The sequence below is a fragment of the Leptodactylus fuscus genome, chromosome 6 (assembly GCF_031893055.1).
Source record: "Leptodactylus fuscus isolate aLepFus1 chromosome 6, aLepFus1.hap2, whole genome shotgun sequence".
Lineage (NCBI taxonomy): Eukaryota > Metazoa > Chordata > Amphibia > Anura > Leptodactylidae > Leptodactylus > Leptodactylus fuscus.
The window spans coordinates 178,657,010-178,801,188 of NC_134270.1; the positions used below are offsets into that span (position 1 = coordinate 178,657,010).

The following is a 144,179-nucleotide window of genomic DNA, read 5'->3' on the forward strand; positions in this document are numbered from 1 at the left end:
CCCTAAGAGTATTCTACACTATGTATTATAGATAGGTTCCTAGGAGCCCTAAGAGTATTCTACACTATGTGTTATAGATAGGTTCCTAGGAGCCCTAAGAGTATTCTACACTATGTATTATAGATAGGTTCCTAGGAGCCCTAAGAGTATTCTACACTTTGTTTTATAGATAGGTTCCTAGGAGCCCTAAGAGTATTCTACACTATGTTTTATAGATAGGTTCCTAGGAGCCCTAAGAGTATTCTGCACTATGTTTTATAGATAGGTTCCTAGGAGCGCTAAGGGTATTCTACACTATTTGTTATAGATAGGTTCCTAGGAGCCCTAAGAGTATTCTACACTATGTATTATAGATAGGTTCCTAGGAGTCCTAAGAGTATTCTACACTTTGTTTTATAGATAGGTTCCTAGGAGCCCTAAGAGTATTCTACACTATGTTTTATAGATAGGTTCCTAGGAGTCCTAAGAGTGTTCTACACTGTTTTATAGATAGGTTCCTAGGAGTCCTAAGAGTATTCTACACTATGTTTATAGATAGGTTCCTAGGAGCCCTAAGAGTATTCTACACTATGTTTTATAGATAGGTTCCTAGGAGCCCTAAGAGTATTCTACACTATGTTTTATAGATAGGTTCCTAGGAGTCCTAAGATTCTACACTATCTATTATAGATAGGTTCCTAGGAGCCCTAAGAGTATTCTACACTATGTTTTATAGATAGGTTCCTAGGAGTCCTAAGAGTATTCTACACTATGTTTATAGATAGGTTCCTAGGAGCCCTAAGAGTATTCTACACTATGTTTTATAGATAGGTTCCTAGGAGTCCTAAGAGTATTCTACACTATGTTTTATAGATAGGTTCCTAGAAGCCCAAAGAGTGTTCTACACTATGTATTATAGATAGGTTCCTAGGAGTCCTAAGAGTATTCTACACTATCTATTATAGATAGGTTCCTAGGAGCCCTAAGAGTATTCTACACTATGTTTTATAGATAGGTTCCTAGGAGTCCTAAGAGTATTCTACACTATGTTTTATAGATAGATTACTAGGAGCCCTAAGAGTATTCTACACTATGTTTTATAGATAGGTTCCTAAGAGTATTCTACACTATGTTTTATAGATAGATTACTAGGAGCCCTGAGAGTATTCTACACTATGTATTATAGATAGGTTCCTAGGAGTCCTAAGAGTATTCTACACTATGTTTTATAGATAGGTTCCTAGGAGCCCAAAGAGTGTTCTACACTATGTATTATAGATAGGTTCCTAGGAGCCCTAAGAGTATTCTACACTATGTTTTATAGATAGGTTCCTAGGAGCCCAAAGAGTGTTCTACACTATGTATTATAGATAGGTTCCTAGGAGCCCTAAGAGTATTCTACACTATGTTTTATAGATAGGTTCCTAGGAGTCCTAACAGTATTCTACACTTAGAGATGAGCGAACACTGTTCGATGGAATAGATATTCGATCGAATATCAGGCCGTTCGAGGTATTCGATTACAATTCAATACCACAAGGCAAACGCAGTAAAAATTAATATCCCCTCCCACCTTCCCTGGCGCGTTTTTTTGCACCAATAACTGTGCAGGGGAGGTGGGACAGGAACTAGAACAATGGAGGCATAAAAAAAGAATCGGAAAAAGGAACTGGCGGCCAAAATCAGGTGACCTCCACTTTAGACGAATGGTGAATTTAACATTCAATTAATTTGAGACTGTGAACTATGTGACTGTGAGACAGGGACAGATCTGCAGGCAGGGTTAGCTAGTAGAGATGAGCAAACAGTAAAATATTCGATGTTCGTCATTCGCTCCGAATAGCATCTCAATATTGGACTATTCGAACGAATATGGAACCCCATTATAGTCTATGGGAGAAAATGCTTCGTTTCAGGGGATCCCACCATTCGACTCAGGAGGGTCACCAAGTCCACTATGACACCCCAAGAAATGATGCCAACACCTCTGCAATGCAACTGGGACAGCAGGGGGCGCATGTCTGGGGGCATCTAACACACCAAAGACCCTCTATTACCCCAACATCACTGCCTAACAACTACACACTATACACACTCAAGAAAACCTCTATCAAAGTGGGAAAATACCTGGAAACCTTCTTTACTCCCCAAATGCATGGACAGAAACCCCAATTTAAGCTCAACAAATATTAACAAGCCCCCCTTTAAATCACGTTCCCCATGACAACCACAGATGGAATAGACAATGGGAAATCCTTCAGTCCCCCCCTGACCTGTCATTGTGTGTGTGTGTGTGTGTGTGTGTGTGATGTGGTAAGATCTTCCAAAATTCACTTTTATGGCCCTTAATATGAGCCCTTCCAAATTAAGTTCCAGGCCCTTAAGCTGAGCTCCAGCAGAGATTGAGGCCCTTTCACTTAGTTCAGCCTTGCACCAGAAGAGATTTGTTGGTTCTTTGGGTGAGATGAGCCTTTAAACAGCAGTGTTTTATTTTTTGGCCCTTGGGGTAACCCCTAAAACCTTAATTTTCAGGCCCTTGGGGGTGAGCCCTAAAAAATTCATTTGCAAGCCCCTGGGGGGGGTATACATGAAAAAAAAAAATAATTAAAAATATATATATATTATTACATTCAGGAGTAGGGTCCAGTACCTGGACTGTGGACTGGATACCCAGCTGGGTATCCACGTCCTCGCCCACATCCCCTGCTGCTACGCTGCTGTATGATTTGCAGTTTGATTTTATATTTAGCTCTGAAAAGATCTGTTATTTCCGGCCTAACCAAAGCTAATATCAGTGTATCGCCCTGAGACCAAGCTCTCCCTATCACTCCAAAACGAAAATGAGACGAAGATGGCCGACACTATTCTTATGAATCAGAGGTCACATGTTTTCGGCAGCCAATGTTTTTTTTTTTTTTTTTTCACTGCCTCCGTTGTCGTAGTTCCTGTCCCACCTCCCCTGCGCAGTTATTGGTGCAAAAAAAGCGCGAAAAAAGGTGGGAGGGGACACAAATTTTTACTGCGTTTGCGGCCTTGTATTCGATTGGAATCAAATACCTTGAGTGGCCTGATATTCGATCAAATACCTATTCGATAGTACGGCGTTCGCTCATCTCTATTAGCTAGGGATTACCTTTTTTTGGGGGGAAATGTCACTCGCCCAGCTCTTTAGGGCTCTATCTGGTTGGGATCCCTGGCAGCTTGCGATAAGCGCGAGCTGACTTTTTCCCATAGGAATGCATTGACCAGCGTTGATTGGCCAGTGTACAGCATTCGGCCAATCAATGCTGGTTCTGCTGTAGGAGGCGGAGTCTAAGATCTGTCCACAGCAGTTTGCATTGTGCCACAATCAAGAAAAAACTTTTAGTCCGGCAGCTCTCCGATATAAAATATAACTTTTAATAGAAAACACCATAAAATGACAAAAAAACTTGGTGTAATACACAAAGAAAAAATAACTAAATAAACCCCCTAAAAAACTCAGACGCATTTCGGAAACATCGTTCCTTCCTCAGAGCGTGTGTTAGTAAAACTAACTTGGGTATATATAGGTTATCAACATGTCGATACTAGGTTAGATTGAATACACCTGAACATACTCACAAAACCACATGTCACAACCAACTTTACATAAACAAAATACACATTCCTGTGTTTTCCTTATATAACATACATTTTTTCAAAGTTACATATTACTTCACCTCCTATATTGCCTAAATCCATATATTCGGAAATGTGGTAGAAATTTAGTTAGATCAATAAACACTTTTCAAAAAAATAGATATGGTTCAATTCACATTGGCTGCAGTTTTTATATTGCTTGCCCAAAAATCGCATATACATAATCATCTCAAAACCTTGATAACTACTTCTCAACCAAAAAATAAAATAAAATAAAATGTGGTAACATCAAAAGCATTCATTATATCAACCAAATATTTACTAGAGTATGACTATATTGTATTACAGATCTAAAATCACTAGACTTACAGAGATCGTTACCCATCTGCGACTTCCGCATGTCCGAAAAATTATATGTACTCTGTATCTTCCCTCCATGGAAGCAGTGACGATCCATTCCAAGACTGGAACAATGACCAAAATTATCTATATATAACTTTCTCATCTTGAAAATAGAAAACAAAACAAAATAGGGAACATCCTTCCACGAGATCATTCCGGTCACGTGATATTAACCAACCAATAAAAAGTGAGACACATCTCTTCATAGTAAAAAGACTCCTCTCCTGGGTGCGACTAGAACACATGAATGACCTCATTCTAAATGTCGGATCACGTGATCAGAACTTGCCAATAAGAACTTATTAATGGTCCTAAATGGGTTATCTGTAAAAAATTCCTACCCGCTACACATAGTCACCCGACTAGGCGCCAGGGGAGGTGGGACAGGAACTACGACAATGGAGGCATCCAAAAAAAAAAAAATCAGAAAAAGGAATTGGCGATGAAATCAGGTGACCTCCACTTTAGACAAGTGGTGGATTTAACATTCTATTAATTTGGGACTGTGAACTATGTGACTGTGAGACAGGGACAGATCTACAGGCAGGGTTAGCTAGGGATTACCTTTATTTAGGCGGGAATGTTACTCACCCAGCTCTTTGGGGCACTATCTGGTTGGGATCCCTGTCAGCTTGCAATATGCACAAGCTGACTTTTTCCCATAGGAATGCATTGACCAGCGTTGATTGGCCAGTGTACAGCATTCGGCCAATCAATGCTGGTTCTGCTGTAGGAGGCGGAGTCTTAGATCTGTCCACACAGTTTCCATTGTGGTCCAATCTCAGATGTAGCACTGCTGACACAGCTCTGCCACATGGAGAAGCGGCAAAGCTCAGCACACACAGAGATGCAGCTGAGCTGAGTGTGCAGCAGGGTTCAACGCACATTCAGATGAAGCAGAGCTGAGCATGCAGTAGGGTTCTCCAGTGTAGCAGAACTAGCCATGCACTGAGCTCGAACTCCGGTGTAGCCAAGCTGAGTGCACAGCCAGCTCTGCTTCATCTCCGGTGTAGCTGTACTGAGCGCACGGCCAGCTCTGCTGCATCTCGGCATAGGAATGCATTGACCAGGGTTGATTGGCCGAATGCCTTACAGAGTACAGCATTCGGCCAATCAACGCTGGTTCTGACGGAGGAGGCGGAGTCTAAGATCAGTCCAGAGTAGTCTCCATTCTGGTCTGATCTTAGACTCCGCCTCCTCACAGATGAGCCTCCGGCAGAACCAGCGTTGATTGGCCGAATGCTGTACTCTGTATGGCATTCGGTCAATCAATGCTGGTCAATGCTTTCCTATGGGAAAAAGTCAGCTAGCGCATATTGCAAGCTGACAGGGATCCCGACATAATACAGGTACTTGGGCATGTTAGATGCCCCCAGACATGCTTCCCCTGCTGTCCCAGTTGCATTGCAGAGGTGTTGGCATCATTTTGTGGGGTGTCATAGTGGACTTGGGGACCCTCCTGAGTCGAATGGTGGGATCCCCTGAAACGAAGCATTTTCTCCCCATAGACTATAATGGGGTTCCATATTCTTTCCAATAGTCAAATATTAAGGGGCTATTCGAAACAAATATCAAATATCAAATATTTTACTGTTCGCTCATCTCTAGTCCTGACTCCCCAACTCCAAATAATTGAATTCAGGTGTTTCGTTCATTGCCCCCAGTTATACATCCCAGCCCGCATCTATAATGCCATCATTGCACACAATAGTGACAGAATAGTTGGTTCTCTGGAACTCACTGAAATCCAGTAGAAGCCACCACTGTAACAAGTTACCTCCTGAAACTCACCTGAACTTACTATAAGGTCCTTGGAGTTGTGTACTTATCTATGTTACGGCATTCCCCATTGAACTTGCTTATATGCCTATTGCCTTTTGGGACCAATCTTGAACCTCTCCATCACATTTACCTGCAGGATCTGGTGATTAAATGATCCACTTGGACTTAATGATGAAATCTATAATTCGTGTCATGTGCTGGGGATATTCTCGAAACGTTGCATTGTATCAATAAAGAGTTTTTATGTGACGCATAACCATATCTGGTGTTCTGTTCAATTCTACTTTTTGGCTTATACCGTTACGCGGGGAGGTGATCAGTTCCGTTTTGAACTGGCACCCATGGAATAACACATACATCTGAGTGCTGCCTCCATGCATTACTAGAGTAGATATTCCACCATCACCTATGAATGGTTTTATTGAAATGTTAAAGGGTCTAGGAACGCCAGCAACACGAAGTGCAAACAGATCACATAAACTTACAGAGTGGGGGTGCCAAGTACTGAGGAGCATAAAAACTCTCCCCACCAGGAGCTTTATGACTTGGGTTTCCATGCTTGAGTATCTGCATCCAAACCTAACAACACCAAGCCATCCTATGGAGGGGTGTAACCCTTCGCTCAAGTGGTATAAAGCACAGAGCTATGCATATAGTTTAATGTACGGAAAGCTTAATGCTTCAGTAGACCAAGACATTTTAGAGAATTCAGTTATACAACCTTATTTATTAACCCTTTCCGAAGTAGGTCGTAATAGCAAAGAAAAAAATAAATAAATATTGGGTGTCCAATACAAACAAACAAAAAAAACCTTCAAAGCTGCTGAGTCAGGTGCACAAGCACTTTCGCGGTCTTTTGACAAGTCTATATATCAGCATGTGTGTACAAACCCGCTGTGCAAACATTCTGGAACTCCGAGAGGTAAGAGAGCGACTCCCTGACTCCACTGACATCTAGGAGACTAAGACCCAGATCTCTTTAGACGGATGTAGGTAATTTCTTGAAAAACAAACATATAGAGTAGACTTGTATAGTCATAGAGGAAAGTACAGGAATGTGGTCGGACAACACTTTGTGACTTCTTGGGGAAGTCGGGGAGAATAAAAAGAACGAGCAGACTAAAGAGCAGAGACAGAAGTGCGGAGACTACGGTGAGTATTACACTACATGATATCAGAGAGTTCTGTGTGTTTAGGGTTAATATCAGAGAATGGACAGAATAAACCTTGTCTTATTTCTATGTCCTGTGTTAGATCCAAAGGCTTCTATCTCCACACAATCTTGAAGTTTTAGAAGTTATAATTGTTATATCAATAAGTGAATCGGCTGAATTTTTTCCCTGTACATAAGTAATGAAAGTAATTACAGGTTTTGTTTGTTTTTTTTTTTCATCTAAAATGTTTCTACTTTAATATACAGTAAGCGATGACTTTTGGAGATAGAACCTTATTGTTTCAGAAAATGTCAAATGTCGTTGAGCAGATAGAACCTTTTGCTTTGTAATAACACAATGATGGAAAAACTCGTCTCAGATATGTGAGGGGTAAAAGTGATTGCCATTTTATTCTAATTCTATTTATTTGTTTTCACAAACAACAATGATAATTGGGATGAAATAGATGAGTATTAGCAGGTGAGGCCGAGAACTTGTAAGTGTTGTATGAAGAATAGAAGCTTGTTATGTTCTTAGTATTCCATGTCTCTGCACAGTGACTATTGCACAAGAAACTGGGAATCATAGAACAAATTATTTTATCTTCAATAGAGTTTTGTAATAAACAACATCCACTGCCGGGGTCCACCTGAACATCGATTTGATATTATTTTTTTTTGCATCTGCCACCAAATTGGTTTTAGCTACTGATTTACACACAGAAGGAAAACTTTTAGCTGCCAGATCACTTTCTTTTGTGCTCCTTTTTGCTGTTGTAAAACAAAAGGACCTCATTATAGTCTATGGGGTCCATGTGCTTTCATAAGTTCACCACTTGTTAATGTGTTCGGTATTCAATACAGGGGGTCTCATGCAGACTCCCCAAACATTGCAGTACTTACAATCTCTTATGAGAGTTGGCACCCGCTCCCTGTCAGCCATCCCCATATTGGTTTGAACCAAGTTTCAAGGTTCAGTAATGAAAAAGTATCTTTCCCATATGATGTTCTGTTCTACTCTCTAACTCTCAACCAATAATGACTCTCCCTTCCCTACAGCACAAAATCGTCATCTATCGTTACTACAGCATCTACCAAACCAACCTTTCCAAGAGCCCATTACCTCTCACATCCCTCCCATGGCTCCATAGACACCAATGGTCCATTAGTGCTGTTTCTGGACTCTCTTACATTACCTAACAGGTCCTTGTTGTGTGTCAGACATACAGCACCATTTCAGGACTACACTGAACCAGCCCCCAGGAACACAGGGATCAGGTAACCCAATGGCAATATCTTCAGCTGAACTACTTTTGTAATGCAATAGATAAGGGGAGAGTGGTGGGGAGGGGGGCAAGGAGGGGGAGATCCAGAGGAAAGAACAGTGAGGGGGGAGGGGGTAATGGATGGTTGGTGATTCAGTACTGTTTGCGCTCAGGGTGCCCAGATCTGGATATATCAGTCATGGTTTCTTTCTTTCCAAGTGATCAGCTCCTCAAATCTCGCAATTTGAAGTACTTTCTATTTCTGCATTTGTATGGTTGGGGGGAGCTGTTGTAGCCAGTGTAGTGGGATGAAGGTTTTGGCTGCCTCCATTAGATAGGTCAGAGGGTTTCGTCTTGAAGGCGGATGGTCGCCAGTGGTTCTCACCAGAAGAACTCTGCCTGGAGTAAGAGAAAGTCTATTACCAAGAATGAGGGCAACTTGTACAGAGATATCATGCCAGAATGCCTTAATAAGATCACAGTCCCACCAGATATGTAGCATTTTTCTTGGTTGTTTTTTGCACCTCCAGCAGAAGTCTGAGGTGGAAAGTCCATGGTTGTTTAGCCAGACTGGCGTCCTACACCACCTGACTAGAAACTTGAAGTGCGACTCTTGTATTCTTATGCAGGTGGAAAATCCGTGGGAGTGGCTCAGAATGAAAGCAGTCTCTTGCTCAGTAAATGTGGTATTTAGATCTTTTTCCCATGATAACAGATATGTGGGTTTGGATGGTTTATGTAAAAGGGTTATAAGCGCCTTGTAAGTGGTGAGGCTTTCTGGACTTAGCTGAACTGGTTAGTAAAGTATAACAAGAAAAGTTCCAAGAGCTCTCCACTATGTAGCAATGAATGAATGCAGGTGCACGGAGACTAAGGGCTCGTTCACATCTGCGCCCGGTCTCCATTCTGCAGGTTTCCATTTCCTGCACAAAACAGGGGCAGGAGACGGAAACCTGCCGGCATGTTTCAATCCCATTCATTTGAATGGGCTTGAATAGTCTCCAGCCATGTGCACCGGTGTTAGGATTGTGCAGAAGCTGCGGCCATGACATGGGCGTCGCTGTCTGTTCCTCTGCACAATCCAGGGTTGCAAGGGTTAACCTGCCTTGTAACAGCTGGGCGTGGTCGACTGGTTGATCGACATGTGTGTCGACCTATGGACGCTCGGATTGGGCAGCTGGACTAGTTGCTGGTGACCGCCCCTTGCCTATATAAGGGGGCTGGGCCGGATGCCCGGCACTCTATGATCACATTACAAACCTGAATTGATGTGCGTGCGTGCGTGCGTGCCTGAAATGCTATTAGTTTGCCCTAGCTAGTAAATGACCCCTGAGCTAGTAATGCCACAGTTTGTCAGGCAGCATACTGCCTTGTATGTGTGGTAAAAGTCTGTAGGGGCAGCTAGCAATACTTCTCAGACAGGGTGACTGGGAGTGGGCTTGGCAGTGGTTGGTTGGGTGGAACTACCACACACAGGGTTTACTTGGTCTCTGGCTAGTCCTGGAGTTCAGGCTAGCCAGTTTGTTTGTGTGGCTGCTCTGACTGCACAGGCCTCTGTGAACGTTAACAGAGCGCACCTGGTCCTTTAATTTGGCTAGCAGTGACAGGAACTGTTAGTCGGTGTTCACACCAGGTTGGTTTGCAGTTAGTGGCCCAGAGGGCTCCGTAGGGTTTTCATTTTAGTTATTTTTTAATAAACCCTGCTGATTATAACAGTATCATAAAGTCAGAGCCCCACCGCAATAATGACTTTGTCTTCACAATTGGCGAGTCTTGTCAATAGTCTGAACACACGTCTGGGCGCGGTGGAGCAACACTTGCAGCAATCTCCACCAGCTGCCCCAATAAATTTTTCTGACCTGTCTCAAGGTTTAGTTCAGGCTATGGCTCAGTTGGTTGGTAGTCTGCCGACCCCTGCAGCGTCACCGTGTCCACTCCTGCCTCCGGAGCGGTATGCGGGTGAGCCGCAGGGATGTCGCGGATTCAGACACCAGTGTAAAAAATACATTGAGGCCTGTCCCAGTCTCTTCCCAGATGAGAAATCTAAAGTAGCCTTTGTGGTTTCCTTGCTCACTGGGAGAGCATTGGCCTGGGTCACCCCATTAAAAGAACGGGACGCAGCGGACTTGGCTACACTAGCCGCGCTGTGTGAAGCACTACGCCTGGTGTTTCATGGCCCAGTGGCCCAGTGCCCCAGTCCACCTATGCCTCGCAGCTCTTACGTTTAAAGCAAGGCCAGAGCTCGGTAGCGGACTTTGCTATTGAGTTTCGAACCTTGGCATCTGAGCTGGATTGGCCAGACAAGGTAGTGGTGGCAATATTTTGGGAAGGTTTGTCCTCAAATATAAAGGACGAACTAGCAGGCCGTAAGCCTTCTACCTCCCTCTCTGCCCTAATAAATTCAGCTACTCGTGTGGATACACAGTTGTCTGATTGATAGGAGAGTGGAGCGGGGGCTTGAGCATAACCTCATGTCTCTGAGGGGGGTCATAAAATCTACCACTGCCTCGCCCGTTGTGGAGTCCACTGAACCTATGGACACCTCCCGTGTTTCCACTCCTGGTGGCAGCAGGAGTAGGAAAATTAAGGGGGTAATTTGTTACCGTTGCAACAGGCCAGGGCATATTGCTCCTCAATGCTCGACCCCACTGGAAAATAAGGATAGCCAAGTGTCCATCGGGGGTGGGTTACTTGGTACAAAAAAGTCCCAGAATCGTGTCCATTTCCCAGTAGCCCTTAAGCTGGGTAATGGTTGGGTAAACACTAGAGCAATGATAGACTCTGGGGCCATGGGGAATTTCATGTCAGCCAAATTCGCCCAGCAGAATGGTATTCCCATGAGAGCTCTTAAGACCCCCATTAACGTTACGGTGGTAGATGGGTCTCAAATTCGGCCGCAGATCCGATTTGAGACGCCACCGTTGCTTCTGCAGAGTGGAACACTGCATACAGAGGAGCTCTCTTTCCAAATTTTGGAGGGCTTATCTGATGCAGTAATGCTAGGTCTCCCATGGTTATGCCGGCACTCACCAGTCATAGACTGGAGGCAAGGGGAGATTAATAAGTGGAGTCCTGAGTGCAAGGGAAGGTGTTTGTAGGCTATACCACCTGCTGTCCCTCCAGTGAGACCTTCAAAGCAGGAGGGCTTACTCCCTCAGCCTGCAGAGATCTTTACTATAAATGCTACTAAGACTCTGCCAGTACCTAGGTCTCAAAATTACTCCACTGGCCTGTTGCCAAGGACAACGCCGCCTCAAGGCAGAAGCAGGAGGCATAAATCTGCAAAAAAGTTTTTTGTCCCATGCCATCAGGTGCCAGGGAGGGTTTTTGCCCGCAAGGGAAAGCTAGGAAAAACCCCAACACTAAGCTGCACATTGGCATAGTATCTGGGCAGGATATAAGAACTGGACTTTTTTACTCCCCTGACTTGCCAAGTCCTGTACCAAATGGCAAAGTTACATGGCCTGTTTATTTTGCCATGAGTCAGGCCAAGGGCAGGAGCAGAGCTGCAGCTGACATCAGACATAGGTCAGGGATGGAGTTGTCCCCAAGGGATTGTGTCTGGCTCACTCCTCGCCATTTTCGTCTCCGACCCGGAGACACATGGCGTTGTTGCATCGTGGAGGGGGGGGATAGTGTTAGGATTGTGCAGAGACTGCAGCCATGATATGGGCGTCGCTGTCTGTGCCTCTGCACAGTCCAGGGTTGCAAGGGTTAACCTGCCTTGCAACAGCCGGGCGTGGTCGACTGGTTGATCGACATGTGTGTTGACCTATGGACGCTCGGATTAGGCAGCTGGGCTATTTGCTGGTGACCGCCCCTTGCCTATATAAGGGGGCTGGTCTGGACGCCCGGCGCTCTATGATCACATTACAAACCTGAATTGATGTGTGTTGTGTGTGTGTGCTTGGGTTCCTGCCTGAAATACTATTAGAACTTCCCTAGCTAGTAAATGACCCCTGAGCTAGTAATGCCACTGGTAGTCAGGCAGCATGCTGCCTTGTATGTGTGGTAAAAGTCTGTAGGGTCAGCTAGCAAAACTTTTCAGACAGGGTGACTGGGAGTGGGCTTGGCAGTAGTTGCCTGGGTGGTTGGGTGGTACTACCACACACAGGGTTACTTGGTCTCTGGCTAGTCCTGGAGTTCAGGCTAGCCAGTTTGTTTATTTGTGCGGCTGCTCTGACTGCACAGGGCTCTGTGATTGGTAACAGAGCGCACCTGGTCCTTTAATTTGGCTAGCAGTGACAGGAACTGTTAGTCGGTGTTCACACCAGGTTGGTTTGCAGTTAGTGGCCCAGAGGGCCATTTTAGTTATTTTTTAATAAATCTTGCTGACCATAACAAGAGGCACGTATCTAATCCTCCAAAGTGTGATACTGTGTGCACACACGTATCTAATCCTCCCCTGTATGGTATTGGGTGAAGAGGCGCGTATCTAATCCTACTGCATGTGGTACTGTGTGCAGACGCGTGTATCTAATCCTATGGCGTGTACAAATGTGTGCAGACGCGCGTATCTAATCCTCTGGAGTGTGAAACTGTGTGTAGACGCACGTATCTAATCATACGGCATGTGGTACTGTGTGTAGACATGCGTATCTAATCGCCTGGAATGTGGTACTGTGTGCAGACGCGCGTATCTAATCCTCTGGAGTGTGGAACTGTGTGTAGATGCCTGTATCTAATCCTTCGGCATGTGGAACCGTGTGCAGACGCACATATCAAATCCTTCAGTGTGTGGAACTGTGTGCAGAAGTGCGTATTTAATCCTCTGGTGTGTGGGACTGTGTGTAGACGCGCGTATCTAGTCCTACGGCATGTGGTACTGTGTGCAGACGTGTGTATCTAATCCTATGGCATGTGGTACTGTGTGTAGACATGCATATCTAATCTCCCCCCCCCCCCCCCCGTGTGGTACTGTGTGCAGACGCGCATATCTAATCCTCCCCCATGTGATACTGTGTGCTGAGACGCATATCTAATTCTCTGGCTTGTGGTACTGTGTGCAGAGGCATGTATCTAATCCTCCAAAGTGTGATACTGTGTGCACACACGTATCTAATCCTCCTCTGTATGGTATTGTGTGAAGAGGCGCGTATCTAATCCTTCGGCGTGTGGAACTATGTGTAGACGCGCGTATCTAATCCTATGGGGTGTACAACTGTGTGTAGACATGCGTATCTAACCCCCCCCCCCCCCCGTGTGGTACTGTGTGCAGATGCGCGTATCTAATCCTCCCCAGTGTGAAACTGGGTGCTGAGACGCGTATCTAATTCTCTGGCTTGTGGTACTGTGTGCGGAGGCACGTATCTAATCCTCTGGAGTGTGGAACTGTGTAAATGCCTGTATCTAATCCTACGGTATGTGGTACTGTGTGCAGACGTGCATATCTTATGCTCTGGTGTGTGGAACTGTGTGCAGATGCATGTATCCAATCCCCCGTGTGTGGAACCGTTGGCAGACGCAAGTATCTAATCCTTTAGTGTGTGGAACTGTGTGCAGAAGTGCGTATTTAATCCTCTGGTGTGTGGGACTGTGTGCAGACCCGTGTATCTAATCCTCTGGCGTGTGATACTGTGTTCTGATCTGTGTATCTAATCCTCTGATGCGTGTATCTCAGTTTGGATATCAGTGTTGTATTGTGCATGTGGAGTGACCGTGTGTATTGCAGTTGGAATATGAGTGAAAGTCTTGCAGGTTTGTATTGGCTAAGGGGGGGGCACTGTGTTTGGAATGCTGTAGCTCAGCAACGGTGCGTCCAAGCGAGTTGGAGTCTCATCTTAAACCTTCCCGGATATCTGAAGTATCTCTGTACCAAATTTGGTGAAGATCGGTCCAGTCGTTTGGTTGGCATTAGAGAACAGACAGACAGATAAGAATTCATTTTTATAATATAGAGAGATATGAACTTGGAAATGCAGTGGATTGCTGCAATTTTTCAGGCCCGCCCAAAATTCAAGGCTTTTTTCAGCTCTATATGATGTAGTCACTGCTGTGTATTCCAGCTATTCTGTGTGCAGACAGCCAACAATGAAAGCTGTTTCTTGGCTATATATGAAGTTGTATCTGTTGTGTGTCCGTTTTCCACTGTTTGGGGAAAGCTGGACCCCTGTCTCTACAGTGTAGAGCTCTGAGAAGAGCTGCTGGTTTTCTTCTTTAGTTCTTCCCTGCCTATCTGAAGCTAATCCCTCCTAGCCCTCAGCAGATGTCTTTCCCTTCCTATCTCTGACCGCAAAAATGGTGAACAGGGCGGCGGCCGTTCTTATGAATGGGAGGTCAGATGTTTTCAGCAGCCAATGAGTTTTTTCAATTTTTTTCACTGCCTCCGTTGTCGTAGTTCCTGTCCCACCTCCCCTGCACAGTTATTGGTGCAAAAAACGCGCCAGGGAAGGTGGGAGGGGAATTGAATTTTTACTGCATGTGCCGGCTGTTATTCGATTGCGATTGAATACATCGAACAGCCTGATATTCCATCGAACAGCATTCGCTCATCTCTATAAAAGAGCAAATTTATTTTAACCCTTACAGTATCTATATGAGATATTTTACTTTTTGGATACTAATAAAAAAATGTTTTATACTTTGGATATGGATGTTTATTTTTGTTCCTTTGTTTTTTGTTTCTCACTTTCCTGTATACCCACGATGTACAAAATAGATATTTAGATTATATAAACTCTTCATGAGCCTAACTTCTACCCTGTCTTGTCTTCCAAGAGCTATCATGGTTTCAATATGGCAGGATCCTCCAGACATTCACTACAAGCCTGTCTTAATTACTTTATGCAGCATCATTTTTCCTCTTGGAATTATCGGTAATGGATTAGTCATCTGGATTGCCGGATTCAGGATCAAGAAGACAATCAGTGCCGTGTGGTTCCTCCACCTGGCCATAGCGGACTTCTTATGTTGTGTTTCGATGCCTCTGCAGATTGCAGTTTGGGCTAGAATTTCTGAAGCCGCAGGCATGCCCATCTGCATATTGACTACTAAACTAATTACTATGAACATGTTTGCCAGTGTTCTTCTCCTGACAGCCATGAGTATTGACCGCTGTGTATCCGTCATGTGGCCATTTTGGGCTGAAGTTTACAGGACACGTAGACTAGTGAGGATCACTGCAGGAGGCATCTGGGTGTTCAGTTTTATCTTGACCTGTTTAATGGTTTACATAGAAGGATTATATATGGGTAGTATAACTATGTGGTGTATGTTGTATAGGAACTATTATTCTAGTATTAACTTAAATAGGCAAGTTCACCTGGCCAGATTAGTTATAATGTTTGTGATCCCTTTTCTCATCATCTTGACCAGTTATTTGATCATTTTCAATAAAATCAGAAAAAGTAATAGACGCCAGAGATCTCAGAGACCCTACAGGATCATCACCGCTGTTATATTGTGTTTCTTCATCTGCTCGTCTCCATATTACATATTACCAATCATACTCACGGTTCTTAAAGGTATTTATGTAAATGTAATACATCCAGTATATGCTATTATCACCATCCTGGCTTATCTTAATAGTTGTCTCAATCCAATCATTTATGTCTTTATGGGCCAAAATATTAAACCTTATTTCTTCAGATCTATCCCCGCCAGGATTGAAAGAGCATTAAGTGATTATCCCGAGGAGCCAAACAGAGAACCAGAAGAGGGTGAAAATATTTGTAATACAGATGTGTAATATATATTCTTATTAAATATGTGGAAAGAGCTTAAAAATCAGTCCCCAAAACCAGCATATCACCCCAGCCCTGCAGATAGATAGGTTACTGTCACCAGAACCAGCATATCACCCCAGTCCTGCAGATAGATAGGTTACTGTCACCAGAACCAGCATATCACCCCAGCCCTGCAGATAGATAGGTTAGGCTCACCTGAATTAAACATTGTTTCCCCTTGTGACTCACTCTCTCCATTGCCACTTACCTCTTTAGAGCAATGGCAATGATCCTGGTTCTTCCAAAGAGCTCATTTGCTTACTAATAACAATGGCGACATCATGCCAATGGAGGCAGCAATTCCCAATTCCCGCATAAAAGATACAACCAAACGACTTTCCAGCTTTTGCTTGTTGATCTGATTGGCCGCTCTATTAGACAGGATAGTTATGGGGAATGAGCGTTCCTCGGGGGGGATTCATTGCCGATAACTGCCCTGAATATCCCGCGGTCTAATACGGCCTTACTATAGGGCCAGCTGAGTGGTCAGTCGGGAGTCTCAGGTCTTGGCTCTCTATGAATCTCCTCTCTTATCTTTACCACTTATTATATACTATAAACTATCCTCCTGATATTATAGTATTGATAGCTTAGTATTGATCCTGGATTGTCTGACTATACATTGGTCTGTCATTCTGCTGGATTGTCACTTGGCTCTACCTCGGCCACTGATATCCATTTCCCCTCGGCTGTGAAAACTTCTCTATTGTTATCTAATATTGAGCAGAAGATGTAACAATACAGATCAGATTGACGCTAGGTTCACACCTGCGTTCAGCTGTCCGTTCTGTGGTTTCTGTCTTCTGCATGCCAGAAGACGGAAACCACAGACCGGGTCCGGCCGTGAGCGGTGGTGAGCGTTTTATGCTCTCCGCCGTGAAACCGTTTTTTTTAATCCGGACACAGAGTACTGCATGTCCGACTCTGTGTCTGGATTATAAAACCCGGTTTCGCGGCGAAGAGCCTAAAATGCTCACCGCCGCTCACGGCCGGACAGCTTTCTCACCCATTCAAATGAATGGGTGAGAAAGTCTCCAGCAGGTTTCTGTCTCCTGCTCTGTTTTATGCAGAAAACGGAAACCTGAAGTACGGATTGCCGGGCGCAGATGTGAACCAGCCCTGAGACACTTACAGATGTAGCGGCTTATCCTGACTCTCTGCAGAGTGATAACTTTCTGTGCCCTGATATCTTATCTCAGAAGACAACAAAACCCATTGGAAGAGCCGAGTTATCTCTCTGTGCCGCGGTGTTGTTACCTGGTTAGGAGTCCTGTGATCCTCGGCTACACCTGTATATACTACAAGACATTCTGCAGGAACCGCAACAATTTACATCCAAATATTATTTCTAGGGATTCTTACTGTATAATAATGGGGATGTCAATCTCTAAACTTGTCCTATTAAAGTATATAGATAGAGGGGAGATCTGTACTCCGGACCCCCATCTATGTACTAGTATACCGTATAGAGCTGCTCGAGAACAGAAGCTTCTGCTCATGGGAATGGTTGGGATTCACATGTAAAATACCAGATTCATTTATCATTTGGAAAAAAAACAGCCTGTTGTGTTACATTGTATCTGAAATACTATTTTATACTTTTGTTATTTTTAATGATTTTGTACGTTCCTTCCTGTTTGATATTTGCTTTTCTGTGTAAAATTAGTATATTTACAGAGCTTTGTATCATTTCCATCATTTTGCATTATTATAACCTAATAAAACATATTACAGATACGATGAAGTGCGATCATTGTTTCTATTGGGTAAAGTTTCGGAGAATCGGGGGTCATTTCTCCACTTCTATTGGTGATCCATAGACTGGTCAGTTATAGGCAGGGTCAATATAGAGACTAATGCCGGGCACTGGACATGTCCCCCTGGTACTGCTCTCATCTATTATATATCTCATTTGGTTAGTCTCATAGGACTAAAGGCAGAGGTATATTTGTTACCAGGAGGCATACATAAACTGAGGGGCCAGATGAGGGGGACATTAGACTCCGGGGGAAGATGAAGCAGGATATTGAACTGGGGCAGATGAAGGGGGACATTGAACTCGTGGGTACAAAGAGAAATGGATGGGAATGGGTGGAGTCAAAGTAGAAGTGGGCGGGGCTACATTCCGTCCCTATTTCTATTCTTTGGAAGTTCGAAGGTATGTGAAGCTTAAAAGGGTTGTCCAGGATAAAATGAAATCCCTACACTAATCTGCACACCCTCCCTCACATACTTTCTAAATATCATAAATTATTAAAAATGTATATTTACCCATTTTCTGGTGATCTTGTGACGATCTCTTTCCTTATTTCTGGAGACGGAACGTCATTACTATTCCACACCATACAATCCATCATACTTCCCTTCCTTCCAGGCTTCTTCCTGTGGGATGGACCCTCCCTGTTTTCTGACTGCCATCCAGTGCTATAAACCCAGTACTACTCTGTGCAACCGATAATCCACCTCTACTGCGCCGGTCTCTGATGCTGTTCCCACGCCTGCGCAGTAGGGGTGGATTATCGGCTGGACAGAGTAGCTCTGGGTCTATAGCATGCACTGACAGGAAGAAGACTGGAAGGAAGATGGGTAAGTATGATGGTGTGGGTGAGTGGGCTTTTAATTGGGAAGAGCTAGTAGTGGGCAGGATAGCTAGAGAGACGGGGAGGGGGGGTATGGGAGAGAGGAGGGAGGGAGACAAGAAGTGGGGGAGTAAGATAAGAGGGGTAAGTGTGGAAATTAAATAGTAGGAAGTTGAACCATGTAAACAGATGCAAAAGATACCAGGGGCTCCCAGAGACACCAAGAGATCACTCAAAACAATGCAAAAGGTAGATGGGTGCATTTGTTGTGATGTCATCGCACCACCTGCACCGAGAATCAGATGTGTTTTGTCTGTGGTGTGTGTCTTGTTTACCACAGGCATCCAGTGTCTTGCAGTTTACAAGACAGTTAGTTGCAGAATGCATTTTACATAAATCAGTATCTGCAGACACCGATCTAGATAAAAATACAGCATGTATGAATGGTGTCTTGGGGTGGGCCCCACAGAGTCAGTGGGCTCAGGGCAGCTGCACCCTCCACCCCTTCTGCCCCCAAACTAGCTGCACCACTGACTACAGGGTAATGTGAGAGTTGTCTGTGGACATCAGGCCTGGCTAGCATAGTCATCTAGTCGGATGTAACATCTACCCCTGACAGACCCCTACTCACCTCCTGGCCACTACTGTGTGTAAAGGGGGTGCAAGTCTGTACCTAAGTACAATGAGTATGTCAGTCTTCTATAAATTACACAAAACAGACAACTGGTTTGTCTACCATTTAAAGACACTTTACAAGCTCTATCAGCTCCACACAGACGTCTTCACATGATTCAGGGCCATGTTATTTCCAATATATCTTTCTTTTCAATATATGGCTGTATCACTGAGATCCCTCTGTTCTGTATGTGACCATAGAGATAAGAGAACTGCGGAAGATTATTGCAGCATCAAGTCACGATCTTGAGTCACTCTATAAAAGTCACATCTTATATCACTAGAATATTTGTTACTTCTTTGTATTTGGAGTAACTGGATACATTGTATCTGCTGCACAAGGAAAGTGTCTGAGAAGTTCTGAAGGTAAGTGACTCAATGTATCGTGAGAAATCCTGACTTTAGAAGCTTGAAGTTCATAGATCCTACACTGTTTTATAGATAGGTTCCTAGGAGGCCTAAGATTGTTCTACACTATGTTTTATAGATAGGTTCCTAGGAGCCCTAAGAGTATTCTACACTATGTATTATAGATAGGTTCCTAGGAGCCCTAAGAGTATTCTACACTATGTTTTATAGATAGGTCCCTAGGAGCCCTAAGAGTATTCTACACTATGTTTTATCGATAGGTTCCTAGGAGTCCTAAGAGTATTCTACACTATGTTTTATAGATAGGTCCCTAGGAGTCCTAAGAGTATTCTACACTATGTTTTATAGATAGGTCCCTAGGAGCCCTAAGAGTATTCTACACTATGTTTTATCGATAGGTTCCTAGGAGTCCTAAGAGTATTCTACACTATGTTTTATAGATAGGTCCCTAGGAGCCCTAAGAGTATTCTACACTGTTTTATAGATAGGTTCCTAGGAGCCCTAAGAGTATTCTACACTATGTTTATTCCCTTCCCTGCCTTCTAGATTGCTGTGTATACAGCGCTTAATGAGCACTCTATACACGGCTATGAGCGCCACCATGATGCGGCCACCCTCAGATCCGGCGGTCATGTGATCCGCTGGGCTCAGTGTCTTACAAGAGCTGCTGGGTCCTACATACCCAGATCAGCTCTGTAAGTGTAAAGAACAGTGTGCAGGAGGCTGGATTCCTCCTGCAACTGGCGCTAAATGTAGCAGCCTCAGTTGCAAGGGAAATCAGCCTTTCTAACAAAAAAAAAGTGATCAGATGTCCCCAACGGTGTCTTATGATCTTATGTGGACACAATAACGACGTTATTAAAGGTTATAGCCCCACCCCCAACAACACGACATAAAATAAAAATTACTGTAATGGAGAGGAAAAAACTATTTTATAAAGTTTCAGTAGCACTTTGTGTTATTAAATAAATAAAAATTAATAAAGTGAAAACCAGACACAATTTCCCTCCTATTATGCTTATATTTTCCAGGATATAAAAAAAAAATTAAAACACATTTGAAAGTAAAAACAACATAAAAATAAATCCCTATATGTCCCTGAAAAAAGACGCAAAAAGTAGTTGAATGAGACATACGAGAAAAATGACCTCAAAACCGCACATAAAAAAAAAAAAAAAAAAACGAAAATGTGTCTGGTCCTGGAGCACAAATTGGCCCGGTACTGAAGTGGTTAAATATTAAAAAAAAAAAAAAAAACATAAAAAATGTAAATTTTTCTATTGCCATAAATGTACTTATCTGCAGAATAAAAGTGACCTTATTTATGTCACAATTGGTGTTTCTTATTCCCCCCTAAAATACAGCTATTTCCACTAAAAACAAGAGCTCAGTCGGCTACTTTCAGAATGTGACAAAGTAAGGCTATAAAACTTGCCATGTCCTGAGGGCCATATTAGCCGTGACCTTAATGGACTACATAACTCCATATTTCTAGCTTATACATTTGCACACGCGGATGTTTCTGTGCACCTCACAATGAGATCTCCGCAGACTTATGTGGATAATTTCTTGAAAAACATAACATATAGAATTTACTTTTTTGAGATGTGAGCAGATAAGTTACAATATGCGGTCATACAGGAAAGTGATCAGACAGGAATGTGGTCAGACAGTCCTTAGTACATAGAATGGGGAAGTTGGGGAGAATTAAAAGGGCGAGCGGACTAAAGAGCAGAGACAGAAGTGCGGAGACTCGGTGAGTATTACACTACATGATATCAGATAGTTGGGGATCTAGGTCTGTGTGCTTAGGGTTAATATCCTTTTCACTCTTTGTCTATCACTCTACTATTCAAGGGACATTGCACTATGAATAAACTACTTGTTATGGGCTTGAAACTTGCAGAACTCTTTCAAAGGAAGCTATTGTGCCTGATGTTATGCCTGGAGATCCCTGCAACCAGAGGTCTGTTGTCTACACAAGGGAGATGTTTCTGCAAGTACTTATCTCAGCTGGACTGCATGCTTCTGAACCGGCCATCCCCATGATATTGGGAGAAAACAGAAAAGGAGAGGCTGCAGAACAGGTACACTACAGAAGAGCAGGAGAAGGGGACATAGATCCATGATACCCTCCACCATCATGGATAATGTAAGATCAATTGTGATTAAGACGGACAAACTGGTGGCGCTGACCAGGCATCATCAGGAGTTTTGTGCAGGACTGCAGCATGATGCTGTTTACAGAGACTTGGCTTACTGAAGTTACTCCGGACAATATTGTCTCGTTGGATGGCTTTAAACTTCTTCAGGTAAACAGGCATGGGAGAGCAGTAAGAGGAAAGGAGGAGGGCTTGCAGTATTTGTGAATGAAAGATGATGTAACTCTGGGCATATTGTGGTAATTAGAGATGAGCGAACACTAAAATGTTCGAGGTTCGAAATTCGATTCGAACAGCCGCTCACTGTTCGAGTGTTCGAATGGGTTTCGAACCCCATTATAGTCTATGGGGAACATAAACTCGTTAAGGGGGAAACCCAAATTCGTGTCTGGAGGGTCACCAAGTCCACTATGACACCTCAGGAAATGATACCAACACCCTGGAATGACACTGGGACAGCAGGGGAAGCATGTCTGGGGGCATAAAAGTCACTTTATTTCATGGAAATCCCTGTCAGTTTGCGATTTTCGCAAGCTAACTTTTCCCCATAGAAATGCATTGGCCAGTGCTGATTGGCCAGAGTACGGAACTCGACCAATCAGCGCTGGCTCTGCTGGAGGAGGCGGAGTCTAAGATCGCTCCACACCAGTCTCCATTCAGGTCCGACCTTAGACTCCGCCTCCTCCGGCAGAGCCAGCGCTGATTGGCCGAAGGCTGGCCAATACATTCCTATGCGAATGCAGACTTAGCAGTGCTGAGTCAGTTTTGCTCAACTACACATCTGATGCACACTCGGCACTGCTACATCAGATGTAGCAATCTGATGTAGCAGAGCCGAGGGTGCACTAGAACCCCTGTGCAAACTCAGTTCACGCTAATAGAATGCATTGGCCAGCGCTGATTGGCCAATGCATTCTATTAGCCCGATGAAGTAGAGCTGAATGTGTGTGCTAAGCACACACATTCAGCACTGCTTCATCACGCCAATACAATGCATTAGCCAGTGCTGATTGGCCAGAGTACGGAATTCGGCCAATCAGCGCTGGCTCTGCTGGAGGAGGCGGAGTCTAAGGTCGGACCTGAATGGAGACTGGTGTGGAGCGATCTTAGACTCCGCCTCCTCCAGCAGAGCCAACGCTGATTGGCCGAATTCCGTACTCTGGCCAATCAGCACTGGCTAATGCATTGTATTGGCGTGATGAAGCAGTGCTGAATGTGTGTTCTTAGCACACACATTCAGCTCTACTTCATCGGGCTAATAGAATGCATTGGCCAGCGCTGATTGGCCGAATTCCGTACTCTGGCCAATCAGTGCTGGCCAATGCATTCTATTAGCTTGATGAAGCAGAGTGTGCACAAGGGTTCAAGCGCACCCTCGGCTCTGATGTAGCAGAGCCGAGGCTGCACAAGGGTTCAAGCGCACCCTCGGCTCTGATGTAGGAGAGCCGAGGGTGCACTTGAACCCTTGTGCACCCTCAGCTCTGCTACATCAGAGCCGAGGGTGCGCTTGAACCCTTGTGCACACTCTGCTTCATCAAGCTAATAGAATGCATTGGCCAGCGCTGATTGGCCAATGTATTCTATTAGCCTGATGAAGTAGAGCTGAATGTGTGTGCTAAGCACACACATTCAGCTCTACTTCATCGGGCTAATAGAATGCATTGGCCAGCGCTGATTGGCCAGAGTACGGAACTCGACCAATCAGCGCTGGCTCTGCTGGAGGAGGCGGAGTCTAAGATCGCTCCACACCAGTCTCCATTCAGGTCCGACCTTAGACCCCGCCTCCTCCAGCAGAGCCAGCGCTGATTGGCCGAATTCCGTACTCTGGCCAATCAGCACTGGCTAATGCATTGTATTGGCGTGATGAAGCAGTGCTGAATGTGTGTGCTTAGCACACACATTCAGCTCTACTTCATCGGGCTAATAGAATGCATTGGCCAATCAGCGCTGGCCAATGCATTCTATTAGCGTGAACTGAGTTTGCACAGGGGTTCTAGTGCACCCTCGGCTCTGCTACATCAGATTGCTACATCTGATGTAGCAGTGCCGAGTGTGCATCAGATGTGTAGTTGAGCAAAACTGACTCAGCACTGCTAAGTCTCTGCATTCGCATAGGAATGCATTGGCCAGCCTTCGGCCAATCAGCGCTGGCTCTGCCGGAGGAGGCGGAGTCTAAGGTCGGACCTGAATGGAGACTGGTGTGGAGCGATCTTAGACTCCGCCTCCTCCAGCAGAGCCAGCGCTGATTGGTCGAGTTCCGTACTCTGGCCAATCAGCGCTGGCCAATGCATTCTATTAGCCCGATGAAGTAGAGCTGAATGTGTGTGCTTAGCACACACATTCAGCTCTACTTCATCAGGCTAATAGAATACATTGGCCAATCAGCGCTGGCCAATGCATTCTATTAGCTTGATGAAGCAGAGTGTGCACAAGGGTTCAAGCGCACCCTCGGCTCTGATGTAGCAGAGCCGAGGGTGCACAAGGGTTCAAGTGCACCCTCGGCTCTCCTACATCAGAGCCGAGGGTGCGCTTGAACCCTTGTGCAGCCTCGGCTCTGCTACATCAGAGCCGAGGGTGCGCTTGAACCCTTGTGCACACTCTGCTTCATCAAGCTAATAGAATGCATTGGCCAGCACTGATTGGCCAGAGTACGGAATTCGGCCAATCAGCGCTGGCCAATGCATCCCTATGGGAAAAAGTTTATCTCACAAAAATCACAATTACACACCCGATAGAGCCCCAAAAAGTTATTTTTAATAACATTCCCCCCTAAATAAAGGTTATCCCTAGCTATCCCTGCCTGTACAGCTATCCCTGTCTCATAGTCACAAAGTTCACATTCTCATATGACCCGGATTTGAAATCCACTATCCGTCTAAAATGGAGGTCACCTGATTTCGGCAGCCAATGACTTTTTCCAATTTTTTTCAATGCCCCCGGTGTCGTAGTTCCTGTCCCACCTCCCCTGCGCTGTTATTGGTGCAAAAAAGGCGCCAGGGAAGGTGGGAGGGGAATCGAATTTTGGCACACTTTACCACGCGGTGTTCGATTCGATTCGAACATGGCGAACACCCTGATATCCGATCGAACATGTGTTCGATAGAACACTGTTCGCTCATCTCTAGTGGTAATGGAACAATTGTGCTGTAAAGATATGGAACTATTAGCTGTGAGCATGAGACCTTATTACCTACCAAGGGAATTATCACATTATCATGTTAGCTGCATATGTCCCCCCTGTAAAGCTGAATGTACTACAGGCTGTGGTGAGCCCGCTGCAATTGTTACACCCTCGGCCCTTAGCCTTATGTCTGGAGATTTCAACCATGTCTCTCCGTCATCCGCACTGCCCAGTTTCACATAGTATGTAACCTGCCACACAAGAGATAAAACATTGGACTTGCTCTTTGCCAATGTAAAGGAGGCATATAACTCATCAGCCCTACCACCACTAGGTAGATCGGACATCTGGTGCATCTGCGACCGGTGTACAAGCCATTTGTACGTGGAACCTGAAGCTGGTACGAGAACCAGCTGTTACTTGTACAGTGAAGATCTGGTCAGAGGAGTGTGAGGAGGCTCTGAGAGATTGCTTTGTTACAACTGCATGGGAAATGCTGCAGGATTCTCATATCAATAACATGGAGGGGCTTACACACTGCAGAACGAACTACATTAATTTCTGAGTAAAAAACACGGTACCCACAAAAGTGGTGAGGTGCTTCTCTAATAACAAGCCATCGATTAACTGTGATGTAAAAGCGATTCTCAAGGAGAAAAAGATAGCCTTCAGGGCTGGAGATAAAGAATGCCTAAGGGGGTATGCAAAAGGAGCTGAGGCAACAAATTAGAGAGGGGAAAGCCAACTACAGGAGAATGATGGAGAAGCAAATAGCACAGGGAAGCGTCCATAAAGTATGAAATGGTCTTAAGGCAATATCCAGACATATACAGCCTGTCTCCCAGGTAAAAAGAAATATAAAGTGGCTTAATAAACTAGATCTATTCTTTAACAGATTTGTTCACACACCAACTACTTCCACCCCAGCATGTCATTCAACCACCTCCCCCACCATGGCCCCACCCCTACCTGCTCCTACCTCAAACCAAACCAGTGTCCTCATCAGCAGCACTATGGGATTAATATAATAATGTACAGAGCACCATGGGATTAGTATAATAATGTACAGAGCACCATGGGATTAATATAATGTACAGAGCACCATGGGATTAATATAATAATGTACAGAGGACGATGGGATTAATATAATAATGTACAGAGCACCATGGAATTAATATAATAATGTACAGCACCATGGGATTAATAAAATAATGTACAGCACCATGGGATTAATATAATATTGTACAGAGCACCATGGAATTAATGTAATAATGTACAGAGCACCATGGGATTAATGTAATAATGTACAGCACCATGGAATTAATATAATAATGTACAGAGCACCATGGGATTAATATAATAATGTACAGAGCACCATGGAATTAATATAATAATGTACAGAGCACCATGGGATTAATGTAATAATGTACAGCACCATGGAATTAATACAATAATGTACAGAGCAGCATGGGATTAATATAATAATGTACAGAGCACCATGGAATTAATATAATAATGTACAGAGCACCATGGGATTAATATAATAATGTACAGCACCATGGGATTAATATAATAATTTACAGAGCACCATGGGATTAATATAATAATGTACATCACCATGGGAATAATATAATAATGTACAGAGCACTATGGAATGAATATAATAATGTACAGCACCATGGAATGAATATAATAATGTACAGAGCACCATGGGATTAATATAATAATGTACAGCACCATGGGATTAATCTAATAATGTACAGCACCATGGGATTAATATAATAATGTACAGCACCATGGGATTAATATAATAATGTACAGAGCACCATGGGATTAATATAATAATGTACAGCACCATGGAATTAATATAATAATGTACAGAGCACCATGGGATTAATATAATAATGTACAGAGCACCATGGGATTAATATAATAATGTACAGAGCACCATGGAATTAATATAATAATGTACAGCACCATGGGATTAATAAAATAATGTACAGCACCATGGGATTAATATAATATTGTACAGAGCACCATGGAATTAATGTAATAATGTACAGAGCACCATGGGATTAATGTAATAATGTACAGCACCATGGAATTAATATAATAATGTACAGAGCACCATGGGATTAATATAATAATGTACAGAGCACCATGGAATTAATATAATAATGTACAGAGCACCATGGAATTAATATAATAATGTACAGAGCACCATGGGATTAATGTAATAATGTACAGCACCATGGAATTAATACAATAATGTACAGAGCAGCATGGGATTAATATAATAATGTACAGAGCACCATGGAATTAATATAATAATGTACAGAGCACCATGGGATTAATATAATAATGTACAGCACCATGGGATTAATATAATAATTTACAGAGCACCATGGGATTAATATAATAATGTACATCACCATGGGAATAATATAATAATGTACAGAGCACTATGGAATGAATATAATAATGTACAGAGCACCATGGGATTAATATAATAATGTACAGCACCATGGGATTAATCTAATAATGTACAGCACCATGGGATTAATATAATAATGTACAGCACCATGGAATGAATATAATAATGTACAGAGCACCATGGGATTAATATAATAATGTACAGCACCATGGGATTAATCTAATAATGTACAGCACCATGGGATTAATATAATAATGTACAGCACCATGGGATTAATATAATAATGTACAGAGCACCATGGGATTAATATAATAATGTACAGCACCATGGAATTAATATAATAATGTACAGAGCACCATGGGATTAATATAATAATGTACAGAGCACCATGGAATTAATATAATAATGTACAGAGCACCATGGGATTAATATAATAATGTACAGAGCACCATGGAATTAATATAATAATGTATAGAGCACCATGGGATTAATATAATAATGAACAGAGCACCATACTATTAATTAATTGATGTACAGAGCACCATGGGATTAATATAATAATGTACAGCACCATGGGATTAATATAATAATGTACAGAGCACCATGGAATTAATATAATAATGTACAGAGCACCATGGAAGTAATATAATAATGTACAGAGCATCATGGGATTAATATAATATTTTACAGCATCTCTTACGCAATTGTCCGTTCAGACACAGGAGAATGGCCGCTGTACATGCTTTGTTGGTGCTTTCGGTTGAAGATATGCAGAAGAGGTGATCGTGAGAAGAAAATGGAGGGCGTTGCTGGAGAGGCTGCATGCAGCACAGAGGACGCCCCCAGTGCTCTCTGAGCGCAGGGACACTGCCCTTCAGTGCTGTCTGGAGACTCATTTGCATACAATGAAACCCGTGAATATCACCAGAACAGTGGCGTGGATATGATAGATAGATAGATAGATAGATAGATAGATAGATAGATAGATAGATAGATAGATAGATAGATAGATAGATAGATAGATAATAGGGTTGAGCCGATCTTGAGATTTCAGGCTCGATTTTAAAATCCGATTTCCGATCATTTTCCAGCCGATCGCGATCGTAAAATTTGCTCGATCGGGATCTGATCTTTCCCGATCAATCCTATTAATGATATATACATGAATAGGGTGGAGCTGATCTTGAGATAACCTCCGACCTCGATCCCACCGAAAAAGATCGGGATTGGAATGCCAATCTCAATCGTGAAATTTACTCAATCGCCGATTGGAATCCGATCTTTTCCGATCCCGATCACTCAACCCTAATAGATATATGATATTCTTAGTCTACATTGGAGCCGGATGTACTTACATTATTACACTGCCCCCTACTGCACTGCCATGATGATTACATCATATAATAATCTATTATTTCTTTATTATCATATATATATATATATATATATATATATATATATATATATATATTAGTTATAATGTTTGTGATCCCTTTTCTCATCATCTTGACCAGTTATGTGATCATTCTCCTCAAACTTAGAAGAAGTAAGAGACCCCGGAGATCTTAGAGACCCTACAGGATCATCACCGCTGTTATATTGGGTTTCTTCATCTGCTGGTTTCCGTATTACATATTGCCAATAACACTCTGGTTTGATGAAAGAGTAATTAATTTAATTTCAATACCTGTTCTTGTTTCCATCCTGGCTTACCTTAATAGTTGTCTCAATCCAATCATTTATGTCTTTATGGCCCAAAATATTAAACCTGATTTCTTCAGATCTATCCTCGCCAGGATTGAAAGTGCATTAAGTGATCATCCTGAGGACCTGAACGGAGAAGCAGGAGATGGTGAAAATATTTGCAATCCTGATTTGTAAAATATATTCCTCTTACATATGTGTATGGAGGATGAATCGTGTGCCTGTTCTCCATCTTACATTCCTTTCTTAGGCACTGCTCAAAGCTCCTCCCCCTCCTTTACAGAAAACGGTTATCTATAATGGGATGAAACTTCTGGTCTGTGCCTTATCCCATATTTATGTGCCAAAACTTAATTTACAACTTTATAACCAATGATGTTATGTTAGTTATACAAATAGCACCTTCCCTTTGTCTACACAATGTATAACCACAACTACAATGTATCAAAACCTCACCCATCGACCATTAAAGACCAGAATCCATATGAGTCACATAAGTCTAAGTTGTGGCTTTGTGTATCTTTTTGAGCTTGCTCATATTTTGCCAATGGAGGGACCAGATCACAGTTCAGAAGACCCCAATGTGATGAGCATGATTGATATGTGATAGACTCCTATTAAAGAAATTTTGCAGTATTTAAAGGGATGTATGATGAGATGATATTTTGTTCAGGAGCAATTTGTACAGTTTTATTGGTAATCCACAGACTGGTCAGTTATAGGTAGCTCCAATCTAATGCCGGGCTGTGGACATGTCCCCCTTGATTTGTTGTCACCTATTATTTGTTTTAGCCGGGATAAATCGATCTCTCTAATCTAGTCAAAACACCCTTCCCCCAGCTACCTTCTACCCGCCCACTCTCTCCTAAGCCACAAGCCCCGCCTTCTTCCTAGCTCTTTAAACACTAACCTGGGAGGCAGGGGCAGCGAGGCGAAGAAGAATGAGAACACCGGGCACCAGACCAGCCATCTCTGCAGGTAAGTAGCTACTAGAGATGTTAGTTAGTCTCCCATTAGAATGAATGGACGCAGCCGGCGCACAAACTTACCTGTCTTCCAGGCAGGACCTTCTGGGCATGGAACATCACTGCCTTCTGGCTGCCCACACCTGCACAATAGAGCCGGGGTGCCGGCATGTACAATAGCTAGTAGTAGGAGGGCTAGTTAGGGAAATAGGGGAGGGGGGGGTAAGAAGGGGAGGTTAAATGTTAACCTGTTCTAGGCATAACCTGTCCATAGACTGTTTATGTCCAGGCAGTCCCTCTCTTGTTCTGCAAGGATGCACCGGAATGTCATTGCAGTTTTCAGCAGCTGCACAATTTCGTAACTGACTGACATAACAAGACTGAATGCAGAATGTACAAATTGTAGAAGAACACATCGGTGTACGCTCCAAGATTAGAGATTACAAGGGAAAAGAATTCAACCCACAGAAAACTCCCGATTAGGGTTGAGCGATCATGTTCGGAAAACATCGGATTCCGATCGGCGATCGAGAAAATTTCACGATCGCGATCGGAATTGCGAACATGATCTTTTTAGGTGGGATGAAGATCAGTACTATTTCCCACAATGCTTTGCTTAGCCTTCACACTGAGTATACACTCCACTCATTCTAAGCAGAATGTATACTCAGTGTGAAAGCTCCGCTGTGGTTCCATAGGAATGAATGGAAGCAGCCGGCACACAGCCTTAACCCCCCTGCGTGCCGGCTGCGTCCATTCATTCTAATGGGAGACTAGACTAGCATCTCTAGTAGCTACTTACCTCCAGAGATGGCTGCTCCGGTGCCCGGTGTTCTCGTTCTTCTTTGCCTTGCTGCCCCCGCCTCCCAGGTTAGTGTTTAAAGAGCTAGGAAGGCGGGGCTTGTGGCTTAGGAGAGTGTGGGCTAGTACAGGGCGGGGAGACGTGATGTCTCCCCGCCCAGTATCAGCCCACACTCTCCTAACCTGGGAGGCAGGGAGCAGCGAGGCGAGAAGAAGGAGAAGACCGGGCACCGGACCAGCCATCTCTGCAGGTAAGTGGACACCAGGGGGGCTAAGTAGCCAGAGGATTAAAAAAAATCCTCTGGCTACTTAGTGATCCATTACACAGCGTGGATTCTAACAATTAAAGCGTTCAATAGTTAGATTCCATGCTGTATAGTGAATAGGATTGCTTTTAAAATCCGATCTTCGATTAGTAAAAAAAATCCCATTGACTTGCATTGGGATTGGAATTGGGATCGAGATCGGGTTCGAATGAAAAATGATCGGAAATCGGATTTTAAAATCGATCCTTAAAAGTCAAGATCGGCTCAACCCCACTCCCGATCCTTAGGATGCTTTCATACAACAGTGTTTGGTCAGTGATTTTGGTCAGTAACAGTGAGCCAAAACAATATAAATATTTGCACCTATTCTGTGTTTTAAACCCATTACTAGTTTTAGCACAAAATCACTGATGAAAATCACTGACCAAACACTGACTGTGTGAAACCCTCACGTTGAAGAAATGCAACTTTTTTTTTGTTGATTTTTTTTTTTTAACCAAAGTCAGCAGTGGAAACAACAAAAGAGACAAATCTAAGAGCTTCCTTTATATTTCACATTCCTTTTCAAGCCACTTTGGATCAAAAACCACAGCAACATCAAAAACAGAACAGGTTGATATCATTCACTATAGGGGGAAATATATTGGTCCTGACTCCCCAACAACAAATAATTGAATTCAGGTGTTTTGTTCATTGCCCCCAGTTATACATCCCAGCCCGCATCTATAATGCCATCATTGCACACAATAGTGACACAATAGTTGGCTCTCTGGAGCTCACTGAAATCTAGTAGAAGCCACCACTGTAACAAGTCACTTCCCGAAACTTACCTGTACCGACTAGAGATGAGCGACCACTAAAATGTCCGAGGTTCGAAATCCGATTCGCACATCCGCACACTGTTCGACTGTTCGAACGGATTTCGAACCCCATTATAGTCTATGGGGGGAAATGCTCGTTTCAGGGGTACGCAAAATTCGATAAAAATTATACTTACCAAGTCCACAAGTGATGGTCAGGGTGGCTTCTGCTTGAAGTCTCCTCCCGGTGCAGGGTCCCCGCGTCCTCTTCCGGCTGTAATTCACTCTGCCTAGGCATCCGGCCTAGGCAGAGCCGACTGCGCATGCGTGGACATGCACAGTCGGCTCTGCCCAGGCCCGACACCTGAGCAGAGCCAACTGCGCATGCGCAGTCGGCTCTGCCTAGGCCGGATGTCTAGGCAGAGTGAATTACAGCCGGAAGAGGACACGGGGACGCAGCGCAGAGAAGACTTCTAAAGGTAAGAGAAGAACCAGCATTGATTGGCAGAATGTATAGCATTCTGCCAATCAACGCTGGTTCTGCATCGAACCTTAAACTTCGAACAGCTAGTAGTGTTCAATCGAGTACGAGTATTTCGAATACCGTAGTATTCGAACGAACATTACTCGCTCATCTCTAGTACCGACTACAAGGTCCTTGGAGTTGTGTCCTTATCTATGTTACAGCATTCCCCATTGAACTTGCTTATACGTGTAAGTACGGGCCAGCAGGTAACGAGGATCCGCGACTAGGAGACAGACGCACACTGGCAGGTAGATAACACACTTTACTTATGGAAAATGGGAAGGAATTAACAAAAGAAACTAAGTTACATATAACAGTATGAGGATAACGCCCGCTATAAACTGGCCCTAGCTGTCCCTGAGATACTTGTACGGTACCGGGTTTATACAGTCTCTCAGCTCTCTGTGGTGCTCCCTCGATACAGGCCTGTCCAGGAACTCAGCAGACTCTGTCTTGCTTCTGTCTTGGGTGAAGGTCTGAACACAGTCCAAGGCACAGTCCGGCTTTAGTCCCCAGAACAATCTCCACAACACTGCCGCTTTCTCCAGTCAGTCTCTGCAGTGTTTCAGGCCTTCTACTATGGCCTACAGCAGCAATGGCCTCTCACAGGTCCTCACAGCACACACTCTGGGCCCACACCACGCTGCTCACGTCACTTCCTCTGGACCGCACCATTTACCAAACAGAACAGGGTGATTATTGTCTCTCACAGTAGTGCAGTCCAAGGCTATATTTCTTCATACCAGTAGATGGCAGCAAAACACCACTGTTAAGACAATAGGGGCTACTACTGACTGCTACATACCCCCCCAGTCGAATGTTGGCAGTCCCTGACAACAATAGCTCCATCAACATATTTCTGTAATCGTAATGTTGTGATGTAACGATGGGCCGCTGGCCAAACAAACTCATTCTGGGCATAACGCACTGGCGGTACACCCGCTGTAGAACGACTAGTCCGCCGCAAGCTTGTCATATCGTCAGCAAGTGTAGAGGTCGGTCTCTCATTAGGACAGTCAGATATGGCAGTCGGGGGTGTCACTACTGTTGCAGGCCCAGTTACTGCCGGGGTGGTCACAGCTTCCACAACACCCCCGTTATCATCATCGTCATCCCACAACCAGGGCTCATTTGTGGAGGGGTGTGTCATAATCACTTCCTCCCTGTCGTTCTGAACTGGTCCCTGAGACTGACATGAAAACAGAAGAGAGAGCACCGTGCGGCACCTTGTGCATTACCCTTTTAAAGTGATTCCACAAAGTATTATTCAACATATAATCACCTTTAAGCGCTGTGAAGTGATCACAGCACTCAAATATCACTTCATAGACAAAATGGCTAGTAGCTGGCAGATCTTAACCGTGAAAACACGTATGCATGGTACTATACAGAAAAGGACCTATCCAACCAACTTCTACAGAAGTATCAAATGGATAAGAGGATCCGCGCTTACCAACCGTAGTTCTTGTTGCATTCGTTTATTAAAGCCTCACACACAACGCGTTTCGAAACCGGAAGCTGGTTTCTTCTTCAGGTGCACAAAGGACATAGATACTGAGAGCATAGAACATGCGCCCCCATAGTGACCTCATCATTTTACAATTGTAGCAAAAAAAAACATCAAATGGACAAATGACAACCAATAAATAGTTAAGAAACAGAATAAGACTAACATTATGTCAGCAATACAATAAAAAACTACAAACATTTATGCAGTATATTGAAAATCTCTTCAGCATCCAGGCATATCTACCTGCGCATATATTCATAAAAAGCCCGCCCTAAAGTATAATTATGCGTCATAGCCCATTGCTTGGGACGCATATGTGTCTCACATGCCGGAACTACTCTTGGAGCGCACATGCGTTCCATATACCGGATGTAGTTAGAAATAGTAAACCGCATAGACTACATGTTAAAAACCCAATTCGGGGTCACGTGTGCATGTGTGTCGATGGACTCTCAGCGATTCATAAAGGCGGTGTCAAAGCAGCCGAGACCCAGAACACGTATGTGCACGGAACATACCGGCTCCTATAAATCTGAACCCATAACAAGCAAAAAAACAGATGTTATGGAGCACTACAAATATAGACACATCTAGTCCTCTATTAAACAATAATACATAAAATAATGATACATGAAATTTACCACTCATTAAAATGATTGTATATGTATAAAAACACTTTATGTTAATAACTAGAGATGAGCGAACAGTGTTCTATCGAACTCATGTTCGATCGGATATTAGGCTGTTCGGCATGTTCGAATCGAATCGAACACCGCGTGGTAAAGTGCGCCATTACTCGATTCCCCTCCCACCTTCCCTGGCGCCTTTTTTGCTCCAATAACAACGCAGGGTAGGTGGGACAGGAACTACGACACCGGTGACGTTGAAAAAAGTAGGCAAAACCCATTGGCTGCCGAAAACATGTGACCTCTAATTTAAAAGAACAGCGCCGCCCAGGTTCGCGTCATTCTGAGCTTGCAATTCACCGAGGACGGAGGTTTCCATCCAGCTAGCTAGGGCTTAGATTCTGGGTAGGCAGGGACAGGCTAGGATAGGAAGGAGAAGACAACCAACAGCTCTTATAAGAGCTAAATTCCAGGGAGAAGCTTGTCAGTGTAACGTGGCACTGACGGGCTCAATCGCCGCAACCCAGTTTTCCCAGGATCCTGAATGGAATACACTGTCAGTGTATTCCCGTATACCCGATATATACCCCGATACCCGTTCCAACGGTGTGCCCCCCCACCTTCACCCCAGAAATACCCTGCAAGTCCCCTAGCAATAGAATTGGGGCTATATACACCCACAATTTTTACTACTGGTATACAGTGCCATTGTCTGACTGGGAATTCAAAGAATATATTGGGAATACAAATACCCTCATTTCTTGCTACTGCCATATAGTGCCAGTGTCTGACTGGGAATTCAAAGAATATATTGGGGTTACGTGCAACCACAATTTTTACTACTGGTATACAGTGCCATTGTCTGACTGGGAATTCAAAGAATATATTGGGAATACAAATACCCTCATTTCTTGCTACTGCCATATAGTGCCAGTTTCTGACTGGGAATTCAAAGAATATATTGGGGTTACGTGCACCCACAATTTTTACTACTGGTATACAGTGCCATTGTCTGACTGGGAATTCAAAGAATATATTGGGGTTATAAATACCCTCATTTCTTGCTACTGCCATATAGTGCCAGTTTCTGACTGGTAATTCAAAGAATATATTGGGGTTACGTGCACCCACAATTTTTACTACTGGTATACAGTGCCATTGTCTGACTGGGAATTCAAAGAATATATTGGGGTTATAAATACCCTCATTTCTTGCTACTGCCATATAGTGCCAGTGTCTGACTGGGAATTCAAAGAATATATTGGGGTTACGTGCAACCACAATTTTTACTACTGGTATACAGTGCCATTGTCTGACTGGGAATTCAAAGAATATATTGGGAATACAAATACCCTCATTTCTTGCTACTGCCATATAGTGCCAGTTTCTGACTGGGAATTCAAAGAATATATTGGGGTTACGTGCACCCACAATTTTTACTACTGGTATACAGTGCCATTGTCTGACTGGGAATTCAAAGAATATATTGGGGTTATAAATACCCTCATTTCTTGCTACTGCCATATAGTGCCAGTTTCTGACTGGTAATTCAAAGAATATATTGGGGTTACGTGCACCCACAATTTTTACTACTGGTATACAGTGCCATTGTCTGACTGGGAATTCAAAGAATATATTGGGGTTATAAATACCCTCATTTCTTGCTACTGCCATATAGTGCCAGTGTCTGACTGGGAATTCAAAGAATATATTGGGGTTACGTGCAACCACAATTTTTACTACTGGTATACAGTGCCATTGTCTGACTGGGAATTCAAAGAATATATTGGGAATACAAATACCCTCATTTCTTGCTACTGCCATATAGTGCCAGTTTCTGACTGGGAATTCAAAGAATATATTGGGGTTACGTGCACCCACAATTTTTACTACTGGTATACAGTGCCATTGTCTGACTGGGAATTCAAAGAATATATTGGGGTTATAAATACCCTCATTTCTTGCTACTGCCATATAGTGCCAGTTTCTGACTGGTAATTCAAAGAATATATTGGGGTTACGTGCACCCACAATTTTTACTACTGGTATACAGTGCCATTGTCTGACTGGGAATTCAAAGAATATATTGGGGTTATAAATACCCTCATTTCTTGCTACTGCCATATAGTGCCAGTGTCTGACTGGGAATTCAAAGAATATATTGGGGTTACGTGCACCCACAATTTTTACTACTGGTATACAGTGCCAATTTCTAACTAGGAATTCAAAATGCGCAAGGCTCCCGGAAAGGGACGTGGACGAGGCCGTGGGCGAGGTCGGGGGAATGGTTCTGGGGAGCAAGGTAGCAGTGAAGCCACAGGGCGTCCCGTGCCTACTCCTGTGGGGCAGCAAGCATTGCGCCACTCCACAGTGCCAGGGTTGCTTGCCACATTAACTAAACTGCAGGGTACAAACCTTAGTAGGCCCGAGAACCAGGAACAGGTCTTGCAATGGCTGTCAGAGAACGCTTACAGCACATTGTCCAGCAGCCAGTCAGACTCTGCCTCCTCTCCTCCTATTACCCAACAGTCTTGTCTTCCTTCCTCCCAAAATTCCGAAGCTTTACAGAACAATAACCCAAACTGTCCCTGCTCCCCAGAGCTGTTCTCCGCTCCTTTCATTGTCCCTCAACCTGCCTCTCCACGTCACGATTCCACGAACCTAACAGAGGAGCATCTGTGTCCAGATGCTCAAACACTAGAGTCTCCTCCATCTCCGTTCGATTTGGTGGTGGATGACCAGCAACCCACCCTCATCGACGATGATGTGACGCAGTTGCCGTCAGGGCATCCAGTTGACCGGCGCATTGTGCGGGAGGAGGAGATGAGACAGGAGTTGGAAGAGGAAGTGGTGGATGATGAGGACACTGACCCGACCTGGACAGGGGGGATGTCAAGCGGGGAAAGTAGTGTGGATGTTGAGGCAGGTGCAGCACCAAAAAGGGTAGCTAGAGGCAGAGGCAGAGGTCAGCAGCTTAGGCGAAGCCAGGCCACACCCGGAATCTCCCAAGATGTTCCAGTTCGTACCCAGCCCCGAAAAACTCCCACCTCGAGGGCACGTTTCTCGAAGGTGTGGAGTTTTTTCAAGGAATGCGCCGAGGACAGATATAGTGTTGTCTGCACAATTTGCCTCTCGAAATTGATTAGGGGCTCTGAGAAGAGCAACCTGTCCACCACTTCAATGCGCCGTCATTTGGAATCCAAGCACTGGAATCAGTGGCAGGCAGCAACGGCAGGACAAAGGCCGCCTGCCGTTCACGCCACTGCCACTGCCTCTGCCTCTGCCACTGCCACTGCTGACTGTGCTGGCGATGCACTCCAGAGGACGAGCCAGGACACCACTTCATCTGCCTCCGCCACTTTGTTGACTTCTACCTCATCCTCCCCTGGTCCTGTCTTATCTCCTTCTCCTGCACCATCAAAGGCACCATCAGGCGTTTCTTTACAACAACCCACCATCTCTCAGACATTGGAGCGGCGGCAGAAATACACTGCTAACCACCCACACGCGCAAGCCTTGAACGCCAACATCGCTAAACTGCTGGCCCAGGAGATGTTGGCGTTCCGGCTTGTTGAAACTCCCGCCTTCCTGGACCTGATGGCAACTGCGGCACCTCGCTATGCCGTCCCTAGCCGTCACTACTTCTCCCGGTGTGCCGTCCCCGCCTTGCACCAGCACGTGTCACTCAACATCAGGCGGGCCCTTAGTTCCGCGCTTTGCACAAAGGTCCACTTGACCACCGACGCGTGGACAAGTGCATGCGGACAGGGACGCTACATTTCACTGACGGCACACTGGGTGAATGTAGTTGAGGCTGGGACTGCTTCCCAAACTGGCCCGGTGTACCTCGTCTCCCCGCCTAACATTCCTGGCAGGGACACGAGAAGAACACCCCCCTCCTCCTCCTCCTCTACCGCCTCCTCCTCCGCCACCTCCTCCTCCTCCGCCACCGCCTCCTCCTCCGCTGTTAGATTGACCCCAGCTACGAGTTGGAAACGTTGCAGCACTGGCGTTGGTAGACGTCAGCAGGCTGTGCTGAAGCTGATCAGCTTGGGGGACAGACAGCACACTGCCTCCGAGGTGAGGGATGCCCTCCTCGATGAGACGGCAATATGGTTTGAGCCGCTGCACCTGGGCCCAGGCATGGTCGTTTGTGATAACGGCCGGAACCTGGTAGCAGCTCTGGAGCTTGCCGGACTCCAACATGTTCCATGCCTGGCCCACGTCTTCAACCTAGTGGTGCAACGTTTCCTAAAGAGCTACCCCAATGTTCCAGAGCTACTGGTGAAAGTGCGGCGCATGTGCGCCCACTTTCGCAAGTCGACAGTAGCCGCTGCTAGCTTAAAATCTCTCCAGCAACGCCTGCATGTGCCACAACACCGGCTTTTGTGCGACGTCCCCACACGCTGGAACTCAACGTTTCAGATGTTGAATAGAGTGGTTGAGCAGCAGAGACCTTTGATGGAATACCAGCTACAAAACCCTAGGGTGCCACAAAGTCAGCTGCCTCAGTTTCACATCCATGAGTGGCCATGGATGAGAGACCTTTGTGACATCCTACGGGTCTTTGAGGAGTCCACAAGGAGGGTGAGCTCTGAGGATGCGATGGTGAGCCTTACAATCCCGCTCTTGTGTGTTCTGAGAGAATCCCTGATTGACATCAGGGATAACTCAGATCACACAGAGGAGTTAGGGATAGCATCCGATCCGTCACAGCTGGAGAGTAGGTCCACACATCTGTCCGCTTCACTGCGTTTAATGGAGGAGGAGGAGGAGGAGGAGGAGGAGGAAGAAGAGTTGTCCGATGATGTGATGGTGATACAGGAGGCTTCCGGGCAACTTCGAATCGTCCCATTGTTGCAGCGCGGATGGGTAGACATGGAGGATGAGGAGGAAATGGAGATTGAACTTTCCGGTGGGGCCAGAGGAGTCATGCCAACTAACACTGTGGCAGACATGGCTGAGTTCATGTTGGGGTGCTTTACAACCGACAAGCGTATTGTCAAAATCATGGAGGACAACCAGTACTGGATCTTTGCTATCCTTGACCCCCGGTATAAAAACAACATCTCGTCTTTTATTCCGGTAGAGGGGAGGGCCAATCGCATCAATGCTTGCCACAGGCAATTGGTGCAGAATATGATGGAGATGTTTCCAGCATGTGACGTTGGCGGCAGGGAGGGCAGTTCCTCCAGTAGGCAACCAAGTTCTCACCGGTCCACACAAACGAGGGGCACACTGTCTAAGGTCTGGGACACCTTGATGGCACCCCCTCGCCAAAGTGCCGCCACGGAGGGTCCTAGTGTCACCAGGCGTGAGAAGTATAGGCGCATGTTGCGGGAATACCTTTCCGACCACAGCCCTGTCCTCTCCGACCCCTCTGCGCCCTACACGTATTGGGTGTCGAAGTTGGACCTGTGGCTTGAACTTGCCCTATATGCCTTGGAGGTGCTGTCCTGTCCTGCCGCCAGCGTCCTATCTGAGAGGGTGTTCAGTGCAGCCGGTGGCATCATCACTGACAAGCGCACCCGTCTGTCAGCTGAGAGTGCCGACCGGCTCACTTTGATAAAAATGAACCACCACTGGATAGAGCCTTCATTTTTGTGCCCACCTGTGTAAAGCACCCCAACATGAAACTCCATGTCTGTACTCAACCTCTCCAATTCCTCCGCATCCTCATACTCATCCACCATAAGCGTTGCACAATTCTGCTAATACTAGGCTCCCTCCAACATGATTTCCCCCAACTCTGCTGGTTAGAGGCTCCCTCCACCCTGATTTCCACCAACTCTGCTGGTTAGAGGCTCCCTCCACCCTGCTTTCCCACAACTCTGCTGGTTAGAGGCTCCTTCCACCATGAATTTGCCCAAACTGGGCTGTTTAGAGGCTCCCTCCACCATGAATTGGTCCAAACTGGGCTGGTTAGAGGCTCCCTCCACCATTAATTGGTCCAAACTGGGCTGGTTAGAGGCTCCCTCCACCATGAATTTGCCCAAACTGGGCTGTTTAGAGGCTCCCTCCACCATGAATTTGCCCAAACTGGGCTGTTTAGAGGCTCCCTCCACCATGAATTGGTCCAAACTGGGTTTTTTAGAGGCTCCCTCCACCATGAATTGGTCCAAACTGGGCTGGTTAGAGGCTCCCTCCACCATGAATTGGTCCAAACTGGGGTGGTTAGAGGCTCCCTCCACCATTAATTGGTCCAAACTGGGCTGGTTAGAGGCTCCCTCCACCATTAATTGGTCCAAACTGGGCTGGTTAGAGGCTCCCTCCACCATTAATTGGTCCAAACTGGGCTGGTTAGAGGCTCCCTCCACCATGAATTTGCCCAAACTGGGCTGTTTAGAGGCTCCCTCCACCATGAATTTGCCCAAACTGGGCTGGTTAGAGGCTCCCTCCACCATGAATTGGTCCAAACTGGGGTTTTTAGAGGCTCCCTCCACCATGAATTGGTCCAAACTTGGCTGTTTAGAGGCTCCCTCCACCATGAATTGGTCCAAACTGGGGTGGTTAGAGGCTCCCTCCACCATTAATTGGTCCAAACTGGGCTGGTTAGAGGCTCCCTCCACCATTAATTGGTCCAAACTGGGCTGGTTAGAGGCTCCCTCCACCATGAATTGGTCCAAACTGGGTTTTTTAGAGGCTCCCTCCACCATGAATTTGCCCAAACTGGGCTGTTTAGAGGCTCCCTCCACCATGAATTGGTCCAAACTGGGCTGGTTAGAGGCTCCCTCCACCATGAATTTCCCAAAACTTGGCTGTTTAGAGGCTCCCTCCACCATTAATTGGTCCAAACTGGGCTGGTTAGAGGCTCCCTCCACCATGAATTGGTCCAAACTGGGGTTTTTAGAGGCTCCCTCCACCATGAATTGGTCCAAACTGGGGTGGTTAGAGGCTCCCTCCACCATTAATTGGTCCAAACTGGGCTGGTTAGAGGCTCCCTCCACCATTAATTGGTCCAAACTGGGCTGGTTAGAGGCTCCCTCCACCATGAATTTGCCCAAACTGGGCAGTTTAGAGGCTCCCTCCACCATGAATTTGCCCAAACTGGGCTGGTTAGAGGCTCCCTCCACCATGAATTGGTCCAAACGGGTTTTTAGAGGCTCCCTTCACCATGAATTGGTCCAAACTGGGTTTTTTAGAGGCTCCCTCCACCATGAATTTGCCCAAACTGGGCTGTTTAGAGGCTCCCTCCACCATGAATTGGTCCAAACTGGGTTTTTTAGAGGCTCCCTCCACCATGAATTGGTCCAAACTGGGCTGGTTAGAGGCTCCCTCCACCATGAATTGGTCCAAACTGGGGTTTTTAGAGGCTCCCTCCACCATGAATTGGTCCAAACTTGGCTGTTTAGAGGCTCCCTCCACCATGAATTGGTCCAAACTGGGGTGGTTAGAGGCTCCCTCCACCATTAATTGGTCCAAACTGGGCTGGTTAGAGGCTCCCTCCACCATTAATTGGTCCAAACTGGGCTGGTTAGAGGCTCCCTCCACCATGAATTTGCCCAAACTGGGCTGTTTAGAGGCTCCCTCCACCATGAATTTGCCCAAACTGGGCTGGTTAGAGGCTCCCTCCACCATGAATTGGTCCAAACGGGTTTTTAGAGGCTCCCTTCACCATGAATTGGTCCAAACTTGGCTGTTTAGAGGCTCCCTCCACCATGAATTGGTCCAAACTGGGGTGGTTAGAGGCTCCCTCCACCATTAATTGGTCCAAACTGGGCTGGTTAGAGGCTCCCTCCACCATTAATTGGTCCAAACTGGGCTGGTTAGAGGCTCCCTCCACCATGAATTGGTCCAAACTGGGGTTTTTAGAGGCTCCCTCCACCATGAATTGGTCCAAACTTGGCTGTTTAGAGGCTCCCTCCACCATTAATTGGTCCAAACTGGGCTGGTTAGAGGCTCCCTCCACCATGAATTGGTCCAAACTGGGTTTTTTAGAGGCTCCCTCCACCATGAATTTGCCCAAACTGGGCTGTTTAGAGGCTCCCTCCACCATGAATTGGTCCAAACTGGGTTTTTTAGAGGCTCCCTCCACCATGAATTGGTCCAAACTGGGCTGGTTAGAGGCTCCCTCCACCATGAATTGGTCCAAACTGGGGTGGTTAGAGGCTCCCTCCACCATTAATTGGTCCAAACTGGGCTGGTTAGAGGCTCCCTCCACCATTAATTGGTCCAAACTGGGCTGGTTAGAGGCTCCCTCCACCATTAATTGGTCCAAACTGGGCTGGTTAGAGGCTCCCTCCACCATGAATTTGCCCAAACTGGGCTGTTTAGAGGCTCCCTCCACCATGAATTTGCCCAAACTGGGCTGGTTAGAGGCTCCCTCCACCATGAATTGGTCCAAACTGGGGTTTTTAGAGGCTCCCTCCACCATGAATTGGTCCAAACTTGGCTGTTTAGAGGCTCCCTCCACCATTAATTGGTCCAAACTGGGCTGGTTAGAGGCTCCCTCCACCATGAATTGGTCCAAACTGGGTTTTTTAGAGGCTCCCTCCACCATGAATTTGCCCAAACTGGGCTGTTTAGAGGCTCCCTCCACCATGAATTGGTCCAAACTGGGGTGGTTAGAGGCTCCCTCCACCATTAATTGGTCCAAACTGGGCTGGTTAGAGGCTCCCTCCACCATTAATTGGTCCAAACTGGGCTGGTTAGAGGCTCCCTCCACCATGAATTTGCCCAAACTGGGCTGGTTAGAGGCTCCCTCCACCATGAATTGGTCCAAACTGGGTTTTTTAGAGGCTCCCTCCACCATGAATTTGCCCAAACTGGGCTGGTTAGAGGCTCCCTCCACCATGAATTGGTCCAAACTGGGGTTTTTAGAGGCTCCCTCCACCATGAATTTGCCCAAACTCTGCTGGTTAGAGGCTCAATCCACCCTGATTTTCAAAACAAATGTTGGTGCCAACCTCAACTTACTACAAGGGCCAAATTCACTGCTGGTGACAAGCTCTCCTCACTGCAAGTGCCAAATACACATGTTTCAAGGTGTTTTCCTACTGTCAGAGAGGTGGTATTGAGTGTGTAAAGTGTGTAGTTGTTAGGCTGTGATGTTGGGGTAATAGAGGGTCTTTGGTGTGTTAGATGCCCCCAGACATGCTTCCCCTGCTGTCCCAGTGTCATTCCAGAGGTGTTGGCATCATTTCCTGGGGTGTCATAGTGGACTTGGTGACCCTCCAGACACGGATTTGGGTTTCCCCCTTAACGAGTATCTGTTCCCCATAGACTATAATGGGGTTCGAAACCCGTTCGAACACACGAACATTGAGCGGCTGTTCGAATCGAATTTCGAACCTCGAACATTTTAGTGTTCGCTCATCTCTATTATTAACCAATAAAAATATATTCAACTCAAAAAGGGGACTCACCATAATAATCGTTACTATTTTTCAAGAGGTGATGTCTTGCAATGTCTCATTCAAACCAGCTGGACTCAAAGTATCCAGCTGGTATATCCAGTAGATTTCACGCCGTTTCAAGACTTCAAATCTATTTGGTATATTCAAAGGGATGTGGTCTATGGGGACAACATTAAACCCTGCAAAATTACTATTATGCTTATGTAAAAAATGTCTTGAGACGCTATGTTTTAAGTACCCATTTACTATATTTGACCTGTGTTTATTTATTCTAATATGTAGGTTCATGATCGTTCTCCCTACATATTGCATGCCACAAGGGCATTCTGCTAAATAAATGACATAGGGCGTAGAGCAATCCATACGGAAATCAAGTTGGAAAGTCCTACCTGTAGATCTACTAGAGATCTCTTGGACCTCGTGACCTATACATTGACAGCACTTGCATCGCCTGTTACCACACCTAAAGCTTCCTTTTTCATTTCCTTCAGTTGTAGGACTAGTATCAGATTTGGGAGCTATGGATTTGAGTCTACTTGGGGCTATTAAATTTTTAACACTTTTAGCCCTTCTAAATGTAAGTTTCGGTCTCTTAGGGAGAAGATTCTTTAAGTACTGGTCATTTTGTAGAATGTACCAGTACTTATGCAAGATGTCACGGATGGTCATGTGAGCTCCATTATATGTAGTTAAAAAATTAAATTTAAACGAGTCCACATTATCCCTAATTCTAGGTTTCAAACAATCTGATTGAGTGAGTTCTCTCCTTGGCTAAATCGATAATAGCTCTAGGGTACTTTTTGGCCTTAAATCTACTCCTCAGAATCTCACTCTGGCATTGATAATCCAGTTCAGTGGTGCAATTTCTACGTATGCGTTTAAACTGCCCAAACGGAATGTTTTTCTTCCATTTGTTGTAGTGTGAACTGTTGTAATCTAAAAGACTATTACAGTCAACACTCTTAAAGAATGTTTTAGTGGAAATGTGGTCACCCGTTCCCATAAGAATCAGATCCAGGTATTCTATTGAAGTATCATTAATTTTCCCTGAAAATTTTAAACCCCAGTCATTATCATTTAGATATATAACAAAATTATTAAAAGTTTCGGACGTACCTCTCCAAATAAAAAGAAGGTCGTCAATATATCTCTTAAAAAATATAATATGATTTGACCATACTGGATGATCAAATATAAATTGCTGTTCAAATTCCCCTACATACAGGTTAGCATAACTAGGGGCAAATTTTGTCCCCATAGCTGTTCCACATACCTGTAGAAACAGCTGATCCTGAAATTGAAATACATTGTGCTCTAAAATAAACTTAATGCTGTTAAGAATAAACTTTTTTTGTATTTCTGGTAATGTTGATCTACTATCAAGAGATAGTTTAATCTTTTCTAAACGCGGAGTAGACAATGATGTCATCGAGGTAAATCAGAGTGAATTCGAAATTGAAATCGCCCAGACATTTCTCCATGAGCCGTTGGAATGTACCCGGGGCATTGGTCAGACAAAAAGGCATGCGGTTGAACTCATATAGACCCATGGGGAGGATGAAAGCCGTCTTCCCTTTGTCCTTCTCACTCATGGGGACCTGCCAGTAGCCGCTTGCTAAATCTAGGGACGAGAAGTAACGGGCCTTGCCTAAGGCCGTAAGCGATTCTTCAATACGGGGGAGCGGGTAAGAGTCACGTACAGTGCAGGAGTTCAGTCTACGATAATCCACGCAGAACCTTAAAGATCCGTCCTTCTTTTTGACCAACACCACTGGTGCAGCCCAAGGGCTTTGACTCTCTCTAACAACTCCATTCTCCAGCATTGAATTCAGCAGATCTTTCACTTCTTGGTACTGTTGGGGTGGTATCTGCCGATATCTTTCCCTGATGGGAGCCGCATCTCCAGTGGGTATTTCATGATAGATTCCCTGTGCACAGCCAAAGTCATTCTCATGTCGTGCAAATGAGGCCACGTGTTCTGCTAGCAACTGGTCTACCTTTCTGACTTGATCAGTAGTATATCGAGAAAGGTTTAACTTCATTCGTTCTCGCAGCAACCGCCCTTCTTCATGGGAGACAATGAGCCCTTCTGCTTCTGTGGACACGGTCACTGACCATTCCCCCTTCCCGGATGGCGTCAGTTCTAAAGGTGTCGCCTTTCGTATTTCAGCTGGGACAGCATAGACCTTGGCAAGGAGATTACCTGGAGTCAGATCTAAACTCTGGTTATGGGTATTGACACACCGCACCAACACTCTCCCCTGGGTTACCACAGACAAGGAGCGAGCCACCAGCACATTAGTGCACCCGCTCTGGTTAGATAATGGGTCAATCATGACAGAAAGGCCTTCTAATTTCCGAGTGGTGCCCAGTGGTAGAGATATAATAGTCTCTCTTTCAGCTGGTAGTGTTACCTTGGTGTGATGAGGAACAGTAATACAGCCCACGGGCTGTTCTCCACCGGTGGCTCTCTGCAGTCCACACATCCTTATTAATCGCTGTAAGGCAGCCCGAGTGGGTTGGTGAGCAGTAGCTTCTCTCCAATAATTGTGCCCATCTCTAGCAAACAGCAGGTGGTCCATGTCCTTCAGAATATTCATCCCTAAAATTACGGGGATCTGTTTATCATAGCCCTCCTGGACTACGATAATACCTCTTCTGCCTAAGTCTCGGCCGCATATGTTCACGTCCATCCAGACCACTCCGCATACCGGGACAGGTAAGTTATTGGCTGCCACAACACTCACAAACATCTCAGGGTCATATTGGGCAGACTGTTGGAAGTACCGTTCATAACATTCTCTTCCCATAGTGGTAACTTGTGATCCCGTATCTATCATTCCAGTAACGAGGACATCATTCATCTTGACCTGCAACACCGGGCTTGCTGCAATCAGTGTATCATCAGGGCTCTTAACTTCCTTCACTCTTTTGTTCCCTTCCAACGCATGCCCCGCTGCGCTGGAACCTTCTAGTTTAAAGGCGGCTGTCTTGGGAACTTGTCTGGGCATTTTGCAGCGACATGTCCCAGTCTTCCACACACCCAGCACTGGATCTCTCGCCGAGGTGGTCGTCTCTCTGGGCCCCCTCGGTAGACCCAACGTTCTCGGTCCTGTTCTGGGCCCCCTCGGTAGGCCCCTGACACTCCACTCTCAGGTACTTTATTCACTCTTCCTCCTTCATAGCCTCTCTTGGCCTGCTGTGCATAATCTTCGCAGCGCTTTGTTAGGTATTCTACTTGTACCTGTAGTTTCTGAATAATGGACTCCAGGTCTCTGGCTTTTCCTATAGCTGCTGCTTCAGCCCCTTGACTTAGTGTGACACTCTGTCTCACCTGTGGCTCAGTCACTTTACTATTCGCACGGTAAATTGCCTCCACCCGTATGTCACTGAAGGTAGATTGTGGCCGTCTCCTTATCTCATCTTGCATTGCCTCTGCTATGATCTTGTCACGTATTCCTATGACAAACTGGTCTCGGAGAGTACGGTCATAGTCGGCTATAGCGTTGGTTCCCCCTTTTTCCCTAACGTCATTGAGTAGTTCTTGTAGGGCATTGGCATACTGAGGGAGAGTTTCAGTTTCTGACTGGGTTCGCTGAAAGAACCTGACCTTTAGGGAACCTAATGATGCTGTCTCTCCATAAATGGTCTCTAACAAAGTCACTACTTCATCAAATGTCTTTTTCTCATTAGCTGGTTGTAGCCTGACAGTCGTCTTGGCGTCCCCTGTCAGCGTCAGTGTGGCCAACTGTACTATCACATCTGGTGCAATGTCATATATCTGCTGTAAGCCTCGTATCTGATCTGCCCATTCAGCTACCGTCATATTACACCCATCAAATTTTGTCACTTGGCTCATCACTGACCCTGGCGGCACCATTCTCCTTCCTGGTAAAACAGCTACATTGGGACTATCAGCTGGGGCGCCTGAGCTTGACCCGGCAAAGGTTCCCTCTTCCCTGTCCGACATGTCTCCTGAGCTACGGATCCTGCTGACTACGCCAAAATGTAAGTACGGGCCAGCAGGTAACAAGGATCCGTGACTAGGAGACAGACGCACACTGGCAGGTAGATAACACACTTTACTTATGGAAAATGGGAAGGAATCAACAAAATAAAACTAAGTTACATATAACAGTATGAGGATAACGCACGCTATAAACTGGCCCTAGCTGTCCCTGAGATACTTGTACGGTACCGGGTTTATACAGTCTCTCTCTGCGGTGCTCCCTCGATGCAGGCCTGTCCAGGAACTCAGCAGACTCTGGCTTGCTTCTGTCTTGGGTGAAGGTCTGAACACAGTCCAAGGCACAGTCCGGCTTTAGTCTCCAGAACAATCTCCACAACACTGCCGCTTTCTCCAGTCAGTCTCTGCAGTGTTTCAGGCCTTCTACTATGGCCTACAGCAGCAATGGCCTCTCACAGGTCCTCACAGCACACACTCTGGACCCACACCACGCTACTCTGTGCTTCCTGCTCATGTCACTTCCTCTGGACCGCACCATTTACCAAACAGAACAGGGTGATTATTGTCTCTCACAGTAGTGCAGTCCAAGGCTATATTTCTTCATACCAGTAGATGGCAGCAAAACACCACTGTTAAGACAATAGGGGCTACTACTGACTGCTACATACGCCTATTGCCTTTTGGGACCAATCTTGAACCTTTCCATCACATTTACCTGCAGGATCTGGTGATTAAATGATCCACTTGGACTTCACTGATGAAATCTATAATTCATGTCATGTGTCTGATGAAGGGACATTCCCGAAACGTTGCAATGTATCAATAAAGAGTTTTTATTTGGAGTCGGGAAGGAATTTTTTCCCCTGAAATAGGGCAATTGGAATGAGCCTCATGGGTTTTTTTGCCTTCCCCTGGATCAACACTGTAGGGATTGTAGGGTTATAGGTTGGACTTGATGGACTGATGTCTTTATCCAACCTCATCTACTATGTAACTATGTAACTATGTGACGCATAACCATATCTGGTGTTCTGTTCAATTCTACTTTTTGGCTTATACCATTACGTGGGGAGGTGATCAGTTCCGTTTTGAACTGGCACCCATGGAATAACACATACATCTGAGTGCTGCCTCCATGCATTACTAGAGTAGATATTCCATCATCACCTATGAGTGCTTTTATTGAAATGTTAAAGGGTCTAGGAACGCCAGCAACACGAAGTGCAAACAGATCACATAAACTTACAGAGTGGGGGTGCCAAGTACTGAGGAGCATAAAAACTCTCCCCACCAGGAGCTTTATGACTTGGGTTTCCATGCTTGAGTATCTGCATCCAAACCTAACAACACCAAGCCATCCTATGGAGGGGTGTAACCCTTCGCTCAAGTGGTATAAAGCACAGAGCTATGCATATAGTTTAATGTACGGAAAGCTTAATGCTTCAGTAGACCAAGACATTTTAGAGAATTACACAATTCCAATTTTGGGGGAATAATTTGGGGAAGGCCCTTGACTGCGCCCCAGTGCACAAAGCTAACTTCATAAGGGAATGGTTGGAAGAGTTTAATTTGGAAGAACTGGATTGACCACACAAAGCCCTGACCCGCAACACTCGAGAGATGAATTAGAATGGAAATGGTGACCCAGGACCTCTCAATCTCCAACATCACTGTCTGACCTCACAAATGTTCTTCGAAATGAATGGGCAAAAATTCCTTAAAATTTTTTACAGGTTGCAGATAACATATATAATGGGCACTATTCACAATTCAGCTTGTATCCTTTGTAATCTGAACATCCTACTCCCGTCTCCAAGATTTTTCTTGAGCTGCACCAGTGCTCTGGATTACTCTACCTGGACAAGCACAATCACCGACTTAGAGATATTGTGTTTTCTTAGTTCAAAACTAATTCACTGACTCCACACAGCTAGAAGATTCTGATACATAATTAAAACTTCACTTTTATTGTGCCAACCATTAAAATACTAAAATATAAAACCCTAGATCAGGTCACAGATATATGTCACACTCTACTGTGGGACTCCAAAGATCATGTATAATGTTAATCCTTTGCTATGTCTCAATAAGGGTACAGGGGCAAGGAATATATCCAAATCATATAAAGAAAAAAAGAGATTCGATCTCACCATATAACTCCCAAGTTCTTGATAGGGGGCACGGCCTTTGTTCCTCCGGACTTTAAGAGGCAGGTTCACAGCTGAATACTTGTAGAAATAGAGCAGGTCCGCACTCCTTTCAAGCTTGGTAAAATTTAACCTTTAATAAGCCATTTAAAAGGCATACTACTACTATAAACGCAGTTTTTCTCCAGTTATTCCCCGTTACAAATTGTTTCCTGCTTCCCAGTACCTTGTACAACATATTAAATGGATCCAATATGAAATACAATTTTTCTTTGCAAAAACTAAGCCATCATACAGCTGTGTCAATGGAAAAAATTTAAAAAAGTTATACAGGCGGGGAGTCAAAAATAAAAAATTTAAAATACCTGTGTCCCCCTATCTCTTCATAGATTGTAAGATTTCACAAGCAGGGCCCCCACTCCTATTGTTTGATATGTTAGTTATTTTGTCACATTGTCATGTCTAATACTGTGCTGCTTGTATGACTTTTCTCTCCGCATATTTCGTGTGGAAACTTAGTGGAAACCACATGGACCCCATTATAGTCTATAGAGTCCGTGTGGTTTCTTACGTAACCGCTTTTTTAATGCATAAAGGTTTCCCCAAGCGGAATTCCTGAACGGAAACCCGAACTCTGATGTGAACCAAGTCTTAGAATGTGACAAGGAGAAGCTTACCATGTGCTGAAGGTCATAATGGCGGTGACCTTAAGGGTAAAAGAACTCCATACTTTGACAGTAGCTTACACATTTGCATACCCAGATCTCCTCAGAATGATGTAGATAATTTCTTGAAAAGCAAACATATAAAATTGACTTATATAGTCCTAGAGGAAAGTACAAGAATGTGGTCAGACAGCACTTTGTGACTTCTTGGGGATGTCGGGGAGAATAAAAAGAACGAGCGGACTATAGAGCAGAGACAGAAGTGCGGAGACTTGGTGAGTATTACACTACATGATATCAGAGAGTTCTGTGTGTTTAGGGTTAATATCAGAGAATGGACAGAATAAACCTTGTCTTATTTCTATGTCCTGTGTTAGATCCAAAGGCTTCTATCTCCACACAACCTTGAAGTTTTGGAAGTTATAATTGTTATATCAATAAGTGAATCGGCTGAATTTTTTTTCCTGTACATAAGTAATGAAAGTAATTACAGATTGTTTTTTTTTCCATCTAAATTGTTTCTAGTTTAATATAAGCGATAACTTTTGGAGATAGAACCTTATTGTTTCAGAAAATGTCAAATGTCGTTGAGCAGATAGAACCTTTTCACTTTGTAATAACACAATGATGGAAAAACTCGTCTCAGATATGTGAGGGGTAAAAGTGATTGCCATTTCATTCTAATTCTATGTATTTGTTTTCACAAACAACAATAATAATTGGAATGAAATAGATGAGTATTAGCAGGTGAGGCCGAGAACTTGTAAGTGTTACATGAAGAATAGAAGCTTGTTATGTTCTTAGTACAGTGGGGCAAAAAAGTATTTAGTCAGTCACCAATAGTGCAAGTTCCACCACTTACAAAGATGAGAAGCGTCTGTAATTTACATCATAGGTAGACCTCAACTATGAGAGACAAAATGAGAAAACAAATCCAGAAAATCACATTGTCTGATTTTGTAAGAATTTATTTGCAAATTATGGTGGAAAATAAGTATTTGGTCAGTAACAAAATTTCATCTCAATACTTTGTTCTATCTCCTTTGTTGGCAATGACAGAGGTCAAACGTTTTCTGTAAGTCTTCACAAGGTTGGCACACACTGTTGTTGGTATGTTGGCCCAGTCCTCCATGCAGATCTCCTCTAGAGCAGTGATGTTTTGGGGCTGTCGCTTGGCAACACGGACTTTCAACTCCCTCCAAAGGTTTTCTATAGGGTTGAGATCTGGAGACTGGCTAGGCCACTCCAGGACCTTGAAATGCTTCTTACAAAGCCACTCCTTCGTTGCCCTGGCGGTGTGCTTTGGATCATTGTCATGTTGAAAGACCCAGCCACGTTTCATCTTCAATGCCCTTGCTGATGGAAGGAGGTTTGCACTCACAATCTCCCGATACATGGCCCCATTCATTCTTTCATGTACCCGGATCAGTCGTCCTGGCCCCTTTGCAGAGAAACAGCCCCAGAGCATGAAGTTTCCACCCCCATGCTTTACAGTAGGTATGGTGTTTGATGGATGCAACTCAGTATTCTTTTTCTTTCAAACACGTAAAGTTGTGTTTCTACCAAACAGTTCCAGTTTGGTTTCATCAGACCATAGGACATTCTCCCAATACTCTTCTGGATCATCCAAATGCTCTCTAGTAAACTTCAGAGGGGCCCGGACATGTACTGGCTTAAGCAGTGGGACACGTCTGGCACTGCAGGATCTGAGTCCCTGGCGGCGTAGTGTGTTACTGATGGTAGGCTTTGTTACATTGGTCCCAGCTCTCTGCAGTTCATTCACTAGGTTCCCCCGCGTGGTTCTGGGATTTTTGCTCACCGTTATTGTGATCATTTTGACCCCACGGGGTGAGATTTTGCGTGGAGCCCCAGATCGAGGGAGATTATCAGTGGTCTTGTATGTCTTCCATTTTCTAATTATTAATCTCACAGTTGATTTCTTCAATCCAAGCTGGTTGCCTATTGCAGATTCAGTCTTCCCAGCCTGGTGCAGGGCTACAATTTTGTTTCTGGTGTCCTTTGACAGCTCTTTGGTCTTCACCATAGTGGAGTTTGGAGTCTGACTGTTTGAGGGTGTGCACAGGTGTCTTTTTATACTGATAACAAGTTTAAACAGGTGCCATTACTACAGGTAATGAGTGGAGGAAAGAGGAGACTCTTAAAGAAGAAGTTACAGGTCTGTGAGAGCCAGAAATCTTGATTGTTTGCAGGTGACCAAATACTTATTTTCCACCATAATTTGCAAATAAATTCTTACAAAATCAGACAATGTGATTTTCTGGATTTGTTTTCTCATTTTGTCTCTCATAGTTGAGGTCTACCTATGATGTAAATTACAGACGCCTCTCATCTTTTTAAGTGGTGGAACTTGCACTATTGGTGACTGACTAAATACTTTTTTGCCCCACTGTATTCCATGTTTCTGCAAAGTTACTATTGCACAAGAAACTGGGGTCCCCATGTGGACTCCCCAGAGGGAATACTAAATGCAGATTTGAACCAGGCCTAACATTACAGTACTTGCAATCTCCTATGAGAGTTGGCACCCAGTGGTTGGATCACAACTGTAACATTGGAGGAAAATTCCTCTGACGAAAAACAGGTCTCAGTGTCTTCATCTATTGATGGGAAATATTCAGATCCAGATGTTAGACTAAGATCAGAGAATTCTTCCAAATACTCAATTATTTCAGCAGCATCATATGTAAATCTACAAAACACCATGTTGGCCTCTTCAACAGAATTCTTCCACCAAAGCGGATGTCTGAATCTGCGCATGTCCACGCCGATTCAGACAGCCGCTTTATTGGCAGAAGGAGATGGAACCTTTTTACTCTGAAAGGATAAGAAATTTGCAGATGGAACCATTTTGCATTCACATTTTCTCAGAGAATATCACAGATAATGCTATACCGCTCAGACAGCATGTAGACTGATGTACAAAAATTGAACGAATATCGAACTCCATTATAGTTTGGGGAAAAAAAACTTTGTTTCAGGGGAACCCACAATTCGACTCAGGAGGGTCACCAAGTCCACTATCACACCTAAGGAAATGATACCAACACCTCTGCAATGCAACTGGGACAGCAGGGGAAGCATGTCTGGGGGCATCTAACACACCAAAGTCACTGTATTACCCCAACATCACAGCCTAACAACTACACACTATACACACTCAAAAAAACACTATGAAAGTGGAAAATACCTGGAAACCTTCTTTCCTCCCCAATTGTATGGAGAGAAACCCAAATTTTAAGCTAAAGAACCATTACCAAGCACCCCTTTAAATCACATTGCCCATGTGCAAACCGAACTATATTTGTCCTCCGCACATACGTTGAAAAATCTCCACACCACCGAAGACCGTGGCCTCGATGGAGGAGTTTTTCTAGGCTGGCTAGAATAGGGAACATTTTGGGACCTGCTACCTGTGGCCTGGCTTTGGTGAAGCAGCTGACCTCTGCCTCTGGACATGCCTCTGCCTCTAGCCACCCTCTTTGGTGCTGCACTTCCCTCCACATCTACACTGCTTCCTTGCTTAACATCCCCCCTGTCCAGGTCGGATCAGTGTCCTGGTTGTCCACCACCTTCTCTTCCAATTCCTCTCTCAGCTCCTCCTCCTGCACACCGTCCATGGCAACAGGCTGCCCTGATGGCAACTGTGTCTCATCATCGTCACTGAGGGTGGGTTGCTGGTCAACAACAACAGGTAATGGCGGATGCTCCAGTGTTTGGGCATCAGGACACAGAAACTCATCTGGTAGCTTCTGTGATTTGGGAAGTGGTGGGACAGAGAGAGGGACAGTGAATGGCCCCGAAAACAGCTCCTGGGAGGTGGGAAAGGTGGGATTACTCTGCTGGGAAGATTGGGCATGTTGTGAGGAAGGAAGATCAGACTGTTGGGTAGGAGGCGGAGTTGAGGTAGAGAATGACTGGCTGGTGAAGAATGTGCTGGAAGCATTGTCTGCCAGCCATTGTAACACCTGTTCCTGGTGCTCGGGCCTGGTTAGGTTTGTACCCTGCAACCTACTCAATGTGGCCATCAAGCCAGGGACTGTGGGAAAGCTCAATGCTTGCTGCCGTAGAGCAGTATTCCTGGGATCTGCTGTTGGTTGACCGCAACCTTGCTCCCCAGCTACATTTCCACGCCCCTGTCCTAATCCCCATCCTCGTCCCTGTCCCTTTGCGCTAGCCTTACGCATTTTAGACTTAATGCTCTGTATCCCTGTTAGGTTTTTGGTGGGACATGTCCTGGAAAACTGGGTTGAGCATATATAGCCGGACTTAATGCTCTGTATCCCTGTTAGGTTTTTGGGGGGACATCCCGTGGAAAGCTGTGTTGAGCGTATATAGCCTGACAAGTGCTGTGTATCCCACTCTGGCGTTTGGGGGGACACGCCGTACAAAGCTGGATTGAGCGCATATCGCCTCCTCTCCCTGCAGTGTATAGCTCTGAGAAGAGCTGTTGTTGTTCTTCCATTTTTCCCTGCCTAGCTTAAGCTAATCCCTATCTAGCCCTCAGCAGATCCTTCCTTCCTTCCTTCCTTCCTTCCAACCGCGACCAGGCTGTATAATCTACATCAGACCAAGCGAAGACACTCCGCACAGGGAACTAATGATTATGAATGTCCTCCTTCTTTCTTCTCTGTTCCTAAGCTGCTATTGACTCCTAGTATATCTTTCTCAGCATATGTGTGTCTACTACTTCTGTAATATATTACTGTGTATTATCCTGTATCTGTATTACTATGCAGCTGTAAACATACTGAAATTTCCCCACTGTGGGACTATTAAAGGATTATCTTATCTTATCCCTGTCTCCCTATCTCTCACCGCAAATGTGATGAAGATGGTGCCGACTATTCTTATAAATCAGAGGTCACATGTTTTCGGCAGCCAATGGGTTTTTTCAATTTTTTTTTTCAATGCCTACGTTGTTGTGGTTCCTGTCCCACCTCCCCTGCACAGTTATTGGTGCAAAAAACGCGCCAGGGAAGGTGGGAGGGGGATACGAATTTTTACTGTGTTTGCCTCATGGTATTCGATTGGAATCGAATACTTTGAACAGCCTGATATTCAATAGAATACCAATTCGATCAAACGGCGTTCACTCATCTATAATAAATAATTCCTAGTTATTAAGTAAATCTATAAAATCCTAACTATCACATAGAGATAATATAGACATAGAGGGAGGGGGAGAGACAGAACTGGATAATCCATATTCCCAAAGTGTATACAGGGCGGCTGTATATAGGGCCACAGAATAACAATGTAATGGTGAGTAGGTGATACATAGAAGAGTGTATAACCAAAGTCTGCTACTAATGTAACAGTAATAGATGGATATTTGTATCACGTGTGGTATATATAATGTCACATCCATGATATAGTCATTGAATTTACATAATATACATAATCCCCATTGTGCGGTTCACCTCAGGAGAGGCTTTGTCTCATGTGTGGGGTGAGCGTGTCTATTGCGGTAGGGTAACATTTAGGGTTGTTGTTCTCTTATGACTTATCTGCACCTTTCACACTAGAGGAACAAACAGTGAGGGGGGAGGGGGTAATGGATGGTTGGTGATTCAGTACTGTTTGCGCTCATGAATAGAGATGAGCGAACGCCATTCGATCGAATAGGTATTCGATCGAATATCAGGGCGTTCGATGTATTCGTTCCCATCAAATACCAGGCTGCATGCATAGTAAAAATTTGTGTCCCCTCCACCTTCTCTGGCGCGTTTTTGCACCAATAACTGTGCAGGGCAGGTGGGACAGGAACTACGACAACGGAGGCAGTGAAAAAAATTGAAAAAACCAATTGGCTGCCGAAAACATGTGACCTCTGATTCATAAGAACGGCCACCGCCATATTCATGTCATTTCGCAGTGAGAGATAGGGAGAGAAACATATCTGCTGAGGGCTAGATAGCGATTAGCTTGAGATAGGCAGGGAAAAACCAAAGAACAACAACATCTCTTCTCAGAGCTATACACTGACAGTGGAAAACAGGGATGCAAAAAAGTTACTTCATGCTATATATATTCCAACCAGTTTTTATTAGGGGTGTCTGCACACAAAATAGCAAGCATTACAGTAGAACTCCGTCAAAGGTATCTGCAGCTCACACACCCTGCTCAACATATGGTTTGTAGGGTTACAGCGTGTGGGGACGTCGCACAACAGCCGGTGTTCAGGCAGATGTAGGCCTTGCTGGAGGCTTCGGAGGCTAGCAGCGGCTCCTGTACACTTGCAAAAGTGGGCACACAAGCGCCACACTTTCACCAGTAGCTCATGTACATTTGGGTATGTTTTCAAAAAACGTTGCACCACTAAGTTAGACATGGGCCAAGCATGGAACGTGTTGGAGGCTGGCAAGCTCCAGAGCCGCCACCAGGTTCCTGCCGTTATCACACATGACAAACATGCCTGGCCCAAGGTGCTGCAAGGAAAAACACATTGCCATCTCAGCCAGGATGGCATCCCTGACTTTGGAGGCACTGTGCTGTCTGTCCCCCAAGCTGATGAGCTTCACCACAGCCTGCTGACGTCTCCCCACGCCAGTAGCTGGGGTAGATTCAACGGCGGAGGAGGAGGAGGAGGAGGAGGAGGAGGAGGGTGGTGTTTCAGCACTTCTGCCAGGAATATTGGACGGGGAGACAAGGCAGGCCGCCACAGTTTGCGACCCGGCCCAGCCTCAACTACATTCAGCCAGTGTGCCGTGATTGAGATGTAGCGTCCCTGGCTGCATTCACTTGTCCACGCCTAAGTTGTCAAGTGGAACTTTGTGCTCAGAACTTAGGGCCCGTCTGATGTTACAGGACACACGCTGGTGCAAGGCTCAACTCACCCAAAGGGCCAAAAACACTGCTGGTGCAAGGCTCAACTCAATTAAAGGTGCATCGTTTAGATGGCTTCTTTCCAAACCGAGGGTGATTCCTTTCGGTACGATGTGATGGCTGTTTCCAGCCCTGATTATCCTGGTTGATCGTGTTCAGTAATGAGGCCAGCTCAGCATGAGGATCTTGTACCTAAGGGAGCATACACATGGAGTAATGCCGGCCGTAATTTGTGCTTATTTTTACTAGCGTAGAAATGCGAGGGTCGCGTTTACGCTGCATTTACGCGACGTTTTTTACTCTGAGCGTATAGGCGGCGTTTTTTGCTCACGTAAACGCTCCGTTTACGCTGTGTTTTTTACGTGAGCAAAAAACGCCGCGTATTTGCTCATAGTAAAAAAACGCAGCGTAAAGCGTAAACTCGCATTTATACGCCAGTAAAAATAAGCACAAATTACGGCTGGCGTTACTCCGTGTGAATGCTCCCTTAGGTTCTCCATGTCCACTAATATGCATGAAGACTCCATCACAGTAAATTCAATCTGTGAATGAACTGCTCTGACAGATGGCCTAGGCCAGGGGTGCTCACACTTTTGCTGCAATGGCGATCACTGGGTTTTCCTGTTCTGGCTCCAAAGAATCTTGTGTCTTGCTTGAAGAAGCTACCATCTTAGTCTGACTGCTGGTTGCTTGTGCTGCAGCATTTGGAGTCGGGTCTGTCAGCCTTGTGATGAACTCCTCATTCTGGATCCCATTACTTTCAACAGTCTCTAAAGTCTTTTGACACTTTGAATTTTGTTCAGTTCCAAAGGACTCTGTTTACATTTGGCTCAGTCGCAGCTCCAGGACATGCTATGGAAGGCAAGGTTTCCTTTAGTGGCTCCATCTCAGCAGGATGATGATGATTGATGATGGTGAAGCTTGGTTACATCTGGTGTTGGAAGGGAAAGTGGTTTCTGATCTACAGCTAAAGTACTGGAGCATGTTGTTTGGACTATTAACACCTGATCAGAACCCTGTAGAGGTAATGTAGAGTCCGATATTAGAGGAGCATTACCGCTAGTAGTGGTTGCAGCCAATTCTCCACCTTTGCGGTCCTCTAAATTAAAGTTACCCCCAGGACTTGATGCCAAAATGTTATCAATTTGACAGTCAAAATCAAGGTCAATGTCTGGGTCCTCAGTCCAATCCACTGCATCAATCCAACACAATGAGAGTGATGGTTCTGGAACCACTGTTTTAGGGGCAAAGAGTTTTAAAGGGGCTAACACTCTGCTTGTGCAAGGCTTTACTCACTCCAACGGCCAAAAACACTGCTGGTGCAAGGCTCAACTCACCCAAAGGGCCTAAAACACTGCTGGTGCAAGGCTCTACTCACCCAAAGGGCATACAACTCTGCAGGTAGAGGCTGAAGTCACCTGAAGGGCCTCAATCTCTGCTGGTAGCTCAGCTTAAGGGCCTCTAACTTAATTTGGAAGGGCTCATGTTAAGGGCTAGAAAAGTGAATTTTGGAAGGTCTTACTACATCACACACACACACACACACACACACACACACACACACAATGACAGGTCAGGGGGGGACTGAAGGATTTCCCATTGCCTATTCCATCTGTGGTTGTCATGGGGAATGTGATTTACAGGGGTTCTTGGTAATGTTTGTTGAGCTTAAATTGGGGTTTGTGTCCATCCATTTGGGGAGTAAAGAAGGTTTCCAGGTATTTTCCCACTTTGATAGAGGTTGTAGTGAGTGTGTATAGTGTGTAGTTGTTAGGCTGTGATGTTGGGGTAATAGAGGGTCTTTGGTGTGTTAGATGCCCCCAGACATGCGCCCCCTGCTGGCCCAGTTGCATTGCAGAGGTGTTGGCATCATTTCCTGGGGTGTCATAGTGGACTTGGTGACTCTCCTGAGGTGAATGGTGGGATCCCCTGAAACGAAGCATTTTCCCCCATAGACTATAATGGGGTTCGATATTCGTTTGAATAGTCCAATATTGAGCTGCTATTTGTAATGAATAACGAACATCGAATATTTTACTGTTCGCTCATCTATAATATTAATCTATTATTTATTTATTATCATATAATTATTAGTATTTTATGTATTTCCTTTTTAGATAAGACGTCAGAATGGATCCTGCTCTGTATGACTGGACCTCACCGAATATATCTCTGGATTACGACTACCAATAAATTCAGATTCTTTGATTGTAGTGAGAATCAGGTTGGTCTCTATTCACATCTACATCAGACCCTTCACTGCAGATTGTGTCCCATGTGGTGTAAGAATAGCTCAGCATGCAGCGTTATATGTCCTGGTCCAACTGCAGAAAATTTGCGACAGACCAGGAGACCCCATTGTTGTCTGGTGATCATTGTTAGAGATGAGCGAACAGTGTTCTATCGAACACATGTTCGATCGGATATCAGGGTGTTCGCCATGTTCGAATCGAATCGAACACCGCGTGGTAAAGTGCGCCAAAATTCGATTCCCCTCCCACCTTCCCTGGCGCCTTTTTTGCACCAATAACAGCGCAGGGGAGGTGGGACAGGAACTACGACACCGGGGGCATTGAAAAAAATTGGAAAAAGTCATTGGCTGCCGAAATCAGGTGACCTCCATTTTAGACGAATAGTGGATTTCAAATCCGGGTCATATGAGAATGTGAACTTTGTGACTATGAGACAGGGATAGCTGTACAGGCAGGGATAGCTAGGGATAACCTTTATTTAGGGGGGAATGTTATTAAAAATAACTTTTTGGGGCTCTATCGGGTGTGTAATTGTGATTTTTGTGAGATAAACTTTTTCCCATAGGGATGCATTGGCCAGCGCTGATTGGCCGAATTCCGTACTCTGGCCAATCAGTGCTGGCCAATGCATTCTATTAGCTTGATGAAGCAGAGTGTGCACAAGGGTTCAAGCGCACCCTCGGCTCTGATGTAGGAGAGCCGACACACATTCAGCTCTACTTCATCGGGCTAATAGAATGCATTGGCCAGCGCTGATTGGCCAGAGTACGGAACTCGACCAATCAGCGCTGGCTCTGCTGGAGGAGGCGGAGTCTAAGATCGCTCCACACCAGTCTCCATTCAGGTCCGACCTTAGACTCCGCCTCCTCCGGCAGAGCCAGCGCTGATTGGCCGAATTCCGTACTCTGGCCAATCAGCACTGGCTAATGCATTGTATTGGCGTGATGAAGCAGTGCTGAATGTGTGTGCTTAGCACACACATTCAGCTCTACTTCATCGGGCTAATAGAATGCATTGGCCAGCGCTGATTGGCCAGAGTACGGAATTCGGCCAATCAGCGCTGGCTCTGCTGGAGGAGGCGGAGTCTAAGGTCGGACCTGAATGGAGACTGGTGTGGAGCGATCTTAGACTCCGCCTCCTCCAGCAGAGCCAGCGCTGATTGGTCGAGTTCCGTACTCTGGCCAATCAGCACTGGCCAATGCATTTCTATGGGGAAAAGTTAGCTTGCGAAAATCGCAAACTGACAGGGATTTCCATGAAATAAAGTGACTTTTATGCCCCCAGACATGCTTCCCCTGCTGTCCCAGTGTCATTCCAGGGTGTTGGTATCATTTCCTGGGGTGTCATAGTGGACTTGGTGACCCTCCAGACACGAATTTGGGTTTCCCCCTTAACGAGTTTATGTTCCCCATAGACTATAATGGGGTTCGAAACCCATTCGAACACACGAACATTGAGCGGCTGTTCGAATCGAATTTCGAACCTCGAACATTTTAGTGTTCGCTCATCTCTAATCATTGTACAATATTAGACATTGCATCCTGGTAACAAATGTGACCTGAGCCTTACAGAGACTTTCTCACTAAGGGAATAATCTGGGATTAAAGGCCAAGCTAAAATATTTTCTTCAGATGGAAGAGACTCCATCCACACACAGATGTTTTCAGATAGTGGCCTCCTATCTTAGGTCTAATTTGCATATTCCTTACCCAGAGTTCTTAGGTAATGTTTACATGGAGGAATTTGGCACTGGAGTTGAGGTGGATTTCGCCTAACACCAGCCTCTATTCCCTTCTATGGGAGTCAGGGGCAGATTTTTCTTCTAGAGGATTTTCCCTATTGTTGATATTTTTAGCTGGAGGAATAATAAGCGCCGCTCGATCTTCCGACAGATACCAATATTGCCCATCAGGTGCAGAAATTGTCACAGAATTATTTATATTTATAGTCACTTAGATTCGCTTAGCAAAAGACCAAGTCGGTCACGTGAACATTCCCTTAGTAAGGGAGATTATGTTGCTCTTATGTAAAGGAGACGTTTGGCTAAAAAAATTAAATTTCAAGACCTGTATTTGGGGGATAACAGACGTCTCCTGACTTCAATCTAAAGAATTAAAGGGGTTGTCCAAGAATTAATGGGGTGGGTGTAAAACAAAGATGAAAGTCCTACTTAGCTATCCCCCAGGTCACTGTGTTGTATGCGCTGGGCCAACGAGACCAGTCAGTGACCTCAGTGGCTGCTGGTAAGGAATAAGTGACGTATTTGAATGATGTCACCTGTCCCCCAATAGAGACCACTGAGGTCACTCTCAGCAGAGGTCATGTGAGCCCCTTGGTTTCCAAACTAGAGAGTCCCGGCATGGGAAGGAATGAGGAGCACAGGTGATATGTCATAGGGTTGTATGTCATAGTGTGATGTGTCATAGTGTGATGTGTCATAGGGTTGTATGTCAAAGTGTGATGTGTCATAGTGTGATGTGTCATAGGGTTGTATGTCATAGGATGATATGTCATAGGGTGGTATGTCATAGTGTGATATGTCAGTATGACTATTTCTATGTTTTACACCCACCCCTGAGGTTCCTATAATTCCTGTACAAACCGTTAAACTACTACTAAGGGGGCGTTCACACTACCGTTGGTGTCCGTTATGAAGGTGTCCGTTTAAAAGAAAAAAAACGGACACCTATCATAACGGACATTAACGGACACTAACTGATGTTAATGTGTCCATTTTTTTAACTGATCCATTTAATGGATCAGTTTAAAAAAAACGGACACATTAGTATCAGTTAGCATCAGTTGGTGTCCTTTTTTATACTGTCCGTTTTTTTTCTTTTTGCTGTTTATGCTTTCTGAGCATGTGCAGAAAATAAACGGACAGAAAATAACGAACTGTAACTGATGGCCATCAGTTACTGTCCGTTATATGTGCGTTGCCCATAGACCTCAATGTTAAATAAAAAACGGACACTTTCTGTCCGTTTTTTCAAACGGACAAAAAAATCCTGCATGTGTGATTTCTCTGTCCGCTTGAAAAAACGGACATGGTTGTTAATGGACCCTTAAGGACACAAACGGACAACAGATGAAATCCCATTGAAATGAATGGAAATTGAAACGGACACAGCTAGTGTCCGTTGCTAAAATCTTGAACGGACAGTAGCAACGGACACTGCAATCGGACACCAACGGTAGTGTGAACGCCCCCTAAGAATAAACAAAAACTATTGGAATAGGAATTTAATCAGACGGTACCCCAAGTAATAGAGGACCCAGAAAATCCAGAAACACTAACCTCATGTTGATGAATAAACAGGAGAGCTGGTCAGCACGGAGCGAGAGATGTTCTGAGATTTGCCAGAAGGTAGTAAAAACACTGCAGAGAAGTCGTACAGGCCAAGTCAGTAAACTGGAGGTCTCACAGGTTCCAAGGATAGCAAAAACGAAGTCAATCAAGCCAGGATATGGGAGAAGAAAATGCGAAGTCAGGAGAGTCGGGTCATGCATAACAGGTCACGGAGTAGCCAAACAGAGGGCAAGCAGGAGTAGTCAGAAAACAAGCCGAGGTTATCCACAGGAGGTCAGAAGGTAGCCAAGTCAGGAGGTTAAGGAGAGGTAGTCTGGAAGGCGAGCCAAGGTCATACACAGGAACACAGAGAGGACTAATCAGGAGGTTCAGGGTCAGGATTGCAATGGAACCGCAGGAAGGGAGCTGTCACCAGAATATCTGAATAACTAGCGTCAGGCCAGAGTCAGAATGGGGCCTAAATAGCCTCCGGCCCGCCGCTGACTCCCCTGACCTCCTGACCCCAGAAGGAGACTGGAATCCCCGCAGATTAATGCAGAGGTTCCGACCTTTCCTCACAGAGGACCGGAAGTGCCACTCCAGCATTGCAAACAGTGGGCTGGCAGCCTCTGCGCGGTACTATGGAGGCTCCGGCCCGGCCTAACATTACCATTTAGCCACTCTGCTCCCGGTGTACTGCTCAGGAACAAGAGGCACTAAATAGTGATGTCACATATAGTGATATATAGTGATAGTGATGTCACATATAGTGATATATAGTGATAGTGATGTCACATATAGTGATATATAGTGATAGTGATGTCACATATAGTGATATATAGTGATAGTGATGTCACATATAGTGATATATAGTGATAGTGATGTCACATATATCGCACATGTTGCACCCTGAAGCTTCCGGCAGCAGAGACAAAAGATAAAAGGGGACAGGTGAGTATTAGGTTTTATTTTTTCTTTATTTGTTTATTTAATTGATATTGGGGAGGGGACAAGCTTGAAAGGTGACAATATATTGTGGGGGCACATTAGAAAATGGATTTTGTGTGGGGGCATAGTGGATATTATAATATAGTTATTGAGGGGACACTGACATTGGACAAGTTAATGTATGAAGGACCACTGGGGGTGTCTGATGCCTCCGCAGGCGCATTTGATAGAGTAATGGGCCACTTATGTTGTATGAGGGCAACTATGGGCCATTATACCATTTAGGAGACACTGACGGGGCATTACTATTTATGCAAATTAAGTATTTCAAACATGTGGTGGAGCCTGTTTATGAAACCTTTGAATTGTGCCCACCAATGTGTTAATACGGCCCTGATTGCAGGTATAGGCTGTCACTCTGTATACATTACTCACATTTAGACTAACAGAGATTAACTGGCACAGATTGTTTGACAACCACTGGGTGGCCACACATAGACATGTATAGCATATATATCTCATGATAGAATATCACTAAATTGTGCCCATCTCAAGGCCCATCTCAGAATATGATGACAGGCTAGGGAGGACATATCTGTACTTGTTATGGGGGCAACATTTCCACAAAGATGGTGTCCACAGCATTTGGCCCCAATAACCCTTCTTCTTGGACAGTGCCAACCTTTACAGGGCTGATCCTCTGCACAGGAATAGCAAAGAGGTAAAAAACAAATGTGTCCATGAAGATGCAGATCAAGCCTAATATCTAAATGGAGAGTGAGGTCAGCCAGCCCTGGGGATTCTTGTTGTTGGTTACCTAGGACTATAGTGTGACTTTATCACTGCAGAACAGACTTATCAGAGTAGCAGAGGATCCTCCGGTTGTTCCCAGAGAATCATTTTGTTTATTGGGCTTTTTTTTTTTTTTTGTATACACCTACGAATCCCACTTTTTTAAAAAAAAAAATAAAACATAACTTTTAATAACGTTTTCTCTAAAATCTTTCTGTATATTTTAAACAAACACACACTGCCAAGAGGCAATAACAGTGACTCTTTGTTTCACATAGTCACACTTTTTTACTATCCAGCTTAATCAATGAAGCTCACAGACCCACTAAATTAGTTTAGGTAAAGGCAGGGTTAATTCCCCTCTGAGCTACTTTAATCTTTCAGAGTTCTCTTTCACTCATCTGCCTCTTACTTCGTAAGCAGTTCCCGGGGCCTTGAAGGTAGACCCCGGTATGGTCAGACACATATCCATACCGGGGTCTACCTTCAAGGCCCCGGGAACTGCGGTTTTCACCGCATATCTTGTACCGCTGTATTATGAGCCACATCAAAAACCTATTGTAGATCCTCCTGATGAACCTATGTGATGGGGAAACGCGTTGAGGAAGCTTTATAGATGTTAATAGGCATCTCTAACTGCAGTAGTTTACTTAGCACGGGAGACAATCTTATCTAGGGGAAGAGATTTGCATAGTCGCACCCGCTGTATCTGGGAACAACAGCCTAGATCAGATAAGACTGACCAGATTAGTGATCTTGAAACTCTTCTCTTGTTCTCTCCCCCCAGTCAGAAAAGAAAACAATACATTGTAGTTTAACTAATCAGCTGCATTAGAGATTAGCCTGTAAGTGGTTCCTATTGACACATGGACTTAAGGACTTATGAAGTAAGAGGCAGATGAGTGAAAGAGAACTCTGAAAGATTAAAGTAGCTCAGAGGGGAATTAACCCTGCCTTTACCTAAACTAATTTAGTGGGTCTGTGAGCTTCATTGATTAAGCTGGATAGTAAAAAAGTGTGACTATGTGAAACAAAGAGTCACTGTTATTGCCTCTTGGCAGTGTGTGTTTGTTTAAAATATACAGAAAGATTTTAGAGAAAACGTTATTAAAGGTTATGTTTTATTTTTTAAAAGTGGGATTCGTAGGTGTATACAAAATTATAGTGTGTTTCCCAATACCCTGTGTTCCTAATTTGTTTATTGGGCCCAAGAAAACTCAGTCCGACACTGGAGATACTTTGTTTGTTATTTTTCACTTTCCTGTATACCCCGGTGTACAAAATAGATATTTAAGATATAAATTCTTCACAAGACTAACTTCTATCCTGTCTTATCTTCCAAGGAGAGAACACTGCAATACATATGACGAGATTGATGTTGCATACCTTTTCCAGAAGGTGTCCATTACTTTATGCAGCATCACTTTTGTTCTTGGGATTATCGGTAATGGATTAGTCATCTGGATTGCCGGATTCAGGATGAAGAAGACAACCAGTGCCGTGTGGTTCCTCCACCTAGCCATAGCGGACTTCTTATTTTGCTCTTCTCTTCCTCTACGTATTGTATATTGGGTGGGCGTTGTTGGTCTTTCAGACATTACTTTTTGCATATTCACTACTATACTCTTCACATTAAACATGAGCGCCAGTGCTTTTTCATACCTCAGGCAACTCTATTTGTGGCGTACGTGCAGAAACGGCTTCTTTCTCATCACTCTCCCATACAGCTTCTATTTGTGCAAAGTGCGCTGTATTGTTACCGATGCACAGTGACACCATCTGCAGCAAGATGATGCTGCAGCTCTTTAGAGGTGGTCTGTGGATTGTCCTTGACTGTTCTCACCATTCTTCTTCTCTGCCTTTCTGATATTTTTCTTGGCCTGCCACTTCTGGGCTTAACAAAAACTGTCCCTGTGGTCTTCCATTTCCTTACTATGTTCCTCACAGTGGAAACTGACAGGTTAAATCTCTGAGACAACGTTTTGTATCCTTCCCCTGAACAACTATGTTGAACAATCTTTGTTTTCAGATCATTTGAAGCGGGCTGTCCATGCTCGGCGACCATCAAACTTAACTGAACTTGAATTGTTTTGTAGAAAGAAATGGTCCAAAATACCTTCATCCAGGATCCAGGAACTGATTAAAAGCTACAGGAAGCGACTAGAGGCTGTTATCTTTGCAAAAGGAGGATGTACTAAATATTAATGTCACTTTTCTGTTGAGGTGCCCATACTTTTGCACCGGTCAAATTTTGGTTTAATGCATATTGCGCATTTTCTGTTAGTACAATAAACTTCATTTCAATCCTGAAATATTACTGTGTCCATCAGTTATTAGATATATCAAACTGAAATGGCTGTTGCAAACACCAAAATATTTAAAACAAAAAATGATTAAGATTAATAGGGGTGCCCAAACTTTTTCATAGGACTGTAGGTTACTGTCACCAGAACCAGCATATCACCCCAGTCCTGCAGATAGATAGGTTAGAGTCGCCTTAATCAAACATTGTTTCCCCCTTGTGACTCACTCTCTCCATTGCCACTTACCTCTTTAGAGCAATGGCAATGATCCTGGTTCTTCCAAAGAGCTCATTTGCTTACTAATAACAATGGTGATATCATCCCAATGGAGGCAGCAATTCCCAATTCCTGCATAAAAGATACAACCAGACGACTTTCCAGCATTTGCTTGTTGCATGCAGGGTTCCTCTGTCCGCTTGAGAAGTCGGACATCTTCTCTTGCGGACAGAGAAGGACGGGCACGGAGTGCAAAAGAACGCACCCGATGCCCATTCAAGTGAATGACAGGTGTCACGGACACATCTAGTGTCCGCTCCTAGTGTCCGTGACAGATTTTGAGCGGACACTAGGAGCGGACACTACATGTCGGACACCGACGGTAGTGTGAACGCTCCCTTAGACAGGACAGTTATGGGGAATGAGCGTTTTCCGGAGGATTCATTGCCGATAACTGCCCTGAATATCCCGCGGTCTAATACGGCCTTACTGTAGGGCCAGCTGAGTGGTCAGTCGGGAGTCTCAGGTCTTGGCTCTCTATGAATCTCCTCTCTTATCTTTACCACTTATTATATACTATAAACTATCCTCCTGATATTATAGTATTGATAGCTTAGTATTGATCCTGGATTGTCTGACTATACATTGGTCTGTCATTCTGCTGGATTGTCAATTTGTTCTACCTCGGCCACTGATATCCATTTCCCCTCGGCTGTGAAAACTTCTCTATTGTTATCTAATATTGAGCAGAAGATGTAACAATACAGATCAGATTGAGACACTTACAGATGTAGCGGCTTATCCTGACTCTCTGCAGTGTGATAACTTTCTGTGCCCTGATATCTTATCTCAGAAGACAACACAACCCATTGGAAGAGCCGAGTTATCTCTCTGTGCCGCGGTGTTGTTACCTGGTTAGGAGTCATGTTATCCTCGGCTACACCTGTATATACTACAAGACCTTCTGCAGAAACTACAACAATTTACATTTTTGATACTTGATTTTCTATGTAAAATTCACATTTCCATCATTTTGCATTATTATAACCTAATAAAACATATTACAGATATGATGAAGTGTGATCATTGTTTCTATTGGGTAACGTTTCGGAGAATCGGGGGTCATTTCTCCACTTCTATTGGTAATCCATAGACTGGTCAGTTATAGGCAGGGCCAATATAGAGACTAATGCCGGGCAGTGGACATGTCCCCTTGTACTGCTCTCACCTATTATGTATATGTTTTGGCCAGTACCTCCAGATTTCTGATCTTCTTACCATGCCCTGAGGTCCATAATGGCCGTGACGTTGAGGGCTTGTTCACACGGGGGGGAAATCCAAGTCAAAATATGGTCAAAATCCGCCTGCCACGATGTCACGATCGCGTCTTTCCCCACCTTGGAGTCGGCTCAAATGAACGGGCTGACACCGGAGGTTGCTGCCACCAGGTGGACACCGCAGCTCAACGAGCCGCAGAATCCGCTATCGGCAGTTGCTAGTGGTCTACATAGACCACCATTGTAAAGGGGCAGATTATGACGTGGATTCCACTGTCACAATCCGCCCCTTTGGCCCCATGTGAACTAGCCCTAAGGGGTTCAATGACTCCATATTTCTAGCTTATACATTTGCATAACCAGTTATATCAGTGCACCTCACAATGAGATCTCCACAGACGGATGTAGATAATTTCAAAAAAGATAAATATATAGACTTGACTTATATATTCATAGAGGAAAGTGATCAGACAGGAATGTGGTCAGACAGTCCTTAGGACATAGAATGGGGAAGTCGGGGAGAATGAAAAGGACGAGCGGACTAAAGAGCAGAGACAGAAGTGCGGAGACTCGGTGAGTATTACACTACATGATATCAGATAGTTGGGGATCTAGTTCTGTGTGTTTAGGGTTAATATCAGAGGTGTAAATGGATCTAGCGGCACTTAGAGGGGTTCTCCAGCCCCATTAGGAGTTTTCATACCTAGAGATGAATGGATAGATAGATAGATAGATAGATAGATAGATAGATAGATAGATAGATAGGAGATAGATAGATAGATAGATAGGAGATAGATAGATAGATAGATAGATAGATAGATAGATAGATAGGAGATAGATAGATAGATAGATAGATAGATAGATAGGAGATAGATAGATAGATAGATAGATAGGAGATAGATAGATAGATAGATAGATAGATAGATAGATAGATAGATAGATAGATAGATAGATAGATAGGAGATAGATAGATAGATAGATAGATAGATAGGAGATAGATAGATAGATAGATAGATAGATAGATAGATAGATAGGAGATAGATAGATAGATAGATAGATAGATAGATAGATAGGAGATAGATAGATAGATAGATAGATAGATAGATAGATAGGAGATAGATAGATAGATAGATAGATAGATAGGAGATAGATAGATAGATAGATAGATAGATAGATAGATAGGAGATAGATAGAGAGATAGATAGATAGATAGATAGATAGATAGATAGAAGATAGAGAGAGAGATAGATAGATAGATAGATAGATAGATAGATAGATGAGAGATAGATAGATAGATAGATAGATAGATAGATAGATAGATAGATAGATAGATGGTATTCTTAGAGCACATTGCAGCCGGATGTACTTACATTATTACACTGCCCCCTACTGCACTGCCATGGGGATTACATTATATAATAATCTATTATTTCTTTATTATCATATAATTATTAGTATTTTATTTCTTTCCTCTTTAGATAACACGTCAGAATGGATCCCGCTCTGTATGACTCAACCCCACCGAATACAACTCCGGATTACGACTACCAGTAAGTTCAGATTCTTCCTTTTGATTGTAGTGAGAATCAGGTTGGTCTCTATTCACATCTACATCCAGGCAACAAATGTGACCTGAGCCTTACAGAGACTTTCTCATTATATTATTTATCAATAAGACCTGACTAATGATCTCTCTCTAGCGCCACCTTATGATAGGACCCCCCTATACATCAATACCTGGGAATAATATCTGAGCCAGGAAATCTCCTCCAGAAGGAAGAGGCTCCGCCCACAGACAGATGTCTCCAGATTGTGGTCTCTTGTCTTATTTGCATATTCCTTACCCAGAGTTCTTAGGGAATGTTTACATGGAGGAATTTGGCACTGGAGTTGAGGTGGATTTCGCCTGACACCAGCCTCCGTTCATTTCTGTAGGAGTCAGGGGCTGATTTTTCTTCTAGAGGATTTTCCCTATTGTTGATATTTTTAGCTGGAGGAATAATAAGCGCCGCTCGATCTTCTGACAGATTCCAAATTCACTTCAATGGGAGGCAGAAAATATTACCGGGCAGGTGCAGAGATTGTCACGGAATTAGAAGTCCTTAGCAAAGAAGGGACAGAAGAAGGTCACATGTGAACATTCCCTTAGTAGGGAGATTATGTTGCTCTTATGTAAAGGAGATGTCTGGTTAGGAAAAGACATTTTCAAGACCTGTATTTGGGGGATAATAGAGGTCTCCTGACTCCAATCTACACAATTACTGGGGTGGGTGTAAAACAAAGACATAAGTTATACTTAGCTATCCCGCAGGTCACCGTTGTATGTGCTGGTCACACGCTGGGACTCGCTGGGCCACCGAGACCAATCAGAGACCTCAGTGGCTGCTGGTAAGGAATAAGTGACATCTCTGAATGATGTCACCTGTCCCTACATAGAGAACGATGAGGTCACTCTCAGCAGAGGACTATAGTGTGACTTATCAGAGTAGCAGAGGCTCCTCCGGTGGTCCCGGGCTCTATCACAGTAATACACCATGAAAGAACTTTTTGAGAGGAGTCCTAAAGACACTTCTGAAGAAACGGGCACAACTGGACAGCGACATATATATATATATGCCTACCTTCAGAAATTGTGTTATACCATCCTGATGAAGGGACCTTTAGTAGTCCCGAAAGCTCGATATGTCATCAAAAAACTTTTTAAGTTAGCCATTAAAAAAGGTATCAACTACAGAGGACTTCTCTCAAAAAGTTCTTTCATTTCATATCCACTGGCTAACACGGTACAAGGACATATTTTTTCTTTTAGTAATATACCAGACAAAGACACCCACATCTGAAGGGTCCTGGGATCTATTTCCTGGGGATTCTCATTTTATCTATTGGGCCCAAGGAAACTCAGTCCGACACTGGAGATACTTTGTTGATTGTGTTTCACTTTCCTGTATACTCTGATGTATAAAATAGATATGTAAGATGATATAAATTCTTCATGAACCTAAATTCTACCCTGTCTTCTCTTCCAAGGACAACTGACAACGAATCATGTTACAATTCAAGCAGCTGCAGGGAAGTTGTATACATCTGCCAGAAGGTGTCATTTACTTTCTACAGCATCATTTTTGTCCTTGGGATTATCGGTAATGGATTAGTCATCTGGATTGCCGGATTTAGGATGAAGAAGACAATCACTGCCGTGTGGTTCCTCAACCTGGCCATAGCGGACTTCCTATTTTGCTCTTCTCTTATCCTGCAGATTGCACAGTGGGCAGAAATTTTTGTAACCGTTGACATATCTGCTGTCTGCGTATTGGCAGCTATAATGTTCACTATAAACATGAGCGCCAGTGTTCTTCTCCTGACCGCCATGAGTATTGACCGCTGTGTATCCGTCATGTGGCCATTTTGGGCTAGAGCTCACAGGACACGTAGACTAGTGAGGATCACTGCAGGAGGCATCTGGGGGCTGAGTTTTATCTTGACTGCTGTAATGGTTTACTTAGATGTAAGAAATTATACAAGTATAGATGACTGGTGTACGGACTATACTGCTCTTAATTTCACTACTACCCTAGATGAGTTAGATCAGTGGCTCAGGTTAGTTATAATGTTTGTGATCCCTTTTCTCATCATCTTGACCAGTTATGTGATTATTTTCATCAAACTTAGAAGAAGTAAGAGACCCCGGAGATCTCAGAGACCCTACAGGATCATCACTGCTGTTATATTGTGTTTCTTCATCTGCTGGTCTCCATATTACATATTGCCATTAACATCCCAGTTTTATGAAAGAGACATCGATTTCTATTCAGAACTTACTACTATTACCATTCTGGCTTATCTTAACAGTTGTCTCAATCCAATCATTTATGTTTTAATGAGTGAAAATATTAGAGCTAATTGCTTCAGATCTATCCCGGCCAGGGTTCAAACCGCATTAACTGAACATCCCGATGACCTGAGCAGAGAACCAGAGAATGGTGACAATACTCTCAGTAGAGATGTGTGATATGTATTCCTCCTACATATGTGTGTGTAGGATATCAGCTTGGACATGTTCTCCATCTTACATTAATTTCTAAGACGTTGCTCATCCCCCTCCTTGGCAGAAAACTGTTATCTGTAATGGGATGAAACTTCTTGTTTGCGCCTTATCCACTTGTGATGTGACAACATTTATGTTACAACTTTATACCCAATCATGATATGTTAATTATATTAATTACATCTTCTATTTGTATATACAATGTATAACCACAACTACAATGTATTTAAACCTCACCCGTCCATCAATAAAGAGCAGAATCCACATGGGTGACATCATTCTAACTTGTGTCTGGGCGTTCCTCTGATCCGTTCATATAACAATTGTACTAATTTGTACTTTAAAGGGATTCTTTTTTTTAATAATATTTTTATTGGTTTTTCAAATAACAATACATAGTATGCAAAATGATAAGCAATAGTTGAGGATGTATATAACAAGTGGAATATATTGAACATATACATGAAATATCAAGTAATGAAGAGGTATACAAATAAGTATAAGGATGAAGAGACCGAGGAGAAAGAGCTATGGCTGACATATATACTTGACTGTAGGGTGATAAACAGCAGAGCATCTAAACTCAGTCTCTACAATGTCGAACATAAGGAGAGCTGGGTTTGTCCTGATTCCTGAGTAAGATGAAGGAGGGAGAAAGAGGTGGAGGGGGGGGGGAGAGGTAAGAAAAGGGGGATGAGGGGGTGTGATGAATGGCCCAGAGTTATGGGGGTTGTTTCACTGCCTTCTCAGATATATTTCCCTTTTGCCCTGTTAATTTACTTACCTAATTAGCAAGCTGCTATAGATAGTGTCCAATTGTCCAAGCCTAATTCCTCCCTGGAGGTAGCTTGGCTCATCCCTTTGTCTTGACCTGGGCACAGCATTGTCATGATTGTGCTAACTTCATTATTCTTAGCAGGGGGTGTCTGGGGTCAGTGCCTTGCTATCACCCTTTAGCAGACAACCTGACTCAGAATAAACCTTCAAAGGGTTATGACCGTATATAGTCATACTGGTACAAGTTGAGGGGGATAGCTGCCCACCTTGCTGACCTCATTGTGGGAAGGGGCTTAGTGGAGATATATTGTCACATATGACAAGACCCCAGGTTCTTGTTGTTCTTCTTGGACTGCTGGGATGTGTCACAAAATGCTGTGATGCTTCTCGGCCTTTTGGCTAAGATCAAGTATAGTATCTGTTCTTATCAGTTTAACACCTGATACCAGTGAACCCTTGTTTCTGACCAGTTCGAGGCTGAGAAGGCGAGCCCCTTGTCGATGAGTGACAGAACACGACGACGAGGAGCAGCAGCTGAAGACTACACCGGAACGTCGGGGACCGGAGAAGACATCGGAGAAGGAGAAGATGGCATCGACCCAGGAGATCGTGACTGCTGCTGGTGCTGCTGCTGCTGGTGCTGCTGCTGCTCCAGCGACGACGACGACTCCAGAGGAAGACGCCAGGAAGACTTCCAGAGGAAGACGGCAACCGGTGCCGCCAGCACTGAAGCCTCCTCCGGGCATAGTGGACCCCACCAGCCAAAACAGGGACCTCCAGCTCTGGAACCCTGGATGCGGCAAACGGTGGTCCTTAGGCTCAAGGAGGTGGACGGGAGGCGCCCGAACCTGAGGAAAGACGTCTTCTGCCAGAAGATGCTGGCAGAACAGGGCTTATCGTCGGCCGAGACCCTCAGTGTCCAGGCCTTCGTGACAGGCCTGTCCTATGTGACCTTTGTGAGTGTGGAGGTCTGCCGCCGCTACTGGGAGGCGGTGAAGTCAGCGGTGCCGGGATACCCCTTTGCAGCCTTCGTGGGCAGCTGTCCTGTCCAGATGGACGAACGGAGGATAACGGTGACAATGAGGAATCCGCACACCCCACCTGTAGACATCGCCCTGTTCCTGAGCCACTTTGCACGGTATTGCGGGGGCCCTCCTGCATACTGAACAAGGCGGGCTACTGGACGGGCAAGTGGTCGGCAGTCGTCAAGCTCGAAAGGGACAGCAGCGCCAGACAGGTAAGACACCTCCCACAGACTTTCTCCCTAGGGAACAGCTCATCTTCTACCCGGACATACCGCAGACCTGCCAGAAATGCAGGAAAGAAGGGCACGAAGGGAAGGACTGCACAGCTGACGCCTGCAGGAACTGTAGTGTGGCCGGGCACGAGACCAAAGACTGTCCAAAGGCGAAGACCTGCAACCTCTGCGGACTGGCCAACCATGTCTACAGGAACTGCAAGCTTTGAACGACCTGGGCTTCCGTGGCCAAACAACCCTCCACACCCTGGTTTCTGCCAAGACCATGGCAGGACCGGCGAAGGCCTCCAAGGCCCCAGCTGGAAACGCCAAGGCCTCAGCGGCTCGGGCCAGACCCTCCGGGTCCCAGGCTAGAGTCCAGGTGGCCACAAAGAAGCCGGGATCAGACAAGGAAAAGAAGAAGTCGGCAACCAAGGGTAACGGTAAGAGATCGGCTCCCCCCTACCTCCACCCCCACTGAGTTTAACCCCCCCCCGTTGGCTCCACAACCTCAGTGGACACCCCCGTTAGTGCCCCAACCCCCACCCTCCCTTCCACCTCAGTAGCACTAACCAACCCCCTCCGGCTACTGAGGTACTGTCAATGGAGGATTCCAGCCCCCCTCCCCTGTTGACCTCTTGTTGCCCCAGGTCAGCCTAAGCAGCAGAGAAAGAGGAAGGAAAGGGAAGGCCCCAGTGATGATCCCTCAAAAAAGATTGCCATTGAGGTCGAAGACGCCATTGAAGTCGAGGTCCACAGGGATCCTATCCCTGAGGACACCGAGCTGGAGAGAAGGGTGAGCCAGATCGTAGACAAACCCACCCAGGAGAACGTCGTGGAGTTTGACGACATCACGGCCGTCCTGGAGGGGGAACCTGTATGAGGAGATGGTAGTGGGGGGTACTATGCGCTGCGGGAAGGTATGGTCACGATCCTGTACAAGCGGAAGGGGGACAGGTGTGAGCTGAAGAATTGGCGACCCATCTCTCTCCTCAAAATGGACTACAAGATCTTGGCGAAAGTGTTGACGACAAGACTGAAGGCTGTCATCGGCAGGATCATCCACCCCAACCAAACCTGCGGCATTCCAGGCCGTAGGATTGCGGACAGTCTGGCCATGGTGAGAGATACATTGCACTACATCGGAGACCATCGTGCACATGCGGCCCTGGTCAGCCTGGATCAGGAGAAGGCCTTCGATAGTGTCTCTCACGCTTTCATGGCTAAGGCACTCCGCAGACTCGTTCTGGGTGTGGGGTTCTGTAAGTATGTCAGCCTAATGTACCTGGATATCCACAGCTCGGTGTTGGTGATTGGCTGGAAGACTGACCCCTTTCCAATCCTTACTGGGGTCAGACAAGACTGTCCTCTTTTACCCCTTCTTTTTGTTTGTGTTATAGAACTCTTCGCTGAGTCTATCCGGCAGAATGCAGGGATTAGAGGGATCACCGCACCGGGACCTGGGAACCATGTGGTCAAGTGCTCGCTGTACATGGACGACGTCACCATCTTCTGTTCCAACAGACCATCAGTCTCAACGCATGTCCAGACCTGCGAGAAGTTCGGCCGAGCTTCAGGGGCGAAAGTCAACTGCGGGAAGTCAGAGGTCATGCTCTTCGGGGATTGGCAGCTGGCGACCTCCACACCTCTTCCTTTCACAGTGCTACTGGACTTCATCAAGATCCTGGGAGTCTGGTTCGGGAAGGAAGGAGCGGCCCTCAAGTCTTGGAACGAGCATTTGGCAAAATGTAACCAGAGGATTGGATTGTGGAGCCTCAGACATCTTTCCCTAGAGGGAAAGACACTGGTCCTGCGGAATGAGATCCTGCCTGTGCTCCAGTACACCGCACAGGCCTGGCCACCTCTCAACACCGTGGTCAAAGCCATCTACAGGATCGTGTTTCACTTCATCTAGGGCTCGAAGATGGAGAGAGTGAAGCGGGCTGTCATGTACAGGGAGCCGCTCAAAGGAGGTAAGGGGGTGCCTGACATCCCAACTCTGCTGAGACTAACCTTTGTTTGTGATTGTGTCCGCAGAACTCTGAGGACTGGCAAGGAGTCGGCAGGCAGAGCCATGTCCCGTTTAGTCCTGTTACCCCTGTAGCGTCGCCTAGGATGGGACAAGTGGGACAGCTCCGTCCCTTACAACTGGACCGTCGCCTGGTACTACAGAGATGTCACCCAGTTCGTGAGGGAGCACCAGCTAGAGGGGCTCAAGCCTGATCTTTGGAAACCCAAGACGGTCCACAAGCTTATCCGAGCTAAGGACACCATGGAGGAGATCCCAGGGCTGCCAGCAGGATCCGCTGAGGTCGTTTGGAGAAACGTCTCATCGGATCAGCTGACCAACGGACACAAGGACATGTCGTGGATGGCCATTCAGGGAGGACTGGCGTTGAGGTCATTCATGCATGCCCGTAACCTGAGTAAGACGCGCTACTGCCCCAGATGTCCCTTCAAGGAGGAGACCACCCACCATCTTTTCTGGGAGTGCCCGTTTCCTCTGGGTCTGTTGGATGCCTTAGAAGATGAACTGCAGGACTCTGTGCCCAGGAGCAACCTTTCTTACCATTTGGTTTTTTATGGACTGTTCCTGGGAATCCACAGAGAGAGTGACTGTGAGAAGGCCTGGCGCATCTTGAACTGCTTCAAGGACGCTATCTGGTTTGCCAGAAACAGGCCTGTTCTCAGGAGGGAACAGGTCACCTTTCAGGACTGTTGCAGGCTCATCCATAGCCTGCTCCGGGACTACTCCATCTTGGACAGCCTGAGGGGCGAAGAGGAAGAAGAGGACTAAGGACTTTTTCTTCCAACTGTTTCCTCCATTTTGTGTTTTTGATTTGCAGGAAGGTATTTAGAGTTGTTGCCCTCTGTCAGAGCCCTAAGACAGTGTTTCTTCCCTCTCCCTTCCCTCCCCCACCTCCCCCACGCTGGCTTGGGTGCTCTGACAGAGTCATTGTTTTAGCTAGATAAGGTAATTAGTAGAGATGAGCGAGTAGTAGGTAGTAGGTATTCGATCGAATACTACGGTATTCAAAATACTCGTACTCGATCGAGTACCACTCGCTATTTGAATGTAAAAGTTCAATGCAGAACCAGCATTCATTGGCTGAATGCTATACAGTCGGCCAATCCACGCTGGTTCTTCTCCTACCTTTAGAAGTCTCCTCCGTGCAGCTTCCCCGCGGCGTCTTCTGGGTCTTCATTCACTCTGCCAAGCATCGGGCCTGGACAGAGCCAACTGCGCATGTCCGCTTGTAGTGCGAGCATGCGCAGTCGGCTCTGCCCAGTCCGATGCCTGGCAGAGTGAATGAAGAGCCGGATGACGCCGCAGGGACGCTGCAAGGAGAAGACGTCTCGGAGGATCCAGCCCGAACCTCACTCGTGGACTTGGTAAGTATAATTTGATCGAATGTTGCCTACCCCTGAAACGAGCATTTTCCCCCCATAGACTATAATAGGGTTCGATATTCGATTTGAGTAGTCGAATATTGAGGGGCTATTCGAAATGAAGCTAATCCCTTGGACTAAGATCTCTATGGCCTATGGAGATACTGTGCACCCTGGACTATTCTCCTAATGGCGTAGTCAAACTCTTACCACCTAAGGATTACTTATGGACTCTAAAGGACTGTGCCCTGGATTTCATGAGGTGATCTCCGGAGACCCAACTGGGTATTATAATTCTGTTTCTAATCTTTTATCCTTTTTATCTTACTGCACTATAACCTACCTTTCTGTAACCGTATAAGCTTGTATCCGCTAGCATATACCTCTATGTATGTTGGTTGTCTAGTACCGACCCTCTTGGGTTAATAAATATAAAACTTTAGAAGGCTCGTCTCAGATTATCTTATAAGACCCGGTTCTTCTCTCAGGGTGAGAGCAGACGGTAAAGGTAAGAAGGTGATCACAGTTTGACCCGTGGCAAGTAGAGATGAGCGAACACTAAAATGTTCGAGGTTCGAAATTCGATTCGAACAGCCGCTCAATGTTCGTGTGTTCGAACGGGTTTCGAACCCCATTATAGTCTATGGGGAACATATACTCGTTAAGGGGAAAACCCAAATCCGTGTCTGGAGGGTCACCAAGTCCACTATGACACCCCAGGAAATGATGCCAACACCTCTGGAATGACACTGGGACAGCAGGGGGCGCATGTCTGGGGGCATCTAACACACCAAAGACCCTCTATTACCCCAACATCACAGCCTAACAACTACACACTTTCCACATTCAAAAAAACCTCTATCAAAGTGGGAAAATACCTGGAAACCTTCTTTACTCCCCAAATGGATGGACACAAACCCCAATTTAAGCTCAACAAACAGTAACAACCACTCCTTTAAATCACGTTCCCCATGACAACCACGGATGGAATAGACAATGGGAAATCCAAAAGCCCTCACCCTTAACTGTCATTTTGAGTGCGTGAGTGCGTGTGTGTGTGTGTGTGTGTGTGTGTGTGATGTGGTAAGACCTTCCAAAATTCACTTTTCTAGCCCTTAACATGAGCTAAACAAAGTTACAGGACCTTAAGCTGAGCTATCAGCAGAGATTGAGGCCCTTGGCATGAGTAGAGCCTTGCACCAGCAGTGTTTTTGGCACTTAGGGTGAGTTGAGCCTTGTACCAGCGTGTGTCCCTTAACATCAGGCGGGCCCTAAGTTCTGCGCTTTGCACAAAAGTTCCACATTAACTAGGCTGAATGGTACAAAGATTAGTAGGCCCGAGAACCAGGAACAGGTCTTGCAATGGCTGTCAGATAACGCTTAAAGCACATTGTCCACCAGCCAGTCAGCCTCTACCTCCTCTTACCCAACAGTCTTGTCCTCCTTCCACCCAAAATTCCCAATCTTCCCAGAACAATAACCCCAACTGTCCCTGCTCCCCAGAGCTGTTCTCCCTTCCTTTGACTGTACCGCAACCTGCCCCTCCATTTCGCGATTCCACGGACCTAACAGACGAGTATCTGTGTCCAGATGCTCAAACACTAGAGTCTCCTCCATTCCATCTCCGGTCGATTTGGTGGCGGATGACTAGCAACCCACCCTCATCGACGACGATGAGACGCAGTTGCTGTCAGGGCAGCCAGTTGACATGCGCATTGTGCAGGAGGAGGAGGCGAGACAGGAGTTGGAAGAGGAGGTGGTGGACGACGAGGACACCGACCCCACCTGGACAAGGCGGATGTCAAGCTGGGAAAGTAGTGTGGATGTTGAGGCAGGTGCAGCACCAAAAAGGGTAGCTAGAGGCAGAGACATTTCCAGAGGCAGAGGTCAGCTGCTTTGCCGAAGCCAGGCCAGACCCGGAATGTCCGAAGATGTTCCCTTTTGTACCCAGCCCAGAAAAACTCCCCCATCGAGGGCACGTTTCTTGAAGGTGTAGAGTTTTTTCAAGGAATGCGCCGAGGACAGATATAGTGTCGTCTACACAATTTGCCTCTCGAAATCAAGTAGGGGCCCTGAGAAGAGCAACCTGTCCACCACTTCAATGCACCGTCATTTGGAATCCAAGCAATGGAATCAGTGGCAGGCAGCAACGGCAGGACAAACGTCGCCCGCCGTTCATGACACTGCCCCTGCTCACAGTGCTGGCGATGCACTCCAGAGGACGAGCCAGGACATCACTTCATCTGCCTCCGCCACTTTGTTGACTTCTCCCTCATCCTCCCCTGTTTCTGTCTTATCTCCTTCTCCTGCACCATCAAAGGCACCATCAGGCGCTTCTTTACAACAACCCACCATCTCTCAGACATTGGAGCGCCGGCAGAAATACACCGCTAACCACCCACCCACGCAAGCCTAGAACGCCAACATCGCTAAACTGCTGGCCCAGGAGAGGTTGGCGTTCCGGCTTGTTGAAACTCCCGCCTTCCCGGACCTGATGGCAACTGTGGCACCTCACTATGCCGTCCCTAGCCGTCACAACTTCTCCCGGTGTGGCGTCCCCGCCTTGCACCAGCACGTGTCACTCAACATCAGGTGGGCCCTTAGTTCCGCGCTTTGCTGCAAGGTCCACTTGACCACCGACACTTGGACAAGCGCCTGTGGTCAGGGATGCTGCTTATCTTTAAGGACAGGCAGGGTGAATGTGGTGGAGTCTGGTCCCGGGGTGCAAACTGAGGTACCCTATCTCCTCTCCCAGGCCAAAATTCATGGCAGGAGTAGACTGAAACCCTACAACACTGCAACCTCCACCCCAGCTACTAGCGGCAAACGCTAAAACACTGGTGTGGGGAGACGTCAGCAGGCGGTGCTGAAGCTCATCAGCTTGGGGGACAGACAGCACAGTGCCTCCGAGGTCAGGGATGCCATCCTGGCTGAGATGGCATTTTTTTTTCCCTGCTACACCTGGGGCCTGGCATTTTTACGCCTGTGATAATGGCTGGAACCTGGTAGCGGCTCTGGAGCTTGCCAGCTTCCAACACGTTCCATGTTTGGCCCACGTCTAACCTAGTGGTGCAACGTTTTTTGAAAACATACCCAAATATACCGAAGCTACTGTTGAAAATGCGGCGCTTGTGCGCCCACTTTTGCAAGTATACAGGAGTCGCTACTAGCCTAAAAACACTCTAGCAAGGCCTACATCTGTCCAAACACAGGCTGTTGTCCGTCATTCACACACGCTGAAACCCTACAATACCATATCTTGAGCAGGGTGTGTGAGCTGCACAGACCTTTGATGGAGTTCCATCTACAAAACCCAAGGGTTCCTCAAAGTCATCTCCCAAAGTTTCTGCACCATGAGTTTACAGGGGTGGCAGAGTTATGGCTAGGGGCAGAGGCATGGATAGGGATGATGTCTAGGGGCAAAAGCAGTGTGGATGTGGAGGCAAGCTAAGCATCAAAAACTGGGGGTACAAGCTAAGGCATGGACTGGGGTGATGTCTAGGGGCAAAAGCAGTGTGGATGTGGAGGCAAGCTAAGCATCAAAAACTGGGGGTACAAGCTAAGGCATGGACTGGGGTGATGTCTAGGGGCAAAAGCAGTGTGGATGTGGAGGCAAGCTAAGCAGGGAAAAAGGTGGCTAGAGGCAAAGGGATGTCCAGAGGCAGAAGACAGCTGCATGACAGAAGCTAGACCTGAGCCAGCAAGGCCCAAGATGCCCTCTTTTCTAGCTTCCTTAGAAAAATTCCCCCATCGAGGCCACGTTCCTCGCTGGGGGAGATAATTTCTAAATGTATAGGTCGAGGACAAACTGAGTGTGGTTTACACACTTTGCAATGCGACTCCCCATCTCCCAGGCCTTTCATTCCAGGCTAAAGTACAGCACAACCCACCCACATGCCCAAGGCTTCAACGGCCTCATCTCAAAAATTCTGGCCCAGGAGATGTTGGGGTCCCAGCTTGTGGACACTCTGCCCTTTTTGGGCCTGCTGGCTACTACGCCACCTCACTGTGCCGTCCACACCAGCACTTTTCCCCAAACATGAGGCGGTCCCTAAATTCAGCGCTTTGCCCAAAAGATCCACGTGACCAGCTACGAATGGACAAGTGCATGCGGACAGGGACGCTACCTTTCAATCTTGGCACAGTGGTTGAATGTACTTGAGGCATGGACCGGGTCGCAAAATGTGGTGGACTGACTTGTCTCCCCATACAACATTCCTGGGAGGAGGGCTGTAACACCACCCTCCTCCTCCGCTGTTAGATTGGCCCCAGCTACGAGCTGGAAACGCTGCAACACTGGTGTGGGGAGACGTCAGCAGGCTGGGCTGAAGCTCATCAGCTTAGGAGACGGACAGCACACTGCCTCTGAGGTCAGGGATGCCATCCTGGATGAGATGGCAATTTGTTTATCCCCGCTGCCCCTGGGGCCAGGCTTTTTTGTCTTGTTGGAGGGCTCTGGAGCTTGCCAGCCTCCAACACGTTCCATGCCTGGCCCACGTGTTCAATGTAGTGGTGCAATGATTATTAAAAACATACCCCAAATTAGCTGAGCTAAGGGTGAAAGTGCGGCACTTGGACACCCACTTTCCCAAGTCTACAGTACCTGGAGCTAGCCGCAATACACTCCAGCAAGGCCTACATCTGCCTGAAGCACCTACTGTTGTGCGAGGTCACCACACGCTCTAACCCTAGATACCGTATGTTGAGCAGGGTGTGTGAGCAGCAGAGACCTTTGATGGAGTACCAGCTACAAAACCCAAGGGTTCCTCAGAGTCAGCTCCCTCACTTTCTGCACCATGAGTTTCCATGGGTGGCAGACTTATGGCTAGAGGCACAGGCATGGATAGGGGTGATGTGTAGGGGCAAAAGCAGTGTGGATGTGGAGGCAAGCTAAGCAGCAAAAACTGGGGGTACAAGCAGCCGGTGGCATCATCACTGACAAGCACAGCTGTCTGTCAGATGACAGGCTGACTTTCACCAAAATGAACAGACAATGGATAGACTCATCATATACATGTCAGTTACATGACAAATTTAGTGCAATTTGCAAGTCCAAGATGGGTTCAAGATCTGCAGAGAGGAATCTCACCACCTCTTGCGGGTGCCATCATTTGGAAGGCAAGCCCTGGGCTCAGTGGGTGAGAGCAAGCGCAGGATAATCGTCGTTTGGCCTGGCGGCTACTGCCTCTCCCACTTTTGACAGGGCTGGCGCTGCAGTCCAGACCAGCAGCCAGGACACCTCCACATCTGCCTCTGACACTTTGGGGAGTTCACCCTCATCCTCACCTTTTCTCCTTTTGCCCGCGCCATCATGCGCCTCTTCCCAGCAACTCCCCATCTCCCAAGCCTTTCATTTCATGCTAAAGTACAGCGCAACCCACCCACATGCCCAAGGCTTCAACGGCCTCATCTCAAGAAATCTGGCCCAGGAGATGTTGGAATCCCGGCTGGGGGACACTCTGCCCTTTTTGGGCAGAGTGTCTACTGCGCCACCGCACTGTGCCGTCCACACCAGCACTTTCCCCCAAACATGAGGCGGTCCCTAAATTCAGCGCTTAGCCCTAAAGTTCCATGTGACCAGTTACGAATGGACAAGTGCATGCGGACAGGGACGCTACCTTTCAATTTGGGCACAGTGGTTGAATGTAGTTGAGGCGTGGACCGGGTCGCAAAATGTGGTGGCCTGACTTGTCTCCCCACACAACATTCCTGGGAGGAGGGCTGAAACACCACCCTCCTCCTCCGCTGTTAAATTGACCCCAGCTACGAGCTGGAAACGCTGCAACACTGGTGTGGGGAGATGTCAGCGGGCCGTGCTGAAGCTCATCAGCTTGGGGGCCAGACAGCACACTGCCTACAAAGTGAGTCATGCCATCCTCGATGAGACGGCAATGTGGTTTTTGCCACTGCACCTGGGCCCAGGCATGTTGTCATGTGTGATAATGGCCGTAACCTGGGATCGGCTCTGTAGCTTGGCAGCCTGCAACATATTCCATGCCTGGGCCACGTTTTTAACTCATTGCTGCTAATCATTTTAAAAAGGTACCCCAATGTTCCTGAGTTACTGGTGAAAGTGTGGCGCTTGTGCGGATAGTTTTTAAAGTCTATAGTTGCCGCTGCTAGCCTCTATGCACTCCTACAACGCCTGTACCTGCTGAAACAATGGCTGTTGTGCGACGTCTCCACACTGCTGGCACTAAACATATCATGTGTTGAGCAGAGTGTGTGAGCAGCACAGACCTTTGATGTAGTTCCAACTCCAAAACCCTCGGGTTCGTCAAAGTCAACTCCCTCAGTTGCTCAACCATGAGTGGCCATGGGTGGCAGACTTATGTGAAATCCCATCCCATCCATTGCACTGGACACGAAACATTAGCATGCGCTCAGCACAACTTCGCATATGGCAGCTGTGTTAATCAGGGTGCAGGGTACAACACAGACCAGGCCCGAGCACCAGGAACAGGTGTTAGAAATACTGCAGCATCCGCCATTTCCTTCCAATTTTGGGGTTTTGGACCCGCCACCGACTTGTCTGGACCTAAGTGGGGATCATGAGACACAGTTGCCATCAGGGCAAGCTGTGGTCATGTGCGGTTTGCAGTAAGGGGGCAGTGCGCAATTGGAAGAGGAGTTGGTGGATGACGAGGCCACCGACCCCACATGGACAGGGGTGATGTCTAGGGGCTAAAGCATATGGTGCAAGTATATGATGCAAGGACACCTACACACCTATCTCTGACACATTGGGGAGTTCACCCTCATGCGCCCTTTTGGCCTGCACCATCATGCGCCTCTTCCCAGCCACTCCACATTTCCCAAGCTTTTCATTGCAGGCAGAAGTACAACACAACCCACCCCCATGCCCAAGCCTTTAACAGCCTCATCGATAAACTGCTGGCCCTGGAGATGTTGGTGTTTGTTTATGCTTCTGGATACCCAGGCCTTCCGTCAGCAGATGGCAGCTGGGGCACCTCCCTATGCTGGGCCTAGCCGTTACTACTTCTCTTGGTGTGCTGTCCCTGCCTTGCACCTGCATGTGTCCCATAACATCAGTCGGGCCCAGAGCTCTGCGCTTTGTTGCAAGGTCCACTTGACCACCGACACATGGACAAGCGACAAGGTCAGGGATGCTGCTTATCTTTAATGACAGGCAGGGTGAACGTGGTGGAGTCTGGGCCCGGGGTGCAAACTGGGTTGGCCTATCTTCTCTCCTAGCTCAAAATTCATGGCAGGAGTAGACTGAAACCCTACTACGCTGCAACCTCCACCCCAGCTACAAGCTGTAAACGCTGTAACACTGGCGTGGGGAGATGTCAGCAGGCCGTGCTGAAGCTGATCAGCTTGGGGGACAGACAGCACAGTGCCTCCGAGGTCAGGGATGCCATCCTGGCTGAGATGGCATTTTTTTTTCCCTGCTACACCTGGGGCCTGGCATTTTTGCGCCTGTGATAATGGCTGGAACCTGGTAGCAGATCTGGAGCTTGCCAGACTCAAACACGGTCCACGCATGGCCCACGTTTTTCAACTTGTTGGTGCCATGTTTCTTTGAAACCTACACCATTGTGCCTGATATACAGGTCAAAGTGGGGCCATTTTCGTAAGTGAGAACTAGCCTCTGCTAGGCAGAAAACATTCAGAGCACACTCCTCTCATCTTCGCACCGTTGGCTGGCGGAGGAAGACGAGGGGGTTGGAGTGGCATCTGATGTCCCTGTCCCACACGAGGCTAGAGGGTGCACTTCAGTGCAGCCCATTGCTTCACCACAAATGGTGTGAAGGGGAGTGGAAAATGGAGGAAATGGAGAGTGACCCTTACAGTTGGGGCCAGCAAAGGCATGCCAAGCAACACACTGGCACACATGGCTGACTTCATCTTGGGTTGCTTTTCAACACATATTTCACATCATGAAGAACAAATAATACTGGATTTTTACAAGCCTCGAACCCCGGTCTAGGTCTAATGTCTGTTCCTTTCTTATATTAGGGGAGAGGGAAAAAAAATTACTTCAGTGATACGTTTAGCGTACATAGACTTACTATTAATGTGTATCCCACTTAGTGTTGTTAGGGTTACACACCGTCACAACCTGGCTAAAGCTTCTATAGCTGTTAATAAAGTCAACATAACTTTACGGTATCCAAAAAGTCAGCTGGTACCGACAGAGAGCAAGACAAATGTCAACCAAAGCTGTGAGCTCTGAACACCCACAGTGACTTTGGCGTCATCATCATTATAAGTGAGCGGGTGGTAATAAATAACTTGGCAGTGCCTAAAACCCAAAAAGCTTATACAACTATATTTACATTAAGATACACAAATGACACTTTTTAGTAGCATGTCATGAGACAAGCTGATAAGCTCTTCCTTTGTGCAGTGCTATTTGAAAGTTAAACGCTGCCTTTATTTTAATTCTGGAGAAGGTGCAGACATTAGATTTAGAACATGTTGTCTTCATTGTCCAAATCGTCTATATAGGTAATGTGTTTTTCGGGCCGAGCTGTCTGGGAAAGAGCTGGTGCAGCACTGACAACCTGGGTGAATATGGCAAGAGCCTGAGATGTAGGGTGAATGAATCCCCAAATTATTTGGGGAATTTCCACTCAGAAACTGGCACTATATACCAGTAGCAAAAATTGTGGGTGCACGTAACCCCAATATATTCTTTGACTTACCAGTCAGAAACTGGCACTATATGGCAGTAGCAAGAAATGAGGGTATTTGTAACCCCAATATATTCTTTGAATTCCCAGTGAGAAAATGGCACTATATACCAGTAGCAAAAATTGTGGGTGCACGTAACCCCAATATATTCTTTGAATTCCCAGTCAGACAATGGCACTATATACCAGTAGCAAAAATTGTGGGTGCACGTAACCCCAATATATTCTTTGAATTACCAGTCAGAAACTGGCACTATATACCAGTAGCAAAAATTGTGGGTGCACGTAACCCCAATATATTCTTTGAATTCCCAGTCAGACAATGGCACTATATACCAGTAGCAAAAATTGTGGGTGCACGTAACCCCAATATATTCTTTGAATTCCCAGTGAGACAATGGCACTATATACCAGTAGCAAAAATTGTGGGTGCACGTAACCCCAATATATTCTTTGAATTCCCAGTCAGAAACTGGCACTATATACCAGTAGCAAAAATTGTGGGTGCACGTAAACCCCAATATATTCTTTGAATTCCCAGTCAGAAACTGGCACTATATGGCAGTAGCAAGAAATGAGGGTATTTGTAACCCCAATATATTCTTTGAATTCCCAGTCACACAATGGCACTATATACCAGTAGCAAAAATTGTGGGTGCACGTAACCCCAATATATTCTTTGAATTCCCAGTCAGACAATGGTACTATATACCAGTAGCAAAAATTGTGGGTGCACGTAACCCCAATATATTCTTTGAATTCCCAGTCAAACAATGGCACTATATATACCAGTAGCAAAAATTGTGGGTGCACGTAACCCCAATATATTCTTTGAATTCCCAGTCAGACAATGGCACTATATACCAGTAGCAAAAATTGTGGGTGCACGTAACCCCAATATATTCTTAGAATTCCCAGTCAGACAATGGCACTATATACCAGTAGCAAAAATTGTGGGTGCACGTAACCCCAATATATTATTTGAATTCACAGTCAGAAACTGGCACTATATACCAGTAGCAAAAATTGTGGGTGCACGTAACCCCAATATATTCTTTGAATTACCAGTCAGACAATGGCACCATATACCAGTAGCAAAAATTGTGGGTGCACGTAACCCCAATATATTCTTTGAATTACCAGTCAGAAACTGGCACTATATGGCAGTAGCAAGAAATGGGGGTATTTGTAACCCCAATATATTCTTTGAATTCCCAGTCAGACAATGGCACTATATAGCAGTAGCAAAAATTGTGGGTGCACGTAACCCCAATATATTCTTTGAATTCCCAGTCAGACAATGGCACTATATACGAGTAGCAAAAATTGTGGGTGCACGTAACCCCCATATATTCTTTGAATTCCCAGTCAGACAATGGCACTATATACCAGTAGCAAAAATTGTGGGTGCACATAACCCCAATATATTCTTTGAATTCCCAGTCAGAAACTGGCACTATATACCAGTAGCAAAAATTGTGGGTGCACGTAACCCCAATATATTCTTTGAATTCCCAGTCAGACAATGGCACTATATACGAGTAGCAAAAATTGTGGGTGCACGTAACCCCAATATATTCTTTGAATTCCCAGTCAGACAATGGCACTATATACCAGTAGCAAAAATTGTGGGTGCACGTAACCTCAATATATTCTTTGAATTCCCAGTCAGAAACTGGCACTATATAGCAGTAGCAAAAATTGTGGGTGCACGTAACCCCAATATATTCTTTGAATTCCCAGTGAGACAATGGCACTATATACCAGTAGCAAAGTTTGTGGGTGCACGTAACCCCAATATATTCTTTGAATTCCCAGTCAGAAACTGGCACTATATAGCAGTAGCAAAAATTGTGGGTGCACATAACCCCAATATATTCTTTGAATTCCCAGTTAGACAATGGCACTATATACCAGTAGCAAAAATTGTGGGTGCACGTAACCCCCATATATTCTTTGAATTCCCAGTCAGACAATGGCACTATATACCAGTAGCAAAAATTGTGGGTGCACATAACCCCAATATATTCTTTGAATTCCCAGTCAGAAACTGGCACTATATACCAGTAGCAAAAATTGTGGGTGCACGTAACCCCAATATATTCTTTGAATTCCCAGTCAGACAATGGCACTATATACGAGTAGCAAAAATTGTGGGTGCACGTAACCCCAATATATTCTTTGAATTCCCAGTCAGACAATGGCACTATATACCAGTAGCAAAAATTGTGGGTGCACGTAAATCCAATATATTCTTTGAATTCCCAGTGAGACAATGGCACTATATACCAGTAGCAAAAAATTGTGGGTGCACGTAACCCCAATATATTCTTTGAATTCCCAGTCAGAAACTGGCACTATATACCAGTAGCAAAAATTGTGGGTGCACGTAACCCCAATATATTCTTTGAATTCCCAGTCAGAAACTGGCACTATATAGCAGTAGCAAAAATTGTGGGTGCACATAACCCCAATATATTCTTTGAATTCCCAGTCAGAAACTGGTACTATATACGAGTAGCAAAAATTGTGGGTGCACGTAACCCCCATATATTCTTTGAATTCCCAGTCAGACAATGGCAATATATACCAGTAGCAAAAATTGTGGGTGCACGTAACCCCAATATATTATTTGAATTCACAGTCAGAAACTGGCACTATATACCAGTAGCAAAAATTGTGGGTGCACGTAACCCCAATATATTCTTTGAATTCCCTGTTAGACAATGGCGCTATATACCAGTAGAAAAAAATTGTGGGTGCACGTAACCCCAATATATTCTTTGAATTCCCAGTCAGACAATGGCACTATATACCAGTAGCAAAAATTGTGGGTGCACATAACCCCAATATATTCTTTGAATTCCCAGTGAGACAATGGCACTATATACCAGTAGCAAAAATTGTGGGTACACATAACCCCAATATATTCTTTGAATTCCCAGTCAGAAACTGGCACTATATACCAGTAGCAAAAATTGTGGGTGCACGTAACCCCAATATATTCTTTGAATTCCCAGTCAGACAATGGCACTATATACCAGTAGCAAAAATTGTGGGTGCACGTAACCCCAATATATTCTTTGAATTACCAGTCAGAAACTGGCACTATATGGCAGTAGCAAGAAATGAGGGTATTTGTAACCCCAATATATTCTTTGAATTCCCAGTCAGACAATGGCACTATATACCAGTAGCAAAAATTGTGGGTGCACATAACCCCAATATATTATTTGAATTCCCAGTCAGACAATGGCACTATATACCAGTAGCAAAAATTGTGGGTGCACGTAACCCCAATATATTCTTTGAATTCCCAGTCAGAATCTGGCACTATATACCAGTAGCAAAAATTGTGGGTGCACATAACCCCAATATATTCTTTGAATTCCCAGTCAGACAATGGCACTATATACGAGTAGCAAAAATTGTGGGTGCACGTAACCCCAATATATTCTTTGAATTCCCAGTCAGACAATGGCACTATATACCAGTAGCAAAAATTGTGGGTTCACGTAAATCCAATATATTCTTTGAATTCCCAGTGAGACAATGGCACTATATACCAGTAGCAAAAATTGTGGGTGCACATAACCCCAATATATTCTTTGAATTCCCAGTCGGAAACTGGCACTATATACCAGTAGCAAAAATTGTGGGTGCACGTAACCCCAATATATTCTTTGAATTCCCAGTGAGACAATGGCACTATATACCAGTAGCAAAAATTGTGGGTGCACGTAACCCCAATATATTCTTTGAATTCCCAGTCAGAATCTGGCACTATATACCAGTAGCAAAAATTGTGGGTGCACATAACCCCAATATATTCTTTGAATTACCAGTCAGAAACTGGCACTATATAGCAGTAGCAAAAATTGTGGGTGCACATAACCCCAATATATTCTTTGAATTCCCAGTCAGACAATGGCACTATATACCAGTAGCAAAAATTGTGGGTGCACGTAACCCCAATATATTCTTTGAATTCCCAGTCAGACAATGGCACTATATACGAGTAGCAAAAATTGTGGGTGCACGTAACCCCAATATATTCTTTGAATTCCCAGTCAGACAATGGCACTATATACCAGTAGCAAAAATTGTGGGTGCACGTAAATCCAATATATTCTTTGAATTCCCAGTGAGACAATGGCACTATATACCAGTAGCAAAAATTGTGGGTGCACGTAACCCCAATATATTCTTTGAATTCCCAGTCAGAAACTGGCACTATATTCCAGTAGCAAAAATTGTGGGTGCACGTAACCCCAATATATTCTTTGAATTACCAGTCAGAAACTGGCACTATATACCAGTAGCAAAAATTGTGGGTGCACGTAACCCCAATATATTCTTTGAATTCCCAGTGAGACAATGGCACTATATACCAGTAGCAAAAATTGTGGGTGCACGTAACCCCAATATATTCTTTGAATTCCCAGTCAGACAATGGCACTGTATACCAGTAGCAAAAATTGTGGGTGCACGTAACCCCCATATATTCTTTGAATTCCCAGTCAGACAATGGCACTGTATAGCAGTAGCAAAGATTGTGGGTGCACGTAACCCCAATATATTCTTTGAATTCCCAGTCAGACAATGGCACTATATACCAGTAGCAAAAATTGTGGGTGTATATAGCCCCAATTCTATTGCTAGGGGACTTGCAGGGTATTTCTGAGGTGAAGGTGGGGGGGCACACCGTTGGAACGGGGATTTGGGGTGTATATATCGGGTATACGGGAATACACTGACAGTGTATGTATTCCATTTTCCTAGAGGGCTTGTAGGATGAGGACGGTAGGGCTAGGAGAACCTTTGAGTGTGAGAGTTCAATGTTCCGTGAGTAGAGTTTGCTAATGGTGTCCTGTATGTCTGCCCAAAATTGTTTAAGCTTTGGGCAAGACCACCATATGTCTAGTAGTGCGCCCTCCTGAGAATTGCATCTATTGTTATCTGCAAGTTTCCTGTCGAATAGCCATTGTGGGGTGCGGTACCATCTTATTAAGATTTTATAGTGTGTTTCTTGGAGACGTACACATGGAGAGAATCCGTGGGAAGAGTTTAGGATCTTTTGCACTTGCTCTTTGGATTGAGAAATATTCAGCTCATGTTTCCATGAGGCGAGGAAGGTTTTTTTTTTTTTTTGTTTTTTTTTAGAGGCCGTTTTCTTTAGCAGTTTGTTTTTGGCCAAAACGAAGCGTTCAAAGTTTGTGAATTCCATTCCAGTTTGATCGAGCGCTATCGCCTGTCTGATCATTTCAGTTGTGTGTATTTTGTGCAGGAATGAAGGGCGAGGATTGTTTGGCAGTAAAGTTGAAAAATTGTCAGGGCTAAACTTGTGATCTCCATCTACAACATCCATCAGTCGGTGTGGTAAGAGATGGATCCACAGAGGGGAGGGGGGGGGGGGGGGGGTTAACTATTCCTGATAGAAATGGTAGAATTCCCAATGGGAGAATGGGTGAAGGGTGAGGAGATAAAGTAGGTCTCATATCTTTCCAGGCTTTGCAGGCTCCTAACAGGAGGTGGGGAATATTTTTAGGGTTGTGTCCCTGGGTACCATATAGCCATAGGGTGGCTATCATAGAAAGGCCAAATGTGCTTAGGGTGAGATCAGCCAGAAGCCAGTTCAGGCCTAGTGCCGTAAGCTCTACCCATCTCTTGAGTTGGACTGCTTTATAGGAGTCTGAAACATCTGGGATTCCCATACCTCCCTCCTGCCTTTTCCTTGTCAAAAGTGAAATTGCTAGTCTGCAATTTCTGACAGTACCGGAGCGATAGCACTGTTTTGTATAAATCCTGATTTTCGTCTGTATGCAAATGAGTTGTCTCGCAGCACTTGGGGCGGGCCTCAGCGCTCAAACAGCACTGGGGGCATCCCCAATACTGCAAGAGAACTCTCCAGCGCCGCCTCCATCTTCTTCAGGAACAGCCTCTCTGCGCGTCTTCTTCCAGAGCTGGGTTCAAACTTCTAGGCCTCGGGAACAGCCGACTGCATATGCCCACAGGCCACAAGAAAATGGCGGTTTTTACAGCTGTGTACTACTACTGTGGTGCTACTCGTATCCTTCCATGCTAAAGACATTACTATCCCTAATGTTTGGGGTTTCTATTTGCTTTTTCAACTTAGGACTTTGCATTTTTAAGGCTTAGGTATTGCAATGTCTTATTCTTAAACCCATTTGGTGGCCCGCTTCCATCCTGCACCCCTTATACTATCCATGTCCTCATGCTATTCTGTTCTTTACTTGATCATTTTCCACATTACAGATGGGACTTCTCTGATGACCTTTACGACATGAGCAATGATTATATTATTCCCCCTCTGGTTCATATCCCCCATATTCCCCTTCCCCCTCCATGATCTGTTTCATACCATCCCCTATCAGATATTATGTAGATTAGTGGTGATACGTCCCCACTGGAGTCTTATGCTCAGCATTGACTCTCTCTTAGCAAGGTCTCTGTGGTTTGCTGAAGAGCGAGGTGATGCCGCATGGTGTCTACACCTCCCTGACAGACAGCACAGTCTGTTTCATTTAGTTCTGCAGTTAAACACACACTATGGTGAGCGCTCTAGCACTCCAGGTACTTGGTGATATGGATGTTCCGCTTCTATGCCCCTCCTCCTCCTTCATCGCCCCCTTAGGATTTACCATCTACCATTACTTTGTTCAGGTCTCCTTCGCTTACTCTTTGCCCCCCATCACCACCATTGTTTTAGACGGGCTTTCCTATGAACTGTCTTGCATCTTGCTTGCCCATCGTGCACTTCAGTACTAAGGTCAACCACTCTATCTGGCTCATAACTACAACTCCTATTGAAATAAAAGCTCACAGGCCACACTTTCTGCTTAGCTGGGGGTGGTACATAACGACTTGACCCCTCTCCTTTTTGCATTGGTATTTGTGCATTTTTGGCTCCCCCGCCCCCCTTCCTTCTCTCAACCTCCCCCTCACCTATCTCTCTATCAGAATGTTTTTCTCATTTGCATTCTACACAAAAAGTCATCTTCTGGTCCGGTTCTCTCTCTCCCCCCCCCCCCCCTCCTCCTTTCACATCATCTCCTATAACTTTATTCTACCCCCTCTCTTGTTTCCCTTGCATTCCTCTAAATCCTCCCCTACTCCCCTCCCCACACTGTCCAACTATCAAACTTACTGACCCGCAGGTTTGTCCTCAGGGCTGTGCAAAGCTCAATAGTCAGACATTTCAGGACCATGATCAGCTCCTCTGACTCCTGCTTCACATCTACTGTATCTACAAGTTGCCTGCTGAGGATTACATTCCATCCCCCATCAGTCGCACTTCCTGAGTTATGTCCCATCTCCTCTTCACCTCCACTGGGATGTCTGAGTGTCTATAGCCCCCCCTGATGGGCTTTATACTGTATGTCTCCACCTTACTCTTGTGACTTATGACTATGGCTCCAGTTGATGTTACTATATTACTCGCTGTTCTGTTTCTGCTTATTCACATGATCTATTCTACATGGTTTTGCACCTTTTTTTAATGGGAATATCAATTACATATCATCTCCTCCTATAGAGTCTGCTATATGGTCTTTCCGATCAGGACTTACTCCTCACCTCCTTCCTGCGAAGGTTTTCTTGAAATTTTAACTATTGTCTGGTTTTCAGTTCTTGCTCCTCTTGGTGAACATCCAGATCTTCTTCACCAAGTTCTCTCTGATTTTCTTGTCTTAGCTTGCTCCTCTGACTTCTTTTGATACTAACCCCTATTTCCCTTTATTAGTTTTCCCACCTGCATACCCTGCTCTTCTCTGTCTCTTCCCACCCCCAATGACAGATCTATGTAGTTATTAGTAGACATGGAGAGCTCTACGACAAACCCGTTCTGATCCTCTCCTCCCCCACACACCAGTAAGGATCGCAATCCTACTACCTTATCTAGTACTCAATGGTCATTGGGCGCTTCCATTGAGACTTTTTCATTGCATTCTTGTATTTCCTCTGACCCTTCCTTCTCTTTTGCTTGTTTTTCTCACACCTTTACCAGTCCTACACTTTTATCCTTCTTCTTCTTCCTTTCCTTCCTTCTTCTAACATTTAGTAACTTTATCTCTACATTCTTCCTGAGACATGGCTACATAAACCTGACATCATTTAATGTAAATGGCCGAAATTCATCAAACAAAAGGTCTCATATTTTCACACTTCTATGTAAAATGAAATCCGAAAAAATTTTTCGGCAGGAGACCGACTTCAAAGGTGACCGTATTCCTCATCTTCCACAGGAACAGTTCTCCTCCAAGCCTCCTGGCTCCTTGATACATTATATACACTACAACTTGCTGCAGACGGTCCTATCATTATGGCTGGAGACTTCAACTGAACTTTAAGGGCTAGTTCACACGTGAGTATAAGGGGAGGTTTTTGACAGCGGATTTCGCGTCCAAAACCTCCCCTTATAATGGTGGTCTATGGAGACCGCCGGGCTTCTGTTCTCCGCTAGCGGCGAGCTGCTGCTAGCGGAGAAAAGAAAGGACATGTCCTTTCTTCAGGCGGAAGCCGCGCAGTCTCAGCCGCGCGGCTTCCGCCCCCGGCAGCTCCCTCCTATGTCGGCTCATTCATTTGAGCCGACAGCAGAGGGTTAAGCCGCGACAGCGATGGTCGCGGCGGGCGGGTTTTTGACAAGAGAGAGACGCGGCTCGCCGCGTCTCTCTCTGTGTCAAAACCCGCGCGGGCAGTTCACGTGTGAACTAGCCCTAAACCACCCTTCTCCTAAATTGCCCAAAAAGCTATTGGCAAACTTTAAAAGTAGGGTTGAGCTACTTTATGTTTATGGGGTAGGGTTGAGCCGATCCTGAGATTTCAGGATCGTTTTTAAAATCTGATTCCCGATCATTTTCCAGCCGATCACGATAGCGATCGTGAAATTTGCTCGATCGCTGATCGGGATCCGATCTTTCCCGATCCCGATTGCTCAACCCCATTCAGCAGATGCTCTGGAACCTTCTCCTAGTTGATATTTGGTGACTACTAGAGATGAGCGAACAGTGTTCTATCGAACTCATGTTCGATCGGATATTAGGCTGTTCGGCATGTTCGAATCGAATCGAACACCGCGTGGTAAAGTGCGCCATTACTCGATTCCCCTCCCACCTTCCCTGGCGCCTTTTTTGCTCCAATAACAGCGCTGGGTAGGTGGGACAGGAACTACGACACCGGTAACGTTGAAAAAAGTAGGCAAAACCCATTGGCTGCCGAAAACATGTGACCTCTAATTTAAAAGAACAGCGACGCCCAGCTTCGCGTCATTCTGAGCTTGCAATTCACCGAGGACGGAGGTTTCCGTCCAGCTAGCTAGGGCTTAGATTCTGGGTAGGCAGGGACAGGCTAGGATAGGAAGGAGAAGACAACCAACAGCTCTTGTAAGAGCTAAATTCCAGGGAGAAGCTTGTCAGTGTAACGTGGCACTGACGGGCTCAATCGCCGCAACCCAGCTTTCCCAGGATCCTGAATGGAATACACTGTCAGTGTATTCCCGTATACCCGATATATACCCCGATACCCGTTCCAACGGTGTGCCCCCCCACCTTCACCCCAGAAATACCCTGCAAGTCCCCTAGCAATAGAATTGGGGCTATATACACCCACTATTTTTGCTACTGCCATATAGTGCCATTGTCTGACTGGGAATTCAAAGAATATATTGGGAATACAAATACCCTCATTTCTTGCTACTGCCATATAGTGCCAGTTTCTGACTGGGAATTCAAAGAATATATTGGGGTTACGTGCACTCACAATTTTTACTACTGGTATACAGTGCCATTGTCTGACTGGGAATTCAAAGAATATATTGGGGTTATAAATACCCTCATTTCTTGCTACTGCCATATAGTGCCAGTTTCTGACTGGGAATTCAAAGAATATATTGGGGTTACGTGCACCCACAATTTTTACTACTGGTATACAGTGCCATTGTCTGACTGGGAATTCAAAGAGTATATTGGGAATACAAATACCCTCATTTCTTGCTACTGCCATATAGTGCCAGTTTCTGACTGGGAATTCAAAGAATATATTGGGGTTACGTGCACCCACAATTTTTACTACTGGTATACAGTGCCATTGTCTGACTGGGAATTCAAAGAGTATATTGGGAATACAAATACCCTCATTTCTTGCTACTGCCATATAGTGCCAGTTTCTGACTGGGAATTCAAAGAATATATTGGGGTTACGTGCACCCACAATTTTTACTACTGGTATACAGTGCCATTGTCTGACTGGGAATTCAAAGAATATATTGGGGTTATAAATACCCTCATTTCTTGCTACTGCCATATAGTGCCAGTTTCTGACTGGTAATTCAAAGAATATATTGGGGTTACGTGCACCCACAATTTTTACTACTGGTATACAGTGCCATTGTCTGACTGGGAATTCAAAGAATATATTGGGGTTATAAATACCCTCATTTCTTGCTACTGCCATATAGTGCCAGTTTCTGACTGGTAATTCAAAGAATATATTGGGGTTACGTGCACCCACAATTTTTACTACTGGTATACAGTGCCATTGTCTGACTGGGAATTCAAAGAATATATTGGGGTTATAAATACCCTCATTTCTTGCTACTGCCATATAGTGCCAGTTTCTGACTGGTAATTCAAAGAATATATTGGGGTTACGTGCACCCACAATTTTTACTACTGGTATACAGTGCCATTGTCTGACTGGGAATTCAAAGAATATATTGGGAATACAAATACCCTCATTTCTTGCTACTGCCATATAGTGCCAGTGTCTGACTGGGAATTCAAAGAATATATTGGGGTTACGTGCACCCACAATTTTTACTACTGGTATACAGTGCCATTGTCTGACTGGGAATTCAAAGAGTATATTGGGAATACAAATACCCTCATTTCTTGCTACTGCCATATAGTGCCAGTTTCTGACTGGGAATTCAAAGAATATATTGGGGTTACGTGCACCCACAATTTTTACTACTGGTATACAGTGCCATTGTCTGACTGGGAATTCAAAGAATATATTGGGAATACAAATACCCTCATTTCTTGCTACTGCCATATAGTGCCAGTTTCTGACTGGTAATTCAAAGAATATATTGGGGTTACGTGCACCCACAATTTTTACTACTGGTATACAGTGCCATTGTCTGACTGGGAATTCAAAGAATATATTGGGAATACAAATACCCTCATTTCTTGCTACTGCCATATAGTGCCAGTTTCTGACTGGGAATTCAAAGAATATATTGGGGTTACGTGCACCCACAATTTTTACTACTGGTATACAGTGCCATTGTCTGACTGGGAATTCAAAGAATATATTGGGGTTATAAATACCCTCATTTCTTGCTACTGCCATATAGTGCCAGTTTCTGACTGGGAATTCAAAGAATATATTGGGGTTACGTGCACCCACAATTTTTACTACTGGTATACAGTGCCATTGTCTGACTGGGAATTCAAAGAGTATATTGGGAATACAAATACCCTCATTTCTTGCTACTGCCATATAGTGCCAGTTTCTGACTGGGAATTCAAAGAATATATTGGGGTTACGTGCACCCACAATTTTTACTACTGGTATACAGTGCCATTGTCTGACTGGGAATTCAAAGAATATATTGGGGTTATAAATACCCTCATTTCTTGCTACTGCCATATAGTGCCAGTTTCTGACTGGTAATTCAAAGAATATATTGGGGTTACGTGCACCCACAATTTTTACTACTGGTATACAGTGCCATTGTCTGACTGGGAATTCAAAGAATATATTGGGGTTATAAATACCCTCATTTCTTGCTACTGCCATATAGTGCCAGTTTCTGACTGGTAATTCAAAGAATATATTGGGGTTACGTGCACCCACAATTTTTACTACTGGTATACAGTGCCATTGTCTGACTGGGAATTCAAAGAATATATTGGGAATACAAATACCCTCATTTCTTGCTACTGCCATATAGTGCCAGTTTCTGACTGGTAATTCAAAGAATATATTGGGGTTACGTGCACCCACAATTTTTACTACTGGTATACAGTGCCATTGTCTGACTGGGAATTCAAAGAATATATTGGGAATACAAATACCCTCATTTCTTGCTACTGCCATATAGTGCCAGTGTCTGACTGGGAATTCAAAGAATATATTGGGGTTACGTGCACCCACAATTTTTACTACTGGTATACAGTGCCATTGTCTGACTGGGAATTCAAAGAGTATATTGGGAATACAAATACCCTCATTTCTTGCTACTGCCATATAGTGCCAGTTTCTGACTGGAAATTCAAAGAATATATTGGGGTTACGTGCACCCACAATTTTTACTACTGGTATACAGTGCCATTGTCTGACTGGGAATTCAAAGAATATATTGGGGTTATAAATACCCTCATTTCTTGCTACTGCCATATAGTGCCAGTTTCTGACTGGTAATTCAAAGAATATATTGGGGTTACGTGCACCCACAATTTTTACTACTGGTATACAGTGCCATTGTCTGACTGGGAATTCAAAGAGTATATTGGGAATACAAATACCCTCATTTCTTGCTACTGCCATATAGTGCCAGTTTCTGACTGGGAATTCAAAGAATATATTGGGGTTACGTGCACCCACAATTTTTACTACTGGTATACAGTGCCATTGTCTGACTGGGAATTCAAAGAATATATTGGGGTTATAAATACCCTCATTTCTTGCTACTGCCATATAGTGCCAGTTTCTGACTGGGAATTCAAAGAATATATTGGGGTTACGTGCACCCACAATTTTTACTACTGGTATACAGTGCCATTGTCTGACTGGGAATTCAAAGAGTATATTGGGAATACAAATACCCTCATTTCTTGCTACTGCCATATAGTGCCAGTTTCTGACTGGGAATTCAAAGAATATATTGGGGTTACGTGCACCCACAATTTTTACTACTGGTATACAGTGCCATTGTCTGACTGGGAATTCAAAGAATATATTGGGGTTATAAATACCCTCATTTCTTGCTACTGCCATATAGTGCCAGTTTCTGACTGGTAATTCAAAGAATATATTGGGGTTACGTGCACCCACAATTTTTACTACTGGTATACAGTGCCATTGTCTGACTGGGAATTCAAAGAGTATATTGGGAATACAAATACCCTCATTTCTTGCTACTGCCATATAGTGCCAGTTTCTGACTGGGAATTCAAAGAATATATTGGGGTTACGTGCACCCACAATTTTTACTACTGGTATACAGTGCCATTGTCTGACTGGGAATTCAAAGAGTATATTGGGAATACAAATACCCTCATTTCTTGCTACTGCCATATAGTGCCAGTTTCTGACTGGGAATTCAAAGAATATATTGGGGTTACGTGCACCCACAATTTTTACTACTGGTATACAGTGCCATTGTCTGACTGGGAATTCAAAGAGTATATTGGGAATACAAATACCCTCATTTCTTGCTACTGCCATATAGTGCCAGTTTCTGACTGGTAATTCAAAGAATATATTGGGGTTACGTGCACCCACAATTTTTACTACTGGTATACAGTGCCAATTTCTAACTAGGAATTCAAAATGCGCAAGGCTCCCGGAAAGGGACGTGGACGAGGCCGTGGGCGAGGTCGGGGGAATGGTTCTGGGGAGCAAGGTAGCATTGAAGCCACAGGGCGTCCCGTGCCTACTCCTGTGGGGCAGCAAGCATTGCGCCACTCCACAGTGCCAGGGTTGCTTGCCACATTAACTAAACTGCAGGGTACAAACCTTAGTAGGCCCGAGAACCAGGAACAGGTCTTGCAATGGCTGTCAGAGAACGCTTACAGCACATTGTCCAGCAGCCAGTCAGACTCTGCCTCCTCTCCTCCTATTACCCAACAGTCTTGTCTTCCTTCCTCCCAAAATTCCGAAGCTTTACAGAACAATAACCCAAACTGTCCCTGCTCCCCAGAGCTGTTCTCCGCTCCTTTCATTGTCCCTCAACCTGCCTCTCCACGTCACGATTCCACGAACCTAACAGAGGAGCATCTGTATCCAGATGCTCAAACACTAGAGTCTCCTCCATCTCCGTTCGATTTGGTGGTGGATGACCAGCAACCCACCCTCATCGACGATGATGTGACGCAGTTGCCGTCAGGGCATCCAGTTGACCGGCGCATTGTGCGGGAGGAGGAGATGAGACAGGAGTTGGAAGAGGAAGTGGTGGATGATGAGGACACTGACCCGACCTGGACAGGGGGGATGTCAAGCGGGGAAAGTAGTGTGGATGTTGAGGCAGGTGCAGCACCAAAAAGGGTAGCTAGAGGCAGAGGCAGAGGTCAGCAGCTTAGGCGAAGCCAGGCCACACCCGGAATCTCCCAAGATGTTCCAGTTCGTACCCAGCCCCGAAAAACTCCCACCTCGAGGGCACGTTTCTCGAAGGTGTGGAGTTTTTTCAAGGAATGCGCCGAGGACAGATATAGTGTTGTCTGCACAATTTGTCTCTCGAAATTGATTAGGGGCTCTGAGAAGAGCAACCTGTCCACCACTTCAATGCGCCGTCATTTGGAATCCAAGCACTGGAATCAGTGGCAGGCAGCAACGGCAGGACAAAGGCCGCCTGCCGTTCACGCCACTGCCACTGCCTCTGCCTCTGCCTCTGCCACTGCCACTGCTGACTGTGCTGGCGATGCACTCCAGAGGACGAGCCAGGACACCACTTCATCTGCCTCCGCCACTTTGTTGACTTCTACCTCATCCTCCCCTGGTCCTGTCTTATCTCCTTCTCCTGCACCATCAAAGGCACCATCAGGCGTTTCTTTACAACAACCCACCATCTCTCAGACATTGGAGCGGCGGCAGAAATACACTGCTAACCACCCACACGCGCAAGCCTTGAACGCCAACATCGCTAAACTGCTGGCCCAGGAGATGTTGGCGTTCCGGCTTGTTGAAACTCCCGCCTTCCTGGACCTGATGGCAACTGCGGCACCTCGCTATGCCGTCCCTAGCCGTCACTACTTCTCCCGGTGTGCCGTCCCCGCCTTGCACCAGCACGTGTCACTCAACATCAGGCGGGCCCTTAGTTCCGCGCTTTGCACAAAGGTCCACTTGACCACCGACGCGTGGACAAGTGCATGCGGACAGGGACGCTACATTTCACTGACGGCACACTGGGTGAATGTAGTTGAGGCTGGGACTGCTTCCCAAACTGGCCCGGTGTACCTCGTCTCCCCGCCTAACATTCCTGGCAGGGACACGAGAAGAACACCCCCCTCCTCCTCCTCCTCTACCGCCTCCTCCTCCGCCACCGCCTCCTCCTCCGCCACCGCCTCCTCCTCCGCTGTTAGATTGACCCCAGCTACGAGTTGGAAACGTTGCAGCACTGGCGTTGGTAGACGTCAGCAGGCTGTGCTGAAGCTGATCAGCTTGGGGGACAGACAGCACACTGCCTCCGAGGTGAGGGATGCCCTCCTCGATGAGACGGCAATATGGTTTGAGCCGCTGCACCTGGGCCCAGGCATGGTCGTTTGTGATAACGGCCGGAACCTGGTAGCAGCTCTGGAGCTTGCCGGACTCCAACATGTTCCATGCCTGGCCCACGTCTTCAACCTAGTGGTGCAACGTTTCCTAAAGAGCTACCCCAATGTTCCAGAGCTACTGGTGAAAGTGCGGCGCCTGTGCGCCCACTTTCGCAAGTCGACAGTAGCCGCTGCTAGCTTAAAATCTCTCCAGCAACGCCTGCATGTGCCACAACACCGGCTTTTGTGCGACGTCCCCACACGCTGGAACTCAACGTTTCAGATGTTGAATAGAGTGGTTGAGCAGCAGAGACCTTTGATGGAATACCAGCTACAAAACCCTAGGGTGCCACAAAGTCAGCTGCCTCAGTTTCACATCCATGAGTGGCCATGGATGAGAGACCTTTGTGACATCCTACGGGTCTTTGAGGAGTCCACAAGGAGGGTGAGCTCTGAGGATGCGATGGTGAGCCTTACAATCCCGCTCTTGTGTGTTCTGAGAGAATCCCTGATTGACATCAGGGATAACTCAGATCACACAGAGGAGTTAGGGATAGCATCCGATCCGTCACAGCTGGAGAGTAGGTCCACACATCTGTCCGCTTCACTGCGTTTAATGGAGGAGGAGGAGGAGGAGGAGGAGGAGGAAGAAGAGTTGTCCGATGATGTGATGGTGATACAGGAGGCTTCCGGGCAACTTCGAATCGTCCCATTGTTGCAGCGCGGATGGGTAGACATGGAGGATGAGGAGGAAATGGAGATTGAACTTTCCGGTGGGGCCAGAGGAGTCATGCCAACTAACACTGTGGCAGACATGGCTGAGTTCATGTTGGGGTGCTTTACAACCGACAAGCGTATTGTCAAAATCATGGAGGACAACCAGTACTGGATCTTTGCTATCCTTGACCCCCGGTATAAAAACAACATCTCGTCTTTTATTCCGGTAGAGGGGAGGGCCAATCGCATCAATGCTTGCCACAGGCAATTGGTGCAGAATATGATGGAGATGTTTCCAGCATGTGACGTTGGCGGCAGGGAGGGCAGTTCCTCCAGTAGGCAACCAAGTTCTCACCGGTCCACACAAACGAGGGGCACACTGTCTAAGGTCTGGGACACCTTGATGGCACCCCCTCGCCAAAGTGCCGCCACGGAGGGTCCTAGTGTCACCAGGCGTGAGAAGTATAGGCGCATGTTGCGGGAATACCTTTCCGACCACAGCCCTGTCCTCTCCGACCCCTCTGCGCCCTACACGTATTGGGTGTCGAAGTTGGACCTGTGGCTTGAACTTGCCCTATATGCCTTGGAGGTGCTGTCCTGTCCTGCCGCCAGCGTCCTATCTGAGAGGGTGTTCAGTGCAGCCGGTGGCATCATCACTGACAAGCGCACCCGTCTGTCAGCTGAGAGTGCCGACCGGCTCACTTTGATAAAAATGAACCACCACTGGGTAGAGCCGTCATTTTTGTGCCCACCTGTGTAAAGCACCCCAACATGAAACTCCATGTCTGTACTCAACCTCTCCAATTCCTCCGCATCCTCATACTCATCCACCATAAGCGTTGCACAATTCTGCTAATACTAGGCTCCCTCCACCCTGATTTCCCCCAACTCTGCTGGTTAGAGGCTCCCTCCACCCTGATTTCCACCAACTCTGCTGGTTAGAGGCTCCCTCCACCATGAATTTGCCCAAACTGGGCTGTTTAGAGGCTCCCTCCACCATTAATTGGTCCAAACTGGGCTGGTTAGAGGCTCCCTCCACCATGAATTTGCCCAAACTGGGCTGTTTAGAGGCTCCCTCCACCATGAATTGGTCCAAACTGGGGTGGTTAGAGGCTCCCTCCACCATGAATTGGTCCAAACTGGGGTGGTTAGAGGCTCCCTCCACCATTAATTGGTCCAAACTGGGCTGGTTAGAGGCTCCCTCCACAATTAATTGGTCCAAACTGGGCTAATTAGAGGCTCCCTCCACCATGAATTGGTCCAAACTGGGTTTTTTAGAGGCTCCCTCCACCATTAATTGGTCCAAACTGGGCTGGTTAGAGGCTCCCTCCACAATTAATTGGTCCAAACTGGGCTAATTAGAGGCTCCCTCCACCATGAATTGGTCCAAACTGGGTTTTTTTAGAGGCTCCCTCCACCATGAATTTGCCCAAACTGGGCTGTTTAGAGGCTCCCTCCACCATGAATTGGTCCAAACTGGGCTGGTTAGAGGCTCCCTCCACCATGAATTTCCCAAAACTTGGCTGTTTAGAGGCTCCCTCCACCATGAATTTGCCCAAACTGGGCTGTTTAGAGGCTCCCTCCACCATGAATTGGTCCAAACTGGGCTGGTTAGAGGCTCGCTCCACCATGAATTTCCCAAAACTTGGCTGTTTAGAGGCTCCCTCCACCATTAATTGGTCCAAACTGGGCTGGTTAGAGGCTCCCTCCACCATGAATTTGCCCAAACTGGGGTGGTTAGAGGCTCCCTCCACCATTAATTGGTCCAAACTGGGCTGGTTAGAGGCTCCCTCCACCATGAATTTCCCAAAACTTGGCTGTTTAGAGGCTCCCTCCAACATTAATTGGTCCAAACTGGGCTGGTTAGAGGCTCCCTCCACCATGAATTTGCCCAAACTGGGCTGTTTAGAGGCTCCCTCCACCATTAATTGGTCCAAACTGGGCTGGTTAGAAGCTCCCTCCACCATGAATTTGCCCAAACTGGGCTGTTTAGAGGCTCCCTCCACCATGAATTGGTCCAAACTGGGGTGGTTAGAGGCTCCCTCCACCATGAATTGGTCCAAACTGGGGTGGTTAGAGGCTCCCTCCACCATTAATTGGTCCAAACTGGGCTGGTTAGAGGCTCCCTCCACCATGAATTGGTCCAAACTGGGTTTTTTAGAGGCTCCCTCCACCATTAATTGGTCCAAACTGGGCTGGTTAGAGGCTCCCTCCACAATTAATTGGTCCAAACTGGGCTAATTAGAGGCTCCCTCCACCATGAATTGGTCCAAACTGGGTTTTTTAGAGGCTCCCTCCACCATGAATTTGCCCAAACTGGGCTGTTTAGAGGCTCCCTCCACCATGAATTGGTCCAAACTGGGCTGGTTAGAGGCTCCCTCCACCATGAATTTCCCAAAACTTGGCTGTTTAGAGGCTCCCTCCACCATGAATTTGCCCAAACTGGGCTGTTTAGAGGCTCCCTCCACCATGAATTGGTCCAAACTGGGCTGGTTAGAGGCTCCCTCCACCATGAATTTCCCAAAACTTGGCTGTTTAGAGGCTCCCTCCACCATTAATTGGTCCAAACTGGGCTGGTTAGAGGCTCCCTCCACCATGAATTTGCCCAAACTGGGGTGGTTAGAGGCTCCCTCCACCATTAATTGGTCCAAACTGGGCTGGTTAGAGGCTCCCTCCACCATGAATTTGCCCAAACTGGGCTGTTTAGAGGCTCCCTCCACCATTAATTGGTCCAAACTGGGCTGGTTAGAGGCTCCCTCCACCATGAATTTGCCCAAACTGGGGTGGTTAGAGGCTCCCTCCACCATTAATTGGTCCAAACTGGGCTGGTTAGAGGCTCCCTCCACAATTAATTGGTCCAAACTGGGCTAATTAGAGGCTCCCTCCACCATGAATTGGTCCAAACTGGGTTTTTTAGAGGCTCCCTCCACCATTAATTGGTCCAAACTGGGCTGGTTAGAGGCTCCCTCCACAATTAATTGGTCCAAACTGGGCTAATTAGAGGCTCCCTCCACCATGAATTGGTCCAAACTGGGTTTTTTAGAGGCTCCCTCCACCATGAATTTGCCCAAACTGGGCTGTTTAGAGGCTCCCTCCACCATGAATTGGTCCAAACTGGGCTGGTTAGAGGCTCCCTCCACCATGAATTTCCCAAAACTTGGCTGTTTAGAGGCTCCCTCCACCATTAATTGGTCCAAACTGGGCTGGTTAGAGGCTCCCTCCACCATTAATTGGTCCAAACTGGGCTGGTTAGAGGCTCCCTCCACCATTAATTGGTCCAAACTGGGCTGGTTAGAGGCTCCCTCCACCATGAATTTCCCAAAACTTGGCTGTTTAGAGGCTCCCTCCACCATTAATTGGTCCAAACTGGGCTGGTTAGAGGCTCCCTCCACCATGAATTTGCCCAAACTGGGCTGTTTAGAGGCTCCCTCCACCATGAATTTGCCCAAACTGGGCTGTTTAGAGGCTCCCTCCACCATGAATTGGTCCAAACTGGGCTGGTTAGAGGCTCCCTCCACCATGAATTTCCCAAAACTTGGCTGTTTAGAGGCTCCCTCCACCATTAATTGGTCCAAACTGGGCTGGTTAGAGGCTCCCTCCACCATGAATTTGCCCAAACTGGGGTGGTTAGAGGCTCCCTCCACCATTAATTGGTCCAAACTGGGCTGGTTAGAGGCTCCCTCCACAATTAATTGGTCCAAACTGGGCTAATTAGAGGCTCCCTCCACCATGAATTGGTCCAAACTGGGTTTTTTAGAGGCTCCCTCCACCATGAATTTCCCAAAACTTGGCTGTTTAGAGGCTCCCTCCACCATGAATTGGTCCAAACTGGGCTGGTTAGAGGCTCCCTCCACCATGAATTTCCCAAAACTTGGCTGTTTAGAGGCTCCCTCCACCATTAATTGGTCCAAACTGGGCTGGTTAGAGGCTCCCTCCACCATGAATTTGCCCAAACTGGGCTGTTTAGAGGCTCCCTCCACCATGAATTGGTCCAAACTGGGCTGGTTAGAGGCTCCCTCCACCATGAATTTCCCAAAACTTGGCTGTTTAGAGGCTCCCTCCACCATTAATTGGTCCAAACTGGGCTGGTTAGAGGCTCCCTCCACCATGAATTGGTCCAAACTGGGGTGGTTAGAGGCTCCCTCCACCATTAATTGGTCCAAACTGGGCTGGTTAGAGGCTCCCTCCACAATTAATTGGTCCAAACTGGGCTAATTAGAGGCTCCCTCCACCATGAATTGGTCCAAACTGGGTTTTTTAGAGGCTCCCTCCACCATGAATTTGCCCAAACTGGGCTGTTTAGAGGCTCCCTCCACCATGAATTGGTCCAAACTGGGCTGGTTAGAGGCTCCCTCCACCATGAATTTCCCAAAACTTGGCTGTTTAGAGGCTCCCTCCACCATTAATTGGTCCAAACTGGGCTGGTTAGAGGCTCCCTCCACCATTAATTGGTCCAAACTGGGCTGGTTAGAGGCTCCCTCCACCATGAATTTGCCCAAACTGGGCTGGTTAGAGGCTCCCTCCACCATGAATTTCCCAAAACTTGGCTGTTTAGAGGCTCCCTCCACCATTAATTGGTCCAAACTGGGCTGGTTAGAGGCTCCCTCCACCATGAATTTGCCCAAACTGGGGTGGTTAGAGGCTCCCTCCACAATTAATTGGTCCAAACTGGGCTAATTAGAGGCTCCCTCCACCATGAATTGGTCCAAACTGGGTTTTTTAGAGGCTCCCTCCACCATGAATTTGCCCAAACTGGGCTGTTTAGAGGCTCCCTCCACCATGAATTGGTCCAAACTGGGCTGGTTAGAGGCTCCCTCCACCATGAATTTCCCAAAACTTGGCTGTTTAGAGGCTCCCTCCACCATTAATTGGTCCAAACTGGGCTGTTTAGAGGCTCCCTCCACCATTAATTGGTCCAAACTGGGCTGGTTAGAGGCTCCCTCCACCATTAATTGGTCCAAACTGGGCTGGTTAGAGGCTCCCTCCACCATTAATTGGTCCAAACTGGGCTGTTTAGAGGCTCCCTCCACCATTAATTGGTCCAAACTGGGCTGGTTAGAGGCTCCCTCCACCATGAATTTGCCCAAACTGGGCTGTTTAGAGGCTCCCTCCACCATGAATTGGTCCAAACTGGGCTGGTTAGAGGCTCCCTCCACCATGAATTTCCCAAAACTTGGCTGTTTAGAGGCTCCCTCCACCATTAATTGGTCCAAACTGGGCTGGTTAGAGGCTCCCTCCACCATGAATTGGTCCAAACTGGGGTTTTTAGAGGCTCCCTCCACCATGAATTGGTCCAAACTGGGGTTTTTAGAGTCTCCCTCCACCATGAATTGGTCCAAACTGGGGTTTTTAGAGTCTCCCTCCACCATGAATTGGTCCAAACTGGGGTTTTTAGAGGCTCCCTCCACCATGAATTTGCCCAAACTCTGCTGGTTAGAGGCTCAATCCACCCTGATTTTCAAAACAAATGTTGGTGCCAACCTCAACTTACTACAAGGGCCAAATTCACTGCTGGTGACAAGCTCTCCTCACTGCAAGTGCCAAATACACATGTTTCAAGGTGTTTTCCTACTGTCAGAGAGGTGGTATTGAGTGTGTAAAGTGTGTAGTTGTTAGGCTGTGATGTTGGGGTAATAGAGGGTCTTTGGTGTGTTAGATGCCCCCAGACATGCTTCCCCTGCTGTCCCAGTGTCATTCCAGAGGTGTTGGCATCATTTCCTGGGGTGTCATAGTGGACTTGGTGACCCTCCAGACACGGATTTGGGTTTCCCCCTTAACGAGTATCTGTTCCCCATAGACTATAATGGGGTTCGAAACCCGTTCGAACACACGAACATTGAGCGGCTGTTCGAATCGAATTTCGAACCTCGAACATTTTAGTGTTCGCTCATCTCTAGTGACTACGCAACCCATCAGTTAGAGACTACTCCTTTATTTTCAACTTTGCAAAACTTCATTCATCTCTCGCTGTGATCTTAAAGGTAAAATAACTTCACTTCATAGCTTATACATTTACACACCCAGATGTATCAGTGCACCTCACAATGAGATCTCTGCAGATGGATGTAGATAGTTTCTTGAAAAGTATAACATAGACCTAGATTTGACATATTTTAGCTGTGAGCAGATACGTTCCAATACGCGGTCATACAGGAATATGATCATACAGGAATGTGGTCAGACAGTCCTTAGTACATAGAATGGGGAAGTTGTGGAGAATGAAAAGAATGAGCGGACTGAAGAGCAGAGACAGAGCAATGGCTTAGAGATGTAAGGATTAGAGATGAGCGAACACTAAAATGTTCGAGGTTCGAAATTCGATTCGAACAGCCGCTCAATGTTCGTGTGTTCGAACGGGTTTCGAACCCCATTATAGTCTATGGGGAACAGATACTCGTTAAGGGGGAAACCCAAATCCGTGTCTGGAGGGTCACCAAGTCCACTATGACACCCCAGGAAATGATGCCAACACCTCTGGAATGACACTGGGACAGCAGGGGAAGCATGTCTGGGGGCATCTAACACACCAAAGACCCTCTATTACCCCAACATCACAGCCTAACAACTACACACTTTACACACTCAATACCACCTCTCTGACAGTAGGAAAACACCTTGAAACATGTGTATTTGGCAGTGAGGAGAGCTTGTCACCAGCAGTGAATTTGGCCCTTGTAGTAAGTTGAGGTTGGCACCAACATTTGTTTTGAAAATCAGGGTGGATTGAGCCTCTAACCAGCAGAGTTTGGGCAAATTCATGGTGGAGGGAGCCTCTAAAAACCCCAGTTTGGACCAATTCATGGTGGAGGGAGCCTCTAAAAACCCCAGTTTGGACCAATTCATGGTGGAGGGAGCCTCTAAAAACCCCAGTTTGGACCAATTCATGGTGGAGGGAGCCTCTAAAAACCCCAGTTTGGACCAATTCATGGTGGAGGGAGCCTCTAAAAACCCCAGTTTGGACCAATTCATGGTGGAGGGAGCCTCTAAACAGCCCAGTTTGGGCAAATTCATGGTGGAGGGAGCCTCTAAACAGCCCAGTTTGGGCAAATTCATGGTGGAGGGAGCCTCTAAAAACCCCAGTTTGGACCAATTCATGGTGGAGGGAGCCTCTAAAAACCCCAGTTTGGACCAATTCATGGTGGAGGGAGCCTCTAAAAACACCAGTTTGGACCAATTCATGGTGGAGGGAGCCTCTAAAAACACCAGTTTGGACCAATTCATGGTGGAGGGAGCCTATAAACAGCCCAGTTTGGACCAATTCATGGTGGAGGGAGCCTCTAAAAACCCCAGTTTGGACCAATTCATGGTGGAGAGAGCCTCTAAACAGCCCAGTTTGGACCAATTCATGGTGGAGGGAGCCTCTAACCAGCAGAGTTGGTGGAAATCAGGGTGGAGGGAGCCTCTAACCAGCAGAGTTGTGGGAAAGCAGGGTGGAGGGAGCCTCTAACCAGCAGAGTTGTGGGAAAGCAGGGTGGAGGGAGCCTCTAACCAGCAGAGTTGTGGGAAAGCAGCGTGGAGGGAGCCTAGTATTAGCAGAATTGTGCAACGCTTATGGTGGATGAGTATGAGGATGCGGAGGAATTGGAGAGGTTGAGTACAGACATGGAGTTTCATGTTGGGGTGCTTTACACAGGTGGGCACAAAAATGAAGGCTCTATCCAGTGGTGGTTCATTTTTATCAAAGTGAGCCGGTCGGCACTCTCAGCTGACAGACGGGTGCGCTTGTCAGTGATGATGCCACCGGCTGCACTGAACACCCTCTCAGATAGGACGCTGGCGGCAGGACAGGACAGCACCTCCAAGGCATATAGGGCAAGTTCAAGCCACAGGTCCAACTTCGACACCCAATACGTGTAGGGCGCAGAGGGGTCGGAGAGGACAGGGTTGTGGTCGGAAAGGTATTCCCGCAACATGCGCCTATACTTCTCACGCCTGGTGACACTAGGACCCTCCGTGGCGGCACTTTGGCGAGGGGGTGCCATCAAGGTGTCCCAGACCTTAGACAGTGTGCCCCTCGTTTGTGTGGACCGGTGAGAACTTGGTTGCCTACTGGAGGAACTGCCCTCCCTGCCGCCAACGTCACATGCTGGAAACATCTCCATCATATTCTGCACCAATTGCCTGTGGCAAGCATTGATGCGATTGGCCCTCCCCTCTACCGGAATAAAAGACGAGATGTTGTTTTTATACCGGGGGTCAAGGATAGCAAAGATCCAGTACTGGTTGTCCTCCATGATTTTGACAATACGCTTGTCGGTTGTAAAGCACCCCAACATGAACTCAGCCATGTCTGCCACAGTGTTAGTTGGCATGACTCCTCTGGCCCCACCGGAAAGTTCAATCTCCATTTCCTCCTCATCCTCCATGTCTACCCATCCGCGCTGCAACAATGGGACGATTCGAAGTTGCCCGGAAGCCTCCTGTATCACCATCACATCATCGGACAACTCTTCTTCCTCCTCCTCCTCCTCCTCCTCCTCCTCCTCCATTAAACGCAGTGAAGGGAACAGATGTGTGGACCTACTCTCCAGCTGTGACGGATCGGATGCTATCCCTAACTCCTCTGTGTGATCTGAGTTATCCCTGATGTCAATCAGGGATTCTCTCAGAACACACAAGAGCGGGATTGTAAGGCTCACCATCGCATCCTCAGAGCTCACCCTCCTTGTGGACTCCTCAAAGACCCGTAGGATGTCACAAAGGTCTCTCATCCATGGCCACTCATGGATGAGAAACTGAGGCAGCTGACTTTGTGGCACCCTAGGGTTTTGTAGCTGGTATTCCATCAAAGGTCTCTGCTGCTCAACCACTCTATTCAACATCTGAAACGTTGAGTTCCAGCGTGTGGGGACGTCGCACAAAAGCCGGTGTTGTGGCACATGCAGGCGTTGCTGGAGAGATTTTAAGCTAGCAGCGGCTACTGTCGACTTGCGAAAGTGGGCGCACATGCGCCGCACTTTCACCAGTAGCTCTGGAACATTGGGGTAGCTCTTTAGGAAACGTTGCACCACTAGGTTGAAGACGTGGGCCAGGCATGGAACATGTTGGAGTCCGGCAAGCTCCAGAGCTGCTACCAGGTTCCGGCCGTTATCACAAACGACCATGCCTGGGCCCAGGTGCAGCGGCTCAAACCATATTGCCGTCTCATCGAGGAGGGCATCCCTCACCTCGGAGGCAGTGTGCTGTCAGTCCCCCAAACTTATCAGCTTCAGCACAGCCTGCTGACGTCTACCAACGCCAGTGCTGCAACGTTTCCAACTCGTAGCTGGGGTCAATCTAACAGCGGAGGAGGAGGCGGTGGCGGAGGAGGAGGCGGTGGCGGAGGAGGAGGCGGTAGAGGAGGAGGAGGAGGGTGTTCTTCTCGTGTCCCTGCCAGGAATGTTAGGCGGGGAGACGAGGTACACCGGGCCAGTTTGGGAAGCAGTCCCAGCCTCAACTACATTCACCCAGTGTGCCGTCAGTGAAATGTAGCGTCCCTGTCCGCATGCACTTGTCCACGCGTCGGTGGTCAAGTGGACCTTTGTGCAAAGCGTGGAACTAAGGGCCCGCCTGATGTTGAGTGACACGTGCTGGTGCAAGGCGGGGACGGCACACCGGGAGAAGTAGTGACGGCTAGGGACGGCATAGCGAGGTGCCGCAGTTGCCATCAGGTCCAGGAAGGCGGGAGTTTCAACAAGCCGGAATGCCAACATCTCCTGGGCCAGCAGTTTAGCGATGTTGGCGTTCAAGGCTTGCGCGTGTGGGTGGTTAGCAGTGTATTTCTGCCGCCGCTCCAATGTCTGAGAGATGGTGGGTTGTTGTAAAGAAGCGCCTGATGGTGCCTTTGATGGTGCAGGAGAAGGAGATAAGACAGGAACAGGGGAGGATGAGGGAGAAGTCAACAAAGTGGCGGAGGCAGATGAAGTGGTGTCCTGGCTCGTCCTCTGGAGTGCATCGCCAGCACAGTCAGCAGTGGCAGTGGCAGAGGCAGTGGCAGAGGCAGTGGCAGTGGCGTGAACGGCAGGCGGCCTTTGTCCTGCCGTTGCTGCCTGCTACTGATTCCAGTGCTTGGATTCCAAATGACGGCGCATTGAAGTGGTGGACAGGTTGCTCTTCTCAGAGCCCCTAATCAATTTCGAGAGACAAATTGTGCAGACAACACTATATCTGTCCTCGGCGCATTCCTTGAAAAAACTCCACACCTTCGAGAAACGTGCCCTCGAGGTGGGAGTTTTTCGGGGCTGGGTACGAACTGGAACATCTTGGGAGATTCCGGGTGTGGCCTGGCTTCGCCTAAGCTGCTGACCTCTGCCTCTGCCTCTAGCTACCCTTTTTGGTGCTGCACCTGCCTCAACATCCACACTACTTTCCCCGCTTGACATCCCCCCTGTCCAGGTCGGGTCAGTGTCCTCATCATCCACCACTTCCTCTTCCAACTCCTGTCTCATCTCCTCCTCCCGCACAATGCGCCGGTCAACTGGATGCCCTGACGGCAACTGCGTCACATCATCGTCGATGAGGGTGGGTTGCTGGTCATCCACCACCAAATCGAACGGAGATGGAGGAGTCTCTAGTGTTTGAGCATCTGGACACAGATGCTCCTCTGTTAGGTTCGTGGAATCGTGACATGGAGAGGCAGGTTGAGGGACAATGAAAGGAGCGGAGAACAGCTCTGGGGAGCAGGGACAGTTGGGGTTATTGTTCTGTGAAGCTTGGGAATTTTGGGAGGAAGGAGGACAAGACTGTTGGGTAATAGGAGGAGAGGAGGCAGAGTCTGACTGGCTGCTGAACAATGTGCTGTAAGCGTTCTCTGACAGCCATTGCAAGACCTGTTCCTGGTTGTCGGGCCTACTAAGGTTTGTACCCTGCAGTTTAGTTAATGTGGCAAGCAACCCTGGCACTGTGGAGTGGCGCAATGCTTGCTGCCCCACAGGAGTAGGCACGGGACGCCCTGTGGCTTCACTGCTACCTTGCTCCCCAGAACCATTCCCCTGACCTCGCCCACGGCCTCGTCCACGTCCCTTTCCGGGAGCCTTGCTCATTTTGAATTCCCAGTTAGAAATTGGCACTATATACCAGTAGCAAAAATTGTGGGTGCACGTAACCCCAATGTATTCTTTGAATTCCCAGTCAGACAATGGCACTATATACCAGTAGCAAGAAATGAGGGTATTTATAACCCCAATATATTCTTTGAATTCCCAGTCAGACAATGACACTATATACCAGTAGCAAAAATTGTGGGTGCACGTAACCCCAATATATTCTTTGAATTACCAGTCAGAAACTGGCACTATATGGCAGTAGCAAGAAATGAGGGTATTTGTAACCCCAATATATTCTTTGAATTCCCAGTCAGACAATGGCACTATATACCAGTAGCAAGAAATGAGGGTATTTGTAACCCCAATATATTCTTTGAATTCCCAGTCAGACAATGGCACTATATACCAGTAGCAAGAAATGAGGGTCTTTGTAACCCCAATATATTCTTTGAATTCCCAGTCAGACAATGGCACTGTATACCAGTAGCAAAAATTGTGGGTGCACGTAACCCCAATATATTCTTTGAATTCCCAGTCAGACAATGGCACTATATACCAGTAGCAAAAATTGTGGGTGCACGTAACCCCAATATATTCTTTGAATTCCCAGTCAGACAATGGCACTATATACCAGTAGCAAAAATTGTGGGTGCACGTAACCCCAATATATTCTTTGAATTACCAGTCAGAAACTGGCACTATATACCAGTAGCAAGAAATGAGGGTATTTATAACCCCAATATATTCTTTGAATTCCCAGTCAGACAATGGCACTATATACCAGTAGCAAAAATTGTGGGTGCACGTAACCCCAATATATTCTTTGAATTACCAGTCAGAAACTGGCACTATATGGCAGTAGCAAGAAATGAGGGTATTTGTAACCCCAATATATTCTTTGAATTCCCAGTCAGACAATGGCACTATATACCAGTAGCAAGAAATGAGGGTATTTGTAACCCCAATATATTCTTTGAATTCCCAGTCAGACAATGGCACTATATACCAGTAGCAAGAAATGAGGGTATTTATAACCCCAATATATTCTTTGAATTACCAGTCAGAAACTGGCACTATATGGCAGTAGCAAGAAATGAGGGTATTTGTAACCCCAATATATTCTTTGAATTCCCAGTCAGACAATGGCACTATATACCAGTAGCAAAAATTTTGGGTGCACGTAACCCCAATATATTCTTTGAATTACCAGTCAGAAACTGGCATTATATGGCAGTAGCAAGAAATGAGGGTATTTGTAACCCCAATATATTCTTTCAAATTCCCAGTCAGACAATGGCACTATATACCAGTAGCAAGAAATAAGGGTATTTATAACCCCAATATATTCTTTGAATTCCCAGGCAGACAATGGCACTATATACCAGTAGCAAGAAATGAGGGTATTTATAACCCCAATATATTCTTTGAATTCCCAGTCAGACAATGGCACTATATACCAGTAGCAAAAATTGTGGGTGCACGTAACCCCAATATATTCTTTGAATTACCAGTCAGAAACTGGCACTATATGGCAGTAGCAAGAAATGAGGGTATTTGTAACCCCAATATATTCTTTGAATTCCCAGTCAGACAATGGCACTATATACCAGTAGCAAGAAATGAGGGTATTTGTAACCCCAATATATTCTTTGAATTCCCAGTGAGACAATGGCACTATATACCAGTAGCAAAAATTGTGGGTGCACGTAACCCCAATATATTCTTTGAATTACCAGTCAGAAACTGGCATTATATGGCAGTAGCAAGAAATGAGGGTATTTGTAACCCCAATATATTCTTTGAATTCCCAGTCAGACAAGGGCACTATATACCAGTAGCAAGAAATGAGGGTATTTATAACCCCAATATATTCTTTGAATTCCCAGTCAGACAATGGCACTATATACCAGTAGCAAAAATTGTGGGTGCACATAACCCCAATATATTCTTTGAATTCCCAGTCAGACAATGGCACTATATACCAGTAGCAAGAAATGAGGGTATTTATAACCCCAATATATTCTTTGAATTCCCAGTCAGACAATGGCACTATATACCAGTAGCAAAAATTGTGGGTGCACGTAACCCCAATATATTCTTTGAATTACCAGTCAGAAACTGGCACTATATGGCAGTAGCAAGAAATGAGGGTATTTGTAACCCCAATATATTCTTTGAATTCCCAGTCAGACAATGGCACTATATACCAGTAGCAAGAAATGAGGGTATTTGTAACCCCAATATATTCTTTGAATTCCCAGTCAGACAATGGCACTATATACCAGTAGCAAGAAATGAGGGTATTTGTAACCCCAATATATTCTTTGAATTCTCAGTCAGACAATGGCACTATATACCAGTAGCAAAAATTGTGGGTGCACGTAGCCCCAATATATTCTTTGAATTCCCAGTCAGACAATGGCACTATATACCAGTAGCAAGAAATGAGGGTATTTATAACCCCAATATATTCTTTGAATTCCAAGTCAGACAATGGCACTATATGGCAGTAGCAAGAAATGAGGGTATTTGTAACCCCAATATATTCTTTGAATTCCCAGTCAGACAATGGCACTATATACCAGTAGCAAGAAATGAGGGTATTTATAACCCCAATATATTCTTTGAATTCCCAGTTAGACAATGGCACTATATACCAGTAGCAAAAATTGTGGGTGCACGTAACCCGAATATATTCTTTGAATTACCAGTCAGAAACTGGCACTATATGGCAGTAGCAAGAAATGAGGGTATTTGTAACCCCAATATATTCTTTGAATTCCCAGTCAGACAATGGCACTATATACTAGTAGCAAGAAATGAGGGTATTTGTAACCCCAATATATTCTTTGAATTCCCAGTCAGACAATGGCACTATATACCAGTAGCAAGAAATGAGGGTATTTGTAACCCCAATATATTCTTTGAATTCCCAGTCAGACAATGGCACTATATACCAGTAGCAAAAATTGTGGGTGCACGTAGCCCCAATATATTCTTTGAATTCCCAGTCAGACAATGGCACTATATACCAGTAGCAAGAAATGAGGGTATTTATAACCCCAATATATTCTTTGAATTCCCAGTCAGAAACTGGCACTATATACCAGTAGCAAAAATTGTGGGTGCACATAACCCCAATATATTCTTTGAATTACCAGTCAGAAACTGGCATTATATGGCAGTAGCAAGAAATGAGGGTATTTGTAACCCCAATATATTCTTTGAATTCCCAGTCAGACAATGGCACTATATACCAGTAGCAAGAAATGAGGGTATTTATAACCCCAATATATTCTTAGAATTCCCAGTCAGACAATGGCACTATATACCAGTAGCAAGAAATGAGGGTATTTATAACCCCAATATATTCTTTGAATTCCCAGTCAGACAATGACACTATATACCAGTAGCAAAAATTGTGGGTGCACGTAACCCCAATATATTCTTTGAATTACCAGTCAGAAACTGGCACTATATGGCAGTAGCAAGAAATGAGGGTATTTGTAACCCCAATATATTCTTTGAATTCCCAGTCAGACAATGGCACTATATACCAGTAGCAAGAAATGAGGGTATTTGTAACCCCAATATATTCTTTGAATTCCCAGTCAGACAATGGCACTATATACCAGTAGCAAGAAATGAGGGTCTTTGTAACCCCAATATATTCTTTGAATTCCCAGTCAGACAATGGCACTGTATACCAGTAGCAAAAATTGTGGGTGCACGTAACCCCAATATATTCTTTGAATTCCCAGTCAGACAATGGCACTATATACCAGTAGCAAAAATTGTGGGTGCACGTAACCCCAATATATTCTTTGAATTCCCAGTCAGACAATGGCACCATATACCAGTAGCAAGAAATGAGGGTATTTATAACCCCAATATATTCTTTAAATTCCCAGTCAGACAATGGCACTATATACCAGTAGCAAAAATTGTGGGTGCACGTAACCCCAATATATTCTTTGAATTTCCAGTCAGAAACTGGCACTATATGGCAGTAGCAAGAAATGAGGGTATTTGTAACCCCAATATATTCTTTGAATTCCCAGTCAGACAATGGCACTATATACCAGTAGCAAGAAATGAGGGTATTTGTAACCCCAATATATTCTTTGAATTCCCAGTCAGACAATGGCACTATATACCAGTAGCAAGAAATGAGGGTATTTGTAACCCCAATATATTCTTTGAATTCCCAGTCAGACAATGGCACTATATACCAGTAGCAAAAATTGTGGGTGCACGTAGCCCCAATATATTCTTTGAATTCCCAGTCAGACAATGGCACTATATACCAGTAGCAAGAAATGAGGGTATTTATAACCCCAATATATTCTTTGAATTCCCAGTCAGAAACTGGCACTATATACCAGTAGCAAAAATTGTGGGTGCACGTAACCCCAATATATTCTTTGAATTCCCAGTCAGACAATGGCACTGTATACCAGTAGCAAAAATTGTGGGTGCACGTAACCCCAATATATTCTTTGAATTCCCAGTCAGACAATGGCACTATATACCAGTAGCAAAAATTGTGGGTGCACGTAACCCCAATATATTCTTTGAATTACCAGTCAGAAACTGGCACTATATACCAGTAGCAAGAAATGAGGGTATTTATAACCCCAATATATTCTTTGAATTCCCAGTCAGACAATGGCACTATATACCAGTAGCAAGAAATGAGGGTATTTATAACCCCAATATATTCTTTGAATTCCCAGTCAGACAATGGCACTATTTACCAGTAGCAAAAATTGTGGGTGCACGTAACCCCAATATATTCTTTGAATTACCAGTCAGAAACTGGCACTATATGGCAGTAGCAAGAAATGAGGGTATTTGTAACCCCAATATATTCTTTGAATTCCCAGTCAGACAATGGCACTATATACCAGTAGCAAGAAATGAGGGTATTTGTAACCCCAATATATTCTTTGAATTCCCAGTCAGACAATGGCACTATATACCAGTAGCAAGAAATGAGGGTATTTATAACCCCAATATATTCTTTGAGTTACCAGTCAGAAACTGGCACTATATGGCAGTAGCAAGAAATGAGGGTATTTGTAACCCCAATATATTCTTTGAATTCCCAGTCAGACAATGGCACTATATACCAGTAGCAAGAAATGAGGGTATTTATAACCCCAATATATTCTTTGAATTCCCAGTCAGACAATGGCACTATATACCAGTAGCAAAAAATGAGGGTATTTGTAACCCCAATATATTCTTTGAATTCCCATCAGACAATGGCACTATATACCAGTAGCAAAAATTGTGGGTGCACGTAGCCCCAATATATTCTTTGAATTCCCAGTCAGACAATGGCACTATATACCAGTAGCAAGAAATGAGGGTATTTATAACCCCAATATATTCTTTGAATTCCCAGTCAGACAATGGCACTATATACTAGTAGCAAGAAATGAGGGTATTTGTAACCCCAATATATTCTTTGAATTCCCAGTCAGACAATGGCACTATATACCAGTAGCAAGAAATGAGGGTATTTGTAACCCCAATATATTCTTTGAATTCCCAGTCAGACAATGGCACTATATACCAGTAGCAAGAAATGAGGGTATTTATAACCCCAATATATTCTTAGAATTCCCAGTCAGACAATGGCACTATATACCAGTAGCAAGAAATGAGGGTATTTATAACCCCAATATATTCTTTGAATTCCCAGTCAGACAATGACACTATATACCAGTAGCAAAAATTGTGGGTGCACGTAACCCCAATATATTCTTTGAATTACCAGTCAGAAACTGGCACTATATGGCAGTAGCAAGAAATGAGGGTATTTGTAACCCCAATATATTCTTTGAATTCCCAGTCAGACAATGGCACTATATACCAGTAGCAAAAATTGTGGGTGCACGTAGCCCCAATATATTCTTTGAATTCCCAGTCAGACAATGGCACTATATACCAGTAGCAAGAAATGAGGGTATTTATAACCCCAATATATTCTTTGAATTCCCAGTCAGAAACTAACACTATATACCAGTAGCAAAAATTGTGGGTGCACGTAACCCCAATATATTCTTTGAATTACCAGTCAGAAACTGGCATTATATGGCAGTAGCAAGAAATGAGGGTATTTGTAACCCCAATATATTCTTTGAATTCCCAGTCAGACAATGGCACTATATACCAGTAGCAAGAAATGAGGGTATTTATAACCCCAATATATTCTTAGAATTCCCAGTCAGACAATGGCACTATATACCAGTAGCAAGAAATGAGGGTATTTATAACCCCAATATATTCTTTGAATTCCCAGTCAGACAATGACACTATATACCAGTAGCAAAAATTGTGGGTGCACGTAACCCCAATATATTCTTTGAATTCCCAGTCAGACAATGGCACTATATACCAGTAGCAAAAATTGTGGGTGCACGTAACCCCAATATATTCTTTGAATTCCCAGTCAGACAATGGCACTATATACCAGTAGCAAAAATTGTGGGTGCACGTAACCCCAATATATTCTTTGAATTACCAGTCAGAAACTGGCACTATATACCAGTAGCAAGAAATGAGGGTATGTATAACCCCAATATATTCTTTGAATTCCCAGTCAGACAATGGCACTATATACCAGTAGCAAGAAATGAGGGTATTTATAACCCCAATATATTCTTTGAATTCCCAGTCAGACAATGGCACTATATACCAGTAGCAAAAATTGTGGGTGCACGTAACCCCAATATATTCTTTGAATTACCAGTCAGAAACTGGCACTATATGGCAGTAGCAAGAAATGAGGGTATTTGTAACCCCAATATATTCTTTGAATTCCCAGTCAGACAATGGCACTATATACCAGTAGCAAGAAATGAGGGTATTTGTAACCCCAATATATTCTTTGAATTCCCAGTCAGACAATGGCACTATATACCAGTAGCAAGAAGTGAGGGTATTTGTAACCCCAATATATTCTTTGAATTCCCAGTCAGACAATGGCACTATATACCAGTAGCAAGAAATGAGGGTATTTATAACCCCAATATATTCTTTGAATTCCCAGTCAGACAATGGCACTATATACCAGTAGCAAAAATTGTGGGTGCACATAACCCCAATATATTCTTTGAATTCCCAGTCAGACAATGGCACTATATACCAGTAGCAAGAAATGAGGGTATTTATAACCCCAATATATTCTTTGAATTCCCAGTCAGACAATGGCACTATATACCAGTAGCAAAAATTGTGGGTGCACGTAACCCCAATATATTCTTTGAATTACCAGTCAGAAACTGGCACTATATGGCAGTAGCAAGAAATGAGGGTATTTGTAACCCCAATATATTCTTTGAATTCCCAGTCAGACAATGGCACTATATACCAGTAGCAAGAAATGAGGGTATTTGTAACCCCAATATATTCTTTGAATTCCCAGTCAGACAATGGCACTATATACCAGTAGCAAGAAATGAGGGTATTTATAACCCCAATATATTCTTTGAATTCCCAGGCAGACAATGGCACTATATACCAGTAGCAAGAAATGAGGGTATTTATAACCCCAATATATTCTTTGAATTCCCAGTCAGACAATGGCACTATATACCAGTAGCAAAAATTGTGGGTGCACGTAACCCCAATATATTCTTTGAATTACCAGTCAGAAACTGGCACTATATGGCAGTAGCAAGAAATGAGGGTATTTGTAACCCCAATATATTCTTTGAATTCCCAGTCAGACAATGGCACTATATACCAGTAGCAAGAAATGAGGGTATTTGTAACCCCAATATATTCTTTGAATTCCCAGTGAGACAATGGCACTATATACCAGTAGCAAAAATTGTGGGTGCACGTAACCCCAATATATTCTTTGAATTACCAGTCAGAAACTGGCATTATATGGCAGTAGCAAGAAATGAGGGTATTTATAACCCCAATATATTCTTTGAATTCCCAGTCAGACAATGGCACTATATACCAGTAGCAAAAATTGTGGGTGCACGTAACCCCAATATATTCTTTGAATTCCCAGTCAGACAATGGCACTATATACCAGTAGCAAGAAATGAGGGTATTTATAACCCCAATATATTCTTTGAATTCCCAGTCAGACAATGGCACTATATACCAGTAGCAAGAAATGAGGGTATTTATAACCCCAATATATTCTTTGAATTCCAAGTCAGACAATGGCACTATATGGCAGTAGCAAGAAATGAGGGTATTTGTAACCCCAATATATTCTTTGAATTCCCAGTCAGACAATGGCACTATATACCAGTAGCAAAAATTGTGGGTGCACGTAGCCCCAATATATTCTTTGAATTCCCAGTCAGACAATGGCACTATATACCAGTAGCAAGAAATGAGGGTATTTATAACCCCAATATATTCTTTGAATTCCAAGTCAGACAATGGCACTATATGGCAGTAGCAAGAAATGAGGGTATTTGTAACCCCAATATATTCTTTGAATTCCCAGTCAGACAATGGCACTATATACCAGTAGCAAGAAATGAGGGTATTTATAACCCCAATATATTCTTTGAATTCCCAGGCAGACAATGGCACTATATACCAGTAGCAAGAAATGAGGGTATTTATAACCCCAATATATTCTTTGAATTCCCAGTCAGACAATGGCACTATATACCAGTAGCAAAAATTGTGGGTGCACGTAACCCCAATATATTCTTTGAATTACCAGTCAGAAACTGGCACTATATGGCAGTAGCAAGAAATGAGGGTATTTGTAACCCCAATATATTCTTTGAATTCCCAGTCAGACAATGGCACTATATACCAGTAGCAAGAAATGAGGGTATTTATAACCCCAATATATTCTTTGAGTTACCAGTCAGAAACTGGCACTATATGGCAGTAGCAAGAAATGAGGGTATTTGTAACCCCAATATATTCTTTGAATTCCCAGTCAGACAATGGCACTATATACCAGTAGCAAGAAATGAGGGTATTTATAACCCCAATATATTCTTTGAATTCCCAGTCAGACAATGGCACTATATACCAGTAGCAAAAAATGAGGGTATTTGTAACCCCAATATATTCTTTGAATTCCCATCAGACAATGGCACTATATACCAGTAGCAAAAATTGTGAGTGCACGTAGCCCCAATATATTCTTTGAATTCCCAGTCAGACAATGGCACTATATACCAGTAGCAAGAAATGAGGGTATTTATAACCCCAATATATTCTTTGAATTCCCAGTCAGACAATGGCACTATATACTAGTAGCAAGAAATGAGGGTATTTGTAACCCCAATATATTCTTTGAATTCCCAGTCAGACAATGGCACTATATACCAGTAGCAAGAAATGAGGGTATTTGTAACCCCAATATATTCTTTGAATTCCCAGTCAGACAATGGCACTATATACCAGTAGCAAAAATTGTGGGTGCACGTAGCCCCAATATATTCTTTGAATTCCCAGTCAGACAATGGCACTATATACCAGTAGCAAGAAATGAGGGTATTTATAACCCCAATATATTCTTTGAATTCCCAGTCAGAAACTAACACTATATACCAGTAGCAAAAATTGTGGGTGCACGTAACCCCAATATATTCTTTGAATTACCAGTCAGAAACTGGCATTATATGGCAGTAGCAAGAAATGAGGGTATTTGTAACCCCAATATATTCTTTGAATTCCCAGTCAGACAATGGCACTATATACCAGTAGCAAGAAATGAGGGTATTTATAACCCCAATATATTCTTAGAATTCCCAGTCAGACAATGGCACTATATACCAGTAGCAAGAAATGAGGGTATTTATAACCCCAATATATTCTTTGAATTCCCAGTCAGACAATGACACTATATACCAGTAGCAAAAATTGTGGGTGCACGTAACCCCAATATATTCTTTGAATTACCAGTCAGAAACTGGCACTATATGGCAGTAGCAAGAAATGAGGGTATTTGTAACCCCAATATATTCTTTGAATTCCCAGTCAGACAATGGCACTATATACCAGTAGCAAAAATTGTGGGTGCACGTAGCCCCAATATATTCTTTGAATTCCCAGTCAGACAATGGCACTATATACCAGTAGCAAGAAATGAGGGTATTTATAACCCCAATATATTCTTTGAATTCCCAGTCAGACAATGGCACTATATACCAGTAGCAAGAAATGAGGGTATTTATAACCCCAATATATTCTTTGAATTCCCAGTCAGACAATGGCACTATATACCAGTAGCAAAAATTGTGGGTGCACGTAACCCCAATATATTCTTTGAATTACCAGTCAGAAACTGGCACTATATGGCAGTAGCAAGAAATGAGGGTATTTGTAACCCCAATATATTCTTTGAATTCCCAGTCAGACAATGGCACTATATACCAGTAGCAAGAAATGAGGGTATTTGTAACCCCAATATATTCTTTGAATTCCCAGTCAGACAATGGCACTATATACCAGTAGCAAGAAGTGAGGGTATTTGTAACCCCAATATATTCTTTGAATTCCCAGTCAGACAATGGCACTATATACCAGTAGCAAGAAATGAGGGTATTTATAACCCCAATATATTCTTTGAATTCCCAGTCAGACAATGGCACTATATACCAGTAGCAAAAATTGTGGGTGCACATAACCCCAATATATTCTTTGAATTCCCAGTCAGACAATGGCACTATATACCAGTAGCAAGAAATGAGGGTATTTATAACCCCAATATATTCTTTGAATTCCCAGTCAGACAATGGCACTATATACCAGTAGCAAAAATTGTGGGTGCACGTAACCCCAATATATTCTTTGAATTACCAGTCAGAAACTGGCACTATATGGCAGTAGCAAGAAATGAGGGTATTTGTAACCCCAATATATTCTTTGAATTCCCAGTCAGACAATGGCACTATATACCAGTAGCAAGAAATGAGGGTATTTGTAACCCCAATATATTCTTTGAATTCCCAGTCAGACAATGGCACTATATACCAGTAGCAAGAAATGAGGGTATTTGTAACCCCAATATATTCTTTGAATTCCCAGTCAGACAATGGCACTATATACCAGTAGCAAGAAATGAGGGTATTTATAACCCCAATATATTCTTTGAATTCCCAGGCAGACAATGGCACTATATACCAGTAGCAAGAAATGAGGGTATTTATAACCCCAATATATTCTTTGAATTCCCAGTCAGACAATGGCACTATATACCAGTAGCAAAAATTGTGGGTGCACGTAACCCCAATATATTCTTTGAATTACCAGTCAGAAACTGGCACTATATGGCAGTAGCAAGAAATGAGGGTATTTGTAACCCCAATATATTCTTTGAATTCCCAGTCAGACAATGGCACTATATACCAGTAGCAAGAAATGAGGGTATTTGTAACCCCAATATATTCTTTGAATTCCCAGTGAGACAATGGCACTATATACCAGTAGCAAAAATTGTGGGTGCACGTAACCCCAATATATTCTTTGAATTACCAGTCAGAAACTGGCATTATATGGCAGTAGCAAGAAATGAGGGTATTTGTAACCCCAATATATTCTTTGAATTCCCAGTCAGACAATGGCACTATATACCAGTAGCAAGAAATGAGGGTATTTATAACCCCAATATATTCTTTGAATTCCCAGTCAGACAATGGCACTATATACCAGTAGCAAGAAATGAGGGTATTTATAACCCCAATATATTCTTTGAATTCCAAGTCAGACAATGGCACTATATGGCAGTAGCAAGAAATGAGGGTATTTGTAACCCCAATATATTCTTTGAATTCCCAGTCAGACAATGGCACTATATACCAGTAGCAAAAATTGTGGGTGCACGTAGCCCCAATATATTCTTTGAATTCCCAGTCAGACAATGGCACTATATACCAGTAGCAAGAAATGAGGGTATTTATAACCCCAATATATTCTTTGAATTCCAAGTCAGACAATGGCACTATATGGCAGTAGCAAGAAATGAGGGTATTTGTAACCCCAATATATTCTTTGAATTCCCAGTCAGACAATGGCACTATATACCAGTAGCAAGAAATGAGGGTATTTATAACCCCAATATATTCTTTGAATTCCCAGGCAGACAATGGCACTATATACCAGTAGCAAGAAATGAGGGTATTTATAACCCCAATATATTCTTTGAATTCCCAGTCAGACAATGGCACTATATACCAGTAGCAAAAATTGTGGGTGCACGTAACCCCAATATATTCTTTGAATTACCAGTCAGAAACTGGCACTATATGGCAGTAGCAAGAAATGAGGGTATTTGTAACCCCAATATATTCTTTGAATTCCCAGTCAGACAATGGCACTATATACCAGTAGCAAAAATTGTGGGTGCACGTAACCCCAATATATTCTTTGAATTACCAGTCAGAAACTGGCATTATATGGCAGTAGCAAGAAATGAGGGTATTTGTAACCCCAATATATTCTTTGAATTCCCAGTCAGACAATGGCACTATATACCAGTAGCAAGAAATGAGGGTATTTATAACCCCAATATATTCTTTGAATTCCCAGTCAGACAATGGCACTATATACCAGTAGCAAAAATTGTGGGTGCACATAACCCCAATATATTCTTTGAATTCCCAGTCAGACAATGGCACTATATACCAGTAGCAAGAAATGAGGGTATTTATAACCCCAATATATTCTTTGAATTCCCAGTCAGACAATGGCACTATATACCAGTAGCAAAAATTGTGGGTGCACGTAACCCCAATATATTCTTTGAATTACCAGTCAGAAACTGGCACTATATGGCAGTAGCAAGAAATGAGGGTATTTGTAACCCCAATATATTCTTTGAATTCCCAGTCAGACAATGGCAATATATACCAGTAGCAAGAAATGAGGGTATTTGTAACCCCAATATATTCTTTGAATTCCCAGTCAGACATTGGCACTATATACCAGTAGCAAGAAATGAGGGTATTTGTAACCCCAATATATTCTTTGAATTCCCAGTCAGACAATGGCACTATATGACCAGTAGCAAGAAATGAGGGTATTTATAACCCCAATATATTCTTTGAATTCCCAGTCAGAAACTGGCACTATATACCAGTAGCAAAATTGTGGGAGCACGTAACCCCAATATATTCTTTGAATTCCCAGTCAGACAATGGCACTGTATACCAGTAGCAAAAATTGTGGGTGCACGTAACCCCAATATATTCTTTTGAATTACCAGTCAGAAACTGGCACTATTATGGCAGTAGCAAGAAATGAGGGTATTTGTAACCCCAATATATTCTTTGAATTCCCAGTCAGACAATGGCACTATATACCAGTAGCAAGAAATGAGGGTATTTATAACCCCAATATATTCTTTGAATTCCCAGTCAGACAATGGCACTATATACCAGTAGCAAAAATTGTGGGTGCACGTAACCCCAATATATTCTTTGAATTACCAGTCAGAAACTGGCACTATATGGCAGTAGCAAGAAATGAGGGTATTTGTAACCCCCAATATATTCTTTGAATTCCCAGTCAGACAATGGCACTATATACCAGTAGCAAGAAATGAGGGTATTTGTAACCCCAATATATTCTTTGAATTCCCAGTCAGACAATGGCATTATATGGCAGTAGCAAGAAATGAGGGTATTTGTAACCCCAATATATTCTTTGAATTCCCAGTCAGACAATGGCACTGTATACCAGTAGCAAAAATTGTGGGTGCACGTAACCCCAATATATTCTTTTGAATTCCCAGTCAGACAATGGCACTATATACCAGTAGCAAAAATTGTGGGTGCACGTAACCCCAATATATTCTTTGAATTCCCAGTCAGACAATGGCACTATATACCAATAGCAAAAATTGTGGGTGCACGTAACCCCAATATATTCTTTGAATTACCAGTCAGAAACTGGCACTATATACCAGTAGCAAGAAATGAGGGTATTTATAACCCCAATATATTCTTTGAATTCCCAGTCAGACAATGGCACTATATACCAGTAGCAAGAAATGAGGGTATTTATAACCCCAATATATTCTTTGAATTCCCAGTCAGACAATGGCACTATATACCAGTAGCAAAAATTGTGGGTGCACGTAACCCCAATATATTCTTTGAATTCCCAGTCAGACAATGGCACTATATACCAGTAGCAAGAAATGAGGGTATTTATAACCCCAATATATTCTTTGAATTCCCAGGCAGACAATGGCAATATATACCAGTAGCAAGAAATGAGGGTATTTATAACCCCAATATATTCTTTGAATTCCCAGTCAGACAATGGCACTATATACCAGTAGCAAAAATTGTGGGTGCACGTAACCCCAATATATTCTTTGAATTACCAGTCAGAAACTGGCACTATATGGCAGTAGCAAGAAATGAGGGTATTTGTAACCCCAATATATTTTTTGAATTCCCAGTCAGACAATGGCACTATATGCCAGTAGCAAGAAATGAGGGTATTTGTAACCCCAATATATTCTTTGAATTCCCAGTCAGACAATGGCACTATATACCAGTAGCAAAAATTGTGGGTGCACGTAACCCCAATATATTCTTTGAATTACCAGTCAGAAACTGGCATTATATGGCAGTAGCAAGAAATGAGGGTATTTGTAACCCCAATATATTCTTTGAATTCCCAGTCAGACAATGGCACTATATACCAGTAGCAAGAAATGAGGGTATTTATAACCCCAATATATTCTTTGAATTCCCAGTCAGACAATGGCACTATATACCAGTAGCAAGAAATGAGGGTATTTATAACCCCAATATATTCTTTGAATTCCCAGTCAGACAATGGCACTATATACCAGTAGCAAAAATTGTGGGTGCACGTAACCCCAATATATTCTTTGAATTACCAGTCAGAAACTGGCACTATATGGCAGTAGCAAGAAATGAGGGTATTTGTAACCCCAATATATTCTTTGAATTCCCAGTCAGACAATGGCACTATATACCAGTAGCAAGAAATGAGGGTATTTATAACCCCAATATATTCTTTGAATTCCCAGTCAGACAATGGCACTATATACCAGTAGCAAAAATTGTGGGTGCACGTAACCCCAATATATTCTTTGAATTACCAGTCAGAAACTGGCACTATATGGCAGTAGCAAGAAATGAGGGTATTTGTAACCCCAATATATTCTTTGAATTCCCAGTCAGACAATGGCACTATATGCCAGTAGCAAGAAATGAGGGTATTTGTATCCCCAATATATTCTTTGAATTCCCAGTCAGACAATGGCACTATATACCAGTAGCAAAAATTGTGGGTGCACGTAACCCCAATATATTCTTTGAATTACCAGTCAGAAACTGGCATTATATGGCAGTAGCAAGAAATGAGGGTATTTGTAACCCCAATATATTCTTTGAATTCCCAGTCAGACAATGGCACTATATACCAGTAGCAAGAAATGAGGGTATTTATAACCCCAATATATTCTTTGAATTCCCAGTCAGACAATGGCACTATATACCAGTAGCAAGAATGAGGGTATTTATAACCCCAATATATTCTTTGAATTCCCAGTCAGACAATGGCACTATATACCAGTAGCAAAAATTGTGGGTGCACGTAACCCCAATATATTCTTTGAATTCCCAGTCAGACAATGGCACTATATACCAGTAGCAAGAAATGAGGGTATTTATAACCCCAATATATTCTTTGAATTCCCAGTCAGACAATGGCACTATATACCAGTAGCAAAAATTGTGGGTGCACGTAACCCCAATTATATTCTTTGAATTACCAGTCAGAAACTGGCACTATATGGCAGTAGCAAGAAATGAGGGTATTTGTAACCCCAATATATTCTTTGAATTCCCAGTCAGACAATGGCACTATATACCAGTAGCAAGAAATGAGGGTATTTGTAACCCGCAATATATTCTTTGAATTCCCAGTCAGACAATGGCACTATATACCAGTAGCAAGAATTGTGGGTGCACGTAGCCCCAATATATTCTTGAATTCCCAGTCAGACAATGGCACTATATACCAGTAGCAAGAAATGAGGGTATTTATAACCACCCCAATATATTCTTTGAATTCCCAGTCAGACAATGGCACTATATACCAGTAGCAAAAATTGTGGGTGCACGTAACCCCAATATATTCTTTGAATTACCAGTCAGAAACTGGCACTATATGGCAGTAGCAAGAAATGAGGGTATTTGTAACCCCTATATATTCTTTGAATTCCCAGTCAGACAATGGCACTATATACCAGTAGCAAGAAATGAGGGTATTTGTAACCCCAATATATTCTTTGAATTCCCAGTGAGACAATGGCACTATATACCAGTAGCAAAAATTGTGGGTGCACGTAACCCCAATATATTCTTTGAATTACCAGTCAGAAACTGGCATTATATGGCAGTAGCAAGAAATGAGGGTATTTGTAACCCCAATATATTCTTTGAATTCCCAGTCAGACAATGGCACTATATACCAGTAGCAAGAAATGAGGGTATTTATAACCCCCAATATATTCTTTGAATTCCCAGTCAGACAATGGCACTATATACCAGTAGCAAGAAATGAGGGTATTTATAACCCCAATATATTCTTTGAATTCCCAGTCAGACAATGGCACTGTATACCAGTAGCAAAAATTGTGGGTGCACGTAACCCCAATATATTCTTTGAATTCCCAGTCAGACAATTGCACTATATACCAGTAGCAAGAAATGAGGGTATTTATAACCCCAATATATTCTTTGAATTCCCAGTCAGACAATGGCACTATATACCAGTAGCAAAAATTGTGGGTGCACGTAACCCCAATATATTCTTTGAATTACCAGTCAGAAACTGGCACTATATGGCAGTAGCAAGAAATGAGGGTATTTGTAACCCCAATATATTCTTTGAATTCCCAGTCAGACAATGGCACTATATACCAGTAGCAAGAAATGAGGGTATTTGTAACCCCAATATATTCTTTGAATTCCCAGTCAGACAATGGCACTATATACCAGTTGCAAGAAATGAGGGTATTTGTAACCCCAATATATTCTTTGAATTCCCAGTCAGACAATGGCACTATATACCAGTAGCAAGAAATGAGGGTATTTATAACCCCAATATATTCTTTGAATTCCCAGTCAGAAACTGGCACTATATACCAGTAGCAAAAATTGTGGGTGCACGTAACCCCAATATATTCTTTGAATTACCAGTCAGAAACTGGCACTATATGGCAGTAGCAAGAAATGAGGGTATTTGTAACCCCAATATATTCTTTGAATTCCCAGTCAGACAATGGCACTATATGGCAGTAGCAAGAATTGTGGGTGCACGTAGCCCCAATATATTCTTTGAATTCCCAGTCAGACAATGGCACTATATACCAGTAGCAAGAAATGAGGGTATTTATAACCCCAATATATTCTTTGAATTCCCAGTCAGACAATGGCACTATATGGCAAGTAGCAAGAAATGAGGGTATTTGTAACCCCAATATATTCTTTGAATTCCCAGTCAGACAATGGCACTATATATCAGTAGCAAAAATTGTGGGTGCACGTAACCCCAATATATTCTTTGAATTACCAGTCAGAAAACTGGCATTATATGGCTAGTAGCAAGAAATGAGGGTATTTGTAACCCCAATATATTCTTTGAATTCCCAGTCAGACAATGGCACTATATACCAGTAGCAAGAAATGAGGGTATTTATAACCCCAATATATTCTTTGGAATTCCCAGTCAGACAATGGCACTATATACCAGTAGCAAAAATTGTGGGTGCACGTAACCCCAATATATTCTTTGAATTACCAGTCAGAAACTGGCACTATATGGCAGTAGCAAGAAATGAGGGTATTTGTAACCCCAATATATTCTTTGAATTCCCAGTCAGACAATGGCACTATATACCAGTAGCAAGAAATGAGGGTATTTGTAACCCCAATATATTCTTTGAATTCCCAGTGAGACAATGGCACTATATACCAGTAGCAAAAATTGTGGGTGCACGTAACCCCAATATATTCTTTGAATTACCAGTCAGAAACTGGCATTATATGGCAGTAGCAAGAAATGAGGGTATTTGTAACCCCAATATATTCTTTGAATTCCACAGTCAGACAATGGCACTATATACAAGTAACAAGAAATGAGGGTATTTATAACCCCAATATATTCTTTGAATTCCCAGTCAGACAATGGCACTATATACCAGTAGCAAGAAATGAGGGTATTTATAACCCCAATATATTCTTTGAATTCCCAGTCAGACAATGGCACTATATACCAGTAGCAAAAATTGTGGGGTGCACGTAACCCCAATATATTCTTTGAATTACCAGTCAGAAACTGGCACTATATGGCAGTAGCAAGAAATGAGGGTATTTGTAACCCCAATATATTCTTTGAATTCCCAGTCAGACAATGGCACTATATACCAGTAGCAAGAAATGAGGGGTAATTTATAACCCCAATATATTCTTTGAATTCCCAGTCAGAAACTGGCACTATATACCAGTAGCAAAAATTGTGGGTGCACGTAACCCCAATATATTCTTTGAATTACCAGTCAGAAACTGGCATTATATGGCAGTAGCAAGAAATGAGGGTATTTGTAACCCCAATATATTCTTTGAATTCCCAGTCAGACAATGGCACTATTATACCAGTAGCAAAGAAATGTGGGTATTTATAACCCCAATATATTCTTTGAATTCCCAGTCAGACAATGGCACTATATACCAGTAGCAAAAATTGTGGGTGCACGTAACCCCAATATATTCTTTGAATTCCCAGTCAGACAATGGCACTATATACCAGTAGCAAGAAATGAGGGTATTTATAACCCCAATATATTCTTTGAATTCCCAGTCAGACAATGGCACTATATACCAGTAGCAAAAATTGTGGGTGCACGTAACCCCAATATATTCTTTGAATTCCCAGTCAGACAATGGCACTATATACCAGTAGCAAGAAATGAGGGTATTTATTACCCCAATATATTCTTTGAATTCCCAGTCAGACAATGGCACTATATACCAGTAGCAAAAATTGTGGGGTGCACGTAACCCTAATATATTCTTTGAATTACCAGTCAGAAACTGGCACTATATGCAGTAGCAAGAAATGAGGGTATTTGTAACCCCAATATATTCTTTGAATTCCCAGTCAGACAATGGCACTATATACCAGTAGCAAGAAATGAGGGTATTTGTAACCCCAAAATATTCTTTGAATTCCCAGTCAGACAATGGCACTATATACCAGTAGCAAGAAATGAGGGTACTTTGTAACCCCAATATATTCTTTGAATTACCAGTCAGACAATGGCACTATATACCAGTAGCAAAAATTGTTGGTGCACGTAGCCCCAATATATTCTTTGAATTCCCAGTCAGACAATGGCACTATATACCAGTACCAAGAAATGAGGGTATTTATAACCCCAATATATTCCTTGAATTCCCAGTCAGAAACTGGCACTATATACCAGTAGCAAAAATTGTGGGTGCACGTAACCCCAATATATTCTTTGAATTCCCAGTCAGACAATGGCACTGTATACCAGTAGCAAAAAATTGTGGGTGCACGTAACCCCCAATATATTCTTTGAATTCCCAGTCAGACAATGGCACTATATACCAGTAGCAAAAATTGTGGGTGCACGTAACCCCCAATATATTCTTTGAATTCCCAGTCAGACAATGGCACTACATACCAGTAGCAAAAATTGTGGGTGCACGTAACCCAATATATGTCTTTGAATTACCAGTCAGAAACTGGCACTATATACCAGTAGCAAGAAATGAGGGTATTTATAACCCCAATATATTCTTTGAATTCCCAGTCAGACAATGGCACTATATACCAGTAGCAAGAAATGAGGGTAATTGTAACCCCAATATATTCTTTGAATTCCCAGTCAGACAATGGCACTATATACCAGTAGCAAGAAATGAGGGTATTTATAACCCAATATATTCTTTGAATTACCAGTCAGAAACTGGCACTATATGGCAGTAGCCAAGAAATGAGGGTATTTGTAACCCCAATATATTCTTTGAATTCCCAGTCAGAAAATGGCACTATATACCAGTAGCAAGAAATGAGGGTATTTGTAACCCCAATATATTCTTTGAATTCCCAGTCAGACAATGGCACTATATACCAGTAGCAAGAAATGAGGGTATTTGTAACCCCAATATATTCTTTGAATTCCCAGTCAGACAATGGCACTATATACCAGTAGCAAAAATTGTGGGTGCACGTAGCCCCAATATATTCTTTGAATTCCCAGTCAGACAATGGCACTATATACCAGTAGCAAGAAATTGAGGGTATTTATAACGCCAATATATTCTTTGAATTCCCAGTCAGACAATGGCACTATATGGCAGTAGCAAGAAATGAGGGTATTTGTAACCCCAATATATTCTTTGAATTCCCAGTCAGACAATGGCACTATATACCAGTAGCAAAAATTGTGGGTGCACGTAACCCCAATATATTCTTTGAATTACCAGTCAGAAACTGGCATTATATGGCAGTAGCAAGAAATGAGGGTATTTGTAACCCCAATATATTCTTTGAATTCCCAGTCAGACAATGGCACTATATACCAGTAGCAAAAATTGTGGGTGCACGTAACCCCAATATATTCTTTGAATTCCCAGTCAGACAATGGCACTATATACCAGTAGCAAAAATTGTGGGTGCACGTAACCCCAATATATTCTTTGAATTCCCAGTCAGACAATGGCACTATATACCAGTAGCAAAAATTGTGGGGTGCACGTAACCCCAATATATTCTTTGAATTCCCAGTCAGACAATGGCACTATATACCAGTAGCAAAAATTGTGGGGTGCACGTAACCCCAATATATTCTTTGAATTCCCAGTCAGACAATGGCACTGTATACCAGTAGCAAAAATTGTGGGGTGCACGTAACCCCAATATATTCTTTGAATTACCAGTCAGAAACTGGCACTATATACCAGTAGCAAGAAATGAGGGGTATTTATAACCCCAATATATTCTTTGAATTCCCAGTCAGACAATGGCACTATATACCAGTAGCAAGAAATGAGGGTATTTATAACCCCAATATATTCTTTGAATTCCCAGTCAGACAATGGCACTATATACCAGTAGCAAAAATTGTGGGTGCACGTAACCCCAATATATTCTTTGAATTACCAGTCAGAAACTGGCACTATATGGCAGTAGCAAGAAATGAGGGTATTTGTAACCCCAATATATTCTTTGAATTCCCAGTCAGACAATGGCACTATATACCAGTAGCAAGAAATGAGGGTATTTATAACCCCAATATATTCTTTGAATTCCCAGTCAGACAATGGCACTATATACCAGTAGCAAAAATTGTGGGTGCACGTAACCCCAATATATTCTTTGAATTCCCAGTCAGACAATGGCACTATATACCAGTAGCAAGAAATGAGGGTATTTATAACCCCAATATATTCTTTGAATTCCCAGTCAGACAATGGCACTATATACCAGTAGCAAAAATTGTGGGTGCACGTAACCCCAATATATTCTTTGAATTACCAGTCAGAAACTGGCACTCTATGGCAGTAGCAAGAAATGAGGGTATTTGTAACCCCGATATATTCTTTGAATTCCCAGTCAGACAATAGCACTATATACCAGTAGCAAGAAATGAGGGTATTTGTAACCCCAATATATTCTTTGAATTCCCAGTCAGACAATGGCACTGTATACCAGTAGCAAAAAATTGTGGGTGCACGTAGCCCCAATATATTCTTTGAATTCCCAGTCAGACAATGGCACTATATACCAGTAGCAAGAAATGAGGGTATTTATAACCCCAATATATTCTTTGAATTATCCAGTCAGAAACTGGCACTATATACCAGTAGCAAAAATTGTGGGTGCACGTAACCCCAATATATTCTTTGAATTCCCAGTCAGACAATGGCACTGTATACCAGTAGCAAAAATTGTGGGTGCACGTAACCCCCATATATTCTTTGAATTCCCAGTCAGAAACTGGCACTATATGGCAGTAGCAAGAAATGAGGGTATTTGTAACCCCAATATATTCTTTGAATTCCCAGTCAGACAATGGCACTATATACCAGTAGCAAAAATTGTAGGTGCACGTAGCCCCAATATATTCTTTGAATTCCCAGTCAGACAATGGCACTATATACCAGTAGCAAGAAATGAGGGTATTTATAACCCCAATATATTCTTTGAATTCCCAGTCAGACAATGGCACTGTATACCAGTAGCAAAAATTGTGGGTGCACGTAACCCCAATATATTCTTTGAATTCCCAGTCAGACAATGGCACTATATACCAGTAGCAAAAATTGTGGGTGCACGTAACCCCAATATATTCTTTGAATTCCCAGTCAGACAATGGCACTATATACCAGTAGCAAAAATTGTGGGTGCACGTAACCCCAATATATTCTTTGAATTACCAGTCAGAAACTGGCACTATATGGCAGTAGCAAGAAATGAGGGTATTTGTAACCCCAATATATTCTTTGAATTCCCAGTCAGACAATGGCACTATATACCAGTAGCAAGAAATGAGGGTATTTGTAACCCCAATATATTCTTTGAATTCCCAGTCAGACAATGGCACTATATACCAGTAGCAAGAAATGAGGGTATTTATAACCCCAATATATTCTTTGAATTACCAGTCAGAAACTGGCACTATATGGCAGTAGCAAGAAATGAGGGTATTTGTAACCCCAATATATTCTTTGAATTCCCAGTCAGACAATGGCACTATATACCAGTAGCAAGAAATGAGGGTATTTATAAACCCAATATATTCTTTGAATTCCCAGTCAGACAATGGCACTATATACCAGTAGCAAAAATTGTGGGTGCACGTAACCCCAATATATTCTTTGAATTACCAGTCAGAAACTGGCATTATATGGCAGTAGCAAGAAAAGAGGGTATTTGTAACCCCAATATATTCTTTGAATTCCCAGTCAGACAATGGCACTATATACCAGTAGCAAGAAATGAGGGTATTTATAACCCCAATATATTCTTTGAATTCCCAGTCAGACAATGGCACTATATACCAGTAGCAAAAATTGTGGGTGCACGTAACCCCAATATATTCTTTGAATTACCAGTCAGAAACTGGCACTATATGGCAGTAGCAAGAAATGAGGGTATTTGTAACCCCAATATATTCTTTGAATTCCCAGTCAGACAATGGCACTATATACCAGTAGCAAGAAATGAGGGTATTTGTAACCCCAATATATTCTTTGAATTCCCAGTCAGACAATGGCACTATATACCAGTAGCAAAAATTGTGGGTGCACGTAACCCCAATATATTCTTTGAATTACCAGTCAGAAACTGGCATTATATGGCAGTAGCAAGAAATGAGGGTATTTGTAACCCCAATATATTCTTTGAATTCCCAGTCAGACAATGGCACTATATACCAGTAGCAAAAATTGTGGGTGCACGTAACCCCAATATATTCTTTGAATTCCCAGTCAGACAATGGCACTATATACCAGTAGCAAGAAATGAGGGTATTTATAACCCCAATATATTCTTTGAATTCCCAGTCAGACAATGGCACTATATACCAGTAGCAAGAAATGAGGGTATTTATAACCCCAATATATTCTTTAAATTCCCAGTCAGACAATGGCACTATATACCAGTAGCAAAAATTGTGGGTGCACGTAACCCCAATATATTCTTTGAATTCCCAGTCAGACAATGGCACTATATACCAGTAGCAAGAAATGAGGGTATTTATAACCCCAATATATTCTTTGAATTCCCAGTCAGACAATGGCACTATATACTAGTAGCAAGAAATGAGGGTATTTATAACCCCAATATATTCTTTGAATTACCAGTCAGAAACTGGCACTATATGGCAGTAGCAAGAAATGAGGGTATTTGTAACCCCAATATATTCTTTGAATTCCCAGTCAGACAATGGCACTATATACCAGTAGCAAGAAATGAGGGTATTTATAAACCCAATATATTCTTTGAATTCCCAGTCAGACAATGGCACTATATACCAGTAGCAAAAATTGTGGGTGCACGTAACCCCAATATATTCTTTGAATTTCCAGTCAGAAACTGGCATTATATGGCAGTAGCAAGAAATGAGGGTATTTGTAACCCCAATATATTCTTTGAATTCCCAGTCAGACAATGGCACTATATACCAGTAGCAAGAAATGAGGGTATTTATAACCCCAATATATTCTTTGAATTCCCAGTCAGACAATGGCACTATATACCAGTAGCAAAAATTGTGGGTGCACGTAACCCCAATATATTCTTTGAATTCCCAGTCAGACAATGGCACTATATACCAGTAGCAAGAAATGAGGGTATTTATAACCCCAATATATTCTTTGAATTCCCAGTCAGACAATGGCACTATATACCAGTAGCAAAAATTGTGGGTGCACGTAACCCCAATATATTCTTTGAATTACCAGTCAGAAACTGGCACTATATACCAGTAGCAAGAAATGAGGGTATTTATAACCCCAATATATTCTTTGAATTCCCAGTCAGACAATGGCACTATATACCAGTAGCAAAAATTGTGGGTACACGTAACCCCAATATATTCTTTGAATTACCAGTCAGAAACTGGCATTATATGGCAGTAGCAAGAAATGAGGGTATTTGTAACCCCAATATATTCTTTGAATTCCCAGTCAGACAATGGCACTATATACCAGTAGCAAGAAAAGAGGGTATTTATAACCCCAATATATTCTTTGAATTCCCAGTCAGACAATGGCACTATATACCAGTAGCAAGAAATGAGGGTATTTATAACCCCAATATATTCTTTGAATTCCCAATCAGACAATGGCACTATATACCAGTAGCAAAAATTGTGGGTGCACGTAACCCCAATATATTCTTTGAATTCCCAGTCAGACAATGGCACTATATACCAGTAGCAAGAAATGAGGGTATTTATAACCCCAATATATTCTTTGAATTCCCAGTCAGACAATGGCACTATATACCAGTAGCAAAAATTGTGGGTGCACGTAACCCCAATATATTCTTTGAATTACCAGTCAGAAACTGGCACTATATGGCAGTAGCAAGAAATGAGGGTATTTGTAACCCCAATATATTCTTTGAATTCCCAGTCAGACAATAGCACTATATACCAGTAGCAAGAAATGAGGGTATTTGTAACCCCAATATATTCTTTGAATTCCCAGTCAGACAATGGCACTATATACCAGTAGCAAGAAATGAGGGTATTTGTAACCCCAATATATTCTTTGAATTCCCAGTCAGACAATGGCACTGTATACCAGTAGCAAAAAATTGTGGGTGCACGTAGCCCCAATATATTTTTTGAATTCCCAGTCAGACAATGGCACTATATACCAGTAGCAAGAAATGAGGGTATTTATAACCCCAATATATTCTTTGAATTATCCAGTCAGAAACTGGCACTATATACCAGTAGCAAAAATTGTGGGTGCACGTAACCCCAATATATTCTTTGAATTCCCAGTCAGACAATGGCACTGTATACCAGTAGCAAAAATTGTGGGTGCACGTAACCCCCATATATTCTTTGAATTCCCAGTCAGACAATGGCACTATATACCAGTAGCAAAAATTGTAGGTGCACGTAGCCCCAATATATTCTTTGAATTCCCAGTCAGACAATGGCACTATATACCAGTAGCAAGAAATGAGGGTATTTATAACCCCAATATATTCTTTGAATTCCCAGTCAGACAATGGCACTGTATACCAGTAGCAAAAATTGTGGGTGCACGTAACCCCAATATATTCTTTGAATTCCCAGTCAGACAATGGCACTATATACCAGTAGCAAAAATTGTGGGTGCACGTAACCCCAATATATTCTTTGAATTCCCAGTCAGACAATGGCACTATATACCAGTAACAAAAATTGTGGGTGCACGTAACCCCAATATATTCTTTGAATTACCAGTCAGAAACTGGCACTATATACCAGTAGCAAGAAATGAGGGTATTTATAACCCCAATATATTCTTTGAATTCCCAGTCAGACAATGGCACTATATACCAGTAGCAAGAAATGAGGGTATTTATAACCCCAATATATTCTTTGAATTCCCAGTCAGACAATGGCACTATATACCAGTAGCAAAAATTGTGGGTGCACGTAACCCCAATATATTCTTTGAATTACCAGTCAGAAACTGGCACTATATGGCAGTAGCAAGAAATGAGGGTATTTGTAACCCCAATATATTCTTTGAATTCCCAGTCAGACAATGGCACTATATACCAGTAGCAAGAAATGAGGGTATTTATAAACCCAATATATTCTTTGAATTCCCAGTCAGACAATGGCACTATATACCAGTAGCAAGAAATGAGGGTATTTATAACCCCAATATATTCTTTGAATTCCCAGTCAGACAATGGCACTATATACCAGTAGCAAAAATTGTGGGTGCACGTAACCCCAATATATTCTTTGAATTACCAGTCAGAAACTGGCACTATATGGCAGTAGCAAGAAATGAGGGTATTTGTAACCCCAATATATTCTTTGAATTCCCAGTCAGACAATGGCACTATATACCAGTAGCAAGAAATGAGGGTATTTGTAACCCCAATATATTCTTTGAATTCCCAGTCAGACAATGGCACTATATACCAGTAGCAAAAATTGTGGGTGCACGTAACCCCAATATATTCTTTGAATTACCAGTCAGAAACTGGCATTATATGGCAGTAGCAAGAAATGAGGGTATTTGTAACCCCAATATATTCTTTGAATTCCCAGTCAGACAATGGCACTATATACCAGTAGCAAGAAATGAGGGTATTTATAACCCCAATATATTCTTTGAATTCCCAGTCAGACAATGGCACTATATACCAGTAGCAAAAATTGTGGGTGCACGTAACCCCAATATATTCTTTGAATTACCAGTCAGAAACTGGCACTATATGGCAGTAGCAAGAAATGAGAATATTTGTAACCCCAATATATTCTTTGAATTCCCAGTCAGACAATGGCACTATATACCAGTAGCAAGAAATGAGGGTATTTGTAACCCCAATATATTCTTTGAATTCCCAGTCAGACAATGGCACTATATACCAGTAGCAAAAATTGTGGGTGCACGTAACCCCAATATATTCTTTGAATTACCAGTCAGAAACTGGCATTATATGGCAGTAGCAAGAAATGAGGGTATTTGTAACCCCAATATATTCTTTGAATTCCCAGTCAGACAATGGCACTATATACCAGTAGCAAGAAATGAGGGTATTTATAACCCCAATATATTCTTTGAATTCCCAGTCAGACAATGGCACTATATACCAGTAGCAAGAAATGAGGGTATTTATAACCCCAATATATTCTTTGAATTCCCAGTCAGACAATGGCACTATATACCAGTAGCAAAAATTGTGGGTGCACGTAACCCCAATATATTCTTTGAATTCCCAGTCAGACAATGGCACTATATACCAGTAGCAAGAAATGAGGGTATTTGTAACCCCAATATATTCTTTGAATTCCCAGTCAGACAATGGCACTATATACCAGTAGCAAAAATTGTGGGTGCACGTAACCCCAATATATTCTTTGAATTACCAGTCAGAAACTGGCATTATATGGCAGTAGCAAGAAATGAGGGTATTTGTAACCCCAATATATTCTTTGAATTCCCAGTCAGACAATGGCACTATATACCAGTAGCAAGAAATGAGGGTATTTATAACCCCAATATATTCTTTGAATTCCCAGTCAGACAATGGCACTATATACCAGTAGCAAAAATTGTGGGTGCACGTAACCCCAATATATTCTTTGAATTACCAGTCAGAAACTGGCACTATATGGCAGTAGCAAGAAATGAGAATATTTGTAACCCCAATATATTCTTTGAATTCCCAGTCAGACAATGGCACTATATACCAGTAGCAAGAAATGAGGGTATTTGTAACCCCAATATATTCTTTGAATTCCCAGTCAGACAATGGCACTATATACCAGTAGCAAAAATTGTGGGTGCACGTAACCCCAATATATTCTTTGAATTACCAGTCAGAAACTGGCATTATATGGCAGTAGCAAGAAATGAGGGTATTTGTAACCCCAATATATTCTTTGAATTCCCAGTCAGACAATGGCACTATATACCAGTAGCAAGAAATGAGGGTATTTATAACCCCAATATATTCTTTGAATTCCCAGTCAGACAATGGCACTATATACCAGTAGCAAGAAATGAGGGTATTTATAACCCCAATATATTCTTTGAATTCCCAGTCAGACAATGGCACTATATACCAGTAGCAAAAATTGTGGGTGCACGTAACCCCAATATATTCTTTGAATTCCCAGTCAGACAATGGCACTATATACCAGTAGCAAGAAATGAGGGTATTTATAACCCCAATATATTCTTTGAATTCCCAGTCAGACAATGGCACTATATACCAGTAGCAAGAAATGAGGGTATTTATAACCCCAATATATTCTTTGAATTACCAGTCAGAAACTGGCACTATATGGCAGTAGCAAGAAATGAGGGTATTTGTAACCCCAATATATTCTTTGAATTCCCAGTCAGACAATGGCACTATATACCAGTAGCAAGAAATGAGGGTATTTATAAACCCAATATATTCTTTGAATTCCCAGTCAGACAATGGCACTATATACCAGTAGCAAGAAATGAGGGTATTTATAACCCCAATATATTCTTTGAATTCCCAATCAGACAATGGCACTATATACCAGTAGCAAAAATTGTGGGTGCACGTAACCCCAATATATTCTTTGAATTCCCAGTCAGACAATGGCACTATATACCAGTAGCAAGAAATGAGGGTATTTATAACCCCAATATATTCTTTGAATTCCCAGTCAGACAATGGCACTATATACCAGTAGCAAAAATTGTGGGTGCACGTAACCCCAATATATTCTTTGAATTACCAGTCAGAAACTGGCACTATATGGCAGTAGCAAGAAATGAGGGTATTTGTAACCCCAATATATTCTTTGAATTCCCAGTCAGACAATAGCACTATATACCAGTAGCAAGAAATGAGGGTATTTGTAACCCCAATATATTCTTTGAATTCCCAGTCAGACAATGGCACTATATACCAGTAGCAAGAAATGAGGGTATTTGTAACCCCAATATATTCTTTGAATTCCCAGTCAGACAATGGCACTGTATACCAGTAGCAAAAAATTGTGGGTGCACGTAGCCCCAATATATTCTTTGAATTCCCAGTCAGACAATGGCACTATATACCAGTAGCAAGAAATGAGGGTATTTATAACCCCAATATATTCTTTGAATTATCCAGTCAGAAACTGGCACTATATACCAGTAGCAAAAATTGTGGGTGCACGTAACCCCAATATATTCTTTGAATTCCCAGTCAGACAATGGCACTATATACCAGTAGCAAAAATTGTGGGTGCACGTAACCCCAATATATTCTTTGAATTACCAGTCAGAAACTGGCATTATATGGCAGTAGCAAGAAATGAGGGTATTTGTAACCCCAATATATTCTTTGAATTCCCAGTCAGACAATGGCACTATATACCAGTAGCAAGAAATGAGGGTATTTATAACCCCAATATATTCTTTGAATTCCCAGTCAGACAATGGCACTATATACCAGTAGCAAAAATTGTGGGTGCACGTAACCCCAATATATTCTTTGAATTACCAGTCAGAAACTGGCACTATATGGCAGTAGCAAGAAATGAGAATATTTGTAACCCCAATATATTCTTTGAATTCCCAGTCAGACAATGGCACTATATACCAGTAGCAAGAAATGAGGGTATTTGTAACCCCAATATATTCTTTGAATTCCCAGTCAGACAATGGCACTATATACCAGTAGCAAAAATTGTGGGTGCACGTAACCCCAATATATTCTTTGAATTACCAGTCAGAAACTGGCATTATATGGCAGTAGCAAGAAATGAGGGTATTTGTAACCCCAATATATTCTTTGAATTCCCAGTCAGACAATGGCACTATATACCAGTAGCAAGAAATGAGGGTATTTATAACCCCAATATATTCTTTGAATTCCCAGTCAGACAATGGCACTATATACCAGTAGCAAGAAATGAGGGTATTTATAACCCCAATATATTCTTTGAATTCCCAGTCAGACAATGGCACTATATACCAGTAGCAAAAATTGTGGGTGCACGTAACCCCAATATATTCTTTGAATTCCCAGTCAGACAATGGCACTATATACCAGTAGCAAGAAATGAGGGTATTTG

At 44.3% G+C, this 144,179-nt stretch overlaps 2 protein-coding genes and 2 pseudogenes across 2 annotated transcripts; all 4 read left to right on the forward strand.

The window, feature by feature from the left end:
* Window positions 1-14,926: 14,926 nt before the first annotated feature.
* Window positions 14,927-15,889, forward strand: LOC142210188 (C3a anaphylatoxin chemotactic receptor-like). Its single transcript, XM_075279214.1, has one exon. It carries the CDS (start codon window positions 14,927-14,929, stop codon window positions 15,887-15,889), a length of 963 nt encoding a protein of 320 aa, XP_075135315.1.
* Window positions 15,890-21,237: 5,348 nt separating this feature from the next.
* LOC142210189 (N-formyl peptide receptor 3-like) lies at window positions 21,238-72,531 on the forward strand. Its single transcript, XM_075279215.1, has 7 exons — window positions 21,238-21,305; window positions 21,456-21,636; window positions 44,764-44,838; window positions 46,488-46,539; window positions 70,001-70,112; window positions 71,550-72,043; window positions 72,098-72,531. The coding sequence occupies exons 1-7, from the start codon at window positions 21,238-21,240 to the stop codon at window positions 72,529-72,531; spliced, it is 1,416 nt and encodes a 471-aa protein (XP_075135316.1).
* A 1,192-nt stretch (window positions 72,532-73,723) lies between these two features.
* On the forward strand, window positions 73,724-73,816 carry LOC142210909 (U2 spliceosomal RNA; annotated as a pseudogene).
* A 28-nt stretch (window positions 73,817-73,844) lies between these two features.
* Window positions 73,845-74,811, forward strand: LOC142210190 (uncharacterized; annotated as a pseudogene).
* Window positions 74,812-144,179: the final 69,368 nt, after the last annotated feature.

What these genes read in the sequence shown, in the direction of transcription:
- LOC142210188 (XM_075279214.1), top strand. Translation starts at nt 14,927, where the DNA reads ATGGTTTCAATATGGCAGGATCCTCCAGACATTCACTACAAGCCTGTC.
- LOC142210189 (XM_075279215.1), top strand. Translation starts at nt 21,238, where the DNA reads ATGGGGAAGTTGGGGAGAATTAAAAGGGCGAGCGGACTAAAGAGCAGA. An exon ending in GACAGAAGTGCGGAGACTCG is followed by an intron (nt 21,306 to 21,455) that starts GTGAGTATTACA and finishes TGAAACTTGCAG; the next exon opens with AACTCTTTCAAAGGAAGCTA. An exon ending in CACTCCGCATACCGGGACAG is followed by an intron (nt 46,540 to 70,000) that starts GTAAGTTATTGG and finishes TTTCCTCTTTAG; the next exon opens with ATAACACGTCAGAATGGATC.